The 144,179-nt window shown below is 38.4% G+C and overlaps 3 protein-coding genes and 1 pseudogene across 8 annotated transcripts; 2 read left to right on the top strand and 2 right to left on the bottom strand.

Moving 5' to 3' along the window:
• Window positions 1–4,754: 4,754 nt before the first annotated feature.
• LOC113189543 (peroxisomal membrane protein 11B pseudogene) lies at window positions 4,755–15,986 on the bottom strand (annotated as a pseudogene).
• Window positions 15,987–49,545: 33,559 nt separating this feature from the next.
• On the top strand, window positions 49,546–68,295 carry Nudt4 (nudix hydrolase 4). Of its 4 annotated transcripts, none has more exons than XM_026397009.2 (5): window positions 49,546–50,075; window positions 61,532–61,642; window positions 62,944–62,988; window positions 65,232–65,319; window positions 65,504–68,295. In XM_026397009.2, exons 1-5 carry the CDS (start codon window positions 49,977–49,979, stop codon window positions 65,704–65,706), a joined length of 546 nt encoding a protein of 181 aa, XP_026252794.1. In that variant the 5' UTR covers window positions 49,546–49,976; the 3' UTR covers window positions 65,707–68,295. The 4 variants fall into 4 exon arrangements, with proteins under 4 accessions (XP_026252794.1, XP_026252791.1, XP_026252782.1 ...); XM_026397006.2 differs by having other exon boundaries at window positions 61,489–61,642; window positions 65,235–65,319; XM_026396997.2 differs by having other exon boundaries at window positions 61,489–61,642.
• A 5,809-nt stretch (window positions 68,296–74,104) lies between these two features.
• Ube2n (ubiquitin conjugating enzyme E2 N) lies at window positions 74,105–105,338 on the bottom strand. Of its 2 annotated transcripts, XM_077798832.1 has the most exons (5): window positions 105,027–105,338; window positions 87,512–87,591; window positions 75,811–76,057; window positions 75,488–75,628; window positions 74,105–74,863 (listed from the first exon to the last, which is right to left on the bottom strand). In XM_077798832.1, the coding sequence occupies exons 2-5, from the start codon at window positions 87,572–87,574 to the stop codon at window positions 74,823–74,825; spliced, it is 492 nt and encodes a 163-aa protein (XP_077654958.1). In that variant the 5' UTR covers window positions 87,575–87,591; window positions 105,027–105,338; the 3' UTR covers window positions 74,105–74,822. The 2 variants fall into 2 exon arrangements, with proteins under 2 accessions (XP_077654958.1, XP_026253493.1); XM_026397708.2 differs by lacking the exon at window positions 87,512–87,591 and having other exon boundaries at window positions 105,027–105,336.
• Window positions 105,339–119,704: 14,366 nt separating this feature from the next.
• Window positions 119,705–140,651, top strand: Mrpl42 (mitochondrial ribosomal protein L42). 2 transcript variants are annotated; one of them, XM_026397434.2, is made up of 6 exons: window positions 119,705–119,752; window positions 121,332–121,492; window positions 125,601–125,664; window positions 126,641–126,725; window positions 132,058–132,221; window positions 140,380–140,651. In XM_026397434.2, exons 2-6 carry the CDS (start codon window positions 121,423–121,425, stop codon window positions 140,423–140,425), a joined length of 429 nt encoding a protein of 142 aa, XP_026253219.2. In that variant the 5' UTR covers window positions 119,705–119,752; window positions 121,332–121,422; the 3' UTR covers window positions 140,426–140,651. The 2 variants fall into 2 exon arrangements, with proteins under 2 accessions (XP_026253219.2, XP_026253228.2); XM_026397443.2 differs by having other exon boundaries at window positions 119,716–119,752; window positions 121,329–121,492.
• Window positions 140,652–144,179: the final 3,528 nt, after the last annotated feature.

The following is a 144,179-nucleotide window of genomic DNA, read 5'->3' as shown; positions in this document are numbered from 1 at the left end:
CTTATCAACTTGCTATTTTTCATTTTATTTTCATAAGTAGTCCTCCATTGTTGCTAAACTATGCAAATGACCTTGCCATTCTCAGTACTGTGCAAGATGTCCCTCAAAAGGACAAATATAGAAGAAAACTTCCACAGAAAGTTGAACGAGAAATAGGCTTTGCATAATGTTATATTCATTTCTCTTTCTGAAAGAGAGAAGGTGAGAACTATACCAGATGACATCTGAGGTTTATAGTTCTTAATATTCTGTGACCCCAGGAGGTCATGAGGGAAGTTCCAGAATGTACTAATACCAAACAAACATTCTGGGTGGAACTGTGTACCCCTAAATTGATATGTTGATGTCTCTACCCCTAGTACCTGAGAATGACTCTATTTGGAGATATGACCTTTAAAGGGGTGATCAAGTTAAAAATGAGACTATTAAAGTGGGTCCTAATCCCATCTGACTAATGTCTTTGTAAAAAGAGGAGTTAGGACACAGACACTGAAGAAAGACCTTGTGAAGACATTGAGAAAGCAGCTGTCTACAAGCCAAAGGGAAATCTCAGAAGAAACCAAATCTGCCCACACCCTGATCTTGGATTCAGCCTCCAGAACTGTGAAGTTTTTGTTTGTTTGTTTGGTATTGATTTTTTTTTTTGCAGTGCTGGGACTGAATCCAGGGCTTCCCTTATGCTGAGCAAGTACTCTACCACTGAGCTACACCCCAGCCTAAGAGCAAATAGATTTCTGTTGTGAACCACCCAGTCTGTGGGAATTTGTTAAGGCAGTCCTAGCAAACTAAACACAACTAACAATTTACAAATGTTAGCGTGATATTGGAATTGAAAGGCATGGCACATTCTAATCTGCCATTTTGAATCAAGATGTATGTTTTGATTCAGCATTTTAGTATCAATATTTTAATTAAAATAATACTGATATTTATTAGTTTTGTTAAGAAATAATTTCTAAGCCAGGCATAATGGCAGGCACCTGTAATCCCAGCAACTCAGAAAGCTGGAAAAGGAGAATCACAAGTTTGAGGCCAGCCTCAGCAATTTAGCAAGGCCTAAGCAACTTAGTGAAATCCTGTCTCTAAGTAAATAAATAAATAGGGATGGGGATGTGGCTCAGTAGTAAAGCACCCCTGGGTTAAATCCCCAATATTAGAAATAATAGTAATACCAATTATTATTATTATTGCTTCTGGTATGAATGACATTAAGCCAACTTAATTTTGCAGCATTTTCTATGAAGAACAGCGAAAGCACTTCCAGTTTTATTATTTGTTTTTTGCTTTTTAATTTTGCCCAACTGAAGTCTGAATGATGGATGCAATCAATTTTATTCAATCCACTTTTTCAAAGTAGATTTCGCAAAAGAGCATGATTCATTGGTCAATGTTTTGTCCAAATAGAATTTTATTAATCATAGCATTTTATTTTCTACTGTGTAGAAAATTTGATTATTTCATTTTTTGGTTTTAAATAACAGCTTTATTAATATGGAATTTCTGTACCTTAAAAATTTATCCTTTTGAAGTATATAGTTCATTGATGTTTATAGTATTCACACGGTTATGTACCCATCACCACTACCCAATTCCAGGCTATTTTCTTCACCCCAAATAAACACTCCCCATTTCTTCCACCATGGCCCCAGCCTCTGCCAACCATCAATCTACTTTCTGTCTTTTGATTTGACCGTTCTGGAGGTTTCATGTAAATGGACTCAAATTAAGCTTATGTGTCTGGCTTCTTTCATATAACATGGTGTTTTCAATCTTCATTCATGTTGTAGAATTCATATTATATTCACATTTAACTTATCTATTCATCAGTTGATGGATATTTGTGTAAATTCTACTTGAAATTTTTTCCTAAATGAAATTTTTTTCCTTTAACCATTTCCCCAATTCCCTCGTAATACCATTTTCTCTGTCCTTCTGAGTTCAACTTCTTTTAGATTCCACATATAAATGGGATCATGCAATTCATATTTGTCATTCTGGGCCAAGCTTATTTCACTTAAGATAGTGTCCTTCAGTTTCACCCAGTTAGCCACAAATGACAGGATTTTCTTTTTTCTTTTTTAAGGCTAGATGATATTCTTTGTGTTTATATTCCACATTTTCTTTATCCATTCATTCATTCATGGACTATTAGGTTGATTCCATATCTTGGCTATTGTAAATAATGTTGCAATGAGTAAGGCACAGTGGCACATGCCTGTAATCCCAGAAGCTCAGGAGACTGAGGCAGGAGGATCTCAAGTTTGAGGCCAGCCTCAGCATCAGCAAGGTGCTAAGCAACTCAGTGAGACCCTGTGTCTAAATAAAATATTAAAAAGGGCTGGAGATGTGGCTCAGTGGTTAAGTGCCCCTGAGTTCAATCCCAGTACCCATCCTACCAAAAAAAAAAATAATAATAATGAGGATGTGGCTCAGTGATTAAGTGCCCCTGTGTCCAATCCCTAGTACCACAAAAAATAATAAACATAATAATGTTGCAATGAGCATAGAAGTGCAGATAACTCTCTGACATATTGATTTCATTTCCTCTGGATATACACCCAGCAGCGGAATTTCTGGGCCATATGGTAGTTCTATTTTTTAATTTTTCAGTAAGGAACCTCCATACTGTTTTCTGTATTGGCTATCCTAATTTGCATAATAGTGTGCAAGGGTTCTCTTTTCTCCCCACCTCTCCAGCACTTGTCCTTCAACTTTTTGATAATAGCCATTCTAATGGGTGTGGGGTATCATCTCATTGTGCATTTAATTTGCATTTCTTGGATGATTAATGACTTTGAGCATTAATGAATTTTCACATATTCTTGGCCATTTGTATGTCTTTGTTTGAGAAACATCTATTTAGATCCTTTGCCCATTTTTTTAATTGGATTATTTGTCTTCCTGCTCTTGAGTTGTTTAAGTTCTTTGTATATTTTGGATATTGAAACCTAATCAGATGTTCGCCTTGCACCTACTTTTTCCCTTTCATAGGTTGTCTCTCCACTCCACTGAGCATTTCTTTGGATTTGCAGCCTTTTACCTTGTCGTAATCTCCTTTGTCAATTTTTGCTTCTGCTGCATGTATTTTGGGTTCCTTTCCAACTTTGCAAAGATCAAAAGCAGAGTTGCACACCATGTCGCAGCAGGCGCAGCATATGGATCTTGAGCTGTGAGGGGTGTTGAACGAACAGATCTATTTTTTTCTTTGCTTCCTTTAGATCATGTTAAATCATCTTTTTCTGGAACAAAGTTTCCATTTGTCTGGGTCATTTACCTCCTCATTTTCTCATGCCATTTGGGTCTTCCATTTTTTAAGGCTCTTCTCTTATCTCAAGACAATAGTCTTCCCTGGGATCAGTCAGAAACAATGAGCTGGATAATGCCAAAGGCTCCTCAAGACCAGAGCATAATCCCAAGCAGGGACTGGGGTTATCCAAAGGTCAAGGAACAATTCAAGCAGGGTTACTGGTCAGATATCTTTACTGCCCATCATGAACATGGGTGGTAACCCTTCCAGGGACTGGAGAGAACGGACTATGGCAAGGTAACCTGAGTGTCACTTTGCCTATCTTCACATACCTCTTTTACTTAGTGTTCACACTGGGGTATAGCTCGGCATGAGAGCATTTGCCTAGCATGAGCAAAGGCCTGGGTTCATCCCCAGCACCAAAAAAATAAAATTCTAGAAGAATATAATGTTCCTAAATGAAAGTTCCAGAGCGTCAATGATAGATATTATTAATGCTGCGAGGGACCACTGAAATAGTTTAATCCAAGGATTTCAAACTTAAAGGTTTATAGTAGCCAGGTGGATCAATTAATAGAAAGAAAATGACCAGGTAGAGCCCGGAAAAACAGCAAAGAACAAACTCCGCAAAAGATTAACCGATACTCATCTCAGGGTGGCATTGCCAACTGGCATATATAGCCTCCTGATATGCCAGAACTTTCTTTCTTTTTTTTTTTTTTTTTTCGGTGAGCAAACTGATCTTTAATTTGTTGACCTGGAAGGCTTTGCTCTCCAGTGTGGGTATGAGCCATAGCTAGTTGCAAAAATCATTATACAGTGTTTACAACAAGATGCTAGACATGGCATCAATATGGATAGGCAAAGTTGGAGTAAGAACCAGCTGGGAACACATCTCTGAAACTAGGTGTAAGCAGAAATCTGAAGGTGTGGATACAGGGAAGAGTAAGGGCCAAATCATAAAGGAGGTTGGTGAGGTCATCGGGAGGGAGGAAGAAAAGGTATCACACAACCTGGGGTGCAGAGATATGAGATAAAAGAAAGAAACCCAAAATACCTTTTTAGTTTTAAGGGAAAAAAAATTCTACCACAGCTACCTCTCTGAGAATAAAGAAGGTAGTTAGAACCTTTCAAACTAAATCTTCTACTTCCCCTACCAAAAGGCAATTCCTTTTTAAATTCTTGGGCAGGGGACTGAGAAGGTAAAAAAGATGCACAGAGACAGAATCTTAAATTGATTTGACAGATAAATTACATCAAGAGAGACTCAGAAAATGGAAGAGCAAAAGAACAAAACCTCAGGCATAGCTGGATATTAGAATCATTCTATTGGCAAGTCATCTGTCCCCACCTCATCTTCCCCAAAGCTCCTCCCTTCACCCCAAAATCTCTGGATTTTAACTTCCATCAAGAAGTAGAGTTATGATAATGGAACATGGGATCAGGGGCTTGATCTAAAGATTCCATCTCACCAATTTAGGTCCCCTCCTAACCCTATCCCAGAATGTCAGGGCTTGAGTCGTAGCCAGGGACAGATTAAGGTGAGAATAGATAGGATAGAGGACACAAGACCACAAAGCCACAATCCCAGGGCCACAATCCCAGAGGCCTAGTTTGTTCAGTGGAATGAAGAGCTCACAGGCATTTCTGATCACATCCAGCAGAAGAAGGAGATGACTCTGAAGAACCCAAGCTAGGAGCAGACTCAGAGCTGAAGCTTCAGAGCCAGTGAGTGGGGCAGGCCTCCTCCTGGAATCTCTGGTCTCCCAGATCCCCCGGTTTCAATTCCTCCTGGAACTCCTCCTCTGGAACCCTTCATTCACCAGCTACAGGCTGAAGACTCTTGTTTGATCAGTAAGTAAATCTCCTAAGCATCACGGCTCAGATTCACGATGAGGGAAAAAAACAGATCTGAATGAACGTTGGGTTCACTTCTCCTGATCCACGCGGGGAGCTAGTCCAGGCTTTCCAGGCCACAGGACATTGTCATAGGTGAAGTACAAGGCTTGACTGTACTTCACTATTAGATTCTGGCTAATAGTGATGCCGAATCTCAGGCCACATCTGATGAGTGTCCAGTTCTCTTGGCTGACTCAGGGGTGTCTGCTGAGTTACCCAACAGCAGAAGCTTTCTTCCAAGGCTCAGATGACCCTCCAGTTGTCAATTCAGTTTCTGTAACTCAGGACTTTCCTCATGTCTCCGCAACACATGGCCAAGAAAGGAGTGGGCTGTCCTATACCGCCACTCCCAGGCTCTGAGCACTGAGCCGACCCAGACATCCAGAACAGAGGCAGCGTCCAGGTCTTTCTTTTCAATAATATTTTTTAAAATATTTTTTTAATTGTAGATGGACACAATATCTTTATTTTTATTTATTTATTTTTATGTGGTGCTGAGGATCGAACCCAGAGCTTCATGCATTCAAGGCAAACGCTCTACCTCTGAGCCACAAACCCAGCCCTCAATAATAATTTTTAAAGATAACTTCACCAATTTCATGAGCTAGCTCTCAATTTTTGTTTTGTTTTGTGATATTAGGGATTAAACCTGGGGACATTCTACCACTAAGCCATGTCCCCATCCTTTTTTTTTTTTTTTTTTTGGTGATACTTGGGGATTAAACCCGGGGATGCTCTTCCACTGAGCTACATCCCTGGCCTTTTCTTTCTTTCTTTTTTTTTTTTTGGTACTGGGGATTAAACCCAGGCGTGCTTAACCACTAAGCTACATCCCAGCACTTTTTAATTTTTTTTTTTCCCAGAGACAGGATCTTATAAATTGCTTAGGGCCTCACTAAGTTGTTGAGGCTGGATTTGAATTTGTTATCCTCCTGCCTCAACCTCCCCAGCCACTGGGATTACAGGCGTACACCACTGCACCCAGATCTTCAAGTCTTTTTTACTTGTATTGAGTGTTTTATTGTTGTTTAGCCCACTTTAAATGATGGATCTGCCAGGCATGAGGGCACAGGCCTATAATCCCAGAGACTCAGGAGGCCAAGGCCAGAGGATTACAAGTTCAAGGCAGCCTGGACAATTTAAGAGACACTGTTTCAAAATAAAATAGAAAGATCTGGGGATATATGTAGGTCAGTGATAGATGGACTCAGGGTTCAATCTCAAATACTGCAAAAAACAAAAACAAAAACAAAAAAAAAAACACTCACCACAGTCAACATTTAATTTGTCAGAGGTTCCAACTTGCCAAAAATTCACGACTGGACTTGGTGACTTCTGGGGGGAAAGTCCAAAAGCCAACAACACAGGATAGAGTCAGGAACTTTCTAAAAAGAACTTTCTGTGTCCACGGCCTCTTTTCTTTCTCTAGAGGTAGAAAGAGGAGGCTGAAGATCTATTCATTATCATCGAACAATGGACAAAGAAAAGCCTGTCTGCCCCATTAGTCATTGCTTGAGGTCCCTGACTTCTGCTTACACTACTGCTCTCTACCCCCAAAGTGACTTCTCTTTGATGCTATTTATGAAACGGAATGTGACCCTCCAGCTGGGCAGGGCCGAGGGCATGTGGGGGACGTGAGGGGGATATTACAGCTATATTTCTGCTCGGGGTTGGCATGTGGATTCCCAAGAGTCCATACAGCAGTGACAACTTGGAAAAGGCTGTTATTTGAGGTACAGCTCTCTAGGGAGGAGCAACGAGAAACATTCTTAAGAAATGGCAAACATGTAAAGATATCCAGCTTAGAAAAGGGGGTGGGCTTTCTCCTTCTGGGAAAGATTCACAACCTGACTTGCTGATTCCTTGGGGAATGAAGCATTGCTTTGTGTCCCTAACTTGCTTCAGCCCCTGTTTCTCTTCCTAACGTTGGAGAAAGTTACGGAGATGCAAAGTTTCCTGTCTCGCTGATTGTGCTATTTAATTGCACTAAATTGACATGAATCACACACGCATGACCTTCTGCCAGCTCTATTTCAACTCCAGCCGCCTTTGCTGGTCTAGGAGTTAAGAGCTGAAGGAGAGTTAGAACAGAAGCAGTAAGAATTGTAATGAACTGAGGGACCTCATTCAAACTCATTTGTTCCTAGAGACGAGTGGAAAGTTCTGATCACCTAGAGCAAACCATCACCAGCAACTTGGAGCTCTGAGGTTACTGTTGCTGTGAACGATGCCACAGCCCACTTCCCTTAGGCCTAGAGGCTGGGAGGGATGTCGAGGAAAGTTTGAAGGGATAGCTGATAATTTGAAAAAGCACTTGGACAGTTATTCAGATAAAACTGCTCCCTTCAAGCCAGGCACAGTGGCGCACACCTATAATCCCCATGACTTGAGAGGCTACAAGTTTGAGGCCTCAAGCAACTTAGTGAAACCCTGTCTCAAAATAAAAATATAAAAAGGACTATGGAAGTAGCTCAGTGATAAAGTAACCCTGGGTTCCATCCCCAGTACTAGAAAGAAAAGAAAAGAAAGAAAGGAAGGAAGGAAGGAAGGAAGGAAGGAAGGAAGGAAGGAAGGAAGAGCCAGCCCCAGGTTTAAAAGCATTTTATTTTATTTTTTAGTTATTTGGGTCTGGGGATTGAACCCAGGGGTGCTTTACCACTAAGTTATATTCCCAGAACATTTTTAAGAATTTTTATTTTGAGACAGAATCTGACTAAGTTGCTGAGGCTGGCCTCAAACCTGCAATCCTCCTGCTTCAGCCTTCCAAGTTGCTGGGATTACAGGTATGTGCCACTAGGCCCGGCTCAAAAGCATTTTGATTTATATTGCCTGATAGGTTATCAAAATTTAGACAGAAATAAGTCTTTATTCCAATCTCCTAGTTCAGAGCAAAAGCCAAGTGTCATTAATCTTTGGATTCCCAGCATTTAGTGTAAAGCTTGGCCCAGGGTAGAGCCTCCAAGCCCCAAGTTGACTCCTAATCACACATGAACTCATTGGAATGCTGAGCCACCATGTGTGCAAGGCATTGTCCCAAAGACTGGGAGACAGCTGCATCAGGTCCCTGCTTCTCAGGACACTCACAGCCTAGAGAAGCTTCACTTCCTGCAAGAAGCTTCCCTCCGCAAATCTCACCCAAATGCCTCCCAGACAAATCCACACTATCCCAAAGGCTACACCTACAAGGATAATGTAGTTACCTGTGTGATTTTTTTAAAAACATTGGGGTTTTTTTATTTTTTATTTTGAGACAGAGTCTTACTAAGTTGTCCAAGGTGGCCTCGAACTTGTGATCCTCCTGCCTCAGCCTCCTGAGTCACTGGGATTAGGAACAATCTAGTACCTGCCTGGATTTCTTGAATACAATGCTGTGGATGATTTGTCTTTGTAATCTCAGAGCCCAGAACAGAGTAACTGATCCTGAAGGCATTCCTCAGTTGCTTTTAACCACCAAGTTCAATCAGAGAGGAATTCCACCCAGGGTAGACTATGGAATGCATTCTGGGGGTTATCCCTCAAGCTAACCAGCTGCTTGGCAATTGCCCACTTACTGATGTGGCTGCCCCCTAGGCTTCAAGGACCACACCTTACTCACTGTCTTATCGCAAGGCACAGCACTAGTAGGTGCTCCATAAATGTTTCTTAGATCATTGAACCAAGAAGTGAATCACTACTAAAGGGAAAGGTGATTAGATAAAATCAATACCCAATTTTAATGATAGAGTCCTAAAGAATATAAAGTTATCCCGGTGTCTTTGATACGTGATTGGAGAGACAGTTATGATACTCCTTAGAGCAAGACCTTGCCAGAGGACATGTAGAAATGTGTCAGCAGTTGAATTCTTACAGTGTCCAGGACCAGCTCATCAGTGAAAACACTTTAACCCTCCTCCACTGCACCAACTCCTGGTCAGAAGGTCTCTGTGTCTTCTCTAAAACGTACTCCCTTGTCACCAGACTCCCATGGTTGAAGGTGCAGCTGAAAAGGTCTTCACTTGCGTCCCAATGTATCTGCTTCCCTAGGCCCACATTATGTGCTTCCCAAGACTCAGCTGAGATAGTTTCTACTCCCAGTAGATCCTCTGTAATTGTTATTACAATTTGGAAATTTAAATATTACATAAACTGATGAAATTGGAATATAAAACAAGAGTTGCTTCTTGTTTTATTTTTGTTTGTTTTGTTTGTTTATTTTGATAGAATCCAGGGAGCTTTAACATTGAGGTGCCTCCCCAGTGCTTTTTATGTTTTGTTTTGTTTTTTTGAAACAGGGTCTCACTAAATTGCTGAGGATGGCCTCAAACTTGCGATTCTCCTTGCCAGGCACAGTGGTACATGGGTATAATCTCAGCAGTTTGGGAGGCTGAGGCAGGAGGGTCACAAGTTCAAGGTCGGCTTTAGCAATTTAAAGAGGACTTAAGCAATTTAGCAAGACCCCATCTTAAAATAAGAAATAAAAAGGGCTGGTGTTGAGAGTAGGGATGGCGCCTAGCATTTTGCCAGTAGGAGTGGTTGAAGGGTGACACCAGAGAGCCATTAAGATGATAATTAAGTTAAGCTATGTATAATTGCTGTGATTCAGTTGTATATAGACCCCTGCTGTCCGGCAATAGGGCCGCTCCTGCTGCCTCCGTGCTCGCTAATGTTGAGCTTGGGAATTCCTAGAGAGTTCACGTTGGTCGAGGGAGTTCCAGTGGAGGGAGTTCTGGTTGGGGTGTGGTGTTCCTGGAAGGGCCGCGTGGGTGGCGTTTGCGGGAGTTCGGGAATAAAGGATTTCCTGTTTGAACCTACAAGTGCCTCTTGGCAGCTCGGTTTTTTTGTGCCCAGCCTGACTGCAGCAGGCTGGGATGTAGATGTAGGTCAGTGGTAAAGTGCCCCTGGGCTCACAACATGCCAAGGTATGTTGACACCAAATTCAAAAAATAATAAGAAGAATAAAAATAGTAATACATCAGGAAGTTTCCTGAAATCTCATCCTCCTGACTTTCTACCCTAAAGACCATATTGATATAGGATGGTTCCAGTCATATTTCTTTCTTGCCATTTTCTTTAATGTACTGAGTAAGGTAGAGAGTCTAATCAACTGCAAGGCATTGAGATGTATATTATTGTACCTTTCTAAAAGGAGTTTTCACTCTAACATTGCAAGAAACTATTTTCTTAGGCAGAAACCCTCTCTAGATAATATATTTTCAGAAAGAGAAAAAGGGGAACTGACTTTGCCAAGTTAACTTCAAGAGCAAGTACTTTTTGTATCTAATCTCATGTAGTCTTCACAAATACCCAGTGAGTTCCGGTACACTGGCCCTTTTGGGTAGATGAGGAAATTGAGCACCAGCGGGGTTAAGCAAGGACACACAGCACTAGAGAAGTGACATATAACTCCCTATAAACCCATGTTCTTTCCCAGACAATTTGCTCAGATATGACATTCCACTTTTTTCCCCAGAAATAAGCCTGTATAGTGGCTTTTCAAGATATTTCAAGTCACTTTTGGTTTCGTTATTGACATATGTCCAAGATGAGCAGCTCCCCTGAGCTCCTCCAGTACTGTCTGAGGCTGCAGAGGACCTATAAGAAATCCCCGGTGATATGCTCTGCCATGTTCTAGTTACTCTAGAAATTATTCAGGCTACCTCCCGCTCCCCACTTTCTCTCTCTCTCTCTCTCTCTCTCTCTCTCTCTCTCTCTCTCTCTCTCTCTCTTTCTCTCTCTCTCTCTTTGAATTATGACTCCCATAAAGGTATGGAAATGCTGTGACTGTGACCCCATTTGGAAATAGGTGTTTGCAAATGATCAAGTTAAAATTAAATCATTATATGGGCTGGGGTTATGGCTCAGTGGTAGAATACTTGCCTAGCACGTGCAAGGCCCTGGGTTCGATCCTCAACACCATGTAACAATAAATAAATAAAATAAAGGTATTGACTCCAACTACAACTAAAAAATAAATATTAAAAAAAATTTCAGTTATTATAGCCCGGCACAGTGGCACAGACCTGTAATCCAAGAAGCTCAGGAGGCTGAGGCAGGAGGATTGCAAGTTCAAAGATACAGCCTCAGCAATTTAGCGAAGCACTAAGCAACTCAGTGAGAACCTGTCTCTAAATAAAATATTTAAAAAATGCTGGGTCTGTGGCTCAATGGCAGAGCGTTTGCGTAGCATATGTGAGGCACTGGGTTCAATTATCAGCACCACATATAAATAAATAAATAAAATAAAAGTCCATTGACAACTAAAAAGATATTTTAAAAAATTAAAAATGCTGGGGGCTGGGGCTGTAGCTTGGTAGCAGAGCACTCGTTTAGCATGTATGAAGCACTGGGTTAGATCCTCAGCACCACATAAAAGTAAATAAATAAAATAAAGGTATTGTGTCCATCTACAACTAAAAACTATTTAAAAAAATGCTGGGGGGCTGGGGCTGGGGCTCAGAGGTAGAGCCCTCACCTAGCACATGCAAGGCACTGGGTTCAATCCTCAGCATGACATAAAAAGTAAATGAATAAATACAATTAAGGTATCATGTCCAACTACAACTAAAAAAAAGATTTTAAAAAAACATGCTGGGGATGTGGCTCAGTGGTGAAGCATGCCTGAGTTCAAGACTCAGTACCAGTTCAAGACTTCCCCTGGGAAGCCAGCAGCTGAAGCTTCCAACACATGGAGGTCTTGACCCTGGTCCAGCTCCTCAGGCTTCCATCTGGGGAGAGGTGAGCCAGAGGAAGGGACATTGGATAGAACTAGGACAGTTGTGTGGTTTTCTGCTGGTTTGGTTTGGTTTGTTTTGTTGGCTAAGGATTGCAATGCCCAGCAGACATGCTGTCTAGAACACCCTCCCCACCTCCCCCGCAGCTAAGACTATTATCCAGGCTGTTCCTGTGACCTAAGACCTTCTGTTTTGTGTCCCCTATTATTATCGCAAGGTCAGGATCCAATAAAGCCTTTCCCTGAAGTTGCCAGCAGAATCACTACATTAATCTAAAGCTGCAAAAACACTCATCAAGTTTCTATCACAAAATTCTTCGGTGTCATCTGAAATGAATTGCTCAAATGTTCTCACTGTGAAGTCAGGAGCGAGACATAAATCACTGCCACCACACTACAGCACCCTAAGTTTTAGTGTTTAATCATTTATCATTTGAGGGATGTCTGAAGTAGCTCTAAGGTATCCCACGCTGGGGCTTGAACCCAGGGCCATGCACATGCGAGGCAAACGCTCTACCACTGAGCTGTAGCTCTTGCCCTGAGTGTGCCTTTTCAATCACCCCACCTATTCCCATTCTTAGTTCTTTTAAATGCAGTCACCCCATATTAATCAAGCACCTGACAAGTGGCAAAGTGGCAAATAAGATAAAGCCCCTGTTCTCTCAGAGATTATTGTGGCCAAATAGAGGTAGACAATAAACAAAAATATACAAAATTGAATTTTCAGGGCATATAAATGCCATTGGAAAAAAATAAAACCATAATATCTGTCTTCCCTTTAGATAATAACCTATATAGTCATGATGGCAGTGACTATATCTAGCTTATGCTAAGGGTTATTGGGTGGTTGGATGGATGGATGGATGGATGGACAGATAGAAACATGGATAAGTGAATGAACTGACAGATGAGTGGACTCCAACATTCATTAGAGATCCTAAGAAACCACATATATCCTTCAATGAAAAGTCATTGGTTCAACTATACATTTAATAGTCAGGTGCGGTGGTGCACACCTGTAATCCCAGCAGGGATTGAGTGGCTGAGGCAGGAGGATCCAAATTGGAGGCCAGCCTTGGTAACTTAGCTGGACCCTGTCTCAAAATAAAATATATATATTAAAAAAAAGGCTGGGGATGTAGCTCAGTGGTAGAGCACCCCAATACAGAGGGAAAAAAAACTAGTGAGTCCTCATTGTGAGCCAGCACACTGCTAGATCTTGGGGATAAAGTCAAATAAGAATAAGTCCTGCCCTCAGAGAGCTCACACACAGATTTCTAAAGAAATCATGGCCCCTGTATTCTGTGTTTAATTGGTGGTAGGGAGAGGAGAGAGTACCAACAAGGCATTATTTTGGTAGAACTGGTACCCAGAGAGGAGTGGTGGGAAACCAAATGTTGGTCCACCTCATCTGTGCACGTCACCCCTTTCATTGCGGAAATCTGATGAGTTTATCAGACCATTTCTAAAGGTCAGCGAAGCTGAATGATTAGGGACATTGAAGTTGTTAGTAAGTTGTTGCCTAGAAACCTTGTTCAGCACAAAAGTGTCCTTTTTCCACGCGTTGCTTTGTTTGTGCTCTGGGGTGTCAGATTCTGTGTCCTGCTGTAACTGAGACCTGAAGAGCTATCCTTTGGGGCAGGCACAGTAAAGCTGCTCCAGCAGTCTGTCTGTCCAGCCATAGTCATCCGGATTCAGATCTGCTCTGCTCCCCATGCACTGCACCTCGTGGCCGCAAACCTGCTCTGCTGGTTTACGCTCACTCTGTTTCTTCCAGAAAGGGGAAACATCTAGACACTACTGGGGCGGGAAGTGCTCTTCCTGTTTCTAGTGTTCTGCCCACAGCCAAATGCACAGTGTCCTGAGGTCACTCATACTTCACCGTTCACAGAGAAAGAGCACCTTGGTGAATTTTATTTACTTGTGAATCTCCAAATTTAATTGTTTCCTACTATTTATAAATAAGATTAGCTTTTCCAATTTAAAAGGAATGCATATGCCTTATAGAAAATATGGAAATTAAAGAATAAAATGAGGTCTGGGGTTGTGGCTCAGCGGTAGAGCATTCACCTTGCAGGTGTGAGATCCTGGGTTCGATCCTCAGGACCACATAAAAATAAATAAATGAAATAAAGGTATTGGAGCCAACTAGAACTAAAAAATAAATATTTTTTAAAAGAATAAAATGAAATGATAGTTCCAGGATATATAAAGAACTTGAAAAACTTAACACCAAAAAAATCCCCAAATAACCCAATCAATAAATGAGCTAAGGAACAGAACAGACACTTCACAGAAGAAGTACAATTGATCCACAAACCTATAAAAAAATGTTCATCATCACTAGCAATTAGAGAAATACAAATCAAAGCTACTCTAAGATTTCATCTCACACCAGTCAGAATGGCAATTATCAAGAATATAAGCAATAATAAGTGTTGGTGAGGATGTAGGGGAAAAGCCGCCCTCATACGTTGTTGGTGGGACTGCAAATTGGCGCAACCACTATGGAAAGCAGCATGGCGATACCTGAGAAAACTTGGAATGGGTCCATATTTAACCCCATTATCCCACTCCTTGGCATATATCCAAAGAACTTAAAATCAGCATACTACAGTGACGCAGCCACATCAATATTTATAGCAGCTCAATTCACAGTGGCCAAACTATGGAACCAAGCTAGATGGCCTTCAACAGATGAATGGATAAAGAAAATGTGGTACATATACACAATGGAATATTACTCAGCCTTAAAGAAGATTGAAATTATGGCATTTGCGGGTAAATGGATGGAACTAGAGGATATCATGCTAAGTGAAATAAGCCAATCCCAAAAAACCAAAAACCACATCTTTTCTCTGATAAGCAGTTGCTGATCTGTAGAGGGTATAGGGGGAGGGAAGAATGAAGAAACTTTGGATTGTGCAGAGGGGAGTAAAGGGAAGGGTGGGGCAGTCTGGATGGGAAGAACAGTAGAATGAGACAGGCATTATTACCCTATATACATGTATGATTACACTACAGGTGTGACTCTGCACCATGTACAATCAGAGGAAGGAGAAGATGTGCTCTATTTGTGTACAATGTGTCAAAATGCATTCTACTGTCATATATAACTAATTAGAATTAATTTAGAAATTTTTAAAGATTAAAATAAAAAGCGAAAAAGATTAAATGACAGTAAATCACTTCAAGAGCTCTTATGTTTTTGTTTGTTTGTTTTTCTGAAACAGAGTCTCACAAAGTTGCTGAGGCTCTCCTCCAAATTGCAACCTTCCTGCCTCAGCCTCCTGAGTTGCTGGGATTACTGGCATGTACCACCATGTCTGATCACTATTGCTATATTTTTTAGTTTTCCTTCTTTTTTTTTATAACACACATATATATACTTATAAATTCATACACTCAATATCCTCTGCAATATCTGAAATATCTTACATGTGCTTAATAAAATTCAATGAATAAATGAATGAATAAGTGGATGGCTATAATTTTATGTTTACACATTTCAATTTATACATACAATATGGAATTTTACTCTTTAAAATACTACTCAATATTTTATGAGTATTGGGCTGGGAATATAGCTTAGTGGTAGAGTCTAGCATGCATGAGGTCAACAGTTCAATCCCCAGTATATCTATCTCTCTCTCTCTCTCTCTCTCTCTCTCTCTCTCTCTCTCTCACACACACACACACACACACACACACACACACACACACTTTTTTTATGTTATATAGATTTGCAAAGCATTGCACAAAAATATTATGGTGTGTGATAATGTTGACCTGAGTGAACACCAAGTACATAAATCCTATATTTGCATCTCTGAAGATTTCCTTAGGATAGATTCCAATCCATAAAATTAATCAATAAAAGAAAATAAACTTTTCAAATTTTTATTTTGCAGTGCTAGGGATCAAACCCAGGGCCCTACACATGCTAGGAAGTGTTCCACTGTGGGGCCGAAAACTAAGAAGGCGCCTGGCTAAATGCCAGTAGGAGGACACTGAAGTTGTTTTGAAACCTCCCTGATTGGCTTACTTCTCTTCCTTGCTCATGCGCAGCTCATGCTCTTTAATTCCTCCTGCTGACTTGACCTTTATGTTGATTGGTTCCCGCTTTTCCATGTTTTAAAATGATTGGCTTTTACTCCTTATATAAGTTGTGTGTGCTTCCTCAATAAACGAGATCCTGCTTTGACTTGTCTCCCCGGTGGATCTGATTATCCTCCAGTGGGGAGGGCTGGGTGGGCCGCCAGCTGACCCGTGTTCTCCTAAGCCTCTCTGCAGGATGGAGTGGAGAGAAGAAGCTAAAAACCCCAACATTCCACCACTGAGCTGCACCCCCAATTCAAGAATAAACTATTTAAGTCATGCCCAGCAGCTTGGGAGGCTGAGGCAGGTGGATCATGAGTTCATAGCCAGCCTCAGCAACTTAGCAAGACACTAAGCAACTCTGTGAGACCCTGTCTCTAAATAAAATACAAAAAGGGCTGGGGGATGGCTCAGTGGTTAAGTGCCCCTGAGTTCAATTCCCTGTACCAAAAAAAGAATAAACTATTTAAGGTTCAGTAAACGTTCACAGACTTGAAGTTAAAATGGTGCTTCACGTGGAAACCCAAGCAGACCTCTGAGAGCTCCCTGGCATCCTGCAGGCAGTTTTTTTCCATCTGTTGGGTGATCCCCTTTGATGACCTCCTTCTCCATTGGGCCATCCCTGGATGAGCTCCAATTCAACTGTTTTCGTCCTCCATGGGGCTCCAAGGAGAGGTCTCCTCCTTACTGTTGCTTTCCATTTAATTTCCCTTCACCGTGGTCTTCAATGTCTTTCTACTTTCTCTAACTGCATCTATTACATACAAAGACTGTGTCCCAAAGTTATTTCTCTGCTCATTTATTTATTTTTCCATATTGTATGTAGTTGGGAATGGGAGTTAAATGGATATCTTTGCCTTTCCTCTAAACATAACTTCTTTGAACATAATTTGAATGTCATTGTGTGGTTTTGGTGACACCATGATATACATGCCATTTCAGGTGCTTTCATCAATCACTTGTAAGTGCATAATGGAAAGGCTTTTTGTTGTGGGTTTTTGTTTTGTTTGGCAGTTCTGGATCTCAAACTCTTGCACATGCTAGACAAGCACTCTATCACTGCACGACATCTCCAGCCTTTTTCATTTTTTACCTTGAGACAGGTGGTTGCCCAGGCTGTCTTTGAACTGGTAATCCTCCCACCTCCCACCTTGACCTCCCAAGTTGCTTGGATTGCAGGCATGCGTCACTGTTACTGGCTTCCTATTTGTTTCGTTTTGTTGTTATTATTTTTGATTGGGGTCTCAGGATTGAACTCAGAGATGCTTTACCATTGAGCTACATCCCTAGTCCTTTTTATTTTTTATTTTAAGACAGGGTCTAAGTTACAAGTTGCTTCAGGGCCTCACTAAGTTGCTGAGGCTGGCCTCAAATTTGCAATCCTCCTGCCTCAGCCTCCCAAGCCACTAGGATAATACTGTTTGTTTTTGAATGATTATAATCCTGCCTTACAGAATGCAGATTTAACATGATGATGTCTTTACCCAAATGTTAGTTTCTGGGAAGCCTATCCTGATCATCCTATTTACAGTTGCAACACCCCATCTCTGCTTGCTTATTTTCATAGGAATTGTCATCTCCTCATCTACTATATATTTTACTTATTTATTTACTATGTCGCACCCTCATCAAAGCATAACCCTGACATAGTTGTTCATTCATTCATTTATTCATTTGGTCTTCCAGTATTTAATGAACCCAGCCAGATGCCAAGAATTATGCTTAGCCTGGAACGGGAAACTAAAAAAAAAAAAAAAAAAAAAAAAAAAAAAAAAAAAAAAGCTAAGAGTGATCTCCAGGAGATTGTAATTCAATTAGAAACATCAAACAGTTAAGCAAAGACATTGAGCAGGGTGTGTAATTTTTAAACATGAAAATAAGTGGGGCAGGACAAAGTAGGTGTGCTCCAGAAGAAGTGAGCAGAGGAGACAGTCTTGACTGAGGCAAAGCTGTTAAGAAGTAGATGAAGCTTAAAGGCAGGTTGGAACTTGATGGAGGAGTTCAAGGAAGCAGCATTTGGCTCATCATCCTGTAAGCGTTGCAGATTTCAGAGCAAGAAACGGCAGAATAGAAATAATTTATTCAAGCTGAGCACAGTGGCACATACCTGTAATCCCAGAGGTTTGGGAGGCTAAGGCAGGAGGATCATGGGTTCAAAGTCAGGCTCAGCAACTTAGTGAGGGCTGAATCGACTTAGGGAAACCCTGTCTTTAAATAAAATATAAAAAAGGGTTGGGGATGTGGCTCCGTGGTTAAGTTCCCCTGGGTTCAATCCTTGGTACAAAAAATAAAAAATTACTCAGACAAATCTGGGAGTCAAAGAATGAATAGGACAGAGGAAACTGGTCTGAGAAGTCATGGAGGTGGAGGGACTAAAGGAAGGTGATAAATGAGAAGGGAGGGTGCCGGTGGGAGGCATAGCTAAAGAACACAGCTCAAAAGGCATTTGCTTCATATCAGGCAATTTGCTAAAGAAAATGTTTAAGATCATCAACCTTTAAGAGGACCATAAGTGACTCACAGGAGACTCTGAGATTGGCCCTTGAATAAGAAGAAAAGGAGTAGGGGACAGAGAAAGTCCAGGCTGGGTTGGGTTAATCTATGCAATGTTCAACCAACGCAAAGAGCCACATAAAGAGGGATAAAAACGAGAAGAGGGGGGGAAAATGAGAATTGCTATTTTAGATAAATCCCATATGCGTTAGGCTCTTAATTTACCTAAACCAGATGGCTAGGACCAGGACTGACTAATTTATTACACGCCTGCCATTCAGAGCCAGAGCTTTCCTTAGGTTCCTAAGCAACCCTGAAGGGAAATGTCAGCTGGCATGAGATTTCCTAAGCAGGTCACGTGACCCAAGCAGGACCCACGGAAAATTCATCGTTTCCTCAAAATCACATATTCCAGCCCACACCTGCCAGTCTGCCTCGCCTTGCTGGGGCAGGCACATGGCCCTCCCCTCTCTGCAGGCAGGGTGGTTGGGAGTTCTAGGAATAAGAGAGACCAGAATAAAGGGTGGGGAAAGACTCAGAACAAAGCTTTAGAGTTTGGGTTTCAGATTCTCTCTCATTGTGCTGTGTGCTCCTCAAATTTTTCTCTAAAGAAAGGAAAGTGTAGGGCTGGGATTGTGGCTCTGCAGTAGAGCGCTCGCCTAGCATGGGCAGGACCCGGGTTCGAATCTCAGTACCACATTGTGCTGTGTCCATCTACAAAAAAGATTCTCTCTCTTAAAAAAAAAAAAAAAAAAAGGAAAGTGGCCATGCACTTATAAAGGATGCATTTTAAAAAACTATTTATTTAGTTGTAGATAAACACAATGTATCTTCATTTATTTTTATGTGGTGCTGAGGATCGAACCCAGTGCCTCAACATATGCAAGGCAAGCACTTTACCACAGAGCTACAGCCCCAGCCCCGAGCATTTTATATATAGGGACAATTACGTGGCAGCCTCCAGGGACAATTAATTGTGCCTCCAGAGACAATTAATTGTCCCAGGGACATTAAGTGGCAGTCAAGTCCACCCAGCAAACTCAATAAGGGTTGAGATAAAAAGAGGGGATTGTAGCCAATCCCCAAAAAACAAATGCCGTATGTTTTCTCTGATATAAGGGAGGTGACTCAAAGTGGAGTAGGGAGGGAGAGCATGGGAGAAAAATTACCTCTAGATAGGGAATAGGGTGGGAGGGGTAGGGAGGGAGAAGGGGAATAGCTAGGATGGTGGAAGGAGACGGTCATCATTATGCAAAATACATGTATGAAGATGTGAATTTGGTGTCAACATACCTTATATACAAACTGAGATATGGATAAATGATGGTATAAAGGTATATTAAGAATTGTATGTGGGCTGGGGATGTGGCTCAAGCGGTAGGGCGCTCGCCTGGCATGCGCCGGGCGCTGGGTTCCATCCTCAGCACCACACAAAATAAAATAAAGATGTTGTGTCCACCGAAAACTGAAAAATAAATATTAAAAATTCTCTCTCTCTCTAGGAAAAAAAAAGAATTGTATGTGAAAAAAAATAAGAGAGCTCATATATAATGGCATAATTTGGAGTGAATATACTTTATACACAGAGTTACGAAAAATTGTGCTGTGAATGGATAATTATAAATGTAATGCACTCCACTGTTGTCATGTTTGTAAGAAATAAATTTCTTTAAAAAATGAAAAAAAAAAGAGAGAGGATTGGACGGGCTGTGGCTGGGGCTCAGTGGTAGAGCATGCTTCCCATGTGTGAGGCACTGGGTTCCATTCTCAGCACCGCATATAAATAAATGAATAAAATAAAAGTCTATCAACAACTAAAAAAAAATTTTTTTAAAAAGAGAGAGGATTGGAAACACAGGAGGCTGCTTTAAAATCTGAAGAGAAAAGCATCACAATACAACAGAGCAATCCTAACAGTTATTGAGGAGAAAGCATATGTAGCAGGCCATGTAGGAACTATATTCTTCACCCATTTTGTAGATGAGCAAACGGAGGGAATCCTAAGGATTGAAGTTAGGTCTAGCAGGTAGTAACACTGTCATAGCCCAGTTTGTTGATCTATCCCATAGTAAGAAAATTATTTGTCAGCCGGACACAATGGCACACACCTGCAATCCCAGTGACTCAGGAGGCTGAGACAGGAGGATCACAAGTTTGAGCCAGCCTCAACAATTTGGCGGAGGTCCTCAGCAATTTAGTGGACCCTGTCTCAAGATAAAAAAATAAAAAGGGCTGGGGATGTAGCTCAGTGGTCAAGAGCCCCTGGGTTCAATCCCTGGTACCAAAAAATAATAATAATAATTTTAAAAAATTTTTAAAAAAAGGGCTGCAGATGTGGCTCAGCAGTATAGCACCCTGTATTTAGTACTGTATCCCCAGTACTAAAACCAACAGGTCAACCAAAAAGGTGGGGAGGAGGAGCAAAGAACTGCAAAATGCCAGACTTAAGCATGTCAGGTTCCCTGGGGCGTGTCCTATGGGCAGAGCACAGAGAAGAAGCTAACGGGAAACGTGGTTGCCAAGTAAGGAATGGAGCTGGTAGGTTTGGATACAGTCTGAGTGTGACCCCCAGGGTTTCCAGTGGAGGGAGAGTGGGTCCGAGTGTGGCAAGGTTGAGAGGTAGTGAACTCTGAAGAGGGAGGACTCAGCCAGGCACAGCTTCTCAGGAGGCAGAAGGATCACAAGTTGGTGATCAGCCTGGGCAATTTGTCTCAAAATAAAAAATAAAAAGGACTGGGGATGTAGCTTAGTGGTAAAGTGTCCCCGGCATCATCATCATCATCATCATCATCATCATCATCGAGATGAAACTCAATGGTGAAGCACCCTGGGCCCAATCTCTAGTATACACACCCAGGCAAAGAGGGGGAACATAGTAGAAGGTAATTAGCCTATGGGGCTCCATGCTGATGAATGGATTCATGCTGGTCTCAGAGTGAGTTGAGTTTAGAGGAAAGGAATTCTCACTCTCTAAAAAGTTCTGCCACAGCAGGAGGTTCTATGTGAACCTGGCCCCTCCCGGGAATCTGTCTTGCTTCCTATCTATCTTCCACATGTGCTTCCATTATTGTGATGCCATCTGCCATGAAGCCCTCACCAGAGTAAACAGATGCTGGCACCACACTCTTGAGCCTCCAGAATGACAGTTAAATAAACCTCTTTTACTTATAAAGTATCCAGTCTCCAGTATTTTGTTATAATCATACAAAATGTACTAAGGCACAGGCATATGCCAATTTCAATATGGCATCCTGGTACAGAAAGGGACATAATGAAATCTGAATAGATTCTTGAGTTAGTTAGTAGTGGTGTGCCAATGTTGGCTTCTTTAGTTAGGATAAATGTGTCATAGTAATATGACATGTGGGTAAAGGATGTACTAGAAATATCCACACTATCCTTCAACTTTTCTGTAAATCTAAAATTATTATTATTATTATTATTATTATTTTGGTAGTAGGGATTGAACCTAGGGACACTTTACCACTGAACTACTTCCTGGTCCTTTTTATTTTTTATTTTGAAACAGGGTCTCACTAAATTGCTGCAGATCTCACTAATTTGCTGAGGCTGGCCTTGAACTTGTGATCCTCTTGCCTCAATCTCCTGAGCCCCTGGGATTACAAGTGTGCATCACCATGCCTGGCTCAAATTAAAATAATTTTAAATTTAAAAATTCACTAAAAATTATTTAAGAGAGCATCTGTGACATGTTTACAAACATTCCTCAGAACAGGACCATTTACAATGGAAACAGCGAGGGCAGTGCTGTGTTTTATGGACAGTCATTTCTTGGCAGACAAGATTATTAGTACCAACAATCACAGTTACTCACGTCACTAGCAGTCATGATAACCCAACCACCATCCTAGGGACTTACACACGTGCCCACGTGTCATCTTTAAGACAACACTTAGGAACTAAGTAGCTGAGATTATTTTCCCAATTTCCAGATGAGGAAACTTTTTGAAATAGTGCCTGAATCTTGATAGGTGCTCAAAATCAAATCTTTTTATTATAGAGGCTAAGAAACTGGCCCAGATTGTGAACGGGAGTCACAATTCAAATCCAAATTCTAAAAGGCCTCGACACTTACTAACTTTGTCCTTGGGCAAGTTTCTAAACCAAAACAAGCCTAGTGTCATGGAGTGGATTCCAAAAGTTTGTTTAAAGTTACAATGATTTAAATTGTTAAAAGACAATTATTAGGAGTATTGTTTGATAATTATATATGTAATTATGCTTTAGCCAAGCATTAAATTAATTTTTAAATACAAAAAAGGGACAATTCTTTATTAAATATCTCAAAACAGTTGAATTGAGTTGAATACCTTGAAAATACCCAGGCTGTTTAGTGCTGTATTGGGGATCCATAAAAAAAGGACTGAAAAGAATAACTGTTTGTAAGAGTCCTTGGCTACGCCTTTGGGTGCCCAATTGCCAAATAAGAACAAGCAGAGACAACAGGGGAAACTGTTAACTCTGTTAACCATGGAAGCCACGAGGAGAAAACTGTTACGGACCCCCTTGGAATCCACAAATGTCTATAGCTCAAAGGACCAGGCAGACTCCCCCAGTGAGACCACTGCCTTAAGAGGGGAAGGTGGATTGTGGGGTGCAGTGGCACAATCCTGACATATCAGTGACTCCAGAGGCTGAGGCAGGAGGATCCCAAGTTCACAGCCAGCCTCAGCAACTTAATGAGGCCCTGAACAACTTAATGAGACCCTGTCTCAAAATAAAAAATAAAATGGACTAAGGATGTGCCTCAGTTGTAGAGTACCCCTGGGTTTAATCCCCACTGTCATAAAAGAAGGAAGGAAGGAAGGAAGGAAGGAAGGAAGGAAGGAAGGGAGGGAGGGAGGGAGGGAGGGAGGGAGGGAGGGAGGGAGGGAGACTGTCTAGTGGATGCCCAGGGAGGATCATGAAAAATTAGACAATTGGAGGCAGAAAGAAAGGAGAGAAAGAAAATAGAATTCTATAAATAATTAAAATGTTTCTCCTAAGGCAGTCAGTTTTTGCACAAATGGACCAAAAGTTGAAAACGTTGTATAATATGTATATCCACATTATTTGAATAGTCTTTGGTCTACAAGAGTGAGATTTATTGCTTTTGGCTGAAGAACTTTGCAAGATTTGCACAGCACAGGGTGAGCATATTATCTTCAATAGACGTTGTAAAATTCTAAATGGATGTAAGTTAAGGATTTTCTGAGTCTAACAGTCTAATACTTCCTTATCCCTCATTGTCTGAAATTACCTCCTGTATTTGGGGTGATGGCTAAAGAGAGTTCAATCTGTGGAATTTTCCCTGACTCCCCATGTCAACATTTACCAAATGCCCAAATGAATGTCTTATAATCCTCATAATAAACTGCGAGGTAACAATTTCCGTTTTGCAGACCAGAAATCTAAAGCTCAGAAAGATAAAATAACTACCTAAGATCTCAGAGCTAGTGAATGACTGAAGCAGGATTCACTTGGGTCTGTTAAAGACCACAATATAATCATATATTCAAGAGCTTTTTTGTTTTGGGCAGTACTGGAGATCAAACCCAGGGCCTCATATATGCTAAGCAAGGGCTCTATTCATGAGCTATACCTCCAGCCCAAGAGTTTTTAAAATCCACCCACTCGGCAACATGGTGGTATATGCCTGGAATCCCAGTGGATTGGGAGGCTGAGGCAGGAGGATCAAAAATTCGAGGCCAGGGCTGGGGTTATGGCTCAGCAGTAGAGTGCTCACCTACCACGTGCAAGGCCCTGGGTTCAATCCTTAGTACCACATAAAAATAATAAATAAATTAAATAAAGTTATTTTGTCCAACTACAACTAAAAAATAAATATTAAAAAAAAGAAAATTCAAGCAAAAAATTTATTGAGGTCTTAAGCAACTTAGCGATACCTGTCTCAAAAAAAAGGGGGGCTGAGGATGTAGCTCGGTAGTAAAGCACCCTTGGGTTCAATCCCCATCACCAAAAAGAAAAAAGAAAAAAAATGCAGAGACACACACAAAGCTGTTTGTGTTGTCTATACCAGACAGTAATCCATATACCACTGTGAGTAGTTTCCAAGAAGAACACTAGCTGATATTAAACCCATGCTTTTTCACATTTTGTTGATACACAAAGCAGGCTAAAATAAAATGTGGAAAGACCTCTTTCTCAGGAATTCCACAGATTGCCAGCTAGTTCAGCAAGGTTGAGGTTAGTAAATGGAATAGATTAGACATAAATTAAGGCTGGCCAGCCACAGAACCTAATGCCATTGTTCTTAGACCATAACCAGACAGGTAGTGTCAAAAATGCATTTAATCTACAATGGACCCTCATTTTAAAAACATACAAAAGGCATCCATAAACCCATAGAAATGGGCAACCCTTCATATGTAGAGCATTTACTTGTCCTAAAATAAATCCATGGGAACATGTTTTGTTTTGAAGCAAGGATTGAACACAGGGGCACTTACCCACTGCCCCACATTCCCAGTCCTTTTTGTTTTTTTATTTTGAGACATGATCTCACTGTTGCTTAGGGTCTCAGTAAGTTGCTAAGGCTGGCCTCAAACTGGCAATCCTCCTGCCTCGGTCTCCCAAACCACTAGGATTACAGGTGTGCGCCACCATCCCTGGCTGAGAGCAAATTTTATAAAACAGAAAGGTTAAGTCAGAACTCACTGAAAACACCATATTCTTGTATCAGTCTCAATCAGCATATATGATACTAAAAAAAAAAAAAATCTGAGGAACCCCTAAGACATGTCAGATGAGCTCCAGGGCTTTGTGAAATGCAATTTAAAAAAAACCCAAATCAAGTAAGCAATATTCATCAGCATTCCTTTGCATAAACTATCATTTAAATAATCTCCTAGGTTGGGACATTTGGTTAGATTTTTTTTTCATTTTTCTCCAGTTTAAATAATGCTGCAATTAATACCCTGAACATTCATTTTGGCATAATTCTTTATTTATTTCCTTAAAATAAATTCCTAGAAATTGCTAGGTCATTGTATAGATACATTCTTGAAGCATTTAGTAGGTGTTGCCAAAATGCCTTCCCAAGATTCAAATACAGGGTTGAGATTAATATCTCTACAGCAGTTTCTAGGATTCTTCTCAGAATAATTTAGAGGAAAAGGAATAGATTTAGATCCAGAAATCTGGGTTTGAGTCCCAGCTTCAAGATTATTAGCCCTGCAACATTGGGCAAGTCACTCACCCTTCCATTTCTCCATTTCCTTATCTACAAATCGGGTAAGCAGGGCATGGTGGAGCACGTCTTTAATCCCAGCAACTCAGGAGGCTAAAACAGGAGGATCTCAAATTTGAGGTCAGCCTCAACAATTTAAAAAACAAAAAGGACCACTGGGTTCAATCCCCAGCATTACAAATTACAGAAAAAGAAAAAAGAAACCAATCTTTAATTATAAATCAGGTACGATATCAGCTCACCTCAGGGCTACTATAAGGATTTGATGGATTAATATTTCTTAAGCTCTTACAATGGAATCTGGATCACAGTAAGCCTTTCTTAAGTGTTCATGATTACAAATAATTGTGGTTCTTAGACTTTGAGACTTAAATAATTAGTTTGGGGATTTTTTTTTCAGTACTGGGAATTGAACCCAGGGCCTCATGCATGCCAGGCAAGTGTTCAATCACCGAGATACACCCCAGCCCTTTTTTAAATTTTGAGACAAGGTCTTGCTAAATTGTTGGGGTTGGCCTCAGATTTTCAATTCTCCTGCCTCAGCCTCTTGAATAACTAAGACTACAGACATGCAGGACCATGTCCAACTTCAAAAATAAGTTAAAAAAAGAATTAAGGACCAGGCATGGTGGCACATGCCTGCAATTCCAGCAGCTCAAGAGGCTGAGACAGGAGGATCACGAGTTCCAAAGCCAGCCTCAGCAAAAGCGAGGTAATAAGCAACTCATTGAGATTCTGTCTCTAAATAAAATACAATATAGGGCTGGGGATGTGGCTTAGTGGTCAAGTGCTCCAGAGTTCAATCACCCCCCCTCAAAAAAAAAGAATTAAGGAATTGTTTGATTTTTTTTTTACTTTTCCCAAATAAAAACATTTTTTAAACCCAGTACTTTCTATCATAGAAAAATATATATTTCAGTTACAACAAAATATGAAAGGCAAATAATGTCAGAATAAAAATTTTATTATTATATTTAGCTTTGAGAGAATTTTTATCTTATACTTATTTTTCTCATTTCTCCTTGGATAGTGAACATGTTATCTGTTCACTGTATTTGAGAACCACTTGTCCCATATTTTCCAAGACCCTTACATTTCTATTTTAATTAATTAATAGTTAAATACCTTTGATCTTTTAAAAATTAGTCATAGAGGGCTGGGGATGTGGCTCAAGTGGTAGCGCGCTCGCCTGGCATGCATGCGACCTGGGTTCGATCCTCAGCACCACATACCAACAAAGATGTTGTGTCCGCCGAGAACTAAAAAATAAATATTAAAAAAAAAAAAATTCTCTCTCTCTCTCTCTCTCCTCTCTCACTCTCTCTTTAAAAAAAAAATTATAAAAAAAAAAATTAGTCATAGAATTTGGACAGTAGCTTTTGTGAGATATGTGAACAAAAGATAATAGGATCATAAAGTGAGCTTACTGGCTTTGCCTGAGCCAATAATAAAGGAAACAGACACATTCTTTTATAGGGCTCCGGAAGAAAATAAAAGTGAAGCCAAAACTGATTCTTTGACCAGGAAATTTGGCTTCCCTGCCTTAATTAAGATAAAGGAGTTTCTAAAAGCTGTTGAAGTAGAAGTGAAATTTCTGAGCACCTAAGGGGCAAATCATTCCTAGAAGAGCCAGGAATATAATTAACTCAAAGCACGACCTGAAAAGAACACAGAGATGCTCAGAGAAACCACACAGACACCGTTCTCGGTTGATCAATCTGTGACTGTGTCCATTTTGAAACAATTTTTTTAGATGAATGAATATTGCTATCGCATTACTTACTGAGTGGTTCTCTAAGTGATTTGCTATTGGGCAGGCATCTCTATAACATCTCATAATCATAACTAGCATGTAATGAGAGCTTACACTCTTCCCTGCACTGTATTATCTCATTGCACATCCCAGCCATTCTTAGTGATAAGAGAGTATTATAATTTCAATATTAATAGTAAAGAAACCAAGACCTAGACAAGTTAAATAATTTACTTAAAGTTTACACAGATGAAGCCAGAACACCAATTCAGTCTGGCTGATTTCAAAGTTCTTTTTTTTTTTTTTTTTTTTTTTGAGAGAGAGGGAGAATTTTTAGTGTTTATTTATTTTTTTTTTTTTTAGTTTTCAGCGGACACAACATCTTTGTTTGTATGTGGTGCTGAGGATCGAACCCGGGCCGCACACGCGCCAGGCGAGCGCGCTACCGCTTGAGCCACATCCTCAGCCCCTCAAAGTTCTTATTCTATGGATTTTCTTTCTTTTTTCAGTGCTAGGGATTGAACCTAGAACATCACACATGCTAGGCAAGTGCTCTACCACTGAGCTACATTCCAGTCCTTTCTTATTTATTTTATTTTCAGACAGGTGTCAATAAATTGCTGAGGCTGGCCTCAAACTTGCAATCCTTCTGCCTCAGTCTCATGAGTAGCTGGGCTTACCGGCTTGTGCCACTATGCCCAGTCAGAGTTCTTATCCCTAACCAGTGTGCCATACTAGACCCTATTCTTCCTCCACTGCCCCATTGTGCTAGGGATTGAATCCAGGGATGCTTTACATCACCAAGCTCTTTTAAGTTGGTTTTTTTTTTTTTTTTTTGAGGGTTGGGGGGTTGTTGGGTTTTTTTGGTACCGGGGATTGAACTCAGGGGCACTTGACCACTGAGCCATATCCCTAGCCCTTTTTGTATTTTATTTAGAGACAGGGTCTCACTGAGTTACTTAGTGCCTTGCTTTTATGCTGAGGCTGGCTTTGAATTCAATATCCTCCTGCCTCAGCCTCCGGAGCCGCTGGGATTACTGGTGTGCACCACCATGCCTGGCGCCCTTTTAAGTTTTTATTTTGAAAGAGGGTCTTAATGAGTGGCTCAGGGCCTTGCTGAATTGCTGAACTTGGCCCTCAAATTTGTGATCCTCTTGCCTCAACCTCCCAAGACACAGGGATTACAGGCTTGAGCTATCACACCCAGCCTATTTTTTCAGAGGAGGTGGGTACTGGAGATTGAACCCAGGGGTGCTTAACCACTGAGCCACATCCCCAGTCCTTTGTTTATTATATATATATTTTTTTTAAGAGAGAGTGAGAGAGGAGAGAGAGAGAGAATTTTTAATATTTTATTTTTTAGTTCTCGGCGGACACAATATCTTTGTTGGTATGTGGTGCTGAGGATCGAACCTGGGCCGCACGCATGCCAGGCGAGCGCGCTACCGCTTGAGCCACATCCCCAGCCCTTGTTTTTTTTTTTTTTATTTTAAATCAGGGTCTTGCTAAGTTGCTTAGGGTCTTGCTAAGTTGCTTAGGGCCTTGCTAAATTGCTAAAACTGGCTTTGAATTTACGATCCTTCTGCTTCAGCCTCCAGTCACTGGGATTACAGGCAAGCGCCACCATGTCCAGCATTTTGTCTTTCCCCTTGATCCTTTGAATGTTAATTGCCTAAGGCATAGTTCTCCACTTACTCCCACACTCCAATTCCATGCACCATTCATAAAATGGTGCAATAGCGAAGGTTGGCTGCTTCACCATGAAGACAGTGACTTTTCTCAAACTTCTTTCACTCAGGTGCAAACACCAAACACTGATCAAAGGACATGGACAAATGCAGTATGACTGAGAACTATATCTCACATATTGTTTTATAATGTCTGTGACAGAGTGAGCTGTACCTTTGTCCCTGTGGTTTTGGAAACATAACTCTAGGGAACATGAGATATAAAATGATGTCGCCCGATTTCAGTAAGGCTTGTTTGGGTGTGATTGAATGTGTGATTGAAAGCCAATTTTTGCCATTTTAAAAAACATAACAGGGCTGGGGTTGTGGCTCAGTAGCAGAGCCTTACACATGTGAGGCACTGGGTTCCATCCTCAGTACCACATAAAACAAATGAATAAACAAAATAAAGATAAAAAATCCAATCAAATCACAGGTTGGATTCAAAAGAGATGTCATTCTCCTACTTAGAATCTCATTTTAAAAAACCACTAAAATATACCCTCTGGAGAACACTTAACAAGAGCTAGGCTCTAAAGAAATTAAAGAATCTACAGAAAATACAAAGATGCACCTGAAAATAATTTGTATCCTCTCCTTTGTGTGAAACTCAATTACACAGCAAGCAAACAAATGGAGCAAACAATGAAAATGGCACATGGGATTTTTTTTGCAATTACAATAAACTGCACTCTCAGACAAAAAGACCATTTATGCAGCAATTGCATCTAATGATTTGCCTTGTTCTCCCATCAGGCTATTTCTGATTTTTAAAATGCTTTCCTTGGAGCCTCACACCACTAAACCCAGTCATTAACTCTGGTATAACAAAAAAAATTCTTTCTCCCCATAAATGCAAACCAAACAATAATCTTGTTCTTATCTTGCTCATTCGACCAAAACCTTAAAAACTTTGACAATATTAAGAAAGATAATACAGTATTTGCATCTTTTAGAAATATGTCATTGAACCTACAGTGACTTTTCTCTTTGGTTTAACTTAACCACTACTAATATGTTGTTTTAGAATAAGAAAACAAGCTACTATACAGGTACAAACCTCCTAAAAAAATACCAAACATACATCAACCAGGTTACACTTCAAAACCTTAAAATACTGGCAGGGCGCCGTGTTGCACACCTACAATCCCAGAGGCTCAGGAGGCTGAGTTAGGAGGATTGCAAGTTCAAAGCCAGTCTCAGCCATTTAGTGAGACCCTAAGCAACTCAGTGACATCCTGTCTTTAAATAAAATACTAAAAAGGGCTGGGGATGTGGTTCAGTGGTTAAGCACTTCTGGGTTTAATCTGTGGTACAAAAAGAAAAATAATTAATTAAAATAAAAATTTAAAATACTAAACTTGGAATGGTGACACATGCCTGTAATCCCAGAGATTCAAAAAGCTGAGGCAAGAGAATGGTAAATTCAAGGTCACTCTGGACAATTTAGGAAGATTCTGTCTGAAAATAAAAAGTAAAAAGGGTATAACTCAGTGGTAGAGCACCCCTGGGTTCAATCCTCAGTACTATAGAAAATATATAAGTAAATAAATAGTAATCTCCTTTTATATTTAAAATATGACTCTTGAACAATTAGCCTCCAAAAGACAAAAAAAAAGGAAAAGAAAATTTTTAAACATCTCTGTGGATTATACATGCTCAGAAGAATGATACAAAGAGAAGTTGACTTCATTTAGAGGTATAATATATATTAGAATGAATATATATATATATATATATATATATATATATGTATTCTAGCAAAATTTTGGGATGATCTATGAATAAAAGATAGTATAACCTTGTATCCTTCATTTTATTTTATTTATGTATTTACTTTTAATTATTATACATATTTTGGGTATATTTTGGAGACCAGGTATTGAAACCAGGAGCACTTAACCACTGAGCCACACCCCCAATTAAAAAAAAAATTATTTTGAAACAGGTCTAAGTTGCTTAGGGCCTCACTAAGTTGCTGAGGTTGGCTTTGAACTTGCAATTCTCCTGCCTCAGCCTCCCAAGCCACTGGGATTACAGTTGCACACTACTGTGCCTGGCCTTGCATGTTATTTTTAAACATACTTTTGATGCTTTACTATAACAACTCATGAATGAGGCATCCTGGAATTCTATGGAGCCTTTCTTTTCTGTGTGCTCCAGGTGGAGTAGGAACTTGTTACTATCAGAGTAGGAGGTGCGAAGTGAGAGTCACAAATATGGAGAGCACTGAGGTAGATCCTTAGTGCCTATCTGATCTCATCAGAAAAGAAAAAAAATGCCTAAGGTTATACTTGAGATAGTAAAATAGGACCCGAGAAAAGTAAATACCATAGATGTTGATGCTGAAAGGTATTTCAAGTTGCCTCAGGGGCGTTTTTCCTCCCTCTATCTTGCTACATGCTGCTTTTCTTTCTTTTTTTTTTTTTTTTTTTTTAATGTTTGGTGCTAGGCATGAAGCCCAGGGTCTTACACATGCTAAACACTTGCTCTACCATGGAGCACGCCCCTTTCTGCCAACTCTTTGATGTCCAGACCCAGTCTCTCTTCTGAACACATTGAATAAAACCATCCCTTTCTCTTTTGACTCTTCTGTCTCTAGGATCCAACCATCTTACTTGTAACTGAACTTTCTTCCTCTCATTGTTTGGGCTTAGACTCAGAAGATACCGTGTTAGATAGCTTGCCATGTCTGTAACAAATACCTGAGATGATCAACATATAAAGAGAAAAGGTTTATTCTGGCTCACCATTTTGGAGGTTTCAGTCCATGATCAATAGGCCTTGTTGGTTTTAGGTCTGTGGCAGCACATCATAGTCAGCGAGCATGATGGAACAAAACCTTTACCTCGTGGCCAGGAAGCTTAAGAGAGGAAGAGGAAGAGGTCCGGTCCCATTATCGCCTTCAAGTTCACAATCCAATGACCTGAAGCTCTCCACTAGGCCCACAATTTAAAAGTTTCTACCATCTCTCAATAGCACCAAGCTGGGGGCCAAGCCCTTAGCACCTCAGCCTCTGAAGGATAGTTAAGATCCGAACTATAGGTGAAGTCTACGTAAAGTGTAAATGGCTTGTCACCAATGCTCTACACCTCCAAGGTAGATTTAATTGGTTTAATATGGAACAATTCCTTAAGCAAAAAGATACTAAATATCAATGAAAAATTGGTGGGACTTCCTCCCCCTTTCCCACCCCCAATACTGGGGTTGAATTTAGGAGTAATCTATCAATGAACTATATCCCAGCCCTTTTTATTTTCTATTTTGAGACAGGGTCTCACTAAGTTGCCTGGGCTGGCCTCCAACTGGGAATCCCCCTGCCTCAGCCTTATGAGTAGCTGGGATTATAGGCATATGCTGCCTCACCTAGCTTGGTGGTGAGATGTGAAGTTCTTCTGCCAATTCAAAATAGATTCTGCCATTTACTTTCTTCCATGCCTACTTATTGGTGAAAGCTTTGGAGTAATATCTATACGATTAGATGGTAAAGTATAAGAGGCCTCATCCCCTGACAATCCTTTTTCAGGAGACAATGCAGTATGGCGGAAAGAGCACTAGGATTTGGAGTCAGACAAATCTGCAATCCAAGGCATTTGCCAATATCGAGTCTTGGGCTAGTTACTTTATATTTCTCTGGGCTTCAAGAGCCTTCATCTGTCAAATGGAAAAATGATGCCAGCTTCCAGGGTTATAGTGAAGATAAGATAACATGGAGAATCCCAGGCAGACTATAAGACCAAAAAGCAGACATGAAGGAAATTTTCTGGAGGAAAAAGTATGACAGGTTCTGAAGTTTGAAGGAACAAGAGGAAATATTTATGAGATCTCTGAAAACTTCATCTTGAGCCAGGTATGAACCTAAGGACAAGAATCATTTGGTTGGTGCATTCCTTTGTCCACTGTGTTCGCACAATTGAACTGCTCTTCTAGACCAGCAAGGGAGAGAGAGAGGCCCATACCTGACTGACCCCAATGCAGGGACATGACGTGGGTGTTCTTATTGTTAGGTAAGAGAGAAGGGAAAGCTGGAGATGAGAGAAGCTCACAAAACAGAAGCTCATGTTTTGTGTTTCCTGTTTCAGGTTGAGTCACAATAGCCAGAGAGGGGATTAGAGAAGGACATTGCAAAGGAGTCTCAGAGCCACATAGGGTGGTTATGCAGTGAGGAGTAACTGCACTTGCTCTGGAAACTGGTGGAGTGGCGGTCTGCATAGTCATTGTGGAAAGGGCTCAGAATGGCAGGGATCTGGGAAGAGGGTGCTTTCAGGTCACAAGACATTCCAGACCTTCAAGATTGGCTGGACCATCTCAATGTGAATGGCTTAAAAGACTGCCAATTTGAGAGAGTGGTTTAGTTAGAGGAAAGAATCTACAAGACTGTAGAGAAAGTATTCAGTTACTAAGTCCTCCCTGAGATGGAATAAGGAAATCATATTTATGGTATATTCGGCAATGCACATAACTAGTCTCCATGGGCATGGTAGTCTCTTCCTGTAGTCCCAGCATTTGGGAGGCAGAGAAGCAGGATTTCAAACACTTGAGCTCAGGAGTTCAAGACCAGTCTGGACAATACACCAACCCCAAAAGAAAAAAAAAGTTTTGGGGACTCTTTGTTTTGTTTTTGCAATTCTGGGGATTGTACCAAGGGGCTTGCGCACACTAGGCAAATATTCTACCACTGAGCTATATCTCCAGCCCTCACTAAAAAAAATTTTTTTAATTTAATTTCAATGTTTCAAATATAAATATTTTTAAATATAGGTTATAGCAAGTACCATGTCCTGGATATTTCCTGTGTGTAAGTAATGATTTAAGTGCTTTACAATAACCCTATAAGATAGGCAGTGTTATTATCCCCACTTTACAAATGAAGAAACAGAAAGAGAGAGGCTAAATAACTAGCTGATGGCCGCACAGCCAGTATATGGTGGAGCTGGGCTTTGGATCCAGTCTACAACTCCAGAACCTGAATTCTTACTTTGCAGCCTAAGTGCCTATTGAAGCTCTACATGGTTCTGTGGACATTCCAAAACATTTACTATACAATGATAAACTTGGACATTTAACAATTTTAGCCAGTCACTGTGGCACACACCTGTAATCCCAGCAATTTAGAAAGTTAAGGTAGGAAGATTGCCAAATTTGAGGCCAGCTTCAGCAACTTAGGGAGATCCTCCCTCAAAAAAAAAAAAAAAAAAAAAATAGGAGGCTGAGGATATAGTCAGCGGTAAAATGCCCCTGAGTTCAATCCTCTATACAAAAAAAAAAAAAAAAGAAAAGAAAAGAAAAAGAAAAAGAAAGAAAAAAGAAAAAGAGTTTTAGGGCTGGATTTGTGACTCAGTGGTAGAGCACTTGCCAGCATGTATGAGGCACTGGGTACAGTCCTCAGCACCACATTAAAAAAAAAAAAAGTAAGAGTTTTAGGTTTTGAAGGGAACTTTGATATATTTAATCAATTTCAATAATTCTACAAATAAGAAATTGAGCTATCCCAAGACACTGACTAAGCCATAACTCAAACACCAGTAGTTCTCTTAAAAACTGCAGATGTTTTGAAATAGACCTCAATGTGTGTGTGCTATTGTTGATGATGATGTTCTATGATGTGTGTGTGTGTGTGCGTGTGTGTGTGTGTGTTTCTGTGTTTCTGCATGTTACATTCCTAGAAGTGAGGAATGAACCTAGGGTCACTTTATCAATGAGCTATATCCCCAGTACTTCTTAGTTTTTTTTGTTGTTGTTGTTGTTTTAGTTTTTTTGAGACAGAGTTGCTAAATTGCTAAGGCTGGCCTTGAACTTTAGATCCTCCCACCTCAGCCTCCCAAGTTGCTGGCATGACAGGCATGTACCAGCACACCCAGTCAATGATGTCTTAATTTAAAGATATCCTTGGCAAATAAATTTCTATTTTAAAGCCTGGTCATCCAAAACTGAATTTATTTTTCTTCTTATGCAGAAGCAAAGCCTTTTTTAAAGTAATTAAAAATAAAAGCATTTTCCTAAAAAGCAAAACTATTAAAAAATCAAGATTATAGAATAAGGCCATTGGCTGAAAATAATAGCAACATAAAGTTTAGCTTGTGACTTTTTGTGTTGTTTTATTTTTATCCTCGTATCCTTAATGAGATCACTTTTTTCATGATCAGTTTATTTATCATTTGTAAAGTTTACTTTTGTAAGAAAAGACCATTTATTTTCGCTGTACAATGACGAAATTTTCTTCATTGATAATTAAACAAATACAGATTAAAAATAGGTATCATGTTTAAACTACAAAGTTGACCAAGAGCAAAGATTTCCCCCTCCCCGGTTCTCAATATTGGTCATAGTGTGAAAAAACAAGCTTATATATCCTTCCAGATAGAATGAGAAGATCAGATGGTATATTTACCTGAGTGGTTCTTTGACAATTAAGAAACGAACTAAGGCAGGTTTTCTATGTACCATTTGGCAACATTCCTTAAAATGTGCGTTTATTTGACACAGCAATTCCACTTCTAGGAATGTAACCTGCAGAAACAATAAATCCTTACATGCAGAGACTTCTTATAATGATATTGATAACAGAGTTGTTTGTATTAAGAAGGAAGGAAGATAGGAAGGGAATAGATGAAATAAAAATCTCCATCAATAAGAACTGGTTAAATGAATAAATATGGGGCAGTGCCTGCATAAACAGCAATATTACTTTTCCAATGAAAGGGGTATTATAGCCGAATATAATGTGGCATGGCTGTAATCCCAGCAATATGGGAGGCTGAAGCAGGAGGATCACAAGTTTGAGGCCTCAAGCAACTTAGCAAGACTCTGTCTCAAAATAAAAAAATAAAAAGGGTTGGGATATAGCTTAGTAGTAAAACAAATCTGGGTTCAATCCCTAGTACAAAAAAAAAACAAACAAACAAACTCATCAAGGACTAAGGTTATAATTTATGGTAGAGTCTTTGCCTAGCCCACATAAGGCCCTGCGTTCAATCCCTAGCACCACAAAATGAAAAGAAAACATAAAAAATGTTTGCTTAAAATATATACATTCCATTTTATGTAAATTTTCTCAATTTAAATAAGAAATAAAAATCTTCAAATGTACAGCAAGACTTCAGTTTCATAATAAAAATTATATGAACGTGCAGAAAAGGATTTGGACATTTTGAGTTGGTGGGATTGGGACATTTTTTTTTAAACATTGTCCCCCTAATTTTTCTTAACCAGCAAAATAGCAATTAAGATAAAACAATGATAGAGATGTATCCAATGTGCTTCAGTGAGCCTCTCTTACCCTGACTAGATGTTCCTTCACCACCCCAAAGTTAGTTTGCAGTTACCCAGAGCATCATGGAGCCTCCCGGGGTTTCATGGAGAGATACCAGTGGAGTCCTAGACCTTGTGGAGGTTCCTTATGATGGTCTTTTTTTTTTTTTTTAAATACAGTTCCAAATGCCAATGTCAATCCAAGAATTAGAGCATTTTGAAGCAACCCTGAAATAGATTTTATTTCTACAGCCCAAACCCCTTCCAGGTCCAGATGAAAAAGTTTCACATTCTTGAATGCGAATGCTTTATGGCCTGAAAAGTAGCTATTCCTTTTCGTGTGTCCTGCCAGGCTTCTAAGAATGGTTTTACCACTAGTTCCAACCCCACAAACAACCACTCCAGCAGGCCTCTTGCAGATAAGTCAGCTGGTTTTCATGTGACAGGGAAATCTTCTATGCCAGGTGCGCTCACAGCCAAGGCTGGGTGTCCCTACCTCATGCAGGTGGCTGCTCATATTCACATGCCATCCACAAATCTCAGCACAGGCTTTTGGGTAAACTGTGCTGGCACAATTACAATTAACAATAACTGTGCAAATAACCATGGGACAGTTAGTTGAAAAGTCAGGGAAAGAGGGAACAGTCACAATAAAATAAGACACAAGTGTACTCCTCCTCCTTAAAACCCCTGCAGGATAGATAAGAATGGAGAGTAGGTGGGAACAGGTGAGAAGACAAATCTAGCTTTTCCTTGGGATGCAGACAAAGAAGCTGTTAAACAGTGCTAAGAGAAGCTCACCCCCAATAACCTGAACTGGAGCCAGGAGTGAAACCAAATGTCCGTGGGATTCAAATCTCTGATCCACATCTTAATGAAAACTGTCCCACAGGGTCATCAGAATTATTTGATCTAAACTGCATTCAACTTCCCTTTCCCACCCACCCTACTGCTTCTTTTGCAAAGTCCTGTCCCAGGGAATGTTCACCCACCAAACTCTTTACCAGAGCAGCAGCCTAGAAGGCTTTCGGACTTACTCTTCCTTCACATCGCATGCCACCAGGTGCCAGGACCTGTGGATTCTGTCTTCTAATTATCTCCTTGATCAGCCCTCCCTGCTGGGTCATGCTGCCAACTGTCACAAGATCCATTCTCCACTTTGGTGATCCACCTTTCTATTTATTTCCTGGGGTGTAGGATATTGATGATGAATCCAGGGATACTTTACCACTGAGCTACATCCCCACTCCTCTTTATTTTGAGACGGGGTCTTGATAAATTGCTGACAGTCTCACTAAATTGCCCAGGCTGGCCTTCTGGCCTTGAATTTGCACTCTTTCTGCATCAGGCTCCAGAGTAGCTGGGATTACAGCATGTATCACGGGCCCGGCCAACCTTTTTTAATTGTAAATCTGATCGGCCCACACCCCTATTTCCATGGCTCTCCATTAACCTCTCCCAGAAGTTTCTTTTTTGCAGGGCGGAGGATTGGACTGGGGCCTTGCTCCACCACTGAACTACATGCCCAACCCTCTCCTAAAGGTTTCTTTTTTTGGTACGGGGAATTGAATTCAGGGGCACTGAACCACTGAGCCACATCCCCAGCCCTTTTTTGTATTTTATTTATAGACAGGGTCTCACTGAGTTGCTTAGCCCCTTCACCATGGCTGAGGCTGGCTTTGAACTCTCGATTCTCCTGTCTCAGCCTCCCAAGCTGCTGGAATTACAGGCGTGCACCACCAGAAGTTTCTTGACACAATCTCAAATGTTTGTGTGACCAGGCAGTTAAGAGTGTGAAGTCATGAGGTTCAGTATAGCAAAATAGGAGGCTGTGTGGATCTAGAGAAGAGCTATACCCACGTAAAAGCATTCAATTCTAAAACTATATAAAAGCAGCTGCGCTGGCCTGGGAAAATTCTTTTCTGATGTCATTCCAGTACTCCTGTTGACACTTCAGTACTAACATCCAAACTCCCCACACTGCTATAAGGGAGGCCAGCTTCTCTGACTTTCTCTTCAGTTGCTTTCTCCACAAGCAACTTTCATTTTCCTGAAGCTTCTTTTTCACATAGCAGTGCCTGTGAACCTGATCTTCTCTGTCTGGGTCCCTCTCTCTCTTTCCCAGCCTTGTTTGGAAATTTTCATTTCAAGACCTCCTCTGCCAGTCTTTGTGGAGCCCCAGGGAGAGCTGAACCCTGGACATACATCTATCATTTTTCTTCTTTCCCAGCTTTCAAATATTTATTTTTCTTTCCTGCAAGTAGTATTTAGGAGACTTGTCTTATAATTGCACAAATTGTATGTTATGAAATAAACAAAGAAGGCAAAATTTCCTAGAGCCAGTATTCCTTTCCAACATTTTAAATAAGATTGAGAAAACATCATTTGCATCACAAGACATAATCTTTACTTTTTAAAAAAATTTTGGTGTAGTTGGGGAGCTAATAGAGATTTCAAGGGCCTTTATGTCCTCAACTAAGCTTTACCCCCTAAGCTATTGTTGAATATTGTTACAAGCTATTGCCAGAAAAAGCTGCTTTAAGCCTTGATCAATTCACAAAGAAATATTAAGGAGGTAACATTAATCATTATGTAATTTTAGTCTTAAAAATAGAGAAAAGAGCTGAGTGTGGTCGCTTGGGAGACTGACACAAGAGGATCACGAGTTCAAAACCAGCCTCAGCAAAAAATGAGATGCTAAGTAACTCAGTAAAACGCTGTCTCTAAATAAAATACAAAACAGGGCTGGGGATGTCCATGGTCGAGGGCTCCTGAGTTCAATCCCTGGTACCAAAAATAATAATAAAGAAAGAAAGAAAAGAAAAAGAAAAAAAGAAGAGGTTATGCCAGGCACAGTGACACATGCCTATAATTCCACCTACTGTGGAGGCTGAGGCAGGAGGATCACAAGTTAGAGGCCAGCTTCCACAATTTAGCAAGACCCCATCTCAAAATAAAAAATAAAAAGGGCTAGAGATATAACTCAGTGTTAGAGCACCCCTGGGTTCAATCCCCAGGTTTTTTTTTTTTTTTTTTTTGTGTGTGTGTGTGTGTGTGTGTGTGTGTGAGAGAGAGAGAGAGAGAGAGAGAGAGAGAGAGAGAGAGGAAGAAAGCAATTACATGTTCCAGTCCTTTTTAAAACTCACTCTAAGAAATAAAAGGGAGCTCAACTCCACTCCTACAACTGGGTTACCAGCTCCACTGGCTTAAGTACCTGAGTGCTTAGCCACATGAAATAGTTCTCTGTCTCAGAACTTGTCCAAAGGATCTCTCCTACCTGCAGAGATGGAAGTAAGGAAAAAAGAATCTTTCCTGTACCTTTAGGTTTGACCTGCCCTATTTTTTCCTTCCTTCCTGTTGATTGATTTAGGCTCTCAGGAAGGTAAAGAAATAAAATAGTAGTTGGAAAGGGAGGAGATAGTGAAGGATGAAGGGGAGGGCATTAATGGGTACTTCTGAGCCATAAATGCCTGTTGGAGGCTGAGGTTAAAGGAAGTTAACTGCAAAGCTACAGTCACAGCGCCTCTTCTTGCTTTGCACACTAACACGCTGAGCTTCTGGTTTAACTTGAGTGGTCTGCAGTGAACTCATTCAATGCACATCAGTTCCTCCAAAAATAATATATATATATATATTATTGTTAGGAGTATAAATGTTTGTATTTTTATCAACCAATGTGAAGACACACACACACACATACAAGAACCATTGGTATTGGTATTCTGTTTTGCAGTACTGGGGATTGAATCCAGGGACACTTTTACCACTAAGCTACATCCTCAGCCTTTTTAATTTGTTTGTTCATTCATTCATTCATTTTGGGTACCTGGGATTGAACTCAAGGTCACTTGGCCACTGAGCCACACCCCAGCCCTACTTTGTCTTTTATTTAGAGACAGGATCTCACCTAGTTGCTAGAGCCACACTTTTGCTGAGGCTGACTTTGAATTTACAATCCTCCTATCTCAGCCTCCCAAGCCACTGTGATTACAGGCATGCCCCACTATGCTGTGCTTTTATTGTTTGACAGTCTCTGCCTAAATTGCCCAAGCTCGGCTTGAACTTTTTTTTTTTTGTACCAGGGATTGAACCAAGAGGTACTTAATCACTGAGCCACATCCCCAGCCCTTTTTATTTTTTATTTTGAGAAAGGTCTTGCTAAGCTGCTTAGGGCCTTGCTAAATTGCTGAAACTAGCCTTGAACTTTTGGTCCTCCTGCCTCAGCCTCTGGAGTAGGTGGTATTATACCACACCTGACTAGAGGAATTTATTTTAATAAAGATGAACATGTTTATGATAGAAAGATTGAAAAGTACAATAAAGTGTAAAGAAAAAAAACCACCCAAAGAAAATAATATTAACAACTTTTTTTTTTTTTTTTTTTTTAAGCTGGGCACATGCCTATAATCCCAGCAGCCAAGGAATGCTAGGGCAGGAGGATTGCAAGTTTGAAGCTAGCCTTAGCAATTTAAGAGGGGAGCTAGGAATTTAGCTCAATGGTAAAACATCTCTGGATTCAATGCCCAATACCCACCACTGCAAAAAATATATATAAATAAATTCTTACATTGGAATCTTTACACGGATGTGAGTGTATTATGTTAATAATCTTTTATGCTTAAAAAACTTTGTAACAAATTTTGCCTTGTTTTTAGGAACTACTTAAACATTGTTTAAGGTACTCCTTAAAGTAGATATATCATAATTTTTTCAACTAGGCATTTAATCTTTAACCAAACATTCTGGAATAATAATATACAGTTTCAACTTTGTAAAGCCTCTCAATACAGCAATGAGTAAATAAGAACTCTTGAAAGATGCTGCAGGCTGCAGTAGTTAGGAATTATTTAAGTCACTGGTTTCCTTTAGCCAAGAAAACCAGGTACAATATCACTAAACTATGGACAAAAGCAGAAAATACCTTGAAACTTCCTCAAGAATGATGTATGTCTTAAACATGCGTTGTGGTGAGGATCGGACTAGTCCTAGGAAGGCCTTGGGGGAAGAGAGGAGCTTTAAATAAGGAGAATAAATATACAAGAGATGGTCTAACTACAGCAACTTGGGGAAAAGTGGGAAAACCACAGGCTGTTATATGGCACCTGAAGTTTCCCTTCCCATGGCTGCCTTGGGCGGTAACTGACTCTGATAACCTTGCTGCAAATCCTTACATTTAGGTGGAACATCTTTATTTTTTATGTATTTAATTTTTATACTGAGGATTAAACCCAGCAGCACTTTACCACCGAGCTTATTTGTTTTTACATTTATTTTTTTGAGACAGGGTCTTACTAAGTTGCTAAGGCTGTCCTTTGTAACCGAAAGCTGTCCTTGTTCTCAACACCAATCCAATAAGGAAGACAGGTCTTGAAAAAAAAGAAGGTTTATTGCTTTGCAGGCAAAGGAGAAACACAAAGGACTCTTGCACCAAAGGCAGTGATTCTGCCCATCTGTGGGAACAGGGGGGCTTTTATAGAGGTGATTCAAAGAAAATGAGATTAGGGAGGAGAAGATCAGGGAAGAGAAGTTTAGGGAAAAGAAGATCAGGGAAGAGAAGTTTAGGGAAAAAAAGATGGGAAGAAGAAAAAAAATATATGTAGATTTCGAAGCCACAAGGGAAATAGTCAAAGCACCAAATGAACCTACCTTGTTATACCCTGATTTTGCAATCCTCCTGCCTCAGCCTCCTGAGTTGCTGGGATTGCAGACGTTGTTCCACTGTACCCAGCTAGGCAGAATACTTTTAAATAAATAACTGAAACAACCATTTGCTGACATAATCTCCTGCCTATCCTAATTTTTTTTTCACCAAATCATTCACATTCTTCTATACTGTTCAGACTACAAGCAGCCAGATGTTATTACACAGAATCCGTATGGCTGCTCGTCATTACAGTGGAAATCCTTTCAAAGTGATTATAGGGTTTAGGCTTTTTTTTTTTTTTTTTTTTTTTTTTTTTTAAGTATTTGGGATTGAGCCAAAGAGGGCTCTACCTCTGAGCTACATCCTCAGCCCTTTCTTAATTTTCTCTTTTTTAAGATGCCAAACTGGCCTTGAACTTGCAATCCCTCAGTCTCCCGAGTTGCTGGATTACAGGCATGTGCCACAACACTCCTCTGGAGTCACCTTGTTCTAACTGGTAATAACTAATCTAGACTTTTATTGTCCTTGTTTGGGATTTACAAGTGGGTCCACTTAAGGTATCTTAATCCCTTTGAGGAGTTCCTTGAAAATATTATGGAAGCTATAATTTCATCCTTCAAAAAAAAAAAAAACAGGTATACTTACACAAACACAATTTGCACCCAGTTTCAAGAGGTTCATGATCTTTTTAGAGGCCCCATTTGAGGAATTTCTGCTGGTGGTTACCTAGAGTGTTAAAAAAAACTATAAAAACATTGCATATTCTAGGATCAATTCTTATACCTGCCAATGAAGACTTTCCCTTTAGCTTTTAGATAGAAGGGAGAAAAAGATAAACTCAGACATCCAGAACCATAATAATAAACTTGTATGACTCTTCTATTTCTGATCAAATAAGCTTCTAAACAACCATTCTAGACTTTAATGCTTATACTATAGTATTTGAATTTACGTTTTAACAGTATAAAAATTTATTTCCATGACTATATGAAGTAAAAAATAGGTTCTTCTTTTTTCTCCCTTCCTCCTCTCTGATTTTTCTAGTAGCATACAACCTAATTCTTGCCCCTGCCGGGTACTGGGGATAGAACCCAAGGATATTCTACCACTAATCTCTATCCCTTACCCTTCTTATTTTTAAATTTTGAGATAGGGTCTCACTTACCGGCCCAAGTTGGCCTCAAACTTACAATTCTCCTACCTCAGCCTCCCAAGTAGCTGGGACTATAGCACTTAACACAGTCCTTGGCTATAATGTAATATTTTAAAAATTATTTTATTGTAAAAATTCAAAGATATGATATATATTATATTTATCTACCTACCTATGTATATCATATAAATCACCCCTTATGCACCTTTATCTCAAGTTCAATAATCAGTTCAATGGGTAATCTAGCTTCCTCCATAGTCTCACCCATTTTCCCTGTTCCCAATAACCTATATTATTTTGAATCAAAGATATCATGTTATTCCAGTAAGTATTTTTAGTATATATCTCTAAAGAAAAAGCAGTCCCCCTTTAAACATTACACTCCCCCAAATCAGTAACACTTGTTTAATCTCACCAAATATTTGGTCAGTAGTTCCAGATATCCAGAACCAAATGATTATCCAATAAATGTCCTTTTGAATATTTTTAGTTTGTTAGAATCCAGATTAAAACAAAGTCTTTGTATTACAATTGATTAACATATTTTATACACAAATTTTTTTGTTTGTTTGTTTGGGAGTGTTTGTGTTTTAGTTTTGCCTTTATTCTAAAATGAAGAATACCATCTCCAAATGAAGCAGTAGGTCAAAATGCTGGCCTGAAAAAGTTTGTGAAAATGTCAAGTCATGCCTTTGCAGAGAGATAACTCCTTGGCATACACCTTTCCCTGAATGATAAAGAAGGAAAGAACTGCTCTTCCTAGTAAACATTTTCAGCAGCCACAGAAAACTGCTTATAAACATAATGCTTATGAAACAAAGTGTTCTTCAGTAAGTAAGAATTGATAAAAATAACAAATAGATTGTAAACCTGAAGATCATTTCTGTATTCCAATGAGAGTTTATAAACAGTCAAAACAAAAAGTCTTCATTTAAAATTTAAATGTTGGTTGGATTTTTTTGAACATTATAATTTAATTTAAGGCTTTTATTTTACCTATTTGTTTTGTGATATACTGGGATTGAACCCAGATGTGCTCTACCACTGAGCTATACCCCCTGCCCTTTTTTATTTTATTCATTTGGAAGAGGTACTGGGATTGAACCCCAGGGTTGCTTTGCCACTGAGATACATCCCCAGTTCTATTTATTTATTTGCAGGGGGGTGGGGAGGGTTCCAGTGATTGAACTCAGGTGGGGAGGGGTTGAACTCAGGGCCACGTTGCCACTGAGCCACATCCCTAGCCCTATTTTGTATTTTATTTAGAGACAGGGTCTCACTGAGTTGCTTAGCACCTTGCAGTTGCTGAGGCTGGCTTTGAACTTTCGATTCTCTGTCTCAGCCTCCCGAGCAGCTGGGATTACGGGCCTGCGCCACCACACCCAGCAGTTGTTTTTATTTTGAGACAGGGTCTCATCTCAGTAAATTGCTAAGGGTTTCTTTCACTAAATTGCTAAGGTTGACCTTGAAATTGATCCTCTTGCTTCAGCCTCCAGAGTAGCTGGGATTACAGACCTGTGCTATCACATCCAGTTTAAGGATTTTTAATTTTTGAAATTTATCTATTTCATTCTCATTTGTGCCTTTGTAAAAGGGGGGGGAAATCACTTCAGAGTAAATGAAATTGTAATCTAGATTTCCACTTCCATTCCCCACCTCATGAGCTTCTCTAAATCCCCACTAGATTCTTTTTTCACTTTTAAAAAATGAAAGACAACCCCTCCCCACCTAATGTTAGAATTTAACACATAGAAATAATCATCATGGAACAGAAACGGTAGAACAAGTGCACAGTAATACAGTGCAGGGGTTAAGAACTTGAGCTGTGAAGAAATATTGCCCCTGCGTTCCTCAGCCTGTGAAATGGGGACAATAAAAAGTAGCAGCCTCATAGGGCGACTGTTGGCATCATTCAAATGAGGTCATGTAAATCACCCAGGCACTGACTAACACTCAGTAAAGAATAGCTATTATTACCATTAGCAAAACATAGGAAGGGATTATTTGTCATTATCACAGGTTTTTTGTTTGTTTGTTTTGATACTGGGGATTGAACCAGGCACTTTCCACTGACCTACATCCCTAACACTTTTTATTTTGTTTTATTTTATTTGTTAGGAACTGGGGAATTGAACCCACTTTATCACTGAGCTATAGCCACAGCACCCCCACCCAGCTTTTTAAAATATTTTCTTACTTGTCAATGGACTTTATTTATATATATGTGGTGCTAAGAATCAAGCTCAGTGCCTCACGCATGCTAGGCAAGTGCTCTACCACTGAACCACAACCCCAGCCCATCCCCAGCCCTTTTTATTTTTATTTGGGACAGGGCTTGCTAAATTGCTGAGTCTGGCCTCAAATATGTGTTCCTCCTGCCTCAACCTCCTGAGTTACATGTGTGCACCATCATGAAGCTTCATATCACAGTGTTACTAACAGAAGGAACTTGTGTAACTTTCTGATACAAGAGAAGGCAGCAAGCCTTTGTGTTGGTCACTCTTCATTGAATACAGTCTTAAAAAGACTTGGGAAAAAATGTCCCATATACAGCCAATGTTAAACTGTGTCTCTTTCTGAAAGCTCAGAAAATTTAAAAATAGTGGAAAAAAATAGTTCTGGGATAAAAAGTTTCAGGTAAGACAATACTGTGGTAAATGAACTAAACAGAAATTAATTTGAAACTGGACTTTGATCTCAAGTGAACCAGCCAGTGTAGCCCAGTCCTTACTGGCCCTGCAGAGAAAAAACAGGCCTGTGTCTTATCTCAACTGTGATCTGACTAGATATGATCTCAGCTTTGAACACTGCCTAAGCTCATTTCAGATGCATAATACATATTAAACAATACTTAGCAGGGAGCTTTGGTTTGGGGTATGCACCCCAATACTGAGGAGCTGACACAGGAAAATGAAGACTTAGCATTTCTCTATTCTCTCATTTTAAAAAGTCATATGAGTTTCCTTTTCTGTCAGGTCTAGCTCAAATAACTGTAAGATACAGATAAATAAATATTGTCTATGTGTGGAGGGCCATGGTTAATTATATTATGAAAGCATTCTTCAGTTTAAATAATTCACTGTAGCCAGGTGCAGTGATGCATGTATTCCCAGCAACTCAGGAAGCTAAAGCAGAATGGTCACAAGTTCGAATCCAGCCTCAGTAATTTGGAGAGGCCTTAAATAATTTGGTAAGACAATTTTTCAAAATTAAAAAAATAAATAAATAAACAAACGCAGTGATAGAGAGCCCCAGAGTTCAATCTCCAGTAACAAAAACAAACTCAGTGCAGCATTTCTTTTATATTAAGTCCCCTCCCTCATCAGGTATTGTGGCTCACACCTATAATACCAGCTACTTGGAGGCTAGAGCAAGAGGATCACAAGTTCAAGGCCAGCCTGGGTCATTTAGTAAGACCCTGTAGAAAAAATAAATAAGTAAATAAAGGGGAGTGGAGTTGAGGTACTGCAAACAAAGTATAAACTAAAACAAAACAAAACCCTCCCTCCACATGGTCAAAAATTTGAGCCTTCTCCAAATGTTAGTCCATTACTCTTCTGGTCTTTTAAGAAAAAGGAAAAGGAGGAGAGAGGGCTAATGAAACTTTTCTTGTTAATAACACGTGTTTGTCTAAATGTATTACAGTTCCAAAGCCCTTTTAGACTCACTGTGTTATCTTGGGTAAGCCTTGTACAAGGTGAGAAAAGCTGAGACTCAGAGATGAAGCAACCAAGCCCAGTGGCCTGGAAGCTGGAGAAAGCAGCCCCAGGGCTCCACTTAACTGGTTCTGTGCTGGTTCTGTGCTGCTGCTGCTGCTGCTGCTGCTTTTCCTCCCTTTAGCAATTTGGTTCCAGACATCTTCTCCTTTCCTTCTCAGTTAAACTTTCTGTCTCTTTGTTCTTTGTTTTACAGTACTGGGAATTGAACCCAAGACATTCTACTACTGAGCTCCATACCCAAATGTAAAAATAAAATTTTTACATTTTAATTTTAAAATTTTTTATTTATGTATTTTTGGTGCCAGGGATTGAACCCAAGGATGCTTATCCACTCAGCCACATTCCCGGTCCTTTTCATTTTTTATTTTGAAATAGGGCCTCCCTAAATTGCTTAGGGCCTCACAAAATTGCTGAAGCTGGCCTTGAATTTGTGATCCTCCTGCCTCAACCTCCCAAGTCTCTGGGATTATAGACATACACCACCCTGCCTGGCTTTTACTGTTTATTTTGAGACAGGATTTTGCTAAATTGTCCAGGCTGATCTTGAGTTTACTGTCCTCCTGCCTCAGCCTCTTGGGCTGTAATCCCAGCAATTTGGGAGACTGAGGCAGGAAGATAACAAGTTCAAGGTCAGTCTGGACAATTGAAAGAGACTATCTCAGAAACAACAACAAAGGACTAGGGATGTGGCTCAGTGGCAAAGCACCCCTATTTCAATCCCCAGAACCTTCCCCCAAAAATTAGGTTAATCACTTTATCAATGTGAACCAATTATCTAAGAATAATATTTGCATATTAGCTGTACTGGAATCCCCAGTTAGATGTGTTCTGCTTCTGCTTGTAAATTCCGGAAATAGTTAAACTTCACATGACTTCAATAAGAAAGCTAAGGCTTAGAAAATGTCTCCGTACAGGCTTGATTTTTAATTGTGGTGAAGCCCCATTCCTCAAACCACTTATTCAACATTAACTCATTCTATAAACTTGCATCTGTTAGTTTCAGTAGGTAGGATGAGTTAGATGCAGGAGTCTCAAAAAGAAAGTCAGAGTTTAAAAGGGGAAAGCCAGTACTCTGATCCAGTTTTCCAAGGGTTCCCCCCCCCCCACCTTGTCTGGTTCTGTGCTGCTTGTCTGAGGTGGAACCAGCTTCCACACTGGCTTTTTCTTTTCTTTTCTTTTTTGGTCCTGGGGATTGAACCCAGAGGTGCTTTACCACTGAGCTAAATCCCCAGTCCTTTTTACTTTATATTATGAGAGAGGGTCTTCCTAAATGGCAGGGGCTGACTTTGAACTAGTGCTCCTCCTGCCTCAGCCTCCCAAACTACTGAAATCACAGGTGTGCACCACTGCTCCCAGCTTTCTCTCTTTCTTTTTTTTTTTTTCTTTAATTTCTTAGAGCTCTTCTCACTCCCTCCCCCACTAGCTTTTGCATAAATCCCAGTTCCCTTTACCTTGAAAGTTCATCACCTCTGGCTCTTCTCAGGTCCTTCTTCTCCTCCTCCCCCTCCACCTCCTGCAGGGCTCCCCACTACCTCAGGAAGTTTTTTGTTTTCCAGATTTGGCTAAATCTCCCTCCCTCTACCACCTGCCACCTCAGCACATTGGTGTTTTATAGGAACCCTTGTGATTAACATTTGACTGCTCTAAAGTCCCTAAGTACCTGGAAGGGCAGAGGCTGACTTGTTTTGTTAGATGCCAGCGCTTGGCACACAGGAGGCTCCAAGAATGAAAAAGAAACAGATGTGCAAAGACCTAAGCAGGGAAGGCCTCTGTGGAAGGAGGGGTAGGGGTGGGTTAAGGGGTTCTTTAATACCAGGCCTTCTTTCTCAGGGCTTCTATGACACTGAAATTTTGAAGTTGTTTGCCTCAAGTCCCTAAGACTGCAAGTTGCCAGAGAGCAACAAATTCCAGTTATTTAGTGTTTGTGGCCTCAGCACCCAACTGTGCCTGTTACTTAGAAGGAGACACACAGGAAAAACAGTAAACGATAGCCATTAACTAGAACTAACAGATACATTCTGGAGGGTAAGACAAAGTGGGGGGAACAGAACAATTTTCAAAACTATGATTAAGCTTGAGCTGACTCTAAAAGAGAACGCGAACCATCCCAAGCAAAGAGAAGGAGACGAAAGAAAGAAGAAAAACAGTTAATCAGGAAATTTGCCCTTCTCCCGTTTTTTTTTTTTTTTTTTGGGGGGGGGGGAATAAAAAGAAGAAAAGAAACCCTTAATGAAAGTCTCAACCTTTCTAGGCCTTCACGACTCTATGGTCACCGCGGAGCCTCTACAGTTGCTGCGGTGCCTCTGGCATTTCCTGACCAGTGTGCAACTTTGCAGGGGCTGAATGTACTTAGCTCCCCTCTTGAGGAGAAAATATTTAGGGTCCTCAGAGGAAAGTCGCGGGAGGACCCTTGTAAATAAGGAGGGAGGGAGGGGTCTTGGCTTCCTTCCATTTACTGTCATTGCACGGAGGCACGGTCACTCCACGCTCGATCTAGCCCCAGCCGCGAGGCCCCTCAGAACCCGAGTCCGAGAGCGCGCAGCCCCGCCCCCAGGAGGACGAGGCCCCGCCCCGCCGCAACGGTCCGGACACGCAGGCGCGGTGGCGCGCGCAGGATGGCGCGCGCGGGGGGCGGTGGCGCGCAGGGCCGCTTAAATAGTGGTGGAGGGGGCGGCGCGCAGCCGCCGCAGCGCTGCTGCTCCGTCCGCGCGAGTCCTCGCAACTGTCTCCGCGTGGCGCGAGCCTCGAGCCTCGCTCTTCCCCCTGACGGCGGCGACAGGAGGAGCGCAGGCGAGAGGCGGCGGGCTCCATGGAGAAAGGCGGACGCCGGGGCAGAGGCGGCGCTTCCATCCCGACACCCGGGCTCCAGTGACCCGCGCTCGTGTCCTGCACCGCGTCGGAGCGGCCGTCGGCCCCGGGACTAACCGGCCTCGCTGCCACTCCCCGCGCCGCCGCCTTTCTACCGGCGCGCCGAGCCACCGACTCGCCCTCGCCCCTACTCCCCGGCGGGGTGGCTGCGGCCGGGCCCCCTCTGCGGCGGCCGGAGCAGCCTCGGCAGCAAGAGCCCGCCTCTATGATGAAGTTCAAGCCCAACCAGACGCGGACCTATGACCGCGAGGGCTTCAAGAAGCGGGCGGCGTGCCTGTGCTTCCGGAGCGAGCAGGAGGACGAGGTGAGCGGCCGGCGCACGCTGCGCTCCGCGGGGCCTCTGGGGCAGCGGGCGGGTGGTCCTTCGCCGGGTCCCCGCCGACCCTCGGTCTGCGCCACGCCGGGGCGATTGGAGCCTCTCGCTGCTCCCTCCCACCCTCCTTCCTTCCTTTCTCCCGGCTGATCGCGGAGACAAAGGGGCTCGCCCAGTCCGGCCCTCTCCGTCGGGGCCCGCGTGAGGACGGGAGGCCGAGGCGCCTCCTGGCCCCCGGGAAAGTCTCACCTAGCGCGAGTCACCATCTTAACGTGCGAGTTGAGCTTAAAGCTGGATAAACCTCCGGTGCTAACGGAGGGCAGAAATGGCGTGTTGCAGCCGGGCCCTTCCTTTTATATTTCCTTTCCACGTTACTGCAGCTTGCGGTTTCGGATTAAATCTAGTTTGGTTTGTGGAACAAGTAGCAGGTCCTCCCCGGGCTTTAAAGCGAAATCGCCTTCGGTCTAGTCAAGTGGATCCATGAGCTCAGATACAGTTGGCATAATTATACTTCGTTTTAAAAAATGGCCTCTTAAAAGTTTTTCTGATGCAGAAAGGTGGGTACTGAAAGATGTCGGATGTCACCCAAAGGACTAAAATAAACTAGAAATGGGGAAAGTTGCCATTTTCAGACAATAACTGCTAGTCTTAGCATATTTATCAAGGCTTCTTTACTTTGCTGTTTGGCTTGACATCTGGAAAAGAGCGGTCTTCTCCAAGAGCAAGCAGTCGATATGCTACATAACTCCTCAGCTTTGGGTTCATAGGCAGGGGCGGGGTGGGGGGTTTTCCCAGAAGAGCGGTTTTTACTTATTTCACTTACGTTTACTTAATTTTAAAATAGCTCACTGTTTTGAATTTGCAATAAGCCACTTGGTAGCTGATGAAAATTTTTAACACTATCGTTCTAAAAATGATTTGATAGGAGAAAAGTTAACATTCAGATTTATGTTTCCATAATTGTGACCAATAAAATACCAGGCTAAAGCTGGAGATGGGAATTTAATGGCTTCCTTATTACTAGTCTATAGTTCTGGTAAGTATGACTTATAGTATACACTCAGTGGTTAGTTCTTGCTGACAAAAGATCATGTGCCTTTAAACTTTTGCCACCCACCCCACTCCCCTTTTTTTATTTTAAAGACACTATTGCCTTTAAGGCTAATCAACCTTTGGGTTGGTTTTTCAGTGCTCTTTTGGAGTCCTTTAAATGTTAAACCTAAATTCTGAAGGTGTTTCTAGAGAAAACCAGTGTCTTTCAGATGAATCTACATAGAATTAGAAACTACCAGGAGTAGGATCTCTAACATTTGCAGAATGAACAAAGCCAACAAGCATCAACTGTGTACTACCAAAAAAAAAATTAGGTTTTTAAAAGAAGGATCATATTGGAGGAACACATACTTTGTAGAAGAATATAGCTAACAGTGATCACAGTAAGAATCAAGGATCTTGTCTGGCTTATTTTATGATCATATTCTTAGTTGAGAGTTTACAATGTGCTAGGTACAGCCAGAGGAAAGTTTGTTACATGTAATCCCTTTAAAACTTGGAGGTAATACTGGTTTTTCCTGTTACAGGTGAGGAAGACAGTACAGAGCATAAATGCTTTGCCCAGATGACACAGTTAGAAAGTTGTAGAGTCAGAATTCGGTGCTCAATCCGTACTTCTGATGCTGGGCTCCTAGGAGGGACTGGCCAATAGCAATTAGATGCACACATTTGTTAAATGAGTGAGATTTTGTGAGACTGAGCTTCAAAGTCTTTCTGAAAGTGTTATCTTTGAAGTCTTGCCATAATGTGAACTTGGAAATTCAGACTTTGTTAATTTTTTTTTAAGTCCCTAAGGGAATATATGGGAGATGGAGGAAGTCAAAATGATCCATATTGTATATGATAATATAGTCTGACAAGAGCTTCAAGAATTACCTTAGCAGATAAGTGGGTTGTTTTTATGCTTGGAAATTGTTTATCCTTGGTCCAGGGGTATATCTCCGTGGTAGAGCTCTTTCCTACCTGGAAAGAGGCCCTGGGTTTAATCCCCATCACTGCCAGGGTGGGGGGGGGGATTATTTTTTTTGTAAAATAACTACCAAATTCATAGCCTGTAGTTGAGTAAATAGACTAGCTCTGTTAGATAAAATGAAGTAAGGGATAAGATTTGGTGAATATATTAGAGATGCCATTGTGTAAAACTTTGTAAGTAATAATCTGTAGATTGAGAAACCAGTGAATCAGCTTGTTAGAGGATATACAGAGGGAAGACTCTGAAATTCTCTGAAGTAAAATGTAAAGCCAACTTTAACATCTGTTTTAGCTCTTCAAAATCTTCTTTTCTTTGGTTGTGTACAGTTGAGGCTCTGTTACATGGTAATTACAGAGTAAACTCTAGCAAAACTTTTAGTAAGATGTCCAGGAACACTGAATTTGCTTCCACTCTGTTGAAATTACATTGCTAGCCTTCCAAGAATAGGATGCAAACCAGCTTATACCCACCTCTCTAACTAATGTTTCCTTGTGCTGGATTAAGAACACCTAGATCTGGTGAGGACTTTTAAATGCATATTTTGAGGATGAGTATAAGTTGAAATAAAAGTAATTGCTATTTGACCATAAAAAGCTGTGTAGAGCTCACATCTGGCTCTCCTGGCACTGAGGGAGTTCTCAGTAAGTTCTTTAGAACAGGTGGTTCTGGAAAGAAGATTGTTCTGATAGCAGAGTCTGGTTTTTTTTTTTTTTTTTGAGGGTGGCTTTATTTTTTTTCTTCTCATTTTTATCTTTATTCTGCCCTGTGAGGTAAATAAGTATTAGAATTTATACAGGAAGAAAATAGGTAACTTGTCCCAAGGTCACAGATGCCTTTAGAGCCAACTAGTGTAATCCCAACGACTTGGGAGGATGAAGCAGGAGGATTCCAAATTCATGACCAGCCTTAGCAATTTAGCAAGACTGTCTCAAAAAAAAAGGTCATGATGTAGGTCAGTAAGTAGTAAACTGCCCCTGGGTTAAATCCTCAGTACCAAAAAATTAAAAAAAAAAAAAATTCATTTAGAGGCCAGATGTTTTGTTTCAAAGTCTTAGATTTATTCAATCAGCCTCTCTAGAAAATTATTTCTGTGGAGAACCACCTTCAGTTTTGGCAGTTGGGCTTTGAAACAAGCTCACAAAATAATTTTCCTGTAGACTGTGCTTGTTTAGTGAAAGATGCCAACACCTTTACAAATAGGTAACTGAAAATTGGTTAACTTTGAGCATATTTGCATACATATAGTTTGAACAGTGCAAAGATGAAGTCTCAATTCATATCCTGTAGTGGCAGGTTAGACAAATGACTGATTAAAAGGGAAGTACAGTAAGATAAAAGTGCTTTCAGGTGCTCTGGGATTCACATCCAAAGTGAGTCATTTCAGAATGCAGGAAAAGGACCAAGCATCCCAAACAGTAAGACTTGGGACTGTGATCTATAATGCTACAGCTTGGGATACCAAAAAACAAGGAATAGGTAAACATAGAGTGCCTTAAATGTAAGGCTAAGGACTTGTTAGACAGGAAAGGAACTCTTAGTTTTGAACAAAGGACATTTAGAATTTAGATTTATTTAAGCATGAATACACCAGCAAAATGCCAGCAAAATGGGAACACTGCCAAGATGAGAAATAGAAATGACTTGATCCTGGATGGAATCTAGGCACAGTTGCAAGAGAGACATTATCGGTCCTAAAATCTGACTACTACTCTGCCATTGGACTTGGTGCTGTAATTAGCTTTTAACCTCCCAGAGCCAGTGGCTGCATCTTCTGCAGATGGTCTGCTGTAATACTGAGTATATATTCATGGAAAATCTGAATTCTACAAAATCATAAAACAAAGACAAGGTAGTCTCAGAAAGCACTAATAAATAGTAACAGTACTAATTAGAATTATTAGTACAATTAAGTCTCCACTAGTACAATTAAAGTCTCCGTCTTTACACTTTAAGTCAGTAGTTAGTCCACCCCTTTCATATATATACTGTGGGGCTCATGTTTCATTAAGATTGAATACTGGGGCTGGGGATGTGGCTCAAACGGTAGCGCGCTCACCTGGCATGCTTGCGGCCCGGGTTCGATCCTCAGTACCACATACAAACAAAGATGTTGTGTCTGCCGAGAACTAAAAAATAAATGTTAAAATTCTCTCTCTCTCTCAGTCTCTCTCAAAAAAAAAAAGACTAAATACTGTCCAAAGATAGCTTCCTCACACCCCCCACATCCCTTTGTTGGTCTTGGGAATTGAACCCAGGTCCTCATACATGCTAGGTAAGTGCTCTACCACTGAGCAACCTCCCCACCCCTTTTTATTTTGAGAATTATTTTCTCACTGAATTGCTGAAGCTGGTTTCAAATTTGAGATCCTCCTGCCTCAGCCTTCCAAGTAGTTGGGATGACAGGCATGAGCCACCACACATGGCTAGTAACTTTGAACCCAGGGGCACTTAATCACTGAGCCACATCTCCACCCCTTTTTTATATTTAGAAACAGGGTCTTGCTGAGTTGCTTAGGGCTTTACTAAGTTGCTGAGGCTGCCTTTGAACTCACCATCCTCCTGCGGATAGCCCTCCCAGACCTAAAAAAGGGCTGTCGTATAAGTCACTAAACCAACTACCTTGTTTGAGGAAATGCACTTCTATAGCATTTTCATCTGTTTTTTCCTTAGGGTCTTAGGTGTATCCTAGCCATTGTTAAACCTACAATCTTTTCAAATGGCCGTTTGTGCATGGTGGATGTTCATCCCCTGCTGCTCACCTAATTTTGGTTAAATTCCTTTGAAATGGCTAACTATGATAGAAGTAGATTGTGTCAGAGTTTTTGTTTTTGTTTTAATTGTTGTTGTTGTTTGGGGCTTTGCAGTGCTGGGGATTGAGTGCGGGAAGCACTATACCACTGCACCATATCCCTAGTCCTTTTTATTTTTGAGACAGGGACTTGTAAATAGCTGGGATTACAGGCATGTGCCACCATTACATTTCAAATGATGTTTTTCTGTTATTTGTCCAGGGCGTGAAAAACAGGGTAAAGTGAAGTAGCAGCAGTGTAGTGTAGAAGGAGGAATGCTTATGTGAAGGTAGTCAGGTTGAATGGGGTAAGAGGAAATGTCTTGGTGTCCACCACTCTGAACATTTTTGGCTTTGAGGTTTGAATGTGATTAAAGTCTGGTTCTGTATCTTGGTGGAATGAGTAGTCTTTAAATCTGTTTGGTCTCAGCCCTGGTTTATATGGAAGGTTGGATGTCTACTTTCATCTGTCATCAATGTGACATATCTCCTGACAGTGGATATGGAAAATAAATTTAAAACCTTAGTGACCACGTATAGCTCTGATAGCTGTTAGTGTATTGTCTTAATGAGATTTTACATGAGCTTTGTTAGGTCAGTCGTACCATTTTTAGAACATAATTAACATGCTAACTTTCTTTTCAGTAGATTGAGGATATTATAGAAATGTTTATTTGCCTGTTAGTATGCTTTGGGGGGATAGCAAATGATAATACTTTACGGTGATTCTGTGGGGTTTAAATGCTTCCAGTATTTATGAGAAGGACTCATGAGCATCTGCCCTTTTTTAAAAAAAAAAAAATTAATGGGGCTGGGGATGTGGCTCAAGCAGTAGTGCGCTCGCCTGGCATGCGTATGGCCCGGGTTCGATCCTCAGCACCACATACCAACAAAGATGTTGTGTCCGCTGAGAACTAAAAAATAAATATTAAAAATTCTCTCTCTCTCTCTCTCTCTCTCTCTCTCTCTCTCTCTCTCTCTTCTCTCTCTTTAAAAAAAAATTAATGTAATTGTAGGAAACAGTATGTTGTGATTAGGTAATTGTCTTCACCAAAACAAACCAAAAAGGGCCTTTAAAATAAATTGTGTAGTGGGGCGGGAGAGTGTAGCTAAATACAGTGCTTGCTAAGCACATGAAAGGTCCTGGGCTGAGTCCTCAGTACTTCAAAAGAAAAAAAATTAAAAAAAATAAATTGTGGAACTCTGCATGTATATAAATAACTATAGCTATTAATAGTTTACTTTTCCCACCACCTATATTAGAAAAAGAATAATGAAGCTGAGAATGTGAATTCATACCTAGTAAAACAATCGCTATGGTCAGTACAGTACTTAGCATCCCAAAGGTTTATCTAAGAAACAAAGTTTCAGTTGTTTATTATACTAGACATCAATCTTGAAAGAAAATTGCAAAGAAGATTTTAAATTTGTACTAACAGAAAGGTGTGATGCTTTTTTTGAGACAGGGTCTCACTCAGTTGCCCTGGCTGAGCTGGAATTTGGATCCTCCTGCTTCAGTCTCCTGCATTGATGGGATTACAGGGTTCTGGTAATCCTAGGCTTTTTTTTTTTTTTTTAAGCCCTTTGTTTTATTTTTATGTGGTGCCTCTCACTGGGAAGCACTCTATCACTGAGCTACAACCCCAGCCCCAAAACTAGGCTTTTTAATTTAGTGAACCCTTTTTCTTGAAAGAGAAGTGGAGAAAACTCTAAGATGAAGTATAAACAAACTGACTTTCATACTGTCATTCTTAAAACCCTCTGAGATAGAGCAGGTGTTGGTACTTGGGGACAAAGTAGGAAGTGCTTAGAAAATACTGATAAATTCATGTGCTTTCATCTAATCACAATCTCCTGCCTAAAAATAGCCATTTTATCCTCTCTTGTTGACCTAATTAAAATATGCACATCTCACAGAGTGCTGTCAGTTTTTATCAATCCATATTCATCTAGTGCTGGGGATGGTTTGTGGAATTCCATAGCCATTTCTCATGCCCATGATGGACCTAGTTAATTACAGGATTGCTTGGCTGTCCTAGTTGGCCTCAAAAATCTGACCACTCAGTTTGGGAGGCCGGTTGAGGGGGACAGAGGCTGTGTTAATTGTCTTTTTTTTTTTTTTTTTTTGGCACCAGGGACTGAACCCAGGGGCACTTAACCAACCACTGAGTCACATCCCCAGCCCTTTTTATTTTTTATTCTGAGACAGGATCTTGCTAAGTTGCTGAGACTGGCCTTTCACTTATGATCCTCCTACCAAGCCTCTGGGATTATAAGCGTGCACCACTACGCCTGGCCAGATTTATTTCTTCCACCCTGGCAGACCTAACCTCTTGTCTATAGAATGCCTGTGGGAGATCCCGTCTCAAAACAAAAGATAAAATATAAAATATTCTGATAGAGTGCTTGCCTAGCATGTTCGAAGCCCTGAGTTGAATACTTATTATGGGAGAAAAAAACAAAATAAACTTCTTTCTTGAGAGTGTTTCTCCTTAAGTTCAAGAATTTATGCTGAATTACTATATCTGACAAGAGATAGATTATTCTTACCATCTAAAGATTGAAGATTATAAAGACAAAAAGTAAATGGATTTAGTTTGATGCCATGAATATATTTCTTTCTTACTAGTCCATTTTCATAAAGAACTTTAAAAAGGGAATCTTTTTGATGGAAATTATAAGTAGATAATTAACATGTTTTTCTTGCTCCGAAAAGTATGTACCTTTAAGGTGCTGGATCTGTGTTTTCCAATACATGGTCCTTGAAATGACTAGTGGAATGAGAAACTGAATTTTAATTCATCTTAAAAAATCCATAAGATTTTGCTGGCAAATGTGTTTCATGCTCAAAAAGGCATGAATAGGTCAAAAGTCAGGCTGGAGGTAGAGGCAGATCAAGGGCATGTAAGAAGAGCTCAGTTCTGTTCTAGTGTAAATTGTCATTTTTTTGTTTTGTTTTTTTAAAGATACACTTGTATGAACAGACGCAATCTTCATTCTTTGATTAGACTAACTCAACTTGTCCAAAAAATTTATGTAGATGTGTTTCATGGAACTTTCTAAATAATTTATGAAAGGGAGATGTTGACCCACTCAGTGAGTGGTTCCATGAGTTGGTGACTTTTGGAAGAAAATTTAGTCATATGTAGATGTCCTATTGATGATACTGGTTTGGTTTTAAAATATGAGGCTAAAATGTTAATTCAGAAAAGCCGACACAGTCTATGCTAGGGTGTTTTCCAACATTAATAATCTTATATAATTTAGCTATTAAAGACAGTCTTGGAGAATTGAGAACATATAGTCATTGACCTAGATACGTGACCCTTGGAATTTTATTTTATTTTTTTTAGGACTCATGGAGGATGGAGTTCAAGGTCAGCCTCAGCACCTTAGCCAGGCCATAAGCAACGCAGAGAGACCCTGTCTCTACATAAAATATTAAGAAGGACTGGTGAAGTGCCCTGGGTTCAGTCCCTGGTGCCAAAAAAAAAAAAAAAAAAAAAAAAAACCTACTTGCTAAGAAAGCATAGAATTGTATAGTAAGATAGTATAGTAAGTAAAATCAGGTTATATGTAACTCATACCTTGTGCCTAGAAAAATAGGTCTTTAACCCTGCAGTCAGAACCAGTAGTTGCCATTTACTTTCCCAGTGGCATAAGATACACTTTAAACATTTTTTAGTTTAACATTTAATTTGCAAATATTGATATAGGACCAAGACCTTGGATTGGCCTAGATCCTCAGTAGCTGCCCCCCAAACTTTTTTTTTTTTTTTTTTTAGTGCTTGGGAATAAACTCAAAGTTCTAACATTGAGATACATTCCCAGCCCAAACCTCCTTTTTGAGTAAATTAGAAAGATTTGAAATTTGATTTGCATTTTTAAGAATTTGAACATAGAGACTTTAGGTTCTTAATGGATTTTACTTTTTCTCCCATTCTTTTCTATACTGGGGATTGAACCCAAGGGCACTTTACCACTGAGCTACATCCCCAGTCCTTTTCTTTATTTTGAGACAGGGTCTCTCTTTAAGTTGCTTAAGGCCTTGCTAAATTGCTGAGACTAATCTCGAATTTACCATCTTCCTGCTTCAGACTCCCTAGTTGCTGGGATTAGGCATACACCATTGCTCCTAGTGTCCATAGTAGTTTTAATAGCCTATCTTCAATTAATCTTTACAGTCTTTTTGATGTATCTTTTTCTGCCATGATAGCATCATTATTTCTCAGTAACTATAAAACAAATAGAATTAGTACCATTGGGCGATGCACCTAATTCTTGGTAAATTAATCCAAGTCAATAAGTGGGGAGAACAGAGAACTAGTAGTGGCCAAGAATGACAGGACCTAAGTCTTTTTTTTTTTTTTTTTTTTTTTTGAACAAGGGATTGAGGTTAGGGATGCTTTCCCACTGAGCCACATCCCCAGCCCTCTTTTAGATTTTATCTAGAGTACTTTTTTACATTTTATCTGGACACAAGACCTTGCTAAATTGCTGAGGCTGGTTTTGAGCTAATGATCCTCCTGCCTCAGCCTTCCAAGCTGCTGGGATTACAGATGTGTGCCACCACCCCTGGCTTTAAGATATTAAATTCTCATTAACACCAATCCTATAAGAATAATTATTTCTCTTTTCACACAAGGAAACCAATGCATTGAAGGTTGCTTATTAGCACATACCTTATGTGTATCAAGGAATGGAACACCTTGGTTATAATCTTCTGTGCAGTCAGTCACCTTTGGAATCAAACCTATGTCTTCTGATACTCAATACATTTCATTAACTGTGGCTGTTTAGCTTCTGATTTTGATACGTAACTACTTAGTATTATTTAAATTTAAAGCTGTCTTACATTTCATTTTACCAAAATTGCTAGTTTTGAACTTGCTACCCTCAAAGATAGGCATCAGTAATTCCACTAAGACTTTGTCAGCCATCATGTTAGTTTTCAGTACTTCCTCTGGTTTTGTTATTGTTTTACAACAAGTTGTTTGCTTCAAGGAATGATGTCGGTGCAAGCAATAAAGCTGTGTCCAGATCTAAAGTGAAACAATGCTGACTCTTGTAAATGATCACTGGCTGTGATGAAGGTGTGTCCCTAGGCAAAGGTGTACTCTTTTATAGTAAGGGAGGTATATTGCCTAAATAGGCATTTTCTTCCTACTCAGCCGTTTGGGGATTTAGGGGGAAGGTAGAAGTCTGAACTACTGACAGTCTGAACTTGTTGGGAAAGGTAAAGTTCCTGTTAGCCTACCTCAAGTAGGAGGAGGCATCAGTACTGGCTGTGAACGAAGGATAGAGCTAGGGAGATAGAACTGCTGTATGCATGTCAAATAAATATATATATCAGTACCCACTGGGATTAACTTTTGTTTAAATTTACTTGAAAGCAATATTATATGATAATCTTGCAAAATTATTGTTGTGGTTAAAACATGTTACCTTCATAATATCATTTGACATTGATAAAGATTTTGTCATTCTTTTAAAACTTGAGTGGATTTCGACCTAACCTATACCACAGGTTTCATTTTTAAGACTGCTATGTAATACTATTCCAGGTACTATTAAATAGTTAACATCTATACTTGTCTTGATAATACAACGGGGGTCTGTTGTTTTGAAGAATTTATATAGTTAAGGCTTAATGGTGTCCTTGATTAGAGTTCTGTAGAGTGTTCCTATAAAAAGCCAGATAAGGGCTGGGGATGTGGCTCAAGCGGTAGCGTGCTCGCCTGGCATGCGTGCGGCCCGGGTTCGATCCTCAGCACCACATACCAACAAAGATGTTGTGTCCGCCAACTAAAAAATAAATATTAAAAAAAAATTCTCTCTCTTTCTCCTCTCTCTCCTCTCTCACTCTCTCTTTAAAAAAAAAAAAAAAAAGCCAGATAAGTATTTTAGACTTTGCAGGCTATATAGTGTAAATATAATTCACCTCTACTCTTAAAGGATAAATCAGCCAGATTAATGTGTACAAGTGAATGAGTGTGACTTGGTTCTAATAAAATTTTACCTATGGACACTGAAATATAAATGTCATCTGTTTTAAAAATAGAAAAACCCTTCTTAGCTCATAAACTGTACCAAACAAAACAGGTGGTGATGGAATTTGCTAATGGTGAGCATAAAAATGACAGTTCTATGTACCAAGCATTGATTCTACATGCATTTCCCTGTTCCTTTTTCACAGCATCTGTAGTCTTCCAGGTATTCATTATATTTTAACAAGGTGACACATCTATGGTCATATCCTTATATGGAAGAGTAATTAAAGATTTCCTAACTAAAGAATAATTGATAGAACTGCAAACCCCAGTGTGTTCAACTTTAGGGTTAGTAAATGAAGTCTTTGCTTGTATCCTTTGTTAATATCCAAGAATTGGGAAATTTTACTAATTGAATCTACTATTTAAATTATCTCATTAAACACAGAATGGTTTAGTAATGTGGTCATATGTTGGATTTTTGGTCTTTGGAAACACAAACCTTTTTGGTAGTATAAGGTGTACTCTTAGTAATTTTAATGACATTTAAGAATCAGCTACAACCCTGCAAAGGTTTGAGAATGTTGTTTGTATCCATAGTGCTTCTCAGGCTGGAAATACATGGTCACGGTGGGTCTTGCAGGTGCTGTTGGTGAGTAGCAGTCGGTACCCAGACCAGTGGATTGTCCCAGGAGGAGGAATGGAGCCTGAGGAGGAGCCTGGCGGTGCTGCCGTGAGGGAAGTTTATGAGGAGGTGAGGTGAATGGTCATTTATTCTCCTTTCACACACACTGTACATTGGGATTCTACAGAAGGGTCTTCTGTGTGAGGTGTACAAACAAGGTATTTTGCTCAGCAACACTGAGGAGAAGGCAAGAAGTTAAGCAGGTCCCAGCAGTGCTTTTTCGTTGTTTTCTGATAGAACACCGATAACCATGTGACTGTAGTTAGCATTTTGCTAAACCACGTTTTTTTTTTTTTTTAACCTGGTAAAATTGAGGTAAAGTCAGTGTGAAAGTTGCTCAGAATCATATCGACATGTAACTTCCTGATTGTCCTGATTACTTGATCAGTGATCAGTGTGTAATATTATGGCCTTGGCAAGGTTAGTATTAACATCGAACAGGAATGCATGGATCATAAGCTGTAATTCTATCTCAAATGAGTAAGAAGCAATTGCTGGGGCTGGGGTTGTGGCTCAGCGGTAGAGCGCTCGCCTAGCATGTGTGAGGCCCTGAGTAGAACCTCAGCACCACATATAAATAAATAAATTAAAATTTAAAAAAGCAATTGCTTTTGTTTTACTACTTTTGTCATCAAGATCAATAAAATATGACACTCCCTCATGTATAAAAGCATAAGTGGTTTGCTTATATTCTTTCAGTTGATAGAGCTTACTCACAGGCAAAACAACAAAGTAAGTAGTGGTGCTGTTATAAATGGGAAGGGAATGCATAAGGCCATTCTTAGGCTTTGTACATAAGGAGAGGTTTCACAGCAGTAGGTTGGTAATAATAGCAATTTCCTGAAGGAAGGACACCTTAAGTAGAGGAAACGGCATGTCCAGTGGTATTCATTTGTAGTATGAAATGGGGAACAACTGAAGTTGCAATAGGTTAGTTACAATGCTAGGAATAAATAATGAAGACTGTGTAATAGAAGGGTGCATAGAAGAATCCTAAATCTAAGCCATGGGAAAAGAAGAAAGGAGAAAGATGGATCTTTAAGAAGAGGAAGTGTGTATTTACAGAAGTCTGATTTCATTCATGTTTGACTCAAATTGGTAGAAAATCTAATTTCTATCAATTCATGCCACTTCTTATAAAACAATAATCTGATCAATAAGGAGTCACATGTAGTCACATTATTTTATAGCAAACCACAGGACCTGAATCTTGGTATGGTCAAAAAACTTCACAGAAGCAGGAAGATAGTGATTTGGTATGGGAAAGCCCATTCTGTTTAGATTCAAAAATTGAAGGAGCCAGAATAACTTATGTAAATTACATTATTATGAAAAGATAAATATTTGCATTTCATCCTTTTTTTTAATAGGCAGGAGTCAAAGGAAAACTAGGAAGACTCCTGGGTATATTTGAGGTGAGTTACAAAAGTAATCCTCACCTAGCTGTTAATAGCATTTATTCCTTTTGAAGATCAGCAAGATAATCTGGCAGCAGGCTGAACCAGACATTCCTCTAACACTGTCTGTAGGCAAGGTAGTCATAAGGATTAGAAAAGGAGGAGGTAAGTAAAAGCCACTTCACCTTTTTTTAATATACCATCCATTTTTATACAGCATTATTATGGTAGTAATTACCCCCGTCAGTGGGTTTCCAGTCCTAGATATATGGAATATATGAAACATGGGGACATTATTTTTTCAAGATAATATTTAAGGGTTAGTTCAGTCTTTAAGGTAAAACCATATAATTTTATTTTTATGCTTTTAGGAAATTCAGAATTCCAGTTGTTCAGCACTTGGGAGAATTGATGACTCTTACAAGTATACAGTAGTTTTTAAAGTCCTAAAAGCATAAGCATTCAGACTTTTCCAGAATTCAGCACTTGTTTTACCCAGTTTCATAGCACCATCTCCTGGTTAAACTGGAAAAGATAAGATTTGTTTTCAGTAATTCAAATATCATAGTTCAAGTGACATTTGTCAATATGGTGACAGGTCTTTGAAGAAAACTCATAAAGCTCAAAATATTGGAAGGTAACAGTATTGTTTTCCAAGTACTATTTAACAGAAAATGTCAATCAATACATCTTTTCCCTTAGAAAATAAAACAGTATTGTTTTCCAAGTACTATTCAACAGAAAATGTCAATCAATATATCTTTTCCCTTAGAAAATAAAACAGAATCATTTTGCCCTTTTGCCCCAGTGATTTCAATGAATTTATGAATGTACTGTAACAGATAAATATTAATTGCTAGGCATAGAAATAAGAAAAACAATTTTAGAAAAATAGTACTGGGGATGTGGCTCAGTATTAGAGCAGTTATCTAGCTTGTGTGAGGCCCTGGGTTTTATCCTCAGCACTGGAAAGTAGCAAATGATGATGATGATGAAGAGAAATAATAGTAATAATAAAAACTAATAAGTGACTTACCATGTGTCTAATTTGCTGTTCATACTCCTTCCCAAAGACACAGTAAACTGATTGGATTATTTGGGTTATTTGTGGTAAATCGAGGCAATTATTTAAAGTCTTAGACTACAGCAAACGACTAAATTTAATTGGAATGAAAGTGAGTCCCTTCATTTTAAAGTCACCTTCTATTCAAATTTTTAGAGTCAAGACTAGGTTCCAGTTTTAATAAGGACAAAATTGAGTTTCAAGCATATCGATTTTTGGGAGGGGGGAGGTACTGGGTATTGAACTCAGGGGCACTCTACCACTGAGCCACATCCCCAGCTCTATTTTGTATTTTACTTAGAGACAGGGTCTCACTGAGTTGCTTAGCACCTCGATTCTGCTGGCTTTAAACTCTTAATCCTTCTGTCTCATCCTTCCCAGCTGCTGGGATTAGAGGTGTGTGCTGGTTTAAAAGATAGTTTTTGAGAAGGGCATTAACCCAGGTATTCTCAAACCTGGCTGTGTGTATAAAAATATCAACACTTTGGCTTTATCCACAAGTGAATTTTATCTTAAAACAATTTTCCCCCATTCTGAGTAATCAGGTATAACCAAGTTCAAGAAGCCCCAGTCTGGGTTGGTAGGACTGTGCTTTTCTGTGTATCTGGATAAACTGGAATATTCTATAGGAACTGGGACTTTTTCTCTACATATATCCTGAAGGAAGCAATTTTTCACAGCACTGAATGGTTGTCAGGATTAGCCCCAGGGAATAGGACCTAGTGTAAAAAGAATATGGTTCTTTTAATATAGGTTCCAAATTATAAGATTTTATTTATGAAAACAATGTTGAATATTTGTAAGTCAATGTTAAAAAGTTTACTATTAGGCCACGTGTGGTGGTGCACAACTATAATTCCAGCTGCGGTGGAAGTTCACAAGTTTTCTATGTCAGCATGGGCAGCTAAATGAACCCTGTCTCAAGAAGAGGCTGGTGATATAGCTCAGTGGTAGAGCAACTGTGGGTTTAATCTTCAGTACCAAAAAAAATAATATTCAGAGCTAGTTTCATCATTGATGAAGAAGCTCCAGTTCTCATCTTTTAAACTTTAGTTTTTTTTAATAACTCTTGCTAGACTGTACAACTGAGAATAATTGTTGCTTAGTCAGTGCTATGCCAGAACTGTTTATTTTTCCCCTGAAAATACATACTTGGCTTATTCCTGTAGATTAAAATGCTTTTCTTTTTATACTCAAGCAGAACCAAGACCGAAAGCACAGAACATATGTTTATGTTCTTACAGTCACTGAAATATTAGAAGACTGGGAAGATTCTGTTAATATAGGTGAGTTCCTATTCCTTTTGCTCTCTGGTCTTCTGAATTATCTTAAAACTGTTTCCTGAAACATTGTTTAAGCTGTTTCTAAAAAGAGTTATTTGGGGGGGCGGGGGTAAAGGTCATTGTTAGTAGAGTGCAGCTTGCTATTTAAAATTGACTGTATAGTAACTGTTGTCATACTATTCTCTAGGAAGAAAGAGAGAGTGGTTCAAAGTAGAAGATGCAATCAAAGTTCTCCAATGTCATAAACCTGTACATGCAGAGTATCTGGAAAAGCTAAAGCTGGGTTGCTCCCCAAGCAATGGAAATTCCACAGTACCTTCCCTTCCAGATAATAATGCCTTGTTTGTGACTGCTGCACAGACCTCGGGGTTGCCATCTAGTGTAAGATAGAGAGTTTGGGGAGGACCTCCCCAACCATGTGTGATCTCTTGGGGAGAGGCTTCTTCACTTTCCTTGGCAAACATCTGAATGATGCTCGCAAACTGTCTGAATTTGCCATGCAGGGATTTCAAACAATTTGCATGTTTTTCAGATGCTTTCAAATCTTCTTTAAAAAAAAAAAAAGTGTAAAATATTTTAATAAGCCAAAGCCATGTGGAATTTTTTTTTAGATGCCTTAACTATGCCCCCTCATGTTATTTTTGTCATTTTTTTCACAGCATTTTTTTAGGGTTTTTTTTGTTTTGATCTGTCCATTTGGCATCAGTCTTTTATCAGATCAAATTACTTGTGGGTATATTCCCCCTAAATTGTTTTCTCATTTGCAGCATTAATATAGTCAACAAATCTTTCTGTGGTGGGAATTAATGGAAAATATTCGTAGTATTAAAGAAATCCATCCATTCCAGAACTTGTTTCATAGGATAAGAATTTAAAATCATAAATTGCACATTTAGACTGTCTCTGTATGGTCCTTAACTGTTCGGGCAAAGGACTTCAATTTGATATTTGGGAAATTTGTCAACTCTTCTCTAAATTTGCATAATTAGTATTATGTTGCTGTCAACCTGAAATGGCTATTTTCCCTAAAATTCAATAGTAATTTAACACAAAATATTACTCTATAGTGAGTTGGTGATTTTTACAGAAATACTGTTAGCAAAATGCATGATGTAGTAAATACATCTTTCTTTTCATGAAGACAGTATTCACGGAATTTATTTAGCATGCTCAGTTGCCAATTCCCTTTGTCACTGATCTCTTACATAGAATATCTTGGAACCATATTTCCCTCAATGTAAATTGCCCTTAAAACATTTTCAGTTTTAATTTAGATTTACCAGAAACCACAGGATTAGAATCTCACCTTCAGGGCCAAGTCAGTGATGGCTGCACCACAGTGAAATACAAAGGCCACCTTGCTGTTCAGCTGCTGTGGGCTTAAGATTGTTAAGGCACCTTCAAATGTCTCATCTTTTTTAGGTTGTCGGTAATTACTGTTTGTCATAACTTTTGGGGCACTAAACACACCTGAACTAAAAGTTATTTCATCTTACCCTTTATACTCACTTTAAAAACCAGGCATCCCATCTAAAACAAATAAGTACCTGGATTGAAACTCCTGCATTTCCCCCAACAAGGTCAGAAATAAGGGGAGAGGAAAAAAAAACATTGACTAATGTTGGGAGAGTGAAAAAAGATCACTTTTTCTTACAGACAATATTAGCCTTTTGTAAATATTGTAACTGGTGAGTATAAAGTAGAAAAGGTATAGTTAAAATATTTGCTCTCTATATAACTGCTAACCTTTAAAAATATAATTGCTGCTAAAAATAGAGCTGTTATATTTCAGGAAAATTGGTGCCGTTTTGAAAATGAGATCTTGTGCCATTAAAGGCAGCTGAACTAAATATAAACATAGTTCACAAATTAATGCTGTCAACGGAAGGAGTAAAATAGAAAAACTTAACCAGTGACATTTTATCCTAAATTATGTAGTATAATCAAATGTGATCATCAGAATTTTTATATTTTTCTTTGTACAGAGGTTATGTATTCTGAGTTTTTAAAAAAGGAAACATTTTAAATCCCACAGATTTGTATCAATCACCAATGGACTTAAGATTTTTTTTCTCAGTAATATCTGAAATTTGTTTAAATTATACACTTAACACAGCAGACAAACTGGATTGTTTTTGTATATAAGACTGCTTCCACCTGAAATGCTGTCAAGAGTACTTGGGGGGTTTATCTTGTACATGATATTCTTAGAGGTAATAATGCATGAACTTATTTTATAAACTCTTGGACTATGTATTTGACATGTAAAAAATGTACAGTATTAATGTCAACCATCTCTTAAAAGTTAGCCTATAAATATTGTTGTATAATTTTCTTTGGTCAGAAACATTTTGGTCTAAGTAGTGCCGTCAGGATTTTCTTCAGTGCCATTTAGCAAAACATCTGTCATTCACCTATGCAACTAGCAAAAATGTGTATAATACTACAGAGTACCTTACAGTTTCACTTATAAAATTTCTTCATGTTCTTGTGGAACCTGATCTAGCAAAATTAGAGGAAAGCCCCAAGGAAATTTACTTGAAAAGCCAACATTTCCAGGTTAAATAGTGGAATCCACTACTAAAGATAAACAGTATAATGTCTACCATCTCAACCCTCCAAAGTTTGCAAGGTGTTGAGGCTGTTAATTGTGCTTATTTGTGGGGTAGTTGAATAAAATTGGGCACTTAATTTTTCGGTTCCTTGTCCCTCATGAAAAAGCAGTTACTGTAAATTTGACTTGTAGACAAAGTAGAATCTGCCCTGCATGTTGTTTTGTAAAGATGCCATTTTTCCATCCAAGCACATGCTATCCAATTTCCTGTCTATCACACTATTGTATAAAGAGCAGCAAAAACTGGAGGGGGAAGTAACTGCTGTACACACTGAATTGCTCTGCATGGTCTTATTTGAGATAATTGGTGTAAGAATCTTGACTTTTTTTATATTTGGAAACATCAAATAAAAATGGAAACAATCCTTTGTGGTTTTGTTTTGTTTATGTGAGCTTTCTGAAGCTTAGGGTCAGGTAGGTACTTTTTTTTTTATTTTGAAATGTTTTTGCCTTAATGTGACTACCTAGAAGAAACCTATATCATGTAAGTAGGGATATTTTACTTAAGGATTCAGCTGAAAGAAAAGAGAAGCTCTGCAGTGCTGTCTAGTTAATCACTAGTTTATTAAAGTATGATTTTAAGAATTAGTTGTAGGTAATTACTGTAGTTGACTGAGGTGGTTTCAACTGTTTCATGTATTTTTCTTCAATATTTACCAATAGCCTCACATACTCAGAATCTGCTCATACAGAAATTTACATTATGGTGGCATAAAGAAAGTGACTTAGCTTATAGGTTTCTAAGATCTTTTGAGGCTTTATAGCTTTTTATGTACACTTCAATGTAAGTTTTTATTTTTGGTACTGGGGACTGAACCCCAGGGTTCTTAACCAGTCACATCTCCAGTCCATTTTTTTTTTTTAATATATATTTTAGAGAGAGGGCCTTATTGAGTTGTTGAGGCTGGCTTTGAATTCACCATCCTCCTGCCTTAGCCTCCGAGACACTGGGATTATAAGGTGTGAGCCATTGTGCCCAGCTCAATATAGCGTAAAAAGCAATAGATGTTTATGAAATGTCATGCAAAGCAAGTGCTCTGCTACTCAGCTACAACCCCATCCCCTCCCTTCTATGTAATACCATCCTGACTGATGCCATTAGCTAAATTCCAGCAAGATGTTTCCCAAAGACATATCTTAGCAATACTCAAAAGGTTCCCCTTTTTTTTAGTGGGGGTGGGTGGGGGAAGGGGAGCAAGAACAAAGGAGTAATGGTTAACCTATTATAGATCCATATAATGAGCACTACAACAACAAAAACTGCGTTCAAATAAGAATATGTGTGTACAAACAGCTTCTCTGGAGAACAATTTAGTAGATATATTTAAAATGCATATAATCCTTTTACCATCTACGGGAGGGGGGGGGGAGATCTGGTCAAATATTATAAACTGTACAACCAAAATAATGGTCCCAACCAGGGACCATGGTGCACACCTATAATCCCAGCAGCTCAGAAAACTGAGGCAGGAGAATGGTGAATTCAAAGCTAATTTCAGCAAATTAGTAAGGCAGGCCCTAAGCAACTTAAACTTAGCAAGTTTAAATATAACAAAAGGGCTGGGGATGTGGCTCAGTGGTTAAGCACCCCTGATTCCTTCCTCTGTACCTAAATTTATGGTCATAGATGTATTGCAGAATTTATGAAATTGGTATTAATGTACAAATTGAATTAAATTATGGCAGTCTATTTAATAGATACTATGCAGTTCCCTCCCATAAAGAGGTCCAGTCACATGTCAAGTTCTTAGGAAAGTGCTAACCGAAAAGAAGTTGGCATGTTTTGTGCACATATTTGTTTATATCGGAAAAGTCTAACAAAATTAAACGTCACTTTTTAAAAAGTTGTACAAATTTTAGATTTTCAATAAAAGCTACCTGTTTAGATTCTTTAAAATGTTTTGAGAAATTGTCAATGTGACACACATTCTTTTTTAATTTGTTGTCTATGAGCCCTTACTTATTTACATGTGGTGCTGAGAGTCAAACCCAGTGCCTCCCACATGCTAGGCAAGCACTGTACCACTGAGCCACAACCCCAGCTTGTGACACAAATTTTTGATACTGGGACTTGAACCCAAGGCCTTGCACAAGAGCAGTAATCACTTCAAGGGGTTCCACATCTTAGTTAATTTTAGTTCAGATCTCAATTTTGCAGCAAGTGAAAATATATCAAAGCCAATTCCTAGACTGCTATTCTTAGCCTCGATGATATAGAAAATAATGCAGGAATAAGTGTATAGTTGAGGAAAGAGACAAAGTATGACCAGTTCAATTGGTGGAACTACTGGTGGTACAATCTACTGGTCAAACCCAGCCTACCACCTGTTTCTGTAGTTCACAGATATGTGGTTTTTTAAAACATTTTAAATGGTTGGAAAAAATCCATTTTTGACAGGTGAAAAAGTTTTATGAAGAGCCCAGCATTCCCAGCTGTTTACAAATTATCTATGGATGCTTCCTCAATATAATGGCAGAACTGAGACTGAACTGTGGCTCACAGATTCCCCCCAAAAAAAAAAGAACTGCAAAAAATTGGTCCTACTCTCCTTTATTAGTCACAATCCTAACCCTTCTTCCTTTCCAAAACTCAAGGAAAACAGCATCAAGTTCAAATCTGGTGTAACCAGGGCTAAGGCTATAATAGCTCAGTGACAGGGTGCATGAGACAGCCCTGGATTCAATCCCTAGAATTGCAAAAGGAAAAAGTTGGTGCGACCATCATGCTTTTGCCAAGGCTGTCTTGAGTACCTTATTCCAGAACTTGGTTGGAGGACCTTGCAAACTTGCAAGGTTATACTAAAATGTACATACTACTTGAATTTACTAATCTAGATCATATTTCAAAAGTATTTTGTCAGAATGTATCAAGTATGTAAAAAAGGAAATACGCTAGTTACTCTAAATGATAGGCACAGGAGGTTATTCATCTATTCCAAATTTTTAAAACATTTTTGTACTGTACACAAATGATAGGCAGAGGGAAAATGTTGCAGCTCCTTATGAGCACCATAAAGTTGTACTGAGTTAAATTTCAATTGATGCTGTTAGGAGTCAACAGATCTAGGTATTAGGGTAGTTACTATGCACTCCCATCAGAAAAGTTAAGCTTGCTCTGCTTGGCATCAAATCTACATCCACATTCACACAGTGAATGTTGCCCCAACATGTACATACGAAATGAGATAGCTCAAGGAGGCAAAGATGGAGTTGGAGGAAAAAGAGATTAATTTTTCATGTTTAGTTCTACACCTAAGTTAATTTTGTTCGGATACCAGTTTTGCAGCCACTGGGAACTTGCCCAATTGGTGTCATAAAAATATAGCAAAGCCAATTCTTAATACTATTCTTAGCCTCAATGATAAAAACAGAAAATAATGCAGGAATTAAGTATATAGTTGAGGAAACAGACAAAGTATGACCAGTTCAATTGGTGAATTAAAAGATTTTTATTATATTTCTTCAAATTATTACATTCAACATGTTTTTGCTTTGTGTTGTCATATAAACCCTGATAAAACTCCTTAAGATAGGCAGCATGCTAAACGGTAAATGAAATGTTACTCCCAGCCCCAGAATACATTTTTTGATGAAATATTACATTATTCTTACATAGATTGATGTATTAAGTGTCCTATTTTTCATTGCATCTGGATTTGGGGGATAGCTTATAGCTTTTCTAAATAAGGTTGTAATTCTAAACCTTTGCTACTGCAGTAACAAAAAATGGATATGGCTAGAGTAACCAGAAAACATTCCTAACCGTCAAATAGAAAAATAAAGCCAGTTTGTTGTCCCCATGATGCCACTTAGTGCTATTTAGCTGCTTATAATGTCTCATAGAACAGATCATCTTCCCCACTCTTTTAAGTGCTAAACCATAGCACCACCTGTGGCTTTTACAAACTGATTTGTACTTAATCTTTAAATGCATCTTCTGAAATTTATTTTACAAATATATTCCTGATTTTGGGTAAGCTTCAAGTTCTATATACATCAGGTCTAAGATCTTACTAGGTGGACTCTAGAAAGACCAAGGATAACTGCTCCTCTCAGAGTAGAAGCAAATCACAGCAACATAAACTAAAACAAATCAAAAAAAGCAAAGTCCATGTCGACATCTCAGGATTTCAGAAAAACACAAAGTGGCAGAGTGGATTTTCAAAAAGTCATTTATTGATAGGTTCAGATCCTTTGCTTCTCTCCTAGAGTTTTGCATATGTTGTTCCCTCTGCCTTGGAGTGTTTATCTGCCTTGAATCCAGAACTACATCTACTTGTCTTTGTCCCCTCCGTTGTTAGATCATGAGGTCCTCAAAAGGAAATCCCTGTGCCACTCCACCTAATCATCCTCAACCTGTAGCAGGTACATATTAAATACTTTTGTCAAACTGTTTGGTTTAGGCTACAAAGTCAAAGACTTAGAACAGGACTACACAAAGTTACAGCAGGTGGGCTGGGAAGGATTCTAACTTGCAAATGACATGCTCTTCCTTGGAGTGACTGCTACCCAATTCCTCTCAACAGGTGTCAAGCACAAAGGTAGGTCAGCTCCACTAGTGCCAGATCTTCAGATCCTTCAAAAATAACAAATTCTGGATTTTTCAAGGGAATTTCTGGAGTTTAAAAAAATGGCCAACCACTTGGTGTGGCCCCAGGGAAATAGGTCCATAGGCCATATATAGCTGCCAGTTTTCAACCTTTGCCTAAAGCCTCTCCCAGATCACTAAGTCCCAAGAAATCTCAGTCATACATACACTGGCTCTTGCTTCCTCCCACTGGTTGAGAAGATAGGTTCTAGCAAAACAACAGGGGTGGGAGGGGGGTCTCTTAATCTTACTTTAGACAGGTTTTATAGTGCAAAAAATTTAAATCTGGAATTTTATAACTTGAAAATCACTGACACTAGGTATAACCATGAACAATTCTATAGTTCTTATGCTGGTCTTTAATTACTTGGAAGTCTTACTAAGTTCAATCATTTTCTAGAATGAGACTATTTAATTAGCTGTGGTCCAAGATGTCCTCAGCCCAAGAATTGTTATAAGTGACAACTGTTGTTAATAATTTCTAAATTTGTAATATTAGAGTTATCAATTTATTCTGAAAAAATTTTATTCTGAATTTAACATTCATTACCAAGCAATGCATTTATTTGGAAGGATACCAGTTACCAGTCATAGAAAGCTTTTGTATGTTGAAAACGTAATTTTAATAGATAATTCTTCATCTTACATAGGAGCACAATAAAATACACCACATTCTGAAGAAACTCCAGAAATTATGAGAATAAGAGTGAGGAAAATTCAGATGGGGCTACAATATCCATTACCTTAAACTGCAAGAGACAAAAGATTCCAAAGTGAAGGTTAACATTTACATATTTATGACTGGCTACATTTATGACTTGAAAATAAGAATCAGGCATTAGATGTGGAGAGAGGTGGAAAAGAACAGTTTTGTGAGGGAAGAAACTGTCAGTGAAGAAAAATTTACTAATAACAAATTAAAGAATAAAAAAGGAGCTCCAAAGCAAATACTAGGGAGGTGAAAGCACATTAACTAAGACTTGATGCTCTCAAAGGAAGAAACCTTTCTGATGACACTTATGCAAGCTGGTTGCTTGAGATACACTCTTAGGTCTATAAGGAAGACTCAAATGCCTCAGCAAACCCCAAATGAATACCAGATTGGTGTTTCCTAATAACACACACCAGTGGCCACATAGGAAGTTTAAAGATAGGAACCAAGAAAAAGGTCATACTCCACATCTGAGGTAAAAATGTGGCACGACATGTGAAAGTTCTACATGTCAGTCACTAATGCTTTCTTTGTTGTGACTAATCCCTGTACAGTAATTTGTCAAACATTGTGGCAAGACCAATGATAGCCTAACTAAATCAGACAACGAACATTTTAATTTCTAGGTTAAAAAAAAAGGTCAGACACTGATGCTTTATGCATGCTCAGGGCCAATTTATAAATAATCCATTCAGTAATTCTTAATATAAGTTTGCATCAGTGAAAAGAAACTGGCAAAATCTCTTGCCATTCAATTTGTCAGATGGTGAAGAGCAAAACAGAATGTTTCATCAGAGTTTTTTAATTTTTAAATACGATTGTCACATTGGGAAAATGAAATAAACACAGTAAAATAAACTGTACAAAGGCAAAGTCGAATAACAAAAAATATTTTACTAAAACATAAGATTTACAGAATTCCAGACAAGCCATACAAAATGGTCACAAGTTTTTTCTTTCTTTCTTTTTTTTTCTTTTTTTGAAGGGGGGAAATCTACACCTGACAGCAAAGTCACAATGTTATTAGTGAGGGCTGTGATGTTTGTTTAATGTTCCCATTTTGATTCAAACAATCAAGCTTGTCCATCTACAGAGTCTAAATAAAGTTAGACTTGGCTAGAGAGCATATTCTAAAGAACTGGTTAGCTGCTTTTAACCAATGCAATTAGCTCACCATAAAGGGGAATGAAAGGAGTCCACAAAATTATAATAAAACTACCTTTCCCCTCAAAAAAATAAAATAAAAAATAAACACACCCATACCCCTGGCAGCTAACCCTGACAACTACCTTCATTCACAGTGCTTTATACTTAAACCATGATGGGGGAAATGAATAAAAGCAGAGAGCCACTGCTTTTAAACGTTTCGCAACAATCCAGATGATACTTCTAGCCTCGGCTCATGCTTTACAACAGTAAATCAGGACAAGACATAGATTTGCTAATGTGCATTTAATCACCAAAGGACTGAAGATGTCTGGGCTTTTATTCTGTAATGTTTCTATTAAGACTGTGTCCATTAAATGCAAACAAAAAAGGAAGAAATCTTGGCAGAACAGGAGAAGTGATGCACACTTGATGATCGGATCGATTTAAATATTATTCATGGCATATAGCCTAGTCCATGCTCTAGCTGCAGACAAGAACAAACATGTGATTAAGTCAGCTGTGGAAATGTCATGTTGTGATCTCTTAGATTTATGTCATCTCCTATAAACTGAATCAAGGCTGAAACATTTTCTGTATGTCTAATTACAATACAATGAAAATAAATAAAGTTTTACAAAATTCATCAGGATGAAAAAAGTTGTGTCCCCTTCATTTTTGGATAATAACATTCCTCAACAATTTTGTTCAAATTTTACAGGGAGAAGGTTGTTGATTCTAAACTCTCTAGCTATAAATTGCTGTATGCTTTAATCAAAAGGATTAGAAAAACAGCATAAAAGAGTTCAATTGTTCCAGTATGTTTACATATTACTAGATGAATGATGTACACTCAGTATTGGTTAAATTCAGTGTTGTTAAATCCAGATTCCAAGATCTCCCAGTTATATGCTATGCATAAAATTTTGGGGTTCCATAACAGGCCATGAAGTGGAGCTTGAACATCATACTTGTGTACTGTAATCAGCATCTAATTTAATACTACCTTTTCCCCTTGCCCTTGCCAAGAACTTTTAAAAGCTTTTTAAAAGGTAGCATAGATTTGTTTTAAAAAGTGGAAGTAGTGTAAAGGAGAATAAATATTAAATACCTGTTTCTATGGCTTGGGCTTCGTTGGTCTTCCACTGCTCCGCTACATCATTTGCTAATGGATCATCTGGATTAGGAGCACTTAACAAAGCCTGGATCGATAGCAGAACTGTGCGGATCTGCAGTGCTGGGGACCACTTATCTATGAAGGCAACAGGCTCAGTATGATATATGATATGATATGATATGATATGATATAGCATGAAAAAAACAGGCCCAGAACTACTGCATCTCCCTCCCACAGACCACTGTGGTCTTACTATTAGGTTACAAGTGTTTACATTCTAAATATGGAATGCATAAGAAAGAAATCATACTACTTACCTTTCAATATATCTAAACATATTCTTCCCAACTTGTCTACATTAGGATGATAAATTTTGGTCATGAAACGTACTTTAGGTGCTGCCATTGGGTATTCTTCTGGAAGGAATAGTTCAAGTTTAAAAGTCCCTCCCTCAAAGGGGGAATCCTGGGGGCCAGCAATGACCACATGAAAATAACGGGCGTTGCTCTCATCTGGTTCTGCTTTAATGCCAGGAACTGGTTCTGCCAGCAAACGCTGGGTTTCCTACAACAGAAAAACACATTTGTGAAACAAACGTCAATTCATTGAACAACAAAATTAAAGTTAGAAAGTTCATCTCTTGGATTTAGACATAACAGAATGTCTCCAATCTCCTGATGGGTTATTTGGTGTTTATAAAATGCAAACTTCAAAGAAAAAAACATCTTAGTCATTACAACCAACAGAATGCAATGCAAGAGAATATTGATGGCTTATCATACATTTTAGCTAGAAATATGCTGATAATAAAATTAGGTTAATGAGCCAGGCTCGGTGGCACACACCTGGAGGCTGAGACAGGAGGATCATGAGTTCAATGCCAGCCTCAGCAACTTAGCGAAGCACTAAGCAACTCAGTGAGACCCTGTCTCTAAATAAAATACAAAATAGGACTAGGGATGAGTGTCCCTGAGTTCAATTCCCAATACAAAACACACACACACACACACACACACACACACGAAAAATGCTAGAGGGGAAATATACATCTCCATGCTTACTGCTCTCTAAAATTGAGAAACCTCAAGGGAACCTTTAATAATTCCCATTATAATCATACTATTAGTTCTATTTTTTCATCAGTTTCCTGGTCTCCTAAATAACACTAGCATTCTTCTCTTTTCAAATCTCTAAAATTCTCCAACCTCACCCTCACTTCTGACTTAGGCCTTGCTTTCTATGTCAAAAGAAAACAAAAATTTCCCTGAGTTCTCATGGTAGCATTTGCACCTCTACCTGCATCTGCGTTGCCCAAATACTCCATCCTCTCCTCCAATGTTATATATGCACTCTTGACTAAGTCCAACCTCTCAAGCACTAGATCTTGTTTCCTCACCTGTTTAAGGATGCTACTCCAGCACTGAATTATCAAATCTCCTCTCTGTACTGGCTCTTTTCCTAAACCACACAAACTCCCTACTATTCCTCCAAGAGTAAATGACCAAAACCCACTGCTCCTCCCATCCCCCCCACACCAGTTACTGCCCCACTGCTTTCCCTACTCTTCCAAAGTGATGTACCATTACTTGCTCATTTCCCATTTCTACCCCCTCCCCTTACCCCCATCATGAGCACACTCTCCAATTGGGGTATAGTCACTAACCTGCTTAAGGTCACCAATGAGTCCCACAACAGTTAGACCAAAACTGAACATCTCCCCCATCCTATCTCCAAATTTTTCCTCCCCAAAGTCTTTTCCATATTAGTCAATCCCATTTCATCCAATTGACCTACCCTTTTCTATATGTCACATATCTTATGTGATCAGCAATTTCTGTTCTGAAAAACCTCAAAACTCCTGCTGGGGTGGGTACAGCTCAGTAATAGAACTTGTCTGAGGCCCTGGGTTGAATCCCCAGCACCAAAGAGAAGGTGTTTGGGAGAGGAAAGATGAAGGAGGGTGGACTTCAAAATCTACCATAGTTCTCACCACTCAATTACAATACCTCTGACCCAAGCAACCAGCAGCTCTATCTGGCATAATGCAATATCCTTTAATTTTCTCCCTGATCTCATGTTGCTATCTACTAGCTCTGATTCTATTTTCTACAGATTTTTAAAAACCCTTATCATGGACTTCCCCCAAAATGTTTATGATTACCTCACTCTGTCTACTTCTCTAACTTCTCTAACCTATTCTCCTCCCCATCCCCTTTGTTCCAATCAAGTCAGTTTCCTTTTAGTTCTTTAACCTACTAGGCAAACTTCCATCTCAAAGGCTTTGCACTTGCTCTCTTCCCCCAAATTTCTACATGGCTTTTCCCCTCAGATGCAAAAGATCTTCAATCAATCATGTTTTCTCAGTGAACCATAATTAAAATTGCAGACCCCATTCCACCTTAACCCACACATTCCCTGTCCCCACCCCACTTCATAACCATGACAAACAAATCAAACCTCCCTTTTATTTTGCTCAGAAAATAGCACTATAAGAGGAGGAATTTGAATTTAACCCACACATCCCTGTCCCCACCCCACTTCATAACCATGACAATCAGATCACATCTCCCTTTTATTTTGCTCAGAAAATAGCACTATGAGAGGAGGAATTTGAATTTATTCACTGCAATATCCTCAGCATCTGGAACTATACCTGTCACCACAATGGATGTCCAATAAATATCTGTTTAATTTTGAATAAATGAGTGAAGAATAAACTATCAGAGTTGCATCTTTACTCAATAAAGCTATGGAGAAAAAAAGAAATGCATCTCAAATAAAGCAGGTTTTTTTCAAAGCAGGATGTGTACATCATGGGAGGAAAACAAAAGGATCCATTTCAGGTGGAGAAGAAACAGTCTAACTTCTATTTATATCAAAACAGAAAAACATTAATTTTAATATGCAAGCTGACAATAGTATATAACATATATTATTGATGCATTTTCAACATTCTGAAAAAGGCAGATGTAGTTAAACTAAACTGTTATACTCAAATTTTTAGGTATGAAAACCAACAAATGCTTAAGAAAGTTGTACACCTTATCCTTTTGTCCTACAAAAGGATACACACACACTTTTCCTTCAGCATAGTTACATACTGATATAGCTATCAGATGTAGATACAGATCTTCCCTTCCTCAAATGTGAAAGACCCACAGCCACTGAAAGTAATACCTTTGGTACTTTCATTCAAGACTAGTTTTTGTTATGATGTTATGGCAATGCAAGGACAAATGAGAACTCAAATGTGAACTACTTCCAGCAAAATGTTCTTTAGGTTCAAAGTAAAACATTTTCAGGGCATTAAAAAGTTCAAGAAGACAATAAAGAAGCCTCATACCTTGAAAAGTCAAAATGTGACTAGAAAAGGGGGAAAAGTACAAACACTAAGAAAGAACAGTAGAGTACAAGAATGGAAAAAGGACTGGATAGGAAGATTTCTTGAATTATGGGGTCTCCTCACCTCCATCTTCCTTTTGTTTTACCTCTAGTTTATAAAGATGGGGGACAGGGGTGATCACGGTCCAAGAATCCCAAACTACCCGCTCCCTGGTTATACAAAGTATAGCAGTTCTATTTAAAGCTACTAAAAAGGCCTCCAAGATCAGATCCCAAAAATAGCTTCAAAATCACACTGAGTACACACTGGCAGAGATAGATATGACACTAATTCATTAGTTAGTTCATCTTCAAAGTCAAGATATTCTTCCAGAAGAATGCATACTTGATCAATCTTAAGATTTAACTGGAACACATTCTAGAATATATTTTTTAGGTGTGGAAAACATTTTGAATCAGTTTTTATATGCACCCAGGTTCCAACAGACTTAACACAGTCAACAGATATATAACTGAATAAACATTGTTGATTTTCCAAACCCACAGCATAAACTGTGGGATGAGAAAAGAATAAAATCCAAACCAAATGGAACCAGTCTCAGACAACCCAATGTTAAAGTCTTACCCACAGAAGTTGATGGCAACTTTTTCCCTAAAAAGGGAAAAACTAGGTAGGAAATAAAATCCTTCTTGCTACTATCCAAAAGACGGTTAACTGAAATATCTCTAAGTTTTATATCATTCTTTGACAAAAAAGACAGAAAAGAACAGCATGATTTCTTTAAATCCAAAGGTAAAAGTCTCAAAAATTCCTACTGCTTCACTTATTTTTGAGCAAGCATGCTCTGAGCCAGAGGAGGGTTTAAAGCAATCCCCACAACAAAATTTGTCCTTTCACAGTTCCAGTTGTCCTTAGTCAGTCTCAGTCAAAAAAGATTAAATGGAAGATTCTATAGAAATAGAAAATATGTAAGTTTAAATTATGCACCATTCTAAGTAATATGATGAAATCTCTCACTTGTTCCACCTGGATATGAATGAATCATCCCTCCTTGTCTAGCCTATTCACAGTGAATGCACTCCTGGCCTGTTAAGTCACTTAGCAACCATTTACCAGCAGTTTGTTATCAGATCAACCAGTACTTGTCAATCAACCAATACTTGTATTCAAAAAGCCTTCATTTTACTTACTAATGGTCTCAAAAGTGTATCAGCAGTAGTAATGGTGGTAATTTGGACATCTCAAAGATATGAGATGTGAGAAAAGGTAGCTGTTCACAACTTAAGGGAAGACAAACAGTGTATGCAGAGTTAGATACTATCTGTAGTTTCAGGTATCCATAAGGGAGAATTCTGTAAATATGGAATGAGAACACTAAAAGGACATCACAGAAGGCCATAGTCTGATATAAGCAACTCAACAAGAACGTAAGGTACAAACAAAGCACAACAATAAACTTAAAGATTTATAAGATACTGCTTGTTTTTAAAGAAAACAGAATAAGGCCAGGTATGATGTCAAAGACCTGTAATGCGATTCACTCAGGAGGCTGAGGCAGGAGGAAAGTTCGAGGTCAGCCTAGACAACTTAGAATTGTCTGAAAATGAAAAAAAAATAAAATAAATAAGAACTGGGGATGCAGCTCAGTGATAAATTGCCCCTGGGTTCAAACCCCAAAACAATAACAAAAATCCAACCAGAAGTGCCACTGACTGTACTTTGTGATCCCACTATGTTTAAAAGCAATCCAAGAATGAACCTGGGTAGAATTGCACTTAGGACCATGAAAAACAGAAAGTACTGCAGAAATTCAGGAAATTGATTACTAAAAAGTAGAAAAGGAAGTATGCAAAAGAGCAAAGTAGGAACTTAAATGACAACAAGATTCAAAGGAAAATACCTCATCTTACAAAATGTATATACAATAGTACATGCCACAAGTATTTTTAAAAGGAGTTGAACACTGCATCAAATTGATCTGATAATCAATAGCTCTATTAAGACTTGAAAAGCAAACCCTAGTATCACACAACACTAAATCCGAACATGTGACATTCTGTCAACCAATTTCTTCCTTTTATCATAGTACTGGAAATTGAACCCAGGCCCTCATGCATATAAGGCAAGTGCTCTACCACTGAGCTACATTCCCAGATCTTTTTTATTTGTTTTGAGATAAAGTTTCAGTAAACTGTCAACCAATTTTTATGAAACAAAACTGTTCTCATTTTTAAAAGTTCAATAATACTTTGTGCTTACCATGAAGTAATGAAGTTCTATTAAGTTCTGTGAGGCAATGCTTAAAAGATAAAAGATTAAATAGAAAAGTGGAGGTAAATTTGCATGAGAAATGGTGAAATTTGTTGATGAATATATATTTAAAATATTATCCCAATATGTAATTAATATAAATTAATGACATTTCTATCTTTTTTCAACTAAGTCTTCAAAGTCTAGTACATCATTTACACTTATAAGATATGTCAAAAAACTAGCCACATTTCAACTACTCAACATGGCTAGGAGCTACTATAGAGTGAACTATAAGATCATATAATGATGTTATTGACAGATCATTAAGAATAAGTCATCTTATATCACATACTGGGCAAAATTTTGTGGGGAAACTTGAATTACAAGTTTGGGGCCAGCCTCAGCAACTTAGAAAGACTCTGTCTCAAAATTTAAAAAAATAAAATAAAAAAGACTGGGGATGTAGCTCAGTGGTAGAGCATCCCTGGGTTCAAATCCCAGTATCATATGCATACACAAAGTAATGTCAGAACACTTGGAGCCACTACTAACAGGAATGCATGTATGAGTTACTGTTTGCTACAGTCAAAAAGACTGTTTGAAAATGTTTTGTAGCAATTTAGAAGAAACACTAAATGACAAAACTTAATTTCAAACAAGATAACTGCATGAAGAAATAATGGCTAATTGCCCAGAAATAATTTTAATTTTTACAGTGTACAGTACCCCCTAGTGGACATAAGGTATCTCTACTTCAAATATCTTTTTAGGAATTATACCACATGATCCTTCCTACAATACCAAAACTAAGCTTAGCATTCATCTGAACATGTCCTTGAAAAAGCCCTATCCTGATATAAATTCTAAAAGCAAATGAAATAGAAATAGCTCATAAAAGCTGACACACAAACAGCAAAACTAAGCTAATTTTGTATTTCTTTCAGCTTTAGCCCTTTTGTGGCATCTTGTCACTAACTACTTATAATCCATGCCCTAACTTTTCTCCTCAACATGAGAACAAACCAATTCTTACATGAAATTTAGGGAAAAATATGAAGACTAGGGAGCCAGAAGAACTTCTGAAAGGCTAGAGTATTTATGACCAGTTTTTTTCTGGGGTCTAAATTAGTACTTCCAGTTTCCTGTTCATTATCACCACTCAACTTACAACTAGTACAATAATTGGTTTACTTGTCAGACATTAAACTATCTGAAGACAGGAATCTCAATTAGCAAAAGGTACTATATGTTGAAGTAAATGCTTGTTCCAAGTACCACATAGAACTGATTAGGATTATTACACCTGCTGTGTTAACTGGTATCCTCCACACCTCAAGATCAATGCAATCACTAACAATGGACAAAATTTGAAAAGTACTAATAACAAACTGTCCTCTCAGCAAGAACAGTTAGGCTGAATTCCTTGACTTCTTTATGTACTATCTCCCAATTCTCTCAACGGAACACACACAAACCTAAACTAAGCACACCTAAACATACCAGGGCTTTGTTTATGCCCCTCAAGCCCAATAGCCTTTAAGCTCTATAGGGCAGGGATTTTATGCAATTTTCAAGCACTATTCCCAGACATTGCAGAAAAGTCCAAGTATCAATATAAAGAACTGCCAAATACTGATTTAAGCACTCCACATGTGTTAACTTATTTAATCCTTGTATTCATTTTATAAATAAGGAACTAAGAGTAACCAGTTACATTATGACCAAAGCCAGAAAAGGCAGAGTGTCAAGATTCAGATTCAGCTCTTAGACTCTACTAACTCTGATTTCAGAGCCTGCTTTTTTATCTCAAGGGTGTATATATATATACATAAAAAGAAAATTAAATATATGAGCTATAAATGTCAAATGTTTGGTAGGGACAGTAAGCAGCATAAATTAATAACAAAGGGTTATTTTTGCCCCTTCATAATCAGGAAGAAGTACATCATCAAACAGGTAAATTTAAGCTATAATGTCATTTTTTTATTTGAAACTGGGAACTGAAAGAATATAATCTTAAGGCAAATAAAGCAGAAATAAATCTGCTTCAATTTAACAAGTGATACTGACCTGGAATTAGTGTTATAACATCCAAAATGGCAAACCATTTTGCCCATCTTTGATAGTCACTGAAACCACTACATTCTTCTGAAATGATCCTGTGACTTTGGACTTTGAACCATTAATTGGTACGTCAACATCTTAGAGAAGGTACAAGAGGTGTGAGGAGGATAATATATGAATATATTCTTGTTCATTTCTAAAGATATTTTTAACTGAGTGGTAGAGCACTTGCCTAACATATATGCTCTGGATTCAATCCCTAGTACCACCACCAAAAAAAAAATTTTTTTTTTCGGAAAAATAAAAATTTTAAGCCAGACACAGTGGCACACACCTATAATCCCAGAGACTGAGGAGGCTGAGGCAGAAGGATTGCAAGTTCAAGGCCCTCAGCAACTTAGCAAGACCCTGTCTCAAAAGAAAACATAAAGGAGTTGTAGCTCAGTGGCAAAGCGCTTGCTTCATACATGTGAGGCACTGTGTTCAATTCCCAGCACCACATATAAATAAGCAAATAAAATAAAGGCCTATCAACAACTAAAAACATTTTTTTTAGAAATATAAAATACAATGTAAAAAGGGCTGAGATATAGTTCAGTGATAAAGTGCCTCTGGGTTCAATCCCCAGTACCCCCCCCCAAAAAAAGTCTAAACTAGACAGGGAAGAAAAGAGAGTTATCAGACCAGGGGTAAAATGCAGAATTTGAAGTAAATGTCTCTTTAGGACTAAATGGGGCCAAAGGAGAAGAACACTGAAGATGAAAATGTGTAATCTCTTTCTTTCCCTTAGGTACTGGAGATTGAACTCACAGGTACTCAACCACCCTCAGCCACATCCCCAGCCCTATTTTGTATTGTCTTTAGAGACAGGGTCTCACTGAGTTGCTTAACACCTTGCTTTTGCTGAGGCTGGCTTTGAACTCAAAATCCTCCTCTCAGCCTCCCAAACCGATAGGATTACAGGCCACTCTGCCTGGCCACCTAATCTCTTTATCAAAGAACTTCTTCATGGTTTAAAAGTCTTTAAAGATGGTACTAATTTTGTAAAGAGAGCTATTAAATATAACTAGGCAAATAAGTGGTATTCTATACCTTGTAGAGAAAAAACCTCAAGAGCCAGGACACTGGAATTTAATTTCAATTTTAATTGGACCAATCTGCTATATAACCAGCCACAAGTCAGTTACCTCTCTGATCTTCAAAAAGTTAAGTCTCCAGACATTTCAAAGATTCTCTAGCATTGAACTGACCACACGTTTTATTATTATTATTAGAATGATTTAATTGTTAACTGCTAATGAGATGTCCCCTTTCATAACATCTTTGAGGCTCACAATTACTGTTCAGTAGTCTTCCCTGCTGAGGAGAGGGATATTTTGGACTGTGTCTCTAACATCTATGCTAATACTCAATATTTAAATAAAGAAGTAATGTGTTACCAATGGCACTTTCCCAAGTTTTTTTAAAATATTTTTTTACTTGATTAAAAGAAAATATGAAATTAAATTAGCCACACTCCTAGCAACCAAAATCCAGTGTTGTTTTCTTGTTCTTGTTGTTCTGATAAAGACAAAAGCCCTTACAACTTTAATGTGCACATTTTTTACTCATTGTGTTACTGCTGCCTGCTTTCCTCACAGCTGCCTATTTTATAGATAAATTAATATTCTTTGGAAACTGTATGACATAAAAAGGTACTTTTCCTGGCCTACCAGCTAGTGGCTCTAACTTGTATACACAGCTATATCATATATTACTTACACAATCATTTTCCTTCAGGTTAATTCCACTCTCAAATGCAGCAAACACAACAAAATGTAATGCCTAAGGATCCTAAAAATAGAAAAGAGCTTGTGTATTTCATCTGACAAAAACAGATGAAATAGAGAAGCTGAATTTTCAGTCAAACAAAGACAAGTTACAGTTGGTCCAGACTTGCATTCTCAATCCAACTGTGCCACCACTGGCACAATTTAGTTCCAGGAAAGAAAAATCAAGAATCTTTCCCATTCTGCATGCTAACTGTGAGATAAACTAGGAGTCAGGGATAACAGGATTGTCTCCCTCCAAATAAAATTCCTTTACTGTACAGCTTCAGGAGACAACCATTCACACTGAAGTATGCATGAACAGCACCACCCTGGAGTTATACAGTTAAGAGCCCAGATACTTGTAAATACTGGGGATTGAATCCAGGGGTGCTACCTCCTCAGACCCTCTTAATTTGTTATTTATTTTGAGACAGAGTATGGATAAATTGCAGGTGCTAGCCTTGAAATTGTGATCCTTGCTGGGTGTGGTGGAGCATGCCTATAATCCCGGGGTTTGGGAGGCTGAAGTAGAAGGATTCTAAATTCAAAGCTAGCCTCAACAACTTAGCAAGGCCCTATAGTGACAACCTCTCTCTTAAAAAAAAAAAAAAAAAAAAAAAAAAAAAAAAAAAAACGGTTTAGTGGTTAAGCACCCCTGGGTTCAATCCCCAGTAGTAAAAAAAATTAATCCTCCAGTCTCAGCCTCTTAAATCTCTGGGATTACAGGCTTGTACCACCATACCATGCCTGATACTTTAAAGAATAGAATTCCAGTTTAGCAGCTGCAAAAATCAACTTTAATAGTTTAACTCATGAAAAGCTGATTATACATAATTCTAATAAAATCGAAGTGTATTTACCCAAAACATTCCATTTTCCCTACCCAATGTTGATAAATAGGCATTCACTGTGCTTTCAAAATTTTCTCCCTCAGGGTATGTGTAACATTATTTATTTTGTGAAACTAACACATAAGTGACACCCATAATTTTTCCTCTCACTAGAAAACATCTATTTTCTTATGGTGAATCAGTATCTTTGCAAAATCAGATAACACTAACAGCCAACACCACACAGGGCTCAGTACTATTAGGCTCTGTTCTTTGCACTCTAATCCTTTCAACCACCCTAGAGCTGGATTTGTATAACTTATACTTCTCCACATTCCCTAAAATCAGTATTTTGCTCTGGAGAACTAGGAGGAATGTTCAGCCATTTTGGCCACAAAAAAAACAGTGTTTCTGACATTGCTTTTGTTGTTGTTTGAGAAACTAAGCTCCACAACCACCTGAAATACCAGCTACTTGGGCAGGATGATCTCAAATTCAAAGTCAGCCTAGCAACTTAGACCTTGATTCAAAGGTTTTTTAAAAAGAGCTAGGGATGGGACTGGGGTTGTGGCTCAGTGGTAGAGCACTTGCCTGGTACATGTGGGGCCCTGGGTTCGATCCTCAGCACCACATATAAGTGCTCTTAGTGAAAGAGCACTTGCCTACCAGGTGAAAGGCCCTGGTTCAATATCCAGTACCAGGAAGAAAGGGGTAAAAAAGAGGTAAGCAATTAACCAAATGCTGCTGGGAAAGTAAGTATGCATCTTTTGTAGGAAAATGTTTCCTTGCCGGGCGTGATGGCACACACCTGCAACCCCGGAGACTGAAGAAGGATCACAAGTTCCAGGCAGTCTCAGCAATTTAGAAAGGCCCTAAGCAATTTAGCAAGAGACCACGTTTCAAAAAACAGAAAGATAAAAGGGCTGAGGATATGCATGGTAAAACGCCCCTGGGTTAAATCCCTAGCTAAAAAAAAAAAAAAAAAAAAAAGACAAGGCCCTTCCTTTAAACACACTTTTTGCCACTTTATTCTTATCTCCCCAACTAGCCTGGGTCCAATGATGATGCTTACAATTGTCTCACATTCCATACCAGCTGAATGAAAAGATCAACTACACAATTACTGGAGACCACAGAGAAAAGAAAACTTAGTGAGTTGGTAAAGTGCAAATTTCAAGAACTTCCAAAAATGGTAAGCTTTAAGAAGCCAGTGCAGAAAAAGGGAATTTTTCAAACTTTCACAAACTATTGCACACTCTTGCTCAAACGCATTATCCTTTATATTGTCTCTATGGTTGTACACTTTCAAAGGGACTAAATGCTAAGCACCAGAGATTATCAGTGTTAAGTTTCTTTTGCCCTTTCCCGAAGCTTTGATAATCTAACCATCATTTTCCTTTTATTGTTTTATTAATGAGCACTGCCCTCAAGACTAGACTGGTTGAGATTCTATCCACTACCTCAGGTTTTTAGAAGACTGAAATTAAATTGATCAAGAAATCAAATTCACAAAGTTACAGACTTTAGTATTTCGGAGATTATCAAGTTGGTCTGAAAGCTGAATAATCTTAAAAGCTCAAGACTGAGTAAATAACTTGGTAGATTTTGTATTCTTCTGTGATTTCAAAAGATATTATCTGTGCTAATATGCCAGGGGAGGGAATGATCTAGGAAACATAGATTTTATTATAACTGAAGTAAGCATAGATTTACATACTGTAGCAGATGTATTATAACAGAACACTCCTGTACAATACTGGGTCAAATTCATCCACTTCATGAGGATAGCTTGAGTCTCTGAAACAATGCAACAATATATTTTAAAAATATGAATGTTGTTCTCCATTGTTGCTAGCAATGTGAGCCAGCAATATAAGACTATGTTAATAACAAACCACACACAAAAAAAATTACCTTTAAAATAACTGATTTAGATAGTGTAACTAAACAGTGGCACTTTTTTTCTCATTAGCCCTTGTTTTAATAGTTATACATAGTAATTGCATTCATCTGGAAAAAACTACGGAATTGGATTTTACTTCATGATACCCTTCCCCTGATGTTTCCTTGTTTTCCTTCCCCTACTAGCCTTTCTTTCACCTATTTATTTATATTTGTTTGGTTCTTCTTATTTATACATAAACAATGGCCTTCCTTCCTTCCCTCCCTCCTTCCTTCCTTCCTAGAATTGAACCCAGCTGTACTTAATCACTGAGTCACATCCTCAGCCCTTTTTTTATATTTTATTCAGAGACATGGTCTCCCTGAGTTGCTTAGGGCCTCACTAGGTTGCTGAGGCTGGCTCTGACCTCACCATCCTCCTGCCTCAGTCTCCTGAGCCACTGGGATTACACAGGCATGCAAGAGGCAACAGTGGTTTTCTTAAGATAGGGAATTGAACAGTTAAGACAGAATTGGAAGATATTTTTCAATGAGTACCCTTTTTGTTGAACTTTATAATATGTGCATGAACTACTTCATCAAAGAAAATAAAATTACCTAGGAAAATTGAAGATTTTTGTCCTATTTGACATCTCATTATTAAGACAATTGATATATGGGCTGGGGATATATGGGCTGGGGATGTGGCTCAAGCGGTAGCGCGCTCGCCTGGCATGCGTGCGGCCCGGGTTCGATCCTCAGCACCACATACAAACAAAGATGTTGTGCCCGCGGAAAACTAAAAAAAATAAATATTAAAAAATTCAAAAAAAAAGGCAATTGATAATAATGAGAATTAACAAATATAAAGAACAAAGCTAGTATTTTAATGTAAAGCATACCTCCAGAAATAATGATCACACTAAAGCCTATTTTCAGATACTTTGAAAGTATCATGTGCAACATCAAAGAAAAATTCTGAAAAGTGAAAGCATACTTTGAAAACAGTATAATCTTTTAATGAAGTGTTGACTGCAGTAAGGGAATATATTCTATATTTTAACTGAAATGATGATTTCACATGTGTATACATTCGCCAAAACTCAAATTGTAAACTTAAAAAATGTCTACATTTAATTATATATAAATTAAATCTCAATAAAGTCGATTTAAAAGAACAAAATGTTAAGTGTATCTTGAGCTCACTGAGGGCAGGAAATATTAATTAATTTGAGAAGAGTAACAATTTGGATTTGGGGGCAGGAGCTATATTGTTTGCTAGACATTCTGTTCAGAGAATCTGATTGGATAGGGCAAAGGGAAGAGAAGGGAAGAGAGGGGGCATGGGGGTAGGAAAGATGGTGAAATGAGATGGATTATCATTACCCTAAGTACATGTATGAAGACAAGAATGGTGTGACTCTACTTTGTGTACCAGAGAAATGAAAAATTGTGCTCTATATGTGTACTATGAATTGAAATGCCCTGTTGTCATGTATAACAATTAGATTAAATTAATTAATTTAAAAAAGAATCTGAGCAATGGAACAACACAAGATTAAAGAAAGAAAATGGAGGAAAAACAGCAAGAGCCAATGTGGTGGCTTACAGCCATGAGCTACATTGTGTACACTAATCCAAACCTCCTAAATTTTCAGTGAAATTACTAAATTTGCAAAATGCTTGCCATTAGTGGGCTCTTCTGTGGAAACTGTTAAAAGAGCTGAGCAAAACGTTTCAGTTAATAGCAATCCCAGAACCACAGACAAAAGGAAACTAAGATCTTAAACTACTTGATAAATGACCAAACCTAAGCAAGGCACTGGACTTTCAGAGGCTAATGAATTGGACAGATAAATTTAGCCAGAATTTCAAAGTGAAGGGCTTGACACCTGAATTAATCCTTAAAATTGATTTATTTCATTTAATCTTCAGAATCAACTCTGAAAACATTTTCTAAAACCTCCCAAGTGACAGAACATAGATTAGAATCCCACTTTAGGGTCAAGGCTTCTCCCGTTACAGGTGTGCACCACTATGCCAAGCTCAAAGTTTCTTTTCAAACTTCACCCAGCTAGAACTCAGAATCTCCAGCAACCACAGTATTTTACACCTATCTGTATTTGGTGAATGACAGAGTTACAAATTAAAGGCACGTCAAAGCTAAAAACAGAAAACATTTCTTAATTCGTTCTGACAGTTCTTGGACTGCTGCAGAAGTCAACAGGGTAGAGGGTAAATTCTTCAGGCGCACTCTGCTTGCCTCCCATGGCATTTTCTCCCTCTAATCCTTCTTTCTTCTCTAACACTCTTACTTAAAGGCAGAACCACAGTCCTGTCTTTTCTCAGATGTGATGGATGCCCCAATGAAGTGAGGGAAAAGTTCAACTGATATGAAAAAAAGACATTTCTCTATAGTATGTCAACAACACTAGGGGGAAAAAAAAAAAAAACCTGTAAATTGGCCGGGTGCAATAATGGCCACCCAGAATCCCAGCAACTTGGGAGGCTGAGGCAGAAGGATCTTAGCATCTTAGTGAGACCCTATCTCAAAATAAAATAACAACAAGGGCTGGGGATGTTACTCAGTGGTTTAAAGTGCCCCAGGGTTCAAGCCACAGAACAAAAAAGCAAAAAAAAAAAAAAAAAAAACACTGCAAGTGAAACTAGAGTGAAGGGAGCCTTTCTCCTAAACATACTTTAAAAAAAAAAATGCTATAAATCCCAGGTACTTGGAAGCAAAGACCTGTTTCAAAATTTTAAAAAAGCCAGGATATGGCTCAAGAATAAAGTACCACCAGGGTTCAATCCTCAGTACCACAAACAACCTATAAAATTCTAAATTCTGTAGAGCTGAATCAAGCCAAGCACTGCCATATCTCAAGGGCTTCAAATACTTCCCTACCTGTTATGTAGGTTTGTTGGGCCACATCTGGCAGTTTTCAACCTTTAAAACTTGTACAATGGGAAATTAGTGTATCAAGTATAAAGTCAGTGTCACTTGTTCTTCCATATACTTTAGGATTCCAGAGGTTAGAATCTGCCAGGGGGCTCTGTTTACACTCTATAGATAAAGAGATACTAAAGGGAGCTGCAAAGACTTGCCTCTTCCAGGGTTCTTGTCTGCTGGTAGGGCCTATAAGCACCACCCAACATCCCTGCAGCACATTAGTCCAATTTGCAATTTATCCAATAGAGAACCAACTGATGGCCAGACATGGGTAACTCAGGAGAGGGGAAATTCATCATTGTGACTGGTAAACACCATAAGAGACTGCACAGAGTAGGGAGTACAAGGAAGTAAATACCAATGATAGGATTATGATAAAAAGGAAGGCTGTGAAGAATACCAGGTTAAGCCGGGCATAGTGCCTCACACCTGAAATCCCAGTGGCTCGGGAGGCTGAGACAAGAGGAGGATTGAGAGTTCAAAGCCAGCCTCAGCAAAAAGCGAGACGCTAAACAACTCAGTGAGACCCTGTCTCTAAATAAAATTCAAAATAGGGCTGGAGATGGCTAAGTGGCCGAATGCCCGAGTTCAATTCCCACTAAACAGTGCCCCCTCCCCACAAAAAATACAAGGTTAAGGAGTTTGAACCCAAAAGAGCTATATGATCACATCTCTGTTTTCAGAATGTCAATATGAAAAATTGTGTGTGTGTTTCTAAATAAGCAAAGAAAAGGGGAGAAGTTCTGAGATCACTGCCAACAAAATCCAGAAGAGGAATAAAAGCTCACACACAAAGATGTCTAGAGGAAGGGAAAGAGATGTCAGGCAACTGGGTTATGAATAAAGTCTCTCTCTGGAGATGGCCCACATTCTCCCCTGAATGTATAGCTGCTTCCCCAAATAAATCTCTCAGAGAGAAAAGGGGTGGGAGGATACTACCAGTGCTGATGTATACAAGAAAGGGACACCAAAATGAAAACATTTCATGGTAAAAAACAAAGTTGCTTTTTAAATGCCTGCAAGACATCTAAGTGGAAATAAAAAGCCGGCAATTGAGGAGACCTAAGGTTTCAGAATTAATGACTAAAGCCAGAGAAGTGAATGACAGTGTTTAGGAAAGTCTTTAATGAGAAAAAGCCCAGTCTGAACCCCATGAGAACACAAACACTCAAAAGATTAAAAATTAGTATAACAGATATGACACAAGCCTTCCATTAGTTATACTGGAAAGCTACACACTTATTTTTAGAATACCGACACTCTGAACATTTGTGCCCCCCCCCCTTTGCATGTCGGGGTGGGGGGAAAGATCAGAGATTGAACTCGGGCACTCAACTACTGAGCCACATCCCCAGTCCTAATCTGTATTTTATTTAGACAGGGTGTCATTGAGTTGCTAGTGCCTCACTATTGTTGAGGCTGGCTTTTGAACTTGATCCTCCTGCCTCAGCCTCCCAAGCCACTGGGATTACAGGCAAGGACCACCACACCCAGCAAACAGCCTCATATTGTTTTAAATTACCCTACTGGACCACAGAATCACCATTCATTTGTTTGTTTTTGCAGTGCTGAGGATAGAACCTAGGATCTTGAGCATGCTAGATTGAAAGTGTTCCACCACTGGACCACATCCCCAGCCCTGAATCATCAAATTTTAAGGCCCAGGGAGTGATGTGGACAACGTCACAGACTCTTAAACACAAAGATAACCCAAATCTGATTTCTACCCAATATTCAACATGTCCAGCTTAAAATTTCTTAGCCTACAGCAATCTACTCTATAAAGACAAATATTTACTACTACTTAAGACAAATATATATATCTGATTTTATTTATATATATATATATATATATATATATATATATATAGAGAGAGAGAGAGAGAGAGAGATAGATAGATAGATAGATATATCTCCCTCACAAGGCCTGAAGAGTATTTCTTAAATGTTCTAGAACAATGCGGGCTTCAAATGTGACTAGTTTTATGAGAGCCAGTACAGACTCCCTACCTCCTAAAACTGCCTTGCTTTTTCTGCCATTTCTCTAAAGTATTTAGAAAAAAATGTCAGCTAAAAAAAAAAAAATTACACAGGAATGATACAATATAGATAAACCTTTGAAAACATTGTTAAGTGAAAGATCCAGACAGAAAAAGTCACATACTGTTATGATTTCTTTTACATGAAATATACAGAATTGGCAAATCCAGAGACTGAAAATAGATTAAGTTTCCAAAGTGGGAGAAGTAGAGATGGAGACTAACTCCAGCAGGTACAGGGTTTCTTTTTAGAGCAATTAAATCTTTTAGAATTAGAGGTGATAGTCATACAGCTTTATGAATATATTAAAAACCACTTCACTGCACACTGTAAAGTGATGAATTTTACGGTTTATGAATTATACCTCAAAAACATTAAGTGAAGCATTTAGGTTTTCCTTGAATATTCAGTGAAGACAGTAGCATTTTGCCTATGAATTAAAGATTGGAATAGCAAAACAAAGTGAAGGAGTAATTTATTATTTTGACTCCTTTTAGTATATAACATATATGGCATATTAACTGAAATTTTAGTGATGAGTATGTAATTCATGAACTACTCTGAAGAAAAAAAACTTTTCAAATTAAATTTTGATCTATAGTCTAAGCAGAAGTGCTGACTCATGTTATAGTTATAGCATTACTCAAACATCTTCCTAGGGTTTGATATGTCTACATAGAATGACATACTACCTACCCCACACCCTACCTTCCTACTTCTTCAAAATTCAGTTCAAATGTTACTCTCTAACGAAACTCTTTCCCTAAAATAATTTTGAGGATTTCCCTACTTAGTCTGTCACTTTTTTGGTGTTCCTACTCTTTTGCCTTTGTATTTTATCAAAGGCAATACTGGCTATATGATTGTGTCCCCCACATCCCACCCATTTTTGCAGGGAATAGAAGCACACATAAATACCAGTGTTTCTGCCAGATGCACACAAAAACCATCTGGAAATCTCAAAACAAAACAACGTGCCAAATTGTCAAACTTAACAAACACCCTAGACCAATAATTGAATTCTGCATTTGAAAATGCAAAATTCTAATAAACATAATCCCTCAGATTATAAACAAGTGTTCAGAGAAAATATCACTTTGTCCCTACCATTGTCATCAATGCATCAGCATCCCTACCAACTAACCTGGGAGAAAATTCTGATTAAAAATATGCAAAATTTGGCCTCTATAATCAGTCAGTGGCAGGCACCTAAACGGAACTCCCAACACTTGGGTTGAACCATAACAATAAAGACAAGGTAGACACTGCTTTATTTGAAAAAGTGTTACTTAATGACAATAGCTCTTATAGACAAGCATAAGAAGTGTCAAGTATTTTAAGTGTAAATTATTATGTCTTCAACTGAAAGAAAAAAAAAAAAAAAGCTTTTTCTAAAAGCCAAAGCAAGAATTATATTTGCAGGCACAGGGGAACTATAGTGGAAAAGCACTTTTCCTTATTCTCCCCAAATGGGAGTGAGGAAATTAAATCAGGTACAGATACCATTCCCCAAGTTGAAAATGCAAAATTCAATTTAATACATAAGTGCAAGATAATTCTAATCTATTTTTGTGCTTACTGAGTAAAAAAAAAAATCCTTGCTTAAAATTACTACCATGTTTTTAGTATGATCCAGTAATATTACAAATATATTTTGCAGGTAAGAAATAACAGGAAAGGGGGCTGGGGATATAGCTCAGTTGGCAGAGTGCTTGCCTTGCATGCACAGGGCCCTGGGTTCAATCCCCAACACTGCCCCCCCCAAAAAAAAATAGTACTGAGCTGGGGTTGTGGCTCAGCGGTGGAGCACTCGCCTAGCATGTGCAAGGCCCTGGGTTTGATCCTCAGCACCACATAAAAATAAAGATACTGTTTCCAACTGCAACTAAAAAATAAATATTTAAAAAAGAAAAAGAAAGAACAGGAAAGGGAAGAACAAATGCTCTCTAGTCCCTTCCTACAGAACCACAAAAATGTACCCAAACCCAGGGACCTAAGAAGGCAGAAGACTATGACACCTAACCAGAAGTGTTCCACTTTAAGGACAACTATATTACTGAACAGTTTTATTAAACAGGTTAAAATGCATTGACAAGATTTCTGATAAGAAAAAAAGCTAAGCACTTAGATCCTTAGACATGTACAAATGATATAAAAATTATACATGCATTACCAAAGGGGCAGATATGTTTTGGCACATTCCACAAGCAGCACCTGAATGATGTCTAGACAATCAAACTACCTGGGTTCATATCACAGCTCTACAAATTACTTAACTCCTCTGGTGCAAGATACCTTATGAATAAAACAGGGAGAATACTAACATTCATATCATAGGATTGCTGTTATAATTAAATCAGTGCATGTAACATGGTTAGAAAAGGGCCTACCATACACTTTCAATTAAAAAATGTAATTATTTTTGGTACTGGGGATTGAATTCAAGGGCATTCAACCACTGAGCCACATCCCAAGCCCTTTTTTGTATTTTATTTAGAGACAGGATCTTGCTGAGTTGATAAGTGCCTCCCTAAATTGCTCAGGCTGGCTTTGAACTCCCAATCCTCCTGCCTCAGCCTCCCCAGTTGCTGGAATTACAGCCCTGCACCACTATGCTCCCAGGAAGATGTAAATATTTTACATAATAAAACACTATGACCATGGGCATGCAATGCAGTGGCAGGGGCTGGGGATCTGGAGGTGAGGCAGGAGGATCAATAATTCACAACAAGCCGGGCATGGTATAAAAATACAAAAATAGGGCTAGTGTTCAGTACCCCTGAGTTCAATCCCGGGTACCAAAAAAAAAAAAAAAAAAAAAAATTCACAGCATGCCTCAGCAACTTAGGAAGGGCCTAAGCAACTCAGCAAGATCCTGTCTCAAAATAAATAAAGGGCTGGAGATGTGGCTCAATGGTTAAGAGACCCTGGGTCAATCCCTGGTACCAAAAAAACCCTAGCTGGGCACAGTGGCGCACGCCTGTAATCCCAGTGCCTCAGGAGGCTGAGGCAGGAGGAATTCGAGTTCAAAGCCAGCCTCAGCAAAAGCAAAGGGCTAAGCAACTCAGTGAGACCCTGTCTCTAAATAAAATAGAAAATAGAGCTGGGGATATGGCTCAGTGGTCGACTGCTCCTCAGTTCAATCCCCAGTACCAACCTCCCCCCGGCCAAAAGGTTAGTATTGTGTCCAACTACAACTAAAAAATAAACTCAAGACTCTGGATTCGATCCTCAGCACCACATAAAAATAAATAAAATCAAAGTATTATATTCAATTACAACTAAAAACTAAAATTAAAAAAAAGAAGACACCATAGTATACTCTAATGAATATAATCTGCATACTAAATCTGAATTTAACAATTTTAAAAATCAGCAATGCTTTGTTTGCCCAAAAGTTCTTGATACCAATGTTCTTTGCTTAGTAATTAAACAGTAATAGTTTTTCATAGCCCTCTAAAAATTACAAGGCATTATCTATCACACATGCTTGATTTCTAGAATGTACCATTCTCACTCTATCACTCCTTTCAGCTTTCGTACTAAAAGTTATTTCCTTCTCCCAAACTCAATTTTCTTCTTCTCTTGTCCAGGTCAACTCCTACTTTTCAAATACAAAACACTCAACAGTCATCTTTCCTTGATCTTTAGACTATGGCAAATCCCCTGCTTTTCCGTTTTCAAAATACAACTTACAGTATTTTGTTTTCCATTAGACAGGGATGCCTATTTTATTCACATGGCTTAGTGCTTGAATACATATTGTGCATTTGATAAATGTCCAATTAATTTAACCAAAACACATCATACGAGTGGATATCAGAAAGGCAAAAAAGTCACGAAGTTAAGAAAGACCGAAATTTGGCCTTGTCTTACCTAAAGCCACTTTGCCTCTACTTCACTGTAAGATGATTATCCAACTGCCCTTTATGTATCCAAAAAAAAAAAAAAAGTTTACTTGTGAAATAACGTCCTCCTGAGTGTGAACTATAATATAAAGGTATCTTAAAAAGTTGTAGAGAAATTAAAAAATTATCCACATGATGACACAAGGATAGTATTTGTTAACATTTCTTTCTAGTATTTTTTTTTGATACCGGGGATTGAACTCAAGAGCGTTGAGCCACATCCCCAGCCCTGATTTATATTTTATTTAGAAACAGGTCTCACTGATTTGCACAGAGGCTGGCTCTGAACTCTCATTCCTCATGCCTCAGCCTCCCAAGCCACTGGGGTTACAGGCATGCACCACTGCGCCTGGCTCTAGTGATTTCTTAACAATGATGCTAAAATCCCTAGATTTGCAAAGACTGAAAACACAAATTGATTTGCCCAAAACTACCGAATTGACAGAAACTTTGATGATACACAAAGCTGAGGGTAAAATAGCCTTTTTGTTATTAAAAAAAAAAAAAAAAAAGTTAACATTAGATTCTGAAACCAATGTTTCAAAATACTTTAAGGGTTTGGGGTGTAGCTGGGTAATAGTATAACAATATTTGTGCTTGTCATGTGTGAAGTCCTAGGTTCAATCTCCAGAACCAGATAAAAAAAATTTTAAAAACTTTAAATTATAGCAGAATTTTAGGTATTCAGAAACATCTGAGTTAAAGGACAATTTAGAATTATAAAAATATCTATACCTAGGTACCCTTAGGAAATTTTAGAATAGCTTCATTTGAGGTTTTAACAAACCTAACAACTATCCTAATAGGGTCATTCAGCTCTTAAAAGAGTGAATAACAATTTTTTCTGTTGATTCTGAGGGCTCTTACCCAGTTATACATTCTCTGAACCAGTCATGTTTCTGCCACAGAACCCAAGGGCCACAGTTTTCAGTCTCTTGGACTATTTTGATTCTACATCGTATATAATATACAAAATGAATATTAAAAAAGAGGCAGCAGCAGCAGCAGCTTTACTTGGGAGGAACCTTTAAGTTAAGAATTTAGCTAAAGTAGCTGACCAGCTACTATCAGATTTCCTAATTTGTATATCCATTATCCCTTCATATACATTTGCAAAAAAAAAAAAAAACACTTCAATTGCAATAAAGCAAGAGTCCATTTTACACACACACACACACACACCGTGTTTCATAACATTACAATATTAGCATTTCAGATTTGTTTTTAAAACAATACTGTATACCATAACATTGAAACTGTTGGTGACAACTGTAATGCCCAAAGCCCCCGCTGGATACTACTCATTTCCTTGTTTCTGGTATTCATTTCCATAAGTCATGTGCAACCAAAACTCACTATAATGAATGTATGAAATAGTATGGACCAAACTGTAGTATAAGTTATTGTCTTTTTCTTTTTAATACCTTTATCTTACTTATTTATTTTTATGTGGTGCTAAGGATCAAATCCAGTACCTCACACATTCCAGGCAAGCACTCTACCACTGAGCCATAACCACAACCCCAGTTATGGTCTTCTTAAATGCATTTATACAGATAAATCATTCTAACAAAGTACAGAGAAAGAAAAGGTATTGAGCTGACAATTCAGAAATCCTGGTCATCCAATTTATTCGGCCTATTAATTCCTCATGAAGAAAAAGAAAAGACATTCTCTACTATATGAAAATCTAAGGTTATAATTTAGAATGATGATGACATATATTGGAAAAAAACTCCAAACTTCAGCAAAGCAAATGCTTGCTGCCTTAGTGTGGTGGATACTCACTAAGTGCTTGATAATTTCACAAAATTCAATTTCTACTGTGTGGGAGTTGATCAATCTGGACTGAAGGAAGAGCTGAATACAGACTTTAAAAACTCAAATGCCTGCTATTTTTAATTTATTTTCAATTATCCCCACAGTTCATAATCAAAACATTAAGTCTTATATTAAACATTATTCTTTTTGAAACCTAAAAGTTCAATCACTACTAAAAAGCAGTCCAGGGATTCTTAACATGAAGCCCAAGGAGACTTAGGAAAGCCACAAATAAGTTTTAACAAGAAATCTAAATTCCCAGAAGTCATATGTAAAAATATTGGTTTATTTTCCTAGGAAGGTCAGAAAATTTCTGTATGGGACACCAACCAAAAGAGCTAAGAATCACACCGTTTCTGGTCAAATTTTTACTATACAAGCCTATCTGTTTCCAAAGGTGATTTAATTACAACTGATAATGCACTAATCTTCACCATAAGCTTTTTGTGTTTTCTTTTTTATAATGGGGGAAAACCAATTATCAGTCAAAAGATTTTCAGGGCTTAAAAACAGGACACTTTTCTGAATCACTTTTATTATTAAACTATACATAATTATTAAAAACTAAACAAACAGAACTCTCTAGTCAATGCAAAACCAGATACTGAGGACTGGGTTGTGGCTCAGTGGTAAAGCACTTGCCTAGAACGTGTGAAGGCAGTGGGTTTGATTCTCACAGCACATATAAATAAATAAAATAAAGGCCCATCAACGACTTGGAAAGCCTTTAAAAAAAAAATCAGACACTGAGGCACACTGGTGCATGCCTGTAATCCCAGTGCCTCGGGAGGCTTCGGCACAAGATCCTGAATTCAAGGCTAACCTCAACAACTTAGCAAAACTCTGCCTCAAAAACTCATCCTCAGGGCTGGGGATGTGGCTCAAGCGGTAGCGCGCTGGCCTAGCAGGCCTGCGGCCCGGGTTCGATCCTCAGCACCACATACAAACGAAGATGTTGTGTCCGCCGAGAACTAAGAAAAAATAAATAAATGTTAAAATTCTCTCTCTCTCTCTGTCCCCCTCTCTCTCTCATTCTCTCTTAAAAAAAAAAAAAAAAAAACTCATCCTCAGCTATTAGAAAAGTCAGTATGTGTAGATCGGTGGAATTCTAATCTCAGGCGACTATCTTGCTAGGCTTTAATTAAGTAGATCAACTCCTTGATTTTAACTATTTCTTAAGACTGCACTTTACGGTTTTCATGATTAAAGACAATTAAAAGAATCTCACTATTCAATGTAACACATAAAGGCCCTAACTATAGATCTCATTTGTTCCCAAAATAACTTCATGCATTGTAAGCCAGCACTCTACAACTGAGCTACATCCCCAGCTCCCAACTCTATGAAAGATAGGGAAAAGGGAGGCTTCCTCATTTTACAGATGTTTTACCATATTTCACAGACATAATATCGCACCTTATTTTTTCCAGTCCAAAAATTGGTTTATATGCTGCATGGGATAATTCTGTTTGTCACTCCCCTTAAAAGGTAAACAGAACGGCAATGTATTTCACCAATAGCATATGGATATACATTTGTCTTCTCTTGCCCAATAGTTCTAGCCTAAAATTCTCAGCTCATGCGCATCCATGGTAAATTCGTGAAAGCCAACTTGCCTTGTTTGCTTAGAGCACTGTGCTGCAGTACTAACCATAAACACATCTTGTGTGTATGGTGTGGTGCATCAGATTATGAAACCACTGATAGCACAAAAATTTTGACACAGAAGATTAAATTGTTAAGTTCATTTAGACTATATAATGCACAAATCAATAACAATTAATGTACCTATTTTTCCCCACATCAGAAAAATGTCTGCTAAACTGTCATGAAAAGATGATGTACATCAATTTGGTCTAGTCAATTTTAATGTACATTCATAAGTATTCTGTGCATCTTAATCTCACACCAAAAACAGTTTAGTAATAAATGGATAATAAGTGAATTTTAAGTAACACCAGCAAAATTAAAAGAAAAAAAAGGCTTCACATAATCTCATTTCTTCTGAGAAAAACATTTTTTAAAAAAGGCATAAAAATCTGTGACAATTATGCAGTGAAATACAATAGGTGCCTCTGAGCTTTTATGACTGTAAATTTTAATTGCTCAGCCACTCAGATTGAAAGAGCTTTAGCCCAGATGACAAAAAACTATTTTAAATCTCTATCAAAAACAGAACTACCAAGACTCAAGTGTCACACAAAATACCAGATATATTAAACCATTCATTACAGCATTTTTTGTATAGCACAATTTTGGGAACAATCTAAAAGTTATCAATAAACAATTAGTTAAAGTCTAACTGCAAAACTTCACAAGGTTGTCCTTAAAAAAAAAAAAAATGAGTCACCTTGAAGATATATTGTTGCTTGGACTGGGGGCAGGATTGGGGAGGGAATTTGCATAAGGAGGGAAAGAAGCCTAGCACATATTTACTGAGTCACTCCAGTCTTTCTGGAAAGACATACAATAAAAATGATTTTCTGAGGAAAGGGAACTAAAATGCTGAAGACAGATAAAGGAGTCTTGATTTTCTATGTACCTTTTACAGCCTTTCATACACTGTGATTTATGTCCTAGTCAACAATGTAAAAGACTGATGTATTTTGGTTTTACAGATTGAATAAGACTTAACTGAAGGCTCAGACATTGGTTGAGGGAGAATCTACTAAGCAAAACAACATCACATTACAATATAGAATAACTTTCCTAAAACTTTTCCATTGAAATTAAGGCTCCTTCATTTATTTTGTCAATAATTCAGTGCTTAGGATTATTCTAGGCATTAACGGAGCCATACCCGGGTCATCTGAAATTCTTCATAACTGAGCAGTAAAAGGGGGATACAGGAGATAAAAGAAAACTGTGGTTTACATAGGACAGGTAAGGTAGATATCAGTGAGACAAACAACGCACCATGTGAGCAAGAATACAACAAAGGCAAAATGAGCAATGCAACAAACAGGAATTAAGTCCTGTGACTGTAGTAAGCGCTAAGCCAGTTAATGTTCAGGGTACAGCAAAGCAACAGTATGACTACAGAGAACAGAAGTCCAGGAGATGCACTAAGAGATAGGCAGATCTCAGGTACTTGTAGAGCCTTGCATCTGGGGGAGGGGAGGTGTCAAGATCTTTTAAGTGTGACAGAGAACTTCTGTATAGTAACATGATCTGTATTTTAAAAAGGTAACACTAGCTGCCACTTAGAATTAGGCTAACACAGCAAGTCAGGCAAAGAATGATGGAACTGAACAGGGGTTTGGGAGATGAGGCTGTGTGTCTGACTTAGAATATATTACAAATGCAGCTCCTACAGAATTTTCTACTGGATTGGATATGGAAATCCAAGTGAGACAGCAACTGGGTGAACAGTCATTCAAAAAAAGTCATATTTTTATAATTATTTACAGTTAGCAAGGTACTTGTACATACCTTAAGTCATTTCCCAATAACAAGAGACAGGGGAAGGTCACACTGGTCAAGATCCAAGTTCTGCCTCTTGCCAGTTTTAAGACCTTAGGAAAGTCATTTGAATCAGTTACTAGAATGTAAAACATACTGTCTAGATCATAAAATTTCTTCAAGAATCAAACGGCTGAAGGAATGTGCAAAAGGAAATAATGACCATTATGAAAGAGCATCATGTTAATCCTAGTTGTCCAAATCAAGCTATCTCATTTTACTATTTCCATCAGATAAGAATAATCAACACTACATTTCATCATTTGAAAGTCAAAAGGTCATGAAATCCCAGCTGCTCAGGAGGCTGAGGCAGGAGGATCACAAGTTCAAAGCCACTCTGAGCAATTTATCAAGGTCTTAAGCAAGAGAGACCCTATCTCAAAATTAAAAAAGGACAATGATCTCTGATACAAAAAAATAAAAAATTTAAAAATTTTAAAAAAGAAAAAAAAAGCCAAGAGGTCACCAAGAAATAAATTAACAGTCCAGTAAAGCTGGGCACAGTGGTGCACACATCTGTAATACCCTAGATCAGAAGTCAGTAGCCAGTCAGTCCTGGTAACTTATACCCTCTCACAAAATAAAAAATAAAAAGAGCTGGGGGTCTGCTTTAGTGGTAAAGTACCCCTGTGTTCAATCCCCAGCACTGCCAAAAAGAAAAAAAAGGAAAGTATTTTCAATGATTATAGAACAACCTACATAAATACACGCATGGACACTAAAAAATTATAATCTAAAACTGTCCTTTATAGCTGTAAATATATTAAACCGAGGCCACTAATTTTAACCTTTTTTCTTAAAATGTTCTTAATTGTAGATGGACATAATATCATTATTTTTAGGTGGTGCTAAGGACCGAACCCAGTACCTTCCACATGCAAAACAAGTACTTTACCACTGAGCTACAATCCCAGCCCACTGATTTTAACCTTTATATGACAAAAATCAAGGCAAATTCATTAGAGATGTTATCAGTAAGATATTGTAAAATTAAGGTTATGTTACAGTATAAGTTATCATTTTAAACAGTAAAATATAGATGCTTAGCATAAATTTAATGAATGCCAAATTATTTCTTTTTTCCTTTGTGGTGCTGGGGACTGAACCCAGGGCCTTGGGCATGTGAGGCAAGCTATAGCCCCCAGCCCATGACAAATTAATTATGAGAACTCCAACTTATTGCTTTCAACCATTTCTGCAAATTTATAAACAAGTTTACACAAAATTTATTTTTCCATCCAAGGCTTTTGTATGACTGATTCACCTCTTCAAAATCAAGCAAAAATGGGAAAAATGCAGGTAAATGTTTAGTTCACTATGTATTTTAGAGAATTGCCTTTAATGTCAATTTCTGATAGGTACTTAGACCATAACCTAAGTAACAATAAATAAAAACTCGAAGATATTTGGTGCACAGTTCTCACTTTTCAACTGGGCCTCCATAAGCATGATCGTTGGTGGATATGTAACTGCATCATAACCAAAACCACACTGTAAGAACCTTCCAAGGTATATGATAATTAAACCTCCTTGTACAGAGTCTAAAACAAATCCATAATACAACCATGAAGGTTCAGATTATTAGACTCCAGTGCTCACTGACAATCTGTTCTTCCCTCATTTCTAAGAATTTCTACCTTACAGAAGTGTTTTGGGTTTTCTTTCTTTCTTTCTTTCTTTTTTCTTGCTTTGCTTTTGCGGTACTGGGATTGAACCCAGGGACCCTCTACTGAGCTACACCCCCAATTCTTTCCCCTTTTTTTTTTTTTTTTTTTGAGACAGGGCCGTTAAGTTGTCCTTGCTGGTCTCAAACTTGAGAACTTCTGCCTCAGCTTCAGCCTCCCGAGTCGCTGGGATTCCGGGTGTTGTGCCACCGTGCACGGCATAAAAGGTCTAAATTTTCTAAATCAAGCACCTTCTGGTCAATGACACACAACCCTCCATGTCTAACATATTGAATCGTGATTGCATGACACACTACCCAATACATCCTTCGACGCCTAAGAGGTCTTCCGCCTAGTATGCATCTCTTCCCCAAAAACTTCGGACAAAAAGAACACGATTCAATATGTTCAACAGTTCATATCGAGCAAAATCAAGCTGCAAAATTAGTCATTTGCTGGCATAGTGAGCAATATAGATTTTCAACTAATTTTTTATGAAAAAAAAATACAAATTTTAGTTTTCGTGGAATGCAAGAAATTTATCTGGTCTGACAACTCACTGATGTTATGTAAAGAATTTACAAAAACAAGACATCAATCAAAATTTTTCATGGTTTCATATGTACTAGTCAAACTATAGGATTCATAAACAGGGGAAAGACGGTTTAAACAAATAAAGCGCACAAAACCGAGAGGCAAAAGATTTCATAAGCTCTCCCTCAACTGCGGCCCTCCCGCAACCTCGTGTTAAACTATTTCCTCGTAACAGAAACAGCTCACACAGGAGTTTGCCAACCAGAGTAAAATCACTTCATGGAGATTATGAGCGGAAATGTATTTAGAAGAGAAGACCGCGGAAGCCGGGGCAACTCTGCGCGGAGTGCCCCGGTCCCGGACCCCGCCAGCCAGAATCGAGCATGTGCCTATCGCGGCAGGACGTGAGGCCCTCCGGGGGCCGTCTCCCGGGACGCAGGGCCCCGCCCGGCCTCACCCTCCCGGTTCATTCATTCTGCACCCAGGGCTGCCGCACCCCCGCGCTCCTAGCCCAGCAGAAAAGGGACTCCGGGGCTGAGCGGCCGTGGTGGGCCACAACCCCCGCGCAGAGTCCGGGCCAAGCCGCGATTCCCGCGCGCCCGCGGCCGCCGCCCCAGGGTGGTCTGAGAGACCGCGGAGGCCCGCGCCTGCCCGCGCCCAAGACCAGAGCCCCGCAGCACTGCAGCCCTGTAGCCCCACCCTCCGCCCGGGCGCGGGCCAGGCCTCCCCGCCCGCGGGGCGGCCTCTTGGAAGCCCCGGTGCCCGCCGCCCGGCTGCCCCGCCGCGGCCGGAAGTCTCCCCAGCGCCCCCTCCCCAGCGCCCGACTTCCCTCGCCGCGGCCGCCAGACCCTCTCCGCGTTGCCTCGGGCCTCTCAGCGAGGGCCGCGGACCGGAGAAAGCCTAGGGCCACTCGACACACCACTCCGACGGACCCAAGCAGAGTGAGAAGCCACAGACCGGCCTGGAGGTTACCTTGATGATCCTGCGGGGCAGCCCGGCCATCTTGTCAGATCCCGAGTTCGGCCTCTGGTTTCGTCTCCGGCTCCGCTCGCCTCACGCACGAGTGGAAGTCCCGGGCTCCACTTCCGGGGGACGTTGCCGCGCCCGCCGCCGCCGCTGCCGAGGCCCCTCGGGAAATGTAGTCCCTGCTCGGGTGTGGGCTCGGGCGGGTTTTCCTCCGACCTGGCCCCCTCCCCCGCGTTCCCCGCCCCAACCCCAGCTGGGGGTGGCGGAAGTGACGCGCCGCGATGGGGCAGGGACTTGGGGGAGGCGGCGCGGAGAGGCGCGGAGCTTGGGCCCCCGCAGCCGAGCCTGCGGCGTGACAGTGGGACTAGGCGGCTAGAGCCCGCAGGCCCTTTATGCCGGGCCCCGCCCGTGCCTGTGGATGACGTAACAGAGGCCCGGCCTCCGACGTAGCCCATTCATTCCTTCCAAGGTTCATTCAGCTTTCCTGCATTGCCACCGCCCGGCTGTGGCTGCGGGGACACACACAAAAAAAGCTTCTAAGCATGGGTCTCGCTGGTTGTCCAGATCTTGGCGGTGGAGTCTTGATGTTTAAATAAACTCGGCCCCTGGGTAGGCTAAAGGAGAAAGGGTTTAGAGCGAGTTAGACTCGGGAAGATGAATGGTTTCTGAACGCTTGGACCTAGCAGTTGAGATGCAGAGTTGCTAACTTGACGAATGACCAAAGAGAGAATTAAAGAACGCAAGGGATTACCCACTCTACCCAAAAGGAGGATTACAATGAGGGTGCCCGAAACAGGAACTGGGGAAAGAAAGCATTTTACTGTTAGGCATTGTCACTTGCTAGGCATTTTACTGTTTGCAAGCATTTTATTTCATCTTTATAGCAATCTTAAGAAGGTACTGCCTCCATTTTAAAATGAGGTTTAGAAAGATAACTTTTTACAATGTTATAGCAGAAGAAAGTGGAGCTGTTTTGTTCCTAGGCAGGTCTTCAAAGACATGGGTGCTAACTACTACTTAACCAGAGTCTCCTAGCACAGTAACACAGAAAATAGATGGTGAATGAATGAACAAAGATATGCAAGGCATGGTGTTAGAGGATGAGAATACAAAAAAGAAAAGGCTGGACATGACTTCCAATGTAAGAGAGAGACAAGTAATTAATTACAATCCAGTGAGTTAAGGGCTATAATAGAGGTTCCTCCAAGATACTATTTGAGCACAGAGGCATTAACTGCATTAGAACTCAGAGAAGGCATCTTAAAGTAGAGGCTTGAATGAAGAGTAAGCACCTACCAGATCCGGCAGTGAAAGCATACCAGCCATAGAAAATAGCCTATGAAATAGCATTGTGCTGTGAGAAAGAAAAAAATAAGGCTTTAAATAAACTAGAGATATGAGTGCAGGAAATCTAGTAAAAATAATGAGAAACATTTCAAGCTCGGCACAGTAATAAATGATTACATGGATTACCTCATTTGATCATAAAGCATACAAGGAAGGCTTTATTATTTCCATTACCTTTAAAATGAAAAACTACGGCTCAGAGGTAATGAGAACTTGAAAATGAGAACTTCAAATAACCAGAAGTCTGAAATGGGTTGTTCTGTGATAGAAGAACCTGAGAAGGTTAATGACACTGGACAAAGATGATTTCAGAATATTTTAGAAAGGGCCCGGGATAATTCACCCTTCTAGGAAAAAAAAAAAAAAGGCAAAGCAGCTGTTAGAAGCACGCAAATCTAGATGAGCGCAGTTGCAAACTCCTGTAATCCCAGGGGCTTGGAAGGTTTATGATGAGTTCAAAGCCAGCCTCAGCAACTTAAGCAGGCCCTGAGCAACTCAGTGAGACCCTATCTCTAAATAAAATACACATACACACACAAAATACACACACACACACACACACACACACACACACGCAAAAAATGGTGAGGTGACTGGGCGCAAGCCTGCAAGCCTGTAATCCCTGCTGGGGGGGGTGGGGGGTGAGACGAGAGAGTTCAAAGCCAGCCTCAGCAACTGTGAGATGCTAAGCAACTCAGTGAGACCCCTCTAAATAAAATTCAAAATAGGGCTGGGGATGTGGTTCAGTGGTCAAGTGCCCCTGGGTTCAATCCCTGGTACCAAAAAAAAAGTATGCAAATCTGCAATTTGGGCTGGGCTTGGAAAGGAAGACACATCTTTGCTCCATGCTGCATTCTATGGTTCAAATCTGGAATGTCCCCCTAAACTCCTGAATTGAAAGCATGGTTTCTAAAGCAATAAGTTTCAAAGGTAGGACTTTTAGGAAATGATTAGATCATGAGGGCTGTAACTTCATCAGGGGATGATCCATTTTTATGGATTAATAATTTGCATGAACTACTGAGTTTAACTGCAGGCAGGTGTGTGGCTGAAGGAAGAGGGTCACTGGGGGTGTTCCCTGGAAGAGTTATCTTTTCCCAATCTCTTTCCCTCTCCTTCTCCCTTTCCCTCTGTGTCCCTGTCTCTCACTCTCTCTCCTTCCCAGCTGACATGAGCCCAGCAACTTTCCTTTCTCTCACTTGGGACCCAGAACAATGGAGTAGGCTGACTGTGGACTAAGACCTCTGAAGCCAAGAGTCCAAATAAATCTTTCCTTCTCTAGGTTATTCTTATCAGGTGTTTTGGTTCCAGCTACAAAATGGCTGACTAATACAATGTGTCAGCCTGGACAATTGACAGGGGCCAGAAGATCTACTTCCATGATGCCTCACAGGTCTGGCAAGTCCTTGCTGGCTGTTATTCCATTTCCATGAGGGCCTCTCCCTGGTGTGTCATGACTTCCCCACTGCAAGATTGCTGGGTTCAAGAGTGAGTGGTATAACAAACAAAAGTAGAAGCTGAATTGCCACTTTTGACCTAATTGTGAAGTTACACCGCATCACAATCGCCACAATCTAGTGGTCAACCAGCAACAAACAAAAGCTACCTAGTTTCAAGGGTAGAGAAGAGGAGTTCACTTGAAAGGGGAGTGGCAAGATTCTAGAAACTGAGGCCAGGTTGTGGCTCAGTGGTAGAGGTCTCAACTAACACACGTAAGGCTCTGAATTCAATCCTCAGCACCACATAAAAATAAATAAATAAAATAAAGGTATTGTGTCCATCTGCAACTAAAAAAAAATTTTTTTTAAAAAAGATTCTAGAAACTAGCAGACTATGTGTGATGGAAGGTTTAGTTGTAGACAACTTTAGAAAACACAAACAGCCACATGTACAACATTTGTCAGAGTATATTTATAGTCATCTACCTTTGCATCACCTAGGGTGCTAGTAAAATAAAAGCATTTCCAGAGCCTTTCCTCCAGAGATGTAAATTCTCCAGTCTGTATGTAAACCTGAAAATCTGCATTTATTATTTTGATATATCTCAGCATTTGTGTGTGTGTAAGTGGTACTGTTGGTCAAACCCAGTGCATCATACATGCTAGGCAAGTGTTCTAACAGTAAGCTACATCCATCCCTTTTTAGTTTTTATTTATTTATACTTTTTTTTTTTGATACCAGGGATTGAACTCAAAAGCACTCAGTCACCACTGAGCCACATCCCCAGTCCTTTTTTTGTGTTTTATTTATAGAGACAGGGTCTCACTGAGTTGCTTAGTCTTGCTGTTGCTGAGGCTGGCTTTGAACTCGTGATCCTCCTGCCTCAGCCTCCTGAGCCACTAGGATTATAGGCCTGTGCTACTCTGTCTGGCTTATTTATATTCTTATTTTATTTTTGTTTAGTTATTTATTTTGGGTACCAGGGATTGAACGCAGAGGCACTTAACCATTCAGTAATGTCCCCAGCCCTTTTAATTTTTTTATTTTGAGTCAGAATCTTGCTAAGTTTCTTAGGGCCTTGCTAAATTACTAAAGCTGGCTTTGAACTTGTAATCCTTCTGCCTCAGCCTCTGGAAATGCTAGGATTCCAGGCATGTGCCACCATGCCCAGCTATAGTATTTATTTTGAAACAAGGTCTTACTAAATTTCTCAGGCTGGCCTCAAATTTGTGATCCTCCTGCCTCAGCCTCCTCAGAAACAAACTATAGGTGTGGGCCATGCCATTGTAGTAATAGTATCTTAACATTTGAAAATAAAAGATTTTTGGAAAGCAAGAACCCCCAAAAAAGTATAAACAAAGTGTTACTGATTGTTTATTTTGCCTATCATCTATCAGAACAGATAATGACTACCACATAGATTAAGAATGAGGACTCTGGAGCCTCCGCCTGAGTTTGAAAACTTACATTTTGCTTAATTTCTTCATCCTTAATTTTCTTCACCTATAAAATACATACAACTTCATGTAGTTGTGAAGTTGAAATGACACAATATATAAAGTACTAGGAACAATACTTAGCCCTTAGTAAGTGACATTATTGTAATTTGGTAGAAACAGATATCATTTTCTTTAGGAAATCAAATTTTAAAAGCTTGACAGTATAACTTTGGCAAAGATTCGTTTGATGGTATGAAATTCTCTTAAAACGTTAACACTTTTAAAATATATTTTTTGTCACATTTCTTCTAATTATTTTCGCTGTTCTTTTCCCCTTTGAGAACTGTTCACACTAGAGTCATCTGGAAAATGAAATCTAAACCTCAAGTTCATGTTAATCCTGTAGCACAGAATATATTCTAGATGAATAGATTGCCACAGGGCTGAGATGGGGGTTATTCTCAATTAAGAAGGCTGGTTTAGAAACCTGATTACTATATTCAATATAGAGATAGAGAGCAAAATATTGATGGGGAGGGAAGATAAGTCAGAGGATACCAAGTAGCCAATTTGTAGGGTGAATAAATCTAGAGATCTAATGCATAACATGAGGACTGTAGGTAATAAATAAATTGTGCTGTATATGGAATTTATGCTACTAAAATGAGTAGATTTTAGTTGCTTCACCATAGAAGTGAAATAAAAACATGAATTAACCAGTGTGATCAAGAATATGTTCATTTACTTCACTATAGTAATCTTTTTACTACATATATGTATCTATAGGTATTTATATGCCTTTATAACATCATGTTATATGCCTTAAACATATATAATAAAATTTAGTTTTTTGACTGCACAGATGTTATCCCCCTCCCCTGCCACCTGGTGCTACGGTTGAAACCCACAACTACTAAGTAAGCACTATAAATTTGAGCTATATTCTCAGCCTAAGAAGCATATTTTTTTTTTACAGAATTTTATTTATGCAGGGTGTGATGGTGCATGCCTAGAATCCCATTTGGGAGGCTAGGGCAAGGAGGACTGTGAGTTCAAAGCCAGCCTCAGCCTTAGAGAGACTCTAAGCAATTTAGCAAGACTCTGTCTCAAAAGAAAAAATAAAAAAGGGCTGGGGATGTAGCTCAGCAGTTAGGCACACTTGGGTTCAATCCCTGGTATCAAAAAAAAAAAAAAAAAGAATCGTATTTACTATATCCATACAATATGGATTAAATAAGTATACCTTAAAAACAAATTTAATCCATTTCTTCAGGGAAGAAGTATTGAGTAGCTGGAGAACAGAGATAAAAAGGGGAACTTTACTGGGTTAGTAAGCTTTCTGTTACTAGGCCAAACGCCTGAGATAATGAACTTTAAAAGAGGAAAGTTCTATTTTGGTTCACAGTTATGAAAGTTTCACTCCATGGTCAGTTGGCCTGTTGCTTTGGGACATGTGGAGAGTCAGTTATCTCATGACAGGAGCACACAGCAGAGGAAACTGCTCTTTTCATGCCATTAGGGAAGAGGAGGGGCTCATGTCCTGATGTCCCCTTCAAGGGAACACGTCTTGATTGAAAACATCCCACTAAGATGGACCTCTTTAAGTTTCCACCACCTGCCAATATCATGGCTGGGGACCAAGCCTTTACTACTTGGGATCCGAGGGGGCACTCATCCAAAATTTAGCATCTGTCAGCCTCAGTCACACACACACACACACACACACACACTTGTAATCTAGTAACTCTGGAGGCTGAGACAGGAAGATCTCAAGTTGCCAGCCTGGGCAACTTAGTGAGACACTGTATCAAAATAAAAAACATTGTTTTAGAAAAGGACTGGGGGATTGCTTCTGGCCTTTTGGCTAAGATCAAGTGTAGAAAAGGAATGAGGGTATGGCTCACCAGTAAAGCACCACTGGGTTCAATCCCCAGTACCAGGGGGGAGAAAAAACACCAAAAAATAGCATCGATATTCATAACTTTTGAATTTTGAGCCATGTGAATGTTACTTATTCAAAACATAAAATATTAATTCACTAAGTTCACTAATTCCAATAGTCTACTCTAAAAAGTATTCAAATTTCTTTCAGTACTGATGAAAATGGTATAAGATATTCAAAACAGCAGAAAGGTGATAGTCCATGGTATTGAATAAACGATTACAGTAGCCAGACAGCTCTGCTATACTGAAAAGTGCTAGGTAGAATTCTTATATATATATATATATATATATATATATATATGAATATATTCTTCTTAGGTAGAAGTGCTAGGTAGAATTTTTATATATATATAAAAGCTCTCTATCATGCTTCACTCTTATTTCTTTCCTGTCTCTCTTCCTTCTGGATCTCAAACTGCAGTTGCCTTTGCAATATGATATAGAAAAAGAGCAAGCTAGCAGTAGCCCACGCTTGTAATCCCAGTGGCTAGGGAGGCTGAGACAGGAGGATTGCAAGTTCAAAGCCAGCCTCAGCAATGGCAAGGTGCCAAGAAACTCAGTGAGACCCTCTCTCAAATTAAATACAAAATAGGTCTGGGAATGTGGCTCAGTGGTAGAGTGCCCGTGAGTTCAATCCTTGGTAGACTCCCTCAAAAAAAAAAAAAAAAAAAAAAAAAAGAAAAAGAGCAAGCTACAACGCAGGAAGGAATTAGAGGAGTTTTGTTCTATGCAAATAACTTACTCCCATGAACACTATTTTACTGCCCGCTGCTTCTTACTCCTCCCTCACCCCAAATATTCCACATTTTCCACTTTAGTCCCACAATAGCACATGCATAAGTACTATTTACTCTACAGTCAATAAGTTAGGACATTCATGACTGACCTCCTCAGCATCAGGGATCTTCTCCATCTTGGTCCCCACTGTATCCCTACCATAGGGTCTGAACGTGGGGGCTCTCAAAAAATATTTGTCAAGGGAATTGGTCCATGAATTCAGGCTAAAAATAAATCTGTGGTTGACACAGATTCATGATCCATAAGTCAGCACTTACAGAAACACAGGATGTTTATGTTCAACCCTAAACTTTTCAGCTTGACTTCCTGAAGGGTAACAAAGCTTTTCTATAAACTGTCTTATCCTTTGCAAAGACAAAACAGTAGATCAGTTTGGAAAATGATAGATCAGTCACCTTTAATAGAGGCCTTGTTTTGGTTCACAAGCAAGAGTCATCAGGCAGAAGTATTTGTTTACAAGTTCCCTCATTGTTTCTTGCAGAGTAGGGAAACTGTTTGGTAGGCGATGCAGACAGAGGTATCTGTGAGAGGAGGGTTCATGAATACTGACTCAGGCAGGCAGTGGGTGGGGAAGAAGAAAAGGCTGAACAATGATTTAAAAGAAAAAAAAAATGCCTGCTGCCTTATATTGAGGCCTCCAACATAAGTAGTTGAGCACCTTATGAAATGTTAACCAACACAAGGCCAATGTGTAAGAACCTGAGTAGGGATGGTTGGGGTCATCAGCTGTCCCTGAGGAACTTTATTTTCAAGATAGAAGGACCTGGGGGAAGATAAGAGCCAGGAGATTCAAAGTAATAAAGTCTTACCTTTGTTTAGTGCTTTATGCTTTAGAAAGTGGTTTTGAATGCTTTCTCCCCCAAGGAGAACCTTTAAGTGCTGTACCACGGGGGTGATTCTGTAGAGTACCTCACTGACTCTACCATGTTCCTACAAAGGTAAATGGAGAGATGTTCCACATACACATTTGTCTCCTTTCTCTGGGCCAGTTCCCAATGGAAACAGGGTTCCAGAGGATGACTCAAAATATTTGGCCAGAAGCCTGGCAAGAACAGGTAAAAGCAGGGCTTTTTTCCCTGCTTCTGTGCACCACCCTTTCAGGTTCCCAGCACTGTTGGTATGTCATGTCTTTGGACTTCTGCCTGTGACTGCATACTCAGCCTGCCCAGCCCAGGCTGTGCTCTCATCAACTGCCACCTGGTGTACCTGCCCAAGTTTGTTCTCAGTGCCCTCCCATCACCTTTCTTCTTCCCCCGCGATTGCCTGTGTATCTCGAGGCCTATCTATTTCTCACATCCTTCTTAGTTGCATCAGTATGGGCAGGAACTGTCTGCCTAGTTCTAATATGGTTAGAAAAGTTTCTGAACGCTTTGTTTTTCTTCCGAGTACCATCATTTAAGATCAGATATACTCCAGAGCAGAGTTTTTCAAACTTTGGAGTGATTTCCAACTTCAGAGGCTGTTAAACACACAGGTGAAGGGACCCCACCCAAGATCTGGTGAGTTCAAGGCCTCCAGCATACAAGCATGGAAGGCCCCAAAGCCTGGGAGTCAATGTCATATTATCTGATCCCATCAAGAAAAAGAAAACTGTTCCATCAACAACCTTGATTTGCACTTTACTTATTCCTGTTTATCCAAACTCTTCCAAACTATACCAGTATCTGTCTTCCTGCTTATCAAATTCTCTTGGTTCAATTGTTAGATACTTCAGAATCTTGGGGTTTAAGTTGGCCCTCAAATGTTCAGCATTCTAGATTGTAGGATGGGTGGGGAATAAGTAATACCCACTTTTCCCTCCTGAAATTATAACAAGTTGGAAGATTACATGCAGGATTCAATAGACAGAGATCAAAATATTGCCTTCATTATTAACAGAGCTGATTGGAGAATATAACTCTAAATCTACAGTGGTCTGGCTTGATAATATTCCCCACAATAGTACCTATGCAGGCATAGCCACCCAGTCACTTAGCACAACCAGACACCTACAGTCCCCTTAACCCAGGGCAGAACAAATGGAAATGTGAGAGGGCACAAGGCAAGAAGAAGAAGACAGAATAAAGAAGAAGGAAGAAAAGGAGAAGGAGGGAGTGAAAAAGGTAGAGGAGGAGGAGGACATAGAGAAAGGGGAGAGGAGAAGGAGTGGGGAAAAGGAGAAAAATAAGTAGAGAAGGGGCTAGGGGTGTAGCTCAGTTGTACAGAGCCAGCTTAGTATTCATAAGACCCTGAGCTCAGTCCCCAGCACTGGGGAGGGATGGGGGAGAAGGAGACAGCAAGAATCTAAGCAGACCCAGTTCATTTTTCAGTCCACTAATCAGAAAACATAATCCTTTTCTAATCATAAAACCACTTGACTCTGACTTGGTTTCCAAAGGACAAGGTTTTGTTGTTGTTGTTGTTGTTTGTTTTGATACCGGGGATTGAATTCAGGGACACTCGACCACTGAGCCACATCGCCAGCCCTATTTTGTATTTTATTTAGAGACAGGGTCTCATTGAGTTGCTGGCTTTGAATTCGAAATCTTCCTGTCTCAGCCTCCTGAGCTGCTGGGATTATAGACTTGCGCCACCGCGCCTGGCTGGACAAGTTTTCTTAACCTACTGTTGACTTTCTAACACAACTCCTTAAAGGCAATCCCAGACCACAGACTGAACAATCTTTCTGTTGCTTTGTTGTTTTTGAGATGCTGGGGGATTGAACCAGATCTTCACACACACTATGGAAGTGCTCTACCAGAGCTGCATCCCTTAGCCCCTCACTGTGATACGTTGTATCACTGTATTTTCTCTAATGCCATGATTTTCACATTTTACTGCCTTTTGCCATGAAGTTCCCAGCTCCGTTGCCTGCTGGTTTCTCATTTTCTTCCATGAAGTCTTCTCATCCTCTTCAAAACACATGATGTGTACATGATGTGCTAACAAATGTCCACTTCTAATAATGGTTACCTATTTTCCTCGACACACCGTGCACCCCTTCAAGGCAAGGAGCACCATCTTTTTTACTGTGTATTTGGTGGTAACATAATGTCTGTCATATGTTCCCTTCTTCCCACCTTCATTAATTCTCTGCCTATGATATACTAGACCCTACCTAGGAACTGTTTTTTTTTTTTTTTTTAATGAACAAGATAGGATATCTAATCAAATTCTGTTAGTCTTTGATCTTATATTCTAATAGGGAAAACACATTTAAACGAATTAATTCAATTTGATGTGACAAATTTTGAAACTGAGCTATTCTTATATATTATTATTATTATTATTTTGGTACTGGGAATTGAACTCAGGGGCACTTGACCACTGAGTCACATCCCCAGCCTTTTTTTGTATTTTATTTAGAGACAGGGTTTCATTGCATTACTAGTGAAAATTGCTTTTTGCTGAGGCTGGCTTTGAACTCATGATTCTCCTGCCTCAGCTTCCCAAGGCACTGGGATTACAGGCGTGCGCCACTGTGCCCGGCTATATATATTCTTATATATAGTATATTATTACAGTGAGGACCATGTATAAGATATGAAGAAGGCTTCATCCAGTCAATTATTCAATAAACATTTAATGAGTGCCCACTAAGTGAGAGGCACTATAACAGATTCTGTAGGCAAAATGATGAGCAAAATCAAACTGGAACTATCCCTATGGGCAGGGGATAGAGACATATCAATGAAATTACCGCAAAATTTTATTTTAGTCAGGGTTTTGGGTTTCATATATAGAAACTGACTCAGGCTAACTTAAACAGAAAAGGAAGACATGGGATAAGAAACAGATCTGGTATTCAGGAGCTGGATGAGGGAGAGAACCAGGGGACTCACCTCCATTGTTGGCCACTCCTCCCCTGCCCTCTTCTAGGTACGGTGTTCCTGAGTCCAGAGCTCTTGGATTTGTTTAGATTTCCATTTCTGATTTGGGTGGGCTGATGGATACAGAAGTCCAGGGTCTAGCTGCACGTTATACCAACTTTCAAACATTCCATCAGTTTTCAGCCTCCTTGTCACATGCCTTCCTAAACACTTGGTTAATTTCTAAGCCTTGGTGCAATCTGCAGGTTTGACCTTTGCTGTATTCTGCCAAGTCAAGTGCCTCCTGTCTATGCTGGTTTCCACTCCTCTCTCATTGCCCTCATTGAAAGATGAGGGCAAAAACATCTATATGTTGATGTATTTCAGTGTCTTTGAGGCAGCTTCCCTGTACAAGGAGAGCATTCACAGATTGGTTTTATTTATTCAAGTAACTTCAACTATTGAAGTCTAGTTAGTCTTAAGCTTTCAAGTTCAATTAATAAATTTTATTAATCTATTTACAAGACTAGCAACTACAGTAATACGGGAGTCAATTAAATATCTATACCCATTTAAAATTGTATCTGTAAATTTAACGTGTTCATATTTCAAGTTCTTCAACTTTCTGATAAATACTTCCAAGTACCTAAATAATTCTTATAAATTTAAAATATAAATTTAAATATCATGACTGTTATGGTTTGGATCTGGAATATCCCCCAAAAGCTCATGTGTTGAAGGTTTAGTCCCCAACGTCACACTTTCCAGATGTGAGAATTTGAGGAACTGATTAGATCATAAGCGTTCTAACATCTCAGTGGATTAATTCATTGATGGTTTCACAAGTTGATGACATTATTGGGAGGTGGTGGAAATTATAGGAGGTAGGGCCTAATTGGAGGAAATAGGTCACTGGGAGTGTGCCCTGGAAGGGTATTTCTTGTCATCTGCCCCTTTACCGCCCCCCCCCCCCCGGGCTTTCTGGCCACACGAAGTACTTAAATACAGAATGTACATAGTGTATATATATATATAAACACACACACATACATATATACATATTATTTGTGTGTGTTTGATTTATTGAAGTATATCAAACCTATCAAAGACTCCTAATAATACTATTGTCCAGTTGGGTTTGAGAATACAACACCAATGTACACTATATCCATATTTATATCTGTATATCTATATCTAAGTCTCAGATTAGTATCTGGAGTAGGGGACAGTCTTGTGGGACTGAGCCTTAATTCATAGGAGAGAGGAAGAAAAGAGATCAGGGTAATCAGTCTCTGTAGTACTCCTGTAAGTGTAAGGGATGGGCGAAACGTCGGAGGAAGAGACCACAAGAGACTGGCTTCATGCAATAAGCATTAGGGGATTTTTATTGAGGATCCGATTCAGCGCGCTGAGACTCTAGGCTCACTCAAGACGCGAGAGCAGCCCAGAGCCCAGAGCAGGGGTTGAACAATGCTTAAGTACACTTTTGGGGGAGGGCGGGGACTTTACATACATCACAGTCTCCTTTAACAAATCACCATACATGGCGGGGAAAATCAAACAACAATTCTTAGACTTGATTAGTACATTCATTGGCGGGAACAAGGCTGGCTGGAGTGATAGGTCTTTCCTAAGGAGGGGGTTACATTTAAACTGATTGGTTCGGGCCCTGAATGTCTACGTGACAAGCAGCACAGGGTCTTGAATGCTTACATGAGGAATTACATAGGATCCCAGGCCATAAATCAACTTAAATGGCCAGTAGGGCCTTGTCTTAACTGCCTCAGGAATTTAACCCATGCTTTGCAGTTTAGAAACTTTACCCTTTCATAAGGTCACCTCATGACAGCTATGTTATTCATCTGAAGATTACTGCTTCTCTCAAGAAGTCTGGCAACTAGTGCCTCTCTCTCTGCAGGCCTGGGTAGTATAACTAAGTGGGGGTTAACCACTACCACTTGTGATTCCCATGTATATCACTCATATCTCTGTGAAGAATCTCTCCTGGAATTATTCCAGCTTGAGTGTGTCATCTGTTTTCTGCTGGGACCCTAAGACACACCAACTTCAAGTTAGAAATCGTTACTGTTTATTTTAAACTAAACTTACTTTTTCTTTTTCTTGGTACTGGGGATTGAATCCAGAGGTGCTTTACCACTGAACTACATCCCCAGCCCTTTTTGTTTTGAGACAGGGTCTCACTAGGTTGCTTAGAGCCTTGCTTAGTTGTTGAGGTTGGTCTTGAACTTGCCTCAGCCTTCCTAGCTGCTGGGATTATAGGCATGAGCTGCTGCACCCAGATATTTTTTTTTATTTTTAATTACATTTGTTATATTATTGCTGATAGTCAAAAGGGAAAGATTTTATTTGAATGCCTTAAAATAAGATATCTCCTTAGGGTAGATGTTCATAAAAGTTTGTTATTCAAATTTTTATTAAGCACCTAAACGTACAATTTTAGCTAGCATGGAGTGCTTACTGCATGCCAAGTATCTTGCTAAGCATTTTTTAAAAAATATTTATTTATTTATTAGTTCTCGGTGGACACAACATCTTTGTTGGTATGTGGTGCTGAGGATCGAACCCGGGTCGCAGTCATGCCAGGCGAGCGCGCTACAGCTTGAGCCACATCCCCAGCCCCTTGCTAAGCATTTTTCGTACTTTCTGTTTTTTGATTCACTTAACAATACTATGGAGTAGAGAACATCATTATTATTCACCTTTCACAAAGAAAAAACTGAGACTCAAAAAAATTAAATAAATAAATTGCCTAAAACAACATAGATAAGAAGTGGGGAATCAAGATTAAAATTAGGCAGATGGAGCCTCAGAATTCATTTGATAACCTCTATACTGCCTCCCTAACATTAGCTGAGCTCATAGGAGTTATTCAGATGAGAAGTAAGATGGTCCTATATATAGTAAGGTTTTAGCTTAAGGGTAGAGAAGATATAAATGTAAGTCCCATTTGGAGTGTTCCTAATACAGCTTTTGAAATGAAAGTAAATTATAAATTGTGATCTGAATTATAGTTAATAATGTGGAAGAACTTACATTTTCACCAGTAGTAATCTTTTTTAAATGTTTTATTAGTTATTGTTGAACCTTTATTTATTTATTTGTTTATATGTGATGCTGAGAATCTAACCTAGTGCCTCACACAGGCTAGGCAATTACTCTACCACTGAGCCACAGCCTCAGCTCTTTCTAGTGGTAATCTTTTAATTTTTTAATTTTTATTTGGTACTGGGGATTGAACCCAAAGATGCTCCACTGAGCTCAGTTTATTTATTTATTTATTTAAAATTTTGAGACATGGTGTTATTAAATTACCTGCCTCAGCCTCGCGAGTCTCTGGAATTACAGGTGCACACAGTACTAATTCATATTCTCTCTTTCTCTCTCAATATATATATATATATATATATATATTTTAGTTGTTGATGGATCTTTATTTTAATTATATGTGGTGCTGAGGATCAAACCCAAGGGCCTCCTTCATGCAAGGCAAGTGCTCCACCACTGAGCTACAACCCCAGCCCAGTACTAATTCTTTTTATGTATTTTTCTTGAAACATTTGTGATTTGAAATATGTTGATTCTGTTATTTCAGTTAGTATTGGACTGTTAGTAAAAGACCATCAGAAAAATAGTGGCTTACACAAGATAAAAGTTTACTTCTATCAAGGAATAATCTAGCGGTTCTCTGAATATGAACATAGTTAATAAAATTGTACTCGTTACTGTCTACGGATGCGTGCTGGGGCAATGATTTAGTTCTTCTGAGCACCTTTGGCAATGACGAGCCCAAGCGGCTGCAGCCAAAGGCGGGAGACTGCGGCAGGTTCCCAGCCTGCCCTCTGCGCTCGGGCCACTTTCCCGAGGAGACTACCGCTCCCAGAGTGCTCCGCGGGCCGGGAGGGCGCGGGGGCGGGGTCGCACAGTACCCGGATTGAGGCAACATGGCGATCTCCTGGTGAGTAACCTACGAGGTAATTGCTGTCCTCTCTTCCTCTCGTGGAGGAGTCCCTCGAATTTGGGCAGGCCCAGAAGGCTTATCGGCGGGTGTTGAGGCCTTCCGCTTGTCGTAGCCTGCAGGACGAAGCTGCCGGCATCTCCAGATGTCCATCCTGTAGAAGGGACGGCACCTGGTCGCGTGCTTCCTGTAGCGCCCCTCTAGTGCTCTGACCGACACTCGGCGGGAGCTGAGTGACCTGCGGGTCCGCGGACTCCTCCATGTCGAAGTCCTTCGAATCGCTCCCTGAGTGTTATTCTCTATGCTGTTGGGAGTCTGTTCCACGAACCCCAGCTGCACTGAAGCTCTCAGTAGCTTTTGCTTTGGGTGGAATTCTATGCCAAGGGACTTGCTCTCTGAAATTTGCTCCTTGGGCTGAATAGTTTGACCCTCCACTGGGTATGCTGGCCTCGGGTAGAGGGAACCTAAAGACTCCTAAAGTCCTATGTTCTTGGTCTTGTTGTCACAAGACGTGGGTTTGCGTTCCACCCATGCTATCTACTGAACGGTGAGAATAGGGGAGCGAATTAATCGTTTGAGGTCCCTAAACTTTGTTCTTAATATGTAGAACGAAGATGCCTACTTTACAGATTTATGAAAGAACACATAATTGCATACGAAAGTAGGTTGTAAACTGTGAATAATACTCTTATGAACTCAGGGTTAGCCGTACTTAAGTACTAACAGGGCCAGGAATCCGCCTGTATACTTTAGTCCTGCAAAGAGAATCTGTGTCTTAATTCCCTTTCATCGTTCTCCACTGGGAGAAGGGCACGAATAGTCACCGAGTTCAATTAAACAAAAGGGTATAATAGTTTTGTTATTTATTCACAGCAGCTCATGAAATTATTGTGCTTATTTCCCCCACTTTACCAGTGGAAAAAAATGGAGGGTCATTTAGTTAATGATTTGCCCAAAGTTTCCCAGTTTGTAACTGATCAACTCTAAAATTCTTGGAAGTAAGTCCTTCAAATTTTGTGTTTCTTCAAGGCTCAAAATAAGGAAACCACTCATGGTTAATACAAGAGTAAAATGAAATGGTGGTGAAAACACCTTGGAACCTTATGATGATGACATTTGTGTTTCTCTAAGTATGTGATAGGCCAAGGATAGGCCTTCTTGTTTAATATTTAGTTGAATCAGAAACAGAATATTACTCTGTGTGATGTAATAAGGTCTTGTATGTGGTACTAGGAGGTGGTACAGGCACGCTACTGATTATAGATGGGATGCTCATTGTACCATTGTAAGTGACAGATTCTAAAAGCAATTACACATTTTCTGAGTATTCAGTAAGTGGAAAAAGCTGCACTGAGTGCTGAGATGTTTGCATTTAAGAAAAATAATAATGGGGTTATTATATATAAGTGGGATTTTTCATTTTAGATTTAGATATTGTTGTACGTCCTATTAAATTATGTGGAAATGCAAAGTTGTTGGAAATCCTTACTTCAAATGACTGTCCTGTTAGGGAATGCTTCCTGTCTTGTTCTTGTAGTTTATGATAGGTAGCATTGATTTTTCTTTATCTCTTAAGCAGGAATAAAAATTGATGTGCCTAGAAGTAGATTTGAAAGGTGGTTGTTCTTCAGAACATCTTTCATCATATCGTCTGATCATCGTAAAACACCATGGCATCGATAGCATTCAAATGGGTGATGTCAAAGAGAATTCTCTGGAAGCATTTATTTCCAGTTCAAAGTGAGTTATTAAATTTTTAATGTTTAAAAAGAGTTTTAAACTTTTTCAAATATAGAATATTTAACACTTATGTATGCCTATTTGCAGGAATGTTTGCAATAAAGAAAAAGCAATGAAAACCTAAATGTCAATCAAAAGAGGGTGGATAACTATTGCTACATCTTAACTATAAATGTCATGCCACTGTTTCCAACATGAAAAGTTCTCCAAATAGAAGAGAGAGGAAAAGATGTCAGAACAGTGTCTATCATGTGATTCTGTGTTTTTTTTTTTTTTAATATTTTTTTTAGTTGTTGATAGACTTTTTAAAATTATTTATATGTGGTGCTGAGAATCGAAGCCAGTGCCTCACACATGCCAGGCAAGTGTTACCACTGAGCCACAACCCCATCCCTCTGTGTTTTAAAAAGATAACGTTTGTGTGCACAGGAATGTGTGCATATGCATAAATGCAGAGTCCAATATGGTTATTTGTGTAGACCACAAGTGGTTTTAGGTGATGGACTAATAAAGGGTAACTTTCTCTCATTTGGATCATTTATACTTCGTATATTTACACCTGTTACTTTTTTAAAATTGCAAAATAAGTCTAATCTTTTTTTGGGGGGTGGGTGTGTGGGGGGGGTGCTGCCCAGAATTGAACTCAGGGGCACTCAACCACTGAGCTTCATGCCCAGCCCTTTTTTGTATTTTATTTAGAGACGGGGTTTCATTGAGTTGCTTAGTGCCTCACTGTTTCTGAGGCTGGCTTTGAACTCACAATCCTCCTGCCTCAGCCTCCTAAACCGCTGGGATTATAGGCATGTACCACCGCACTCAGCTCACAGTCTAATCTTAACGATAATCATTGTTAATATTTTTGTGTATTCTCCTTGACTTCTTCCTATAGACGTAGCCATTTCAAAAAACAAAATGTAATTTTTACTTTTGTTTTCTAAAGAATTGTTTAATTTTAATTATCTTGAAAGCCTATTGATATGTATTTGATAGTCAGAGCATGGACCCATATAAGTAAATACAATAATCTTATTTCTCAACCAACCACAACTGTTTTTTGCTTTCCTGTTTTTTTTTTTTTTTTTTTTTCCTGGAAATTGAATTTAGAGGTGCTTCAACACTGAAGTATATCCCCAGCTCTTGTTGTTTTCTATTTTGAAAAGAGTGTCACTAAATTGTTAAGGCTGGCTCTGAATTTATGATCCTTATTCCTCAGCCTCCCAATTAGCTAGGATTACAGATGTGTGCCACCATGCCCAACTTTTGCTTTCATTTTTCTCTGTCCCACAGTACAATTTACCTACTTCCCTCCATCCCCTCCTTTTGAGACAGAGTCTCACTAAGGTGCTGGCCTCAAACTTGCAGTCTTCTTGCCTTAGTCTCCTGAGCCTCTGGGATTACAGGCATGCACCATCATGCCCAGCTTCCTTTTCCTGTATTAATCCTGTTTACCTATTTCTAAAGTACATATGGTTAAAAAGCTACAATAGGTATGCTTTTTAATGTTTAGCTATGTTAGCCAACTTTTCTTTACATCTCTGCTTGACTTTAATCTCTCCTTCATATTTCCTATTTACTACTCTTTGTAATTGAAAGTTTATTTATTGAGTTAGAGGAAGAGAGCTATTTGAAGACTAGGGCAAAAAAGCAATGAATAGGTAATTTGGGGGCTTTTGAGGCAAGGAAAAAATCGTTTGCCCACTAAACTTTTTTTTTTTTTTAAATAATGTTCACAAGTTTACTAAATTCTACTTTTATTTTTTATTTTTATATTTTTGGTACTGGTGATTGCACTTGGGACACTTTTCCACTGAGCTATATGTCCTGACTATTTTTTTTTTTGGAGACAGCGTTTTACTTAGTTGCTGAGAGTTTAGCTAAAGGTTCTTGAGGCTGGGTTCAAACTTGCAATCCTCCTACCTCAACCTCTGGAGTTACTGGGATTACAGACATGTGTTACCACATTCTACTAAATCCTTTTATAGGAAACCAGGAAACCTTTGTCCCTGCACACCGTTCTTCCACTTCCCCTCTTTATAAAGGCTCAGAGCATTATAATTATCATATCATTGAAAATATAATCAACTCATAATTAATTAAATACAGAAGGAGATTGCTGAAGACTAGCTGTAAACTAAAACAAGAGTCAGAACAAAAATTGCAGTCATCTTTTGAATTTCTAGGAGCATTTTCATTGTTGAGAATTGGGAGAAGGGCTCCTGCTGTTTAGCCTCCCATTTACCTTTACAGGAACCTGGACCTAAAGTGGATGAGGAGTTAGACCCGATCAGCTTTTATACAGCCCGTGCCTTAAAACAGCAATTAGTCTTTATGCAGGTTACCTGAGAAACGGTTACTCCATCCCTGGATAACTAAAAATTATTATGTGTCTTTTTACTACATTTCCCCCTGCATATGTATTGTGTCTTTTTTGATGTCCCTATTTCCTCATATATTATAATAGAGGATAAATAAGTGATTGTTTAATTTATATGAATGGATTGGAATTATTGTCAGATAATTTTAAAGAGTTAATTTAGGTTCCTCAAGAAAATCGTTCTATTATCATTCAGTCATCTCAATACTCAGGGACTATCTACCTTCTTTTATGAATCTATTATCATTTATGCAGCTATTATCATTAATATTATTACCAAAGGTAAAGTATTATTCCTGATACTGTTGTTTTATATGGAAAGGAAGGACATTAAGATTGGAGGCAAAGCAAAACCCATGATTTGGGAGAGAAAGTATAATGACTAAAAAAAAATAAAAGAGCCTCCGTATATTCCAGAAGAGCAATTAAGACTTTCCAAAATATATAGCCAACATGGAAATGTAGAATTTTATAGTTTTTTTTATTGTTGGTAGTTCAAAACATTAGAATTTTATAGTTTTAAAAAACATATTAATCCATTTAGTCCTTATAATAATTAATATGGGTGGAAAAGGGGTTAAAAAAAGGGTATAGCAATGTCATATGAAGCATCGATTTAGGGTCATGTAAAAGAGACTCCTCTTTGATAGAGGTTAGCAGGTAGGGAGAGTAAAAAGGATTTCATGGATGAATATACAACTTTGAAGTTGAGTGATTGTTGAGCAAAGTGTGAATGGTGTTGTATACTGGGGACATGGAGAGGAATGGAGGTAAGTCATAGTCCCATGTAACTGGAGCAAGATGCTCTGTTGAGAGATTGATTCTTGGCTAAAGCCAAGACACATTCAGAGTTTGCTTTTAATTATACTGAGCTTGCCACGCCTGTAATCCCAGCAGCTCAGGAGGCTGAGGCAGGAGGGTTGCAAATTCAAAGCCAGTCTCAGCAACATAGTAAGGCCCTCTCTCAAAATAAAAGTTAAAACAGATTGATGATGAGACTCAGTAATTAAGCTTAATCCCTGGTACCAAAAAAAAAAAAAAATATATATATATATATATATTGAGCTACCTCTAATTTTGTGTGTGTGTGTATGTGTGTTTAAAGATATCCTTTCTTTGAACATAAAAGGACTTTCTGCAAATTTTTAAAGTAATTGAAGCTCTTGAATTTCTAAGTATTGTAAAAAAGGAAAATATGCTTAAAGTTGTACAAAATTAATTTTCTTAATCAAAACATACTGCTCCCCTTTTATAAACTATGCACCTTGGGATGTCTAAATACTTCACATTCTTTATTGGAAAGATTAGAATTCCCAAATATTTTATTTTCCTTTATCATCTTTGATCTTTGTTCTTGTTACTTGCTCTAGAAGGAGCACTACTTACCCCTTATCAACTCCTCATTCCTTTATCCTTCAGAGCACCTTAGACATCATTTCTACTGGGAAGGCTTTCTTGAACCTGCACATTTGCATTTGCTAGCCTGTTCCTGTGCCATTTCTCTCCCACTGCTTACCCATGCTAACAACACTTAACCTTTATGTGCAATTGTTTCTTGTCTTTCTTACCAGCAGACTGTACCCTTTTAAGGATAGGGACTAAGTCCTGGCTCTTTTTACAAACCTTTTTCACAGTAAATAGTAAATTGGTTAAAGGAGTAAAGCTAGCTTTAAATTTATGTGAGAACATATGCTCCAATTAACTAAATCTGTTTTACTGTTTGGGTTTTTGCAGACAGTGCTTTATCTGGTGTTTGTCATAAATCCACATTTTCTTCTCTTCCAGATGACTATAATTGGTATGTATTAAAATTCAATTAAAAATAACAGTCTTAGCTGTATCTGAAATGATTTCATTTGATTTTCTGCTTGCTTTTTTATTATTCTTTCTTTAATTTTGTTTTAAAAAGTTATTTCCATTCTCTTATTTACTCAGTATCTGAGATTATAAATGTTTTAAATGAAATCATTATCATTGTGTTTCAGTGAATATTTAATTTGTTATAAGACAGACATGTTGTTAGAAATGCTATCTTCCTGAAGCCTACTTTAGCTTTTTGGAGAAGTTAATTAGTTTTTATAGTTTTCTCTTTGGGTTCATATCTATTAGCGTAAGTCATTATTTGTCTTTTGTTTGACATTGAATAATCCCAAATTACAAATTTTTAATTCAATACCTTTTATTTAATTCCAGTCACCATGCTAAGAATTAAGAGTAACATGACATTGTCTTTGTTCTCCACAGAAGTCTGCAACATATTTTCTTAAACCATGTGATTTTTTTTTAATTGCAAATTTTAGTAAAAGCATATCTGCTTCTCTTTTGATGCATTTTAATTGCACTATGTTAAGTAGTTGTAAATTAGACTAGGTAACATTTTTTGAACCTAAAAATTTAGGTTGAGTCATATAAAGTTTTTGCATTATATAAGATTCCATCCTTCATAAAAAAAAATCATTGGTAGTTGAAATGTTCATTGCATTGCTGTCATGGTATGTAATCTTAAAGTCATGATGAAATAATATGGTGTGTTATTCTCTGCTAGATAAAATATACTCACAGTTTAGGTCCTAGCCATTTTGTTGTGGTAGTAAGCTGACATATTCTGTGAGATAGTCTTGAGTTGTCGCCTATGTTAAGGTTACCAGGTTTGCTAATCCAGTGATATAGCGTCTTCTCTTTAGCAATTTGTGATTAATTAGTTTTTGCTGTAAAAATAATGATTCTGTCCTAAATAACAGTATAACTCTATTTTCTAAAATGTTCTTTTTTAGCAAAGTAGAGCTTGCTTTGACATCTGATGGCAGAACAATAGTATGCTACCATCCTTCTGTGGATATCCCATATGAACATACACAAGTATGTATGACAAAATCTACTAATAGTTTTTAATTTTCTGTTAGAAATGTACCTATTTCTTACAAATATCCAAAGAGAAGGGGATTGTCTGATTTTCTTTGTTTAATTTAACTTCTTTTGGCTTTTTTTAAAAACAGTTTTGATTTTCTTTTCATTTTTCTTTAAAGGTTTTTCTCATTATACAAAATAAACTTTTTTTAAAAAAAATATTTATTTCTTTAGTTTTTAGGTGGATACAGTATCTTTATTTCACATTTATGTGGTGCTGAGAATCGAACCTAGTGCCTCACGCACACTAGGCGAGCACACTACCACTTGAGCCACATCCCCAGGCCACAAAATAAACTTTTTAAATGCAGTTATGACATCATTTTTCTGGTCTAAAAAATTTAGTAGATATCTGGTTAAGGATTATATACATCTAGTATAAAACTATAAAACACATTATTCATCCCATATTATTATTTAATAAATTTTGAAAAACTTGCATTTTAGACTGTTCATAACTTTTGTACTGTTGATTCTGATAATCTTTTTAATGTTTGATTTTTTAATTTAATTTTTTCTATTGAATCAATATGGGTATATAGTTTAAGTGGTCCAATTTAATTTTTTTTCTGTCTTCAAAGCCAGAGCACTGTATAAGAGGTTTGGGTTTATTTTTGTGTTTAATACAATTTATTTTAGTTTGACCTGTTTTTATTATTTTATATTTGAAGTGCTTTTTTTTCTATTTAATATAATATAGCATCCTCCTATATTTGGCAATGTTTGGTCTGCTCTCTGAGGAAAAAATAATTAGATTATACATTTAGTGGCACCTATTTTTAAAAATCATTAGAGCCAGAGTGCTAGTTAATTTGACAAATTAGATTATTCTTTGCTAATTTCTATTCCATTTTTTAAATCTCACTATTTTTTCTTCCTGCCTCTGCATCCTAGCCAGATATAGGCACTAATCCAGTGCCCTTTTTTTTCTTAATTTCTTTGGGCAATATATACAAAAATAGGCCTCAGTCACTGAGTTTGAAGCTGTATAGTCTCCAATTCACAATGTGTTATGCCTTCTTCTGTTGTTATCTTATGCATTCTTTGGTGACATGCTTAATTCTTGTATCAGTTATTCAAAAGAAGCAGAAGATTGTCAGGTCATTTCTTAGCATTCACATTCTTATCCCTAGATGACTCTTTACATCCCTTCTGTCCTCAATTCTGAAAACTTCCCCACCATAATATTAGTATTTAACTATCACTGATAAAATCTTTTCTAATGTTTTCTCTTCTTGAGTGTTGCCCTTACCTTTTTTCTCTAATATACCTGAATGTTCCCTGGGGACATTGTTTCCCCAGCAGCCCTTTTAAATAATTGCTGTTTGTCTCCCACAACCTTTGCCACTGGGCTTAGAGGTGTAGTAGGTATCCTGTAGTTCTTCATCTTCATAACCAGATCATTTCTCTTTTCTCTGACAATTCCTAGCTTTATAACTTGTATCATCGAATCATACCATCAATTATTTTTTTCTTTGTTGTCATCTCCAACCACCAGTTCATTTCTCTTTCACCCTCATACATTTCTTGAAGGTTTGAGGCTTATATCAAACATTGTTGAATCTAAAATGTGTTGGTTATTTTTCACAGATGCAGATAAAAAGATCCTCCTTTTTATTTCTCCTGATGTGTGTTTGATTAAAATACTAATATTTAAATTTTTTTTTTAGAATTTATTATTTCTAGTTTAGGAAATCAAAAAGCAAAAAATAATGATTTAGAAAACAAAGTAAAAATGTAAATAAAAATTAAGTTTTTTGTTGTTGTTATTTTTTGTTTTGTTTTTGCTCCTGGGGATTGAATCCACAGCTACAACTGAGTCACATTCGCCTTTTTATTTGTGATCCTTCTGCCTCAGCCTTTTGGAGGCACCGGATTATCACGCCTGGCAAGCATGTCTTTTTAGTAATTGATTTAGTGGAAATTTTCAAAAGTCAAATTTTACAATTCTTAAGAAAAACAAGGGAAATTCAGGATAACAGTTCTGAGTATTTCATACAGTTGGCATTCGGTTTTATTTCATTTGTTTTATTGAAACACATACCCTTTCTTTGAAGTTTGATCAAGGAGTACTGCATTAAAGAATTCTGAGTGCCAGAGGCACTGTTATAGACCTTAAAGAATCCATTAATCTCAATGTCTTCTTATCTATGCACATAGAAATTTTTTTAAAACCACACAAAGCAGAGAGAATTTTTGATAAATTAGAATTAGACCTGCTTAGGATTAGGAAGACACAATAAGCATTTATTAATATGTGACAATAACTTTGATAATATTTAAAACATTTGCTCTTTAGCAACAGGTGTAAAAGACTTAAAAAAAAAAAAGAAAACTGTTAATTATAGGCTCTAAATAGCAATAGGGATGGATTCTTCAAAGATAGAGTTTATTAGAAAATAGCAGAGCATTGCAATGAGAATACAATTGCCATAGGCCATAGTCAACTATGAGTTTATTTAAGGGTTTGAGACAAGGGGAAGTTTCCAGAGGCAAAAGGAAGAGGATTACCAAAGTTGTTTTGAAGCAGTCCTTACCTATGAGGATCAGTAACAAGGGTGGAGTCAGTCCAAGGTTGACCAGACTTTAGTTGGGCAGATGGCCTGATGATATAATTTTTTGTGTAAGGTTACAGTGGTCTTTGTGCAAAGTTGTGGTTCTGGCAGAGGCTCTTGTGTTAGTTCTTGTCAGTAACGTGTGCAGAGATCCCCTTCTGAACCTCCCAGCTTTATTTATGTACTTATTTTTCTGTCAGGGTTTGACACAGTTGACCCCCTTTCAATTCTGACAACTTTCATAGCTCTAATCTCATGTATATACTAGTACCTCTCAGGGTATAATAGTAATTTTCAAAGACCTTTACTAATATTTCACTTTATACAAAAGGATGATCTTTTGCATTTACATTAAATGTCTAAGGAATGCTTCCTCTTATATATATATATATATATATATATATATATATATATATATATATATATATATATATATATCTTTATTGCTGTTTGGGGCCTTAAAAGAAATGTTAATAGCTACCTACTGTTTATGAAACTCTTAGAGCATGAGGGACAGCAAAGCATACTATGAATTATTATTTCACTTAATCCTCATTAAACTCTAATCCTCATTAAACTCTAATGAGACAGATATTACTTCCTGATTTTATAGAAAGGAAAAGTATGTTTAAATAATTTGCCCGAGGCCACAGAACTACTCAAAACAGAACCAGAGACCAAAATGCATGTTCTTAAGCTCTCTGTTATACTTCCTTATTCTCTCCCACATTCAGAGGGAATACTAGACCACTAATATGTAAGTGGTTTCTTTTTGGTTTAGTTATAAAGGCTTATCACAATCTGATTTCTCAAGATTTATTTTTTTTAAAATCATCTCTTAGGTGTTCTTGCATATGTTTCATCATTTACTCATCTTTCTGTGCCCCATAAACTTCTGTCTATATTAGACTATAGTATCTACTGGACTCTGACTCAACTACTTCCATTTCCACTGATATCTTCGTTACTTTGCATTTCTGAAGTCCTTATTCAATTGTGCCCTTTCCTTGTGCATATATATATATATATATATATATATATATATATAGCCTTTTACAGAGGTCTTATTGTTTCCTGAACTTAAACTTGATATAAGTATGTTATAATATTTAATACAGTGGTATGATATAGTAGTTGTCAGTAAATAGTGTATGAATATAAAGAAGACTGTTTGAATGTTTCACATCATTGTAAAGTCATATTTGTATTGTACTATAATTACTATGTATGCCTTACTTTGTAAAGTACTTTGTAAAGTAAGGTATTGTTACCATTGTTATATATGTTATCATTACTAATGTATCATTTCATCAATATAACATTATTGAATGTTATAGTCATTGTTATGTATATTAATATCTTTATTTATTTATTTATTTATTTATTTATTTATTTTTAAGTGTGTGGGGGTACCGGATATTGAACTCAGGGGCATTCAACCACTGAGCCACTCCCCAGCCCTATTTTGTATTTATTGAGAGACAGGATCTCACTGAGTTGCCTAGTGCCTTGCCATTGCTGAGGCTGGCTTTGAACTTGTGATCCTCCTGCCTCAGCCTCCCGAGCTGCCTGTGATTACAGGCATGTACCACTGTACCGGCTAATCATTTACATTTTAAAATATAGGTAACTTGACCCTCCAAGTCAGTGATTTTTTTTTTTTTTTTTTTTTTTTAATTTAACTGTGCTGCAGTTCAAACCCAGAGTCTTGTGCCTGCTAGGTCATATTCTATTACTGAACTACATATCTAGCCCAAGTCAGTGATTTTTTTTTTTTTTTTAAATGTGGTGCTAGGGATTGAACCCAGGGTCCTTTATCTGAGTTACATTACATCTCTTTTTACTTTTTTGAGACAGGATCTCAAAAAAAAAAGTTGCCCATGCTGGCCTTGAACTTATTATTCTTCTGCCTATGTCTTCTGAGTCACAGAGATTATAGTCATGTGCCACCATGCCTGACTTCAAGTTGTTGTTTCTTAAAGGCTTTAATGAACTGCTCCTACTGATAGAAATATATTTATCACTCTTATGCATTGGGAATGCAGTTTAGTAACTAATGTCTTTGTGGGGAAATGATCCACATTATCATGAGGCATTATTTGATGGCATTTCAGTTACCTGAAATGAAATCACTGAAAAATTTCCTGCTTCCATTGAATATAGGAGCCACATCCCCAGCCCTTTTATATATTTTACTAGAGATAGGGTCTCGATGAGTTGTTCATGGCCTTGCTAAGTTGCTAAGGCTGAGTTTGATCCTGCTGCCTCAGCCTCCCAAGTCACTGGGATTATAGGCGTGTGCCACCGTGCCTGACACTTAGTCCTTTTTTATGTTTTGGGACAGGGCCTCAGCTAAATTGCTGAGGCTGGCTTTGAACTTGCAACCCTCCTTTCTCAGCCTCCTGAGCCACTGGGTTTACAGATGTGTGCCACCCTGCCCAGTAAGAATTTTCATTTTCAATGAAAGGTTTTGCATTGTGTCTCACTGTAATGATTGAGATATATAAGAATTTTATTATTGGAAAATTAACCCAAAATTTGTGAGAGGAAAAATATTTCTGATCTTGTTGAGTAATACAACTAAGCAAAACTGTTCTGATAACTTCTTTACCTACCCTGAGTTACTGTAATGAATTACTGAGTATGGAAATTATTTTATTGTAACTCAATCAAATCCTGGCTAACCCTTTTCTACATTTTGATGTTATTTGTTTCTAATTATTTTGTAGCCTATTCCTCAACCAGATCCTTTGCACAGTAATGAAGAAACACATGATCAAGTGCTAAAAACCAGATTAGAAGAAAAAGATGAACACCTTGAGGAAGGACCCATGATAGAAAAACTTAGTAAAATGTTTTTTACTACTAAGCATCGTTGGTATCCTCATGGACAGTAAGTTTTATTTTCTTTCTTCAACTCTGACTACATACACAAGAGGAACATGTAACTATCCTTGCATTAACAATTTCTGAAATGGTACTGCACGAGAAAGTTAACCCCAAGTACAATCGCATACTATATTGTACACCACCCTCCCTACCGCCATCCCCGTACTGAGGACTCAACCTAGTACCACTGAACTGTGTCCCTAATCCTACCCTTTATTTTTAAGAATTTGAGACAGGCCTTTTACAACATTACCAAGGCTGGCTCCAAACTGTGATCTTACTGTGTCAGCCTCTTGATAGAAATATCAAGACAACCTGCTCCACTAAGTTCTACACAATCCCTGTTTGTAAGTTTGGGTATTTTGGTAGATAGCTGGATTACCAGCATGCATCACCATGCCCAGCTATGTTATATTTTTATATCAATATATATACTATAGTTAAATTGAAATAATGCTTTTTTAGCAATATTATGTTTTTATATCAATATATATATATTATAGTTAAATTGAAATGCTTCTTTATTTTTCTTTATTTTAATGAGAGAATTTAAACAAAGCTTTCTGTGAATTTTATAAAAGTCCTTGAAAATTTTATTCTATGATAGTCATTAATTAATGTGTGATTTTTATTTAGCTTCCTAATAAGAAATTAATCTCGTTCGCAGCCCTTTATGTATTCTTTTAGTAGACTGAGTTGTTGTAAAAATAATTGGGGTGCAGCACACAATTTGGCAATAAATATTGTTTTCAGTTCTCTTGCCTTTCTCTCATCAACTCTTATCCTCTATCTCTGGCTTTAATTTTTGTATTTTGAATCATTTTCTTTTCTTGTGGTGTTAGGGCCTAACATACAATGCTTTTATACTTAGCTATACTCCAGCTCCAAATCTTCTCTCTTTCATGTCTGTTGTCTTCCAGACTAAACTATGAGGGCATTTGGTTTATAAATATAAACAGTGTTTGTTTGAGCAAACTTTGTTCTCATTCACTTGTGTAACTGCCACTGGGCTGGCACACTTATAGCAGGATACATTTATGGAACTAACAAATATACATTCATCAGTCTGTCATCCCAGCATCTCGGGAGGCTGAGGTAGGAGGACCATGAGTTCAAAGCCAGCCTCAGCAACATCGAGGTGCTAAGCAACTTAGTGAGACCCTGTCTCTAAATAAAATACAAAAAAAAAGGGGATGTGGCTCAGTGGTTGATTGCCCCTGAGTTCAATCCCTGGTATCAAAAACAAAACAAAACAATCTGCTCCACTAAGTTCTATACAATTCCTGTTTTTAAGTTATTTATACTCAAGGAGTGAAGATAATGAAGTAAATACACATTTAAAATCAAGGGTGATTAAGCCTCTTGAAGGGTGGCTCAGAGATACCTACGGGAGTGGGGGAAAGCTCCATAGGCAGAAGAGACAGCAAGTGAGATAAAGTATGCTGGGGAAGTTGCCAATAGTTCATATTGGATGGAATCTAGAATATGTGGAGGAATATAGGAAGGGTATTGTGAAGGAGTTTGTGCTGAGCAGTTTTAACATGTGAACTGACTTGTACATCATTTATACATTAGAAAATCATTAAGAAGGCTCTGTATTTGGGATAAAGTGATACAAGGAAAGACTAGAGTTAGGGAGACCTGTTAGGAAACTATTAACAGAAGTCTGGTGAAAAATGTTGATGATTTAAATGGACTACCACTGAGAACAGAAAGAAGGAAAATGAAAGAAGATTGGTATTTAAGAACTTTAATCAGCATTAGTAGATGCATGGTAGGGAGAGAGGGGAGAGATAGGAGGCCTCTCTGTCAGGGGTGTTTGGGTAGATAGTGATGCCATTTATATGAATGGGGAAACAAGTTTGGGAGTAAGGAGGATGAACCCACAGTTGATTGAGTTTGAAGGGCCTGTGGATCATCTATGGGGAACAGTTCTAAAGGGATAGATCTAGGGATTCTGGAGCTCTATTCACTGTTTAGTTTAAAAGAAGCTTCTTCCCTTAACTTTAGTTATGACAGAGATTCTCCAGGGTACTGCTTTTTATTGTACATCTTGGTGAAATTCACTCTGAGAGTTTTAATTATAGTTGCTGTGCAGCCTGTTCTGCCATGTTTTTTCCTCAGTCTTATTAGCAGTATCATCATCCTTAGAATATTTCAAACAACTTCTTTCCAAAGTTTTTGATTTATTAGAATAAAACAAAGTCTTTTCCTGTCTAAAAAAGCCCCTCTTTTAACAATCTCAATATTAAAGGTGATATTTCTATGTCAATTTCCCAAGAAAAAAATTTGTGTTTTGTTTTTGTTTTTGTAATGACCAACATGGTCTTTCAATTCCTGCTTCTATTTTTATCTCTTTCCTTGATTCCTTGATTTTTTTTTTTTTAAACTTAATACTCAGTTTTTACGCATGCTATCTGGGTCTGTACCTATCTTTGTAATTGTTAGGGTTTTGTAAATGTTAGGGTGTATGAAAACAAATTAGCAAGCATTTCCATACTATATTTAAATCATTAAATCATTACTATATTTTAAGATTTATTTCCATGATTTACAACGTCTCTTAAAGTTTGTCTTTTAGTTTTGTCATGTTATCCAGATATTTCAGTTAAGCCTAACCCTGAACAATGGTAATGGCTTTTAGTATTTGTTGCCTTCCTCTATGTCTCATATTGCTGCAATCTTTTGTAATCGTTGTTCACAGCCAAGTCACTGAGGATACGAAAATCCTCTGAAGGGAAGAAAGACTAAAGGCAGTATTACGAATCTTAAAATCAAATATGTGTTTCAAGAGTTTTTATTTATTTATTTATTTATTCCTTTTTGTGGATGGATCACAATTTGTTTATGTTCCAATTATGAACATTTTGAGTACTTCTCAATATTTGGCTCATATGAATAAAACTGCATAAATGTTTAAGTCATGGTATTGACATGTTTTCACTTCTTGTTTTTTTTTTTGACTTTAATTTTTCTTCTTTTTTTTCAATATTTTTTTAGTTATAGGTGAACACAATATCTTTTTATTTTATTTATGTGGTGCTGAGGATCGAACACAGGGCTTCACACATGAGAGACAAGAGCTCTACCATTGAGCCCCAGCCCCAGCCCCTCTTGTTTTTTTTTTTTTTTTTTAATACCAGGAATTGAACTCTGGGGCTTATCCAATGAGCCACACCCCCAGCCCTTTTTTGTATTTTATTTAGAGACAGGGTCTCACTGAATTGCTTAGCACCTCGTTAAGTTGCTAAGGCTGGCTTTGAACTTGCAATCCTCCTGCCTCAGCCTCCCAAGCTGCTGGGATAATAGGAAAGCACCACTGCTCCTGGCTATGTTTTCACTTCTTTTGGGCAAATCCCTGTAAGTAAGATTACTGGGTCATATGATAAAAAAAAGGCACATTTAAATTCAGTAGAAACTGTCAAAGTGATATTTCCACCAGTAGTAAGTGTGAGTTCTACTTGTTCCACATCCTCCCTAACACTCGGTATTATTGTCTTTTTACTTTAGTCATTTTGTTGGGTAAGTAGTAGCGATTAATTGTAATTTTAACTTATGTTTCCCCAATAATAATGATGTTGAACATTTTTTCATGTGGCCATCTGTACATTTGTAGTGGGTATTTGTGTGTGTGTGTGTGTGTGTGTGTGTGAGAGAGAGAGAGAGAGAGAGAGAGAGAGAGAGAGAGAGAGAGAGAGAGAGAGAGAGAGAATTGTCTGTACAGATGAGTTGTCTTATTAAGATATAGGACCCGTGGATTGAAGTACTGTGTGAGCTGTGTGCTTTGCAAATATTTTCTGTCTGTGGCTTGCCTTTTCATTTCCTAAATAGCTTTTGAAGATAGTAGTATTTTTTAATTTTGATGATGTTTAATTCACAAATTTTTCCTTTTGTAGTTCAGGAGTTTTATGTTGCACTTAAATTCTACCTAACCCAAGGTCACTAAGAATTTCTTCTAGAAGTTTTATTTGGGTTGATTTTTGTATACAGTGTGAGGCATTAGTTGAAGTACCTTTTTTTACATATGCATATCAGCTATTCTAGCATCATTAGTTGAAAATATTATGTCCCTTTCCATTAAACTGGTCCAACTCCTTTGTTGAAAGTCAGTTGACCATATATGTTGGTACTGGTAATCTTGTTCAGTTAATCTCTATTTTTATAGTAAATAAGTTTTAAAATCAGGTGAAGTCCTCTGTATTGTTATTTCTTCAAATTTTCTTAGTCATCCTATGTCTTTCGCATTTCCCTATGAATTTTAGAGTCAGCTTATCAATTTATAAAAAGCTTGGTAGGATTTTAAAGAGTGTTGAATTCAGTCTGCAGATCAATTTCAGGAGAATTAACGTCTTATCAATATTCAGTCTTGGGGCTGGGGTTGTGGCTCAGTGGGAGAGTGCTTGCCTGGCATGTGTGAGGCACTGGGTTCAATTCTCAGCACTGCATTAAAAAAATAAATAAATAAAATAAAGGTATTGTGCCCTATCTACAACTAAAAAATATTCAGTCTTATCAATATTCAATCTTCCTGTTGAAAATGGCATATTTTTTTGAGACAGGGCTCACTGTGTTGGTCAGGCTGTCCACAAATTCCTGGACTTAAGCAGACCTGCCCTCTCAACCTACTGAGTGTCTGGTACTATAGGGGCATATCATGGTGCCCATATATAGGACTTTCTTCTTTCTTTCTTTCTTTTTTTTTTTTTTTTTGTGGGGGTTGGATACTGGGGATTGAACTCAGGAGCACTCATCCACTGAGCCACATCCCCAGCCCTATTTTATATTTTATTTAGAGATAGGGTCTCACTGAGTTTCTTAATGCCTCGCTTTTCCTGAGGTTGGCTTTGAACTCACAATCCTCCTGCCTCAGCCTCCAGAGCCACTGGGATTACAGGCTTGTGCTGCCACACCCTGCTAGGATTTCTTAATAGACGATCATAGGACCTATGAATAAAGGCAATTTTACTTTTCTTTTTATAGTGGTTCTTGTTTTGTTTTTCTTATTGCTTAGAACCTTAAGTACAATGTTGGGTAAACTGCTGAGAACAAATATTATTGTCTTTCCTCCAGTTTTAGTGAAGGAAGGCACTGAATCTTTTAACATCAACAAGTCTAGTGTTCAGTAATATGTCTTTATGTAGATGCCCTGGTCAGATTCAGGAAGTCCCTTCTAGCATAGTTCTAGGAAGTCCCTAGCATGGAGAAGTATTTTTGTTTTGATTTGCTTTATCATGAATGGGTGTTGAATTTTCTTGGATGCTTTTTTTGCATTTATTAAGATGATCATTTGGTTTTTCTTACTTTTTAATATAGTCAATTATATTAAATGATTTTAAATAGTAAGTTTACTTTTTATTTCTGGGGTAACTGATGTTTGGTCATGATGTATTATTATTTTTATTTATTGTTGAATTCATTTTGCTAAAATTTTGTGTAGAATGTTTACATCTTTATTAGGGATACTGGCCTGTAGTTTTATCTGTTTTTGGTGTCAGTAATGCTTCCATCAGAAAATGGATATGGAAGTATACCTTCCTCTCCATTTTTCCAGGGGAATGTGTAAAAATTGGATCTTATTTGTTTCTTAAATGTTTGTTAGAATTCACCAATGAAGCCAAATTACAGGTGACACACACTTGTAATCCCAGCAACTCAGAAGGCTGAGGCAAGAGGCTCACAGGTTCAAGGCCAGCCTCAGCAATTTAGTGAGACCCTAAGCAACTTACTCAGACATTGTCTCAAAATTAAAGAATTAAAAAAAGACTGGGGGCCTGTAGCTCAGTGGTAAGTGCCTTGGGTTTAATCCCCAGGGCCAAAAAAAAAAAAAACCAAGGAATTCACCAGGGAAGCAAGCCATCTGGGTCTGGAGTTTTCTTTATGGGAAGTTTTAATTACACATTTAGTTAGTTTAGTTGATATGTAAAGGCTGTTTAGTTTATCAAAAGTTTCTTCTTGAGGGCACTGTGTTAGTTTGTGTTTTTCAAAGAATTTGTCCATTTCATCTAAATTGTTTGCATATTGTTGATCATTGTATTTCCTTATTGTCTTTTAAGTATTTTAATTATAGTGATGTCACTTCTCACATTCTTTTTCTTTTTAATTTTTAAAATTTGTTCTAATTAGATGTACATGACAGTAGAATGCATTTTGACACATTGTACACAAATGGAGCATAACTTCTCATTCCTCTGACTGTACATGGTGGAGAGTCACCCCAGTAGTGTAATCATACATGTATATAGGGTAATAATATCTGTCTCATTCTACCTCCCTTCACAGCCCCACATCCCCACCCCTCCCTCTACTCCCCACCTCTCACATTCTTGATATGATTAATTTTGTTGATCTTTTCCAAGAATCATCTTTTTGGTTTTATCAAGTCTACTGTTTTTCTATTTTCCATTTTATTGTTTTTTTGCTCTTTGTTATATCCTTTTTAAACTTGCTTTTGGTTTAAGTAAGTTGTGACCAAAATATCTGGAAATAAATTTGTTCATGCTGGTTATTATGCTCTAGGTATTTTCTGCAACTTACTTTTTCATGTTAGCATGCAGAGGTGTATTTTATTCTTTTCAACTTAATTCTTTTATACATTTTCAAAAAATCATTATCACCCAGCACTGCAAAAAAAAAAAAATCAATATCAGAAAAATCAGAAAGTTTTATATATGAAACTTTAAGATAAACAAAACATGCTTAGGTATTTTGATCACAAACAAAACTAAAGAGCATGAGATACATATCTTATCATTTGTGAAATAAAAATTTTTAAATGGAACTTCCACATTAGCAAAAAAGCAAAGAAAATTAACTCCTGACCACCTTGCCAAAATCTTACTATACGGGAAGTTTTGAAGAGAACTAATCAATCACATTTGTACTCTGTATTTTCTTTTTTAAAATTTACTTTGTTATAGGTGGACACAATACCTTTGTTTTATTCATTGATTTTTATGTGGTGCTGAGAACTGAACCCAGTGCCTCACACATGCTAATAGGCAAGTACTTTACCACTGAGCCACAACCCTAGCCTGTACTCTGTATTTTCTTAACTCAGTAAAGAAAATAAAGAAATATGAAGAAACAAAAAGAAAAATTCTCCACAGTGAAATCACTCAAAAATAATCACTGTTAACAGTGCATTTTATTTCTCTAGATCTATTCATAAGCTTGGTTAGTTGCTTATTTTTACATGGTTGTAATCATATGTGAATTTGTATCATATATCCCTGTCTTAATATTTTAATTATTTTTCTCTATTACTTTAGGATAGATTTCCAGAATAGTGGGTTGAGCCTCCTTAATCCGAAATCCAAAATGCTCCAAAGTCTGAAACTTTTCAAGCACTAATGTGGAAAATTTCACATCATATATTAAGGATTGTAGTAAAAATGCAGGCACATTAACAATATTATACAAAATTATCTTCAGGATATATGTGTAAGCTGTATAAGAAACCAACAAATTTTTTTGTTTAGACTTGGGTCCTATCCCCAAGATATTACGTATATGCAGCTAGTCTAAAATCAAACTATTCCAAAAAAGAAAAATTCCAAAATTTGAAATATTTCTGTTCTCATGTATTTGAGATAAGGGATGTTCAACCTGTACTAAATGAAGGTTGTGAATATTACCATTCTGCTTTTCAAAAATATTGCACCAATTAATACTTGAATCAGCCAAGGCTGATTTCACCACACTCATGCTTGGATTAGACATTATAATTTTTAACATATTTGTGATCAGAAACAAAAGTAAACTGTTCCTGATGATATTAAAATATAATTTTGTAGATCAAGTGGCTTCTGTTCAGTTTTTAAAATAAAACTGTAATAGAACATGCTTATGATATAGTGTTTTTTTACTATAAAGACAAATTTTATTATTAGTTTTTAATTAAGGTTACCTTGAAAATGTCCTCAAGATCTGAAAGAAGATTTTCCAAAATGCTTAATTGATAGGAAGCAATTTTCACATTGGGAGAATGTAGTTTATTAAGAAATATCTGAGATGTATCCAAAAATGTATGTATAAAGTTTCATTGATTTTTTTCAAATAGTTCTAATAAAAATAGCAAAATAATCATAGACATTTGAGATTTCTATCAGAAGTAATAAACCTTTACTAAAATAATTTATCTCAGATATATTCTTCTTTTCAAGGTATCATAGACGTCGTAAGAATCCGAATCCTCCAAAAGACAGATGATATTGAGACTCCTGGGAGAATCAAAGAAAAATGTTATCTGGTGTCTCATTTGCCATTTGAGAAAATGCAATCTGGTGTATTCACTAATATGTTATTTAGTAATATAATAATAAAATGTCTTTTCATATATTAGAATATGTATTTATTAATCCTGGACTTTACATTTTTATTTAGAGAAATGATTTCATTTATTTTCCTTTTGAGATATTAAAGGCTACCACTTATTTTTATGTGTCTAGTATGAGTATTTTTACATCATCATGCAAAAATTTATTATTAGCGTAAATATGGTTAATAAAATATGCATGCTTCTGAAGAAATTTTTCAAATTTATTTTCATTGGCGCATTAGTTTTACCTAATAGTGGGAATCATTATGCTGTATTTGTACATACACATAACATAATTTGATCACTTTCATTTCAGTGTACCTTCCTTTTTCTCCCTACCCCATCTGCTTGCTCTACCCAATTTAATTGGTACATTGTAATTATATAGAAAAGCTGTAGTCACTGCGGTTATATTTGTACCCGGACATAGCATAATTTGGTACATTTTGCTCCCCAGTACTTCCCCGTGTCCTCGCTCTTCCCTCCCTCTTGACTTCATGAAGGTGTTTTCAAATTGCCTTTGAGAATAAACTTACGAAGACAATACAGAAAATAGATGTTGCAGTGTTTCCATTGGCTTTAGGAAATAATTAACTTAGTTGTATTTTATTCAGTTTTTACTGTCTGCTAGACTCTTTGCAAATTTGATTAAATTCTCACAATAATTCTCTTAAGAGGGAGCATCAAGGCTGGGTTGTAGCTCAGTGGTGGAGTGCACATATGAGGCACTGGGTTCTATCCTCAGCACCACATAAAAATAATATAAATAAAATAAAAGTTTTGTGTCCATTGCCAACTAAAAATAGTCAGGGCAGGGGGTGGGGAGGTTGGAAAGGAGCATCATCATCATTATATAGATAAGGTTGAGAGTCCTGAACTCTACCTAGCAGACTGGGGAGCCAGGATCTGAACTGCCAGGCTCCAAAACATTCAGTACATTGTAATGACAAATGGGTTGATCTCCTTCACCCAAGAATGTACTTTCCTAGAGATTTCTCTAGAAAGAATGTTATATAATTGGTTTTGATTTTTTTTTCTTTTTCTGTCTTAAAAATTACACCAGCACTGGGTACGGTGGTGCACACCTGCAATCATCCCAATGATTTAGAAGGCTGAGCAGGAGGATCACAAGTTTGAGGCCAGCCTGAGTAATTTAGTGAGATCCTTTTTCAAAATGGAAAGGGCTGGACTGGGGAGTCAGCTCCATGGTAGAGTGCTTGCCTAGCATGCATGAGGCCCTGGGTTTGATCCCCAGCACTACAGAATTAAACAAACAAAATGTGAAATAACAAAAACAAAAAAACGCTATGGTTGTGTCTCAAAGGTAAAATATCCTTGGGTTCAATCCCAAATACCGGAAAAAAAAAAAAAAGCTAATTTCAAGAACACATGCAAACAACAGCTGCAGCTCTTGAGATTAAAATGTTTCACCAGACTATAGTGTTACAGCAGTGTACACAGAACCTTGAGAAGCTTTGCTGCCCCTGTCATTTCTGTTGAGCAGGTGAGGAATTTTCAGGAGGGAAAGTGCTTTATTCAGATTTGTAAAATATTTGTGATATTTGTAAAGTTGATGTGAAAAAATAATTTCTGAAAGTCTATTGTTAAATCCTTTTAGTAAAGGAAATTTATTTGAAGGTCCCAATGGTCTGTAAAATGTGAAGAATGGTGAGTAGGAGAGATCAAAGGAAATAATTAGTAATGGCTACCCTCTATTACTCAAAGGAAATGTTTTTAAGTAGCTACTTTTTTTTTATGAACTATTAATTATTGTGGAAAAAAATTAAAAAGTTTGATAGAAATTTGATAATCTAAAATATTTGCCGACTGTGTTGATATATCTTTGCAAAATGGTTCATTTTTTTTTTCCAGGTTGGTTTATACTCAAAATTTTAAAAAGGTTGAGATGTTATAAATGTAGAAAGAATAAAAAACTGAAATAAGATAAAATGAAAATTTTCTTCTACTCCAAAATGCCCATACCACACACTCATATGTCAAAAGGAGAATTAACTTTGATTTTATTGTACTGGAAATATAGATTAACATTGTAGTTGATAGGATTTGATGTTCACGAGTTGCTGATTTTTGTTTTGCTAAACAAATAAACATTCCACCACCAGCATCACCTCCCCTGTTCTTCCCATCCCCCACCCCAGGAATAGAAATCTGCATTCACCCCCAGCCGCCACTGGGGTACTGGGAATTGAATCCAGGGGCACTTTACCATGGAGCTACATCCCAGCCCTTTTTTATTTTGAGGTAAAATCTCACTAAGTTGCCCCTGCTGGCCTCAAACTTGCACTTTTGATTTTCCTACTTCAGTCTTCCACATGCCTGGGATTTCAAGTGTATACAATCGTGTCTGGCATCAATAACATTTTTATGAAATGTCCACTTACTTGTTTTAGCAGACACTTAAAAATTACATATAGTGGGATGGGCCTTCACACTGAATAAACAGCTTCATGAAAAACTAACCAGTTCTCACATTTCCATGGATGAGGAGTACCACCACCTCAAACGTACAAAGCAGGATTGCTAGAACCACCAGAGGGCACTCTCACATAGGATTCAATTTGAACATCTCATCCTAAGAGTGACTGCTGAAAGCAATTAGTAGAGATTTGAGAATACATTAGTTTCTGCATATGAAAGAAAACATAGTACCCTTGACTTTCAAGTCTGGCTTATCTCACTTAGAGATCACTTTTCTGATCACTTATCAGATGTTCTCATTATATTCTCCTGCAAATGACATAATTTCCTTCTTTATGGTTGAGTAAATCTCCACTGTGTACATATAACACATTTTCTTTACCCATTTATCTGTTGATGTCTAGTTTGGTTCTATAACTGGGTTATGAATTGTGCTGGTATAAACATGAGTATGCATGTATTGCTATAGTATGCTGACTTTTGGGTAAATACTCACAAGTGGTATATATAGCTAGATCATATGGTGGGTCCATTTCTAGTCTTTTGAGGAGCCTCCATACTGATCTCCATAGTGGTCTGAGGCCATTTTTTTCATTCTGTTTATCCACCAAATATTTATAAAACTACAAATTGTGAAGAATTCTGCTTTTTGGTTGGTCAATAGCAAAAAAATGATTTCTTCTTAAGACCATAATACCTTCTGAAAAATTCCTACTGAACAACTTAAATTTTTTTAATGACATTCTTTCCCAATCATGAATGTAATTCACTATTATTTTTAAAAATTGGAGACTATAGAAAAATAATTGCCCCATCCAAAGACAGCATTGTTAACATTTTTAGGTACCTTTTTTATTTCTCTGCATAAATATATTTTAGAAATAAAAATAAAATAGGGCTTATTATGCATGCTGTTTTGTAACTTGCTTTTCTCACTTAATATGAATTTTTCCATATCATTAAATACTCTAATTTTATTGAGTACATATTCTATAATATGTATTGTCATAATTTAATTAACTTCCTGCTGTTAGACATTGTCATTATTTCTGTTTGCTCCATGTTATAAATAATGCCGTTACTAACATCCTGGTAGATCATTCCTGACTATTAGATTAATTTCTCTATAGTTGTTGAATCAAAAAGCATGCACACTACATGCATTTTTAAAATTTGTGGTTTAAGGGGATGAGGGGAGAGGGGAAG

The sequence above is a fragment of the Urocitellus parryii genome, chromosome 5 (assembly GCF_045843805.1).
Source record: "Urocitellus parryii isolate mUroPar1 chromosome 5, mUroPar1.hap1, whole genome shotgun sequence".
NCBI lineage: Eukaryota > Metazoa > Chordata > Mammalia > Rodentia > Sciuridae > Urocitellus > Urocitellus parryii.
This window is presented reverse-complemented; position numbering and strand designations above follow the sequence as displayed.

Coding starts and splice junctions, on each gene's coding strand:
- Nudt4 (XM_026396997.2), top strand. CDS start 50,011: ATGACCGCGAGGGCTTCAAGAAGCGGGCGGCGTGCCTGTGCTTCCGGA. Junction 61,643..62,943: donor TGAGGGAAGTTTATGAGGAG/GTGAGGTGAATG, acceptor TTTTTTTAATAG/GCAGGAGTCAAAGGAAAACT. Junction 62,989..65,231: donor GACTCCTGGGTATATTTGAG/GTGAGTTACAAA, acceptor TTTATACTCAAG/CAGAACCAAGACCGAAAGCA.
- Ube2n (XM_077798832.1), bottom strand. CDS start 87,574: ATGAAGTGGATGAATTTGACCCAGTATTGTACAGGAGTGTTCTGTTAT. Junction 76,058..87,511: donor GTTATAATACATCTGCTACA/GTATGTAAATCT, acceptor TTTCTGTTGTAG/GAAACCCAGCGTTTGCTGGC. Junction 75,629..75,810: donor ATGTTTAGATATATTGAAAG/GTAAGTAGTATG, acceptor TTGCCTTCATAG/ATAAGTGGTCCCCAGCACTG.
- Mrpl42 (XM_026397434.2), top strand. CDS start 121,423: ATGGCATCGATAGCATTCAAATGGGTGATGTCAAAGAGAATTCTCTGG. Junction 121,493..125,600: donor GCATTTATTTCCAGTTCAAA/GTGAGTTATTAA, acceptor GGGTTTTTGCAG/ACAGTGCTTTATCTGGTGTT. Junction 132,222..140,379: donor CGTTGGTATCCTCATGGACA/GTAAGTTTTATT, acceptor CTTCTTTTCAAG/GTATCATAGACGTCGTAAGA.